Raw genomic sequence first — 126,636 nt, forward strand, 5'->3', positions numbered from 1 at the left:
GTGAATCTTATCACGACTAAAAATAGATACGAGCCATAAACCACTAACAGCAAAGTTATTGTTTAATTAGCTTAATTAGTAAGGCTAAGTTTCAGGAAGCTAAGCGTCCAGACTAACAATCGCTTATTGTCCACGTAAATCCAAAGCGGTTATCTGCTTTGCATTATTTCATAACGCCATGCGAGAGAGAAATTTTCTTCGCATGAGCGCGCTTACGAGCGCGACGAGAGATTTTCTCCGCGTGTCACGTTCCTGGACCGCATCGGGACGCGTTAACGTGGCGCACAAATAACAATGTGGGGACCTTGAGACCGCAATGGTGCAAGGCACCGAGCGCAAAACGTTCGCATAACGCTTTGCGGCCTATTACATAATGACCCGTAATGCGAATGCAGCGTCGCGTCGCGTCTGCCGCGTTCAAAATCGGGTGCGAAAGATCAGGATCGTTTAGAAAAAAAAAAGACAGGAAGGTAATAGCGCGCGCGCGCCCGCGTGTGCGCACGCACGCACGCACGCACGCACCCATGCGGACGTTTACTTGCGTGTCGAGTCAAGGCAACAGCAGATAATGCGCGATCGATTTATCGTATAGCGACCGTCCTTATCTGCTCTCAAAGTGTCAACAATTAGTGTTCTAATAAAGGAAGTAATTCCACCTAATCTCGACCAGCTTACACTACGAACTCTCCTAATTCCTAAAATAATAGACAATTTCTCGAAAGTGTCGCAACGGTATCAAAACATATTTCTCTTTTTCTTAAGATAAAGAAAGGTTTTTTAACCTTCACGTAATCGCGACGACGTGACGCGACGCAACGACGCGCCTACACGTGCTATGCCATGCAACACGTGAAGTCGCACGTACGTCTAATATAATGCAACATTATTTTTTAAAGTTTTCCGATATCTTTTGTACGATAGTTACGTTTTTATAAAGTGCTGTTCCTAAAATACTCCTTTGAAATGATTTCTCAGGCGACATTCCAATCATTAATATTATAGAATTCCTCTTTCACATATCGGATATCGGTGCTCCGTACGGTGATGCATTACTCGCGGTTTTATTATCGATAATCGCGTTATAAGTAGTTCGCATGCAGTTTCTTCAAGCACTTTCTAGAAATGTAAAATAGATAAGAGCAATACATTAACTCGTTTTGTATCGCGGCGAATTACAGCCGCGTATAATAAATGCTAAGTATATAGGTAAGAAATGTTGTCGTAAAAGTCGTTTGAACAGATACCGCGACAAGAAAGCACTAAAAAAGAAAGCAGACAACGAAAGGGAACAACGTAGCTACGAATGACCGTGAATTAATGAGTCGAGAATCTGACCGACAGTCGCTGAATAATTGAATCCTATTTATTGAAGCTAATAATTCCGGATGCTTATCTCGTACGCGTTTTATCTAAAGACTGTCGCTTTTTACGAATGTGTCGTATATATAGCGCAAACAATTCAACTTCATCTCCTGCACACTTCCCGCATGCGTGTGTCATAGATTATATGATTGACAATTAACCAAGTTCAACAAATTTATTTTGCATAAGAAGCTGATCAATCTTGATAAAAAGTAGAGAAAATTGATAATGGTAAATTAATTATGGTGCTGTAAAATTACGAAAGTTACAGAAAGTAAAGCCGCAATTCGGCTTCTCTGGAGAAAATCAAACAATTCTACGACATTCCGTTGGCAGGTGTCGTGTCGCTATTCATTTTCGTGTGTCTCCTCTCATCCTTGAATGCACCGGCTCTGAATGACGATTGCGTCAACGCTTCTAACCATTTCCATCGGCGGCACGAGCTGTCGTTTCAGAAAGACGACCTCTTATGCAATCCCGCCGTTGTTTTTTTCCTATTTTCTTCACGAAGCGAGGCGTGTGTGCGCGCGCGCGGGCGCGTATTCTTCTTTGGAAAGTGGAGGTCTCGGCTTATTATCTGGTCACGTACGTGGAAAAGAGACCTTATCGTTCGTCGTTAAGAGATGCAATGCAGATCCGCCACGATCCCTGCTCCGTCAGCATGCGCGTCAAGCGCGTCGTTTCGCGAAAACCTTCGCGGTCGCGCATTCAATTCGCCTTTCACTGAATCGCATCGGGTAATAACACGCAGCGTCCTTAAAATTATAACGATCCGGCGTTAAGGTTGATTGTCACATTAGTCGATAATTCAAGCTGTTAATTTTGTGCAATTTTAATTCCGACCACCGGTAATTTTTCAAAATACCGGCCTTATTAACCTGCTAATGAAGCGAGATATGAAAATTAAAAGGGAAAAAGAGGAAATGTATAAAAAATTAATTAAACAAATTAATTTTTAATAAAGCTTATTTTATTTCTAATAATACTATTTTCTATATTTTTATGATAATTTATTTTTTGTATATCAAATTATCTGTCGGAAAATGATCATGTCGCTTAAAATCGTTGCGCGTACTTTGAGAAATGGCCTGGATGGAACATTTCCGGAAAACCTTCGCGGAGTAATCGAGAAACCTAATTAAGAAAAATGTTAATTATCTCTCTTGAATAGAATTCCGTCGGTGCTGCTCTCATCAAGGTTGCGCGGGATGCCACTTTGTGCGGCGCGTGTTTACGATCGCGCTTTTGCGCGAATGTTCTTCCAGAGCGAAAGTTCTCGCGGACTCCGATCCCGATTGTGTTTCGACGAGTGAGGGCGTACGCGCCGCGCTCGCGAGCGTATTTCTGCGAACTACTGTACGTGCAAAGTAGAAGGTTACCGCATGACATCAGCCGGGGAGCCATTAACTACACTCTATTACTTCGTTCTCCGCGATGATAGCACAATCGCATTTTCTTCTATTACCGATACCGCGCGTACGCGAGCGATCGCCGCGCTTGATCCGCCGCGGTTCAACGGCGACGGATCGCCGATGAAATCGACGTCAAACGAAAGATAATGCGACGAAGGCACTCGTGTCACACTCGCACGCAAGCGGGACACCCCGGCGGGGTAATTCAAATCTTGGTAACGCATGATTATAGCGGATGAGTTTTTATTGACTGAAATAAGAACCAGATTCGTGATAAGGCGCGCGCGCGCGTACGCTTATGCCCGGCGACATCTTTTCCTCCGCTAATAAAACCGCATAACGATGTCATGCAGCTTGCGCAACTAGTTTCACACGTTTTCAATTGTCTGAGACATCGGACCCCAAACTGGGGCGTGAGGAAATTCTTGAGCGAGGCAGGCGTAATAATGACTGTTTCTCGGCGGCAGAAAAGGAACTTGTTAGCATTCCAAAAATAAATAAAATTAATAAATAAATAAAATTAATTCTAATTATTTTTACTCTATCGTTCCGAATGTTGATCTTACGACGAATACTTATTTCTATCGTAGAGGTTGATTGCCTTCTCGATACGCGTGTATCGCGCGGAGAAGCGTACGATGCGTTATGACCCGATGCATTTGTCGACCTAAGTCCTTGATATTTTGCAAGCCGCGCAAATATGTGCATAAAAATTGATGTCCGAGATACTCCTCGATCATATCTTTTTCAATCTTCTGGGGGGGGGGGGGTAAAGGCAATGAGATTGGATTCCTTTGCGCAGTGACGGCGACTCCGACTTGAGTCGACGATCCACAGCTTCGACACAGGACGAATTTCTTTTTACATCTTCGACGAAACGTTTGACTCGTAGTAGTCGCGAAATATCTGCGAGCAAAACTGTTCTGGGATTACTCGACTCGGTCATTGATTACGATCGACACTGATTTTTTTAAGTCCTCGAAGCGCGCCGCTCGCGGAATTTCATCGTCCGTTTCCCGGCGAGGCGCGCGCAAATAAGCATCTATATCGATGCTAATGACAAGTGCACACGCCCGTGCAACCTCGTTCCTATTTTAGAATCTACTCGTATCTTTCCGCGAAGAGGCGTTACCGCCTTTCATTAAGCGTCCGCGCGACAAAAAGTGCCCGCGCGCTCCAAGATGCCAGAGAATCCTTTCGCTCGATCGCCGCGCCGTGCCTGATTATCGATCCAATCTGCCGCACGTGCGTATTTTTCTACCGTGTCGTATGTATATGCAACAAAAACGGACGTAAATTTTATGCTAAGTCACATAATCCATAGTCATATTTCCGGAGCGCGAGATTTTGCAATACTTCGCGCGGGAAGACAAAGCTTTATCCTAGCGAGGTACAGTTGATGCGTAATAAATCACGGGAATATTATCATATTCCCGGGAATATCACGGGAATAATATTCAATTTATCGATTTTCGCTTAAGGAAAAATTTAATCGACGACGCTGATAATAGCGTTATTGAACATATACCGAATAATACCGAAGATTCAATTTGGATAAAGTGATCTTATCTCGCAGCTTATCTTATGTCAGATAAACGTTTCCACTTTTCCCATCTCTTTTAGATTATTTTTCAAATCATATATTTTTAATTAGTTTCCTCTGCTTAAGTTTCTACTTACGTATGCGAGTACATTAATATTGATCGTTTCGCGAGCGTTACGTCGAGTCAGATGCGAAGCGTAATGTCTAGTTAACGTGTGTAACGCGCGCGCCGAGACTCGCGAGTCTGAAATGGCAACCTTGAAACTAGAGGCACCACTTCCACCTTCGTCACTTCCATCAACTGGCCACCACCACTATCTCTCGTGCGACGAGCAAACGGCTGACAGCCGGTAACAGCAACGGCGGAAGGAGCGGCGACGGGTACAGCGATGCAGTCAGCAGCAGCAGCAGCAGCAGCAACGACTAATAGAACAAGAGGAGAAAGGGCGAACGCGCGGGGGGCGAGCAGGAGAACGGGGGGAGGGCCACGGTGTTGGCGGAACGAAAGAAAGAAAGATTCCTCCCCACGCAGGTTACGCGCAGCCCTTTCCTTTTCCCGCGACTCTCCCTCTCCTCCTTCCCGCCCTCCCTTTCCGTGTCCGGCTTTCAGCTGTGAGCTCGCTCTCGTCGTGCACACCGGAGAGCAAACCGGATTTGCAATAAAACGAATCCTATCTCGAAATGTGCGAGACCAGCGAAAGAGGATCTAACATACAACGTTCAAACTGGATCTCTCCCGGCCTTTCCACTTCTCGGCTCCGTGTTCTCTTTCTCCATCCTCTCCCCGCCCGCGCACCTTCGTCATCCCAGTTATCTCTTCGTTCTTCTAACGCTCCTCGTTGCTCCTCGTTGCTCCTCCCTTCGCCTTTCGCACAATCTCTTTCGTGAGAGATATGCCCTTCTCTCGCTCGGTCCCGGTGAAAGGGATGTCGAAAGAAGGGACGACTTGAAGCAGCCTCGAGTTTGTGAGAAAGGTACAAGTACGATCACTAGGTATAAGTCCGACCACTTCGCCGGACGAGAACATTTAAAAAGAAACGAAGAAAAGTGACGTAGGCAGGTGAAAAAGGCGCATTAACGAAGTGGAGTGAAAGAGGATAAGAGGAGAGAATGGAAATGAAAGCAGTTGAACGGAATGGTGAAATGGTCTCATGGGAAAAAGTCACGATGCTTTCGTGATTGTTAAATATTATGTCACATAGCTAATGTTCTGCTTATGACATAGACTTCAAGGGTGAGTGTATTAATAATTTGCAAAATTCAGACAAGATTAAGCATCTATTGCGAAATAATATTGTACCCTTATTTGTTTATAGCTTGGCAAATCTGTATAAATTTTCCAAACTGTAAATTTTTATAATTTTAATTTAATTTAAATTTATATAACGTTTAAATTTATGTAAATTTGGCAATAGAAATTCAGATAAGGATATACATTTACACAAATTTGCCAATTTGTACAAATAAAATTGATGAATGCAATGAGAAGACTAATATGTGTACTTCTAAATAAAATGATAGTATACGTGTATCATGAAGACCATGTCACTTGAAAAGACTGAAGCTCTTGGAGCCTCGGAAGCATAAACATGCCACGAAGGCGAGAACGGGGGAAAGAGCAGAGTGTTTAATTGCATGTGTGCCGAGGCACCGAAGAGGAGGACCTTGTGATTCTTCTCTCCCTCTCTTTCTCCTTCCCTCTCTCTCTCTCTCTCTCTCTCTCTCTCTCACTCCTCTCTTCCGCGCATAATGATAAACACCAGCCGCAAGCTCCCTGCAGCGATTACGCAACGCGCTTGGCCTTCTCGTGTACCGATTGTAAATTAGACCGCATCATAAATAAATAAATAGTGCTGGGGCGCGAACGGCATTGCCAATGGTATATCGGTGGAAATCGGACTCACGGCGATCAGTCGTGAATTAATTATTATACCGTGCAATTAATATATCAGACTGCGATAGCACGCGGCGCAAATATTTGTGCGTAACGCATCGGCGCGGCGTGAGAATCGCGACTATTCTTCCGGAAATAACGCGGTCGCTTTTGCGCTTTTGCCCGATAACGATTCGACTTTTCAGGCGAGTTATTCATCGATAAATCATTTCGCGCGTCAACGATATTTATTTTTTGGATTTGCATAGTCGCGAGGTTTCATTCGTGAAACACAGACAAGCGTTTACAAGAAAAAAAAATACCAACTGATCGTCGATACCGGGCGTGCTAATCTCGAGGAATCTGTACGAGGGTTATTACTCGTTCGCAAGTTTATATTTGCCCAAAAGGTCACGGATTTCTCATCGATTAACTATTAAATGATCAGTTGAGCGGTTGACATTTTTCACGGTTATGCGAAAAGGGTAAATCTCGGGTTGGCGAACATTTATTATTCGGTTCAACCTGGAGATACTAATAACCAAATTAATAATTATAATAGTGTATTTCAAAGAATAAAAAACGCATGACCTGTTACTGCTTGTTTTATTATTATTTTTTATTTGACACGAGATTCTAAGACATCGATCTAACAATTGTTTAAAAATTACACAATTGAATATTTATATTTATAAACATAATTATAAATTGCATATTTTGCATATTTGGTTTGCGTTAAATAATCCATCGTACTAGATTTACAAAAATTCAAAAATTAACTGAATAAGAGTTATATAGTTACGCAGCGCAACGTCATTGGGTATGCTATACTGTTGTAAGTGCGCAATATCCATGCACTTCTAAGTGTTAAAAGAATAAGTTGCGATTCCTCGTTCCGCCATCAGCTGTTTTTGCAGCGAGCGCGGAAGGCCGCAGCAGCTGGAAGAAGGAAGCTGAAAGCGCGCTGAGATGGTAAAAAGACGCCGCGCGCCGTCACACCAAATACCAAATCCGCTGCATCGCATCGTAGCGGCCGTCGCATCAGTGGCCGCATCAGCTGTTCCACCGACCTCCTTTCGTCCGCGGCCCTCGGACGAGATTCGTCTAATGCGCTAAGTATAGCCGTCGTTGCTGCAATCCCCGCGCGTACGCATCGTCATGCGTACCAGATCCGATCGAGATGACAATCCGCCTTGCGGAGCGGCGAGCGGGGGATATGAGAGCGATATGAGAACGCGAAAGATAGAGCCGGCCGCACATTAAAAGCGAACTAAAAGCAAAGGCGGCGCCGTGCGCCGCATGCAAACCCGCGCGTTTCGCTATGATAATAAATACTCGCGATTAGACATTTAAAATTCTTGTTAACGAAGGCGGTTAACGATGGCGTTTAACGAACGATGCGATGCGAGAATATGCACGCATATTCAGACTTCAGGCTTACTTGCATAACACATTTTTGACACGACCCTGTCATGATTCTCGCTTCAAATTAAAAATAATCGCGCCGTTTTCAATAATGACTTTGTTATATAAAACGGTGACAAAGCAGATACGTTTATTAATCCACGTTCCGACGTATGTTTCTGACGGTCGATGAGTTTTTTTTTCACGTAACTGTTTTTACTCAACTATTCATAATTAATCCGTAATAATTTTTTCTTCATACCTCGGTCGAAAGTACGTACTTTCGTCCCTAATAGCAAGGACGAAAGTTTAACATTTACTCCCTGTGAAAAGTACACGCGCGCTCTCTATAACTTTAAACCGTAACGCCCTTTAACCTTAAAAATAGTCATCAATATTGTTCTGTCAATATGTCATCTGATGAATCCGTAGACGAGGAAGAAGTTATACGAAATTTCGATGCAGAAGCGCGATTGATAATAAATACAGATACGTTGCCAAAGAAGTCTGTTGATCGATACAATCTTGTTTACGACACGTATAAAAAGTGGCAGATAGAACACAAAACTTCACTGTCAAACTGTGAAGAAAATAATTTGGTTGTGTATTTTAAGGACCTATCTAAAAAATTAAAGCCGTCAACTTTATGAAGTGTTTGGTCAATTTTGAAAAGCACATTAAATTCAAGAGACAATGTTAACATAGGTAATTTTCTTAACTTGAAAGCTAATAGAATTAATTTATTTTTACAAAATATGACAAGACGACTCTTGGAATGTATTTGATGCCTGCCCCCCCGACCAGCGGCACTCGCTTCGCTCGTGCCGCAAATGTCGGGGGCAGGCATCAAAAACATGCTTATTAACATTTAAAGTTAAAAAAAGTAAAATTAATAACGTACTTTCGACCGGCTATGAAGAAAAATCGTATACACTACGCGGGCCAAAAGTTGAAATCTCGGTCCTGCTCGTCATGATGCCCTCGGCTTCGCCTCGGGGCATCATGACGCGCAGGGCCGAAAATTCAACTTTCGGCCCTTGTAATGTAATATACTATACTCTCATGAGGAGTGTGATGTAAGCGGTAATTAAAACCAGTATTGTCGATTTTATTTCTCGGCATTCTAATCCTAATAACGAACCGAATATCATTTTCTGCAATCATCAAAATCTTTGATGCTCGACAAAATTATACCGGTTTCAATCGCAGTTCTGACTGTCCGATCGCGAGCTACGTGTTTACCGATCGACGAACGAAAAACCGTGGTCCAGTTCGCGAACGGAGTGATGGACATTAATCGGACGGTGTTTACCGTCGAATCATTCAAGCATTTCGCGATCGATCGCTCGTAAAACGCCCGAGTCGCTACAACAAGCGTCCATCATGTCGATATAATTCCACTTGATGAGAAAGAGAGACCTTTACGTGGGGCCGCCTACGTGTTTTTTGAAAGAGAGTGCGCGCAAGCGAGAAAGAGAAAGAGAGACAGTAAGGAAGAATGAATGGAAGAATTGCGCGGAGTTATAAGAGAAAGGCGCGAGAAAGGAAAAGGTGAAACAGTTCGTTGTTTTGCGAGCGCCTGAAGATAACGCAGAAAATTTCGTACTTCAATTCGATACAAGTCATTTTCATTTTGAATATTTTTTAGTTCTTTCTTTATCTCTCTTTCTCTTTCTTTTATACGCAAATTGTCATATATTTCAATAATCTAAAAGGCTGAAAAGTCAAACCACATTTGGTTTCAGTAAAAATATGTATATACATTTTTTGTGATTCAGATCTTGTAAGTTTAATGTCACAAAAGTTTTTTCAAAATATTACATTCAAGGACAGCGAGTAATTAATAAAAAGGCGACATACAAATACACGAAATATGTTGCAAAATATATTTCTTGTATTTGTATATCGTCTTTTCATGTAAATTAAAAGAAAGAAGTAAATTGAGATTAATGAACCGGTATTAATAAGAGCATTTTAAACGTCGTAATAAAGAGATAGAAAAAAAAGGAAGGACAGAGAAAAGGAAACGTGTGGGAGGAGCAACTTCACGAATGAACTGGAAGAAAAAAAGTATGGAGAAACTCTTGAAAAGATGGAAGAGACGAGGGCGGAGTGAGAATCGTAGGAATATGGAGGCCTCGCCAATGAATGAACTAGACAAAAAATGTATCTGGAAGCAAAATAAGAAGACGGAAGAAAGGAGACAAAAGGCGGAGTAGAAATCGTAAATGCAAAAATGGAGAAGGGAGAAAAATGTGAGAAGAAGACAAATGAATACAACGGAAGGAACAGGAACTGTCGGCAGGTAGCGAAGGATGTGAAAAGACTGGAGGAACTAGGAAGAAGCTAATAGCAGATTACGACTGCGGCATTCGCTTCATTCTTACGTATTTTACGCGCGCGCTCGCTGACGTGAACGCTCGTTCTTGTATTACACACCATTGCGACGACAAGGAGTGCTTCTATTTTGTCGCGTACGAATGACGAGGATGGCAAAACCAGAGCATAGAGGCTGAGCTGGTGTGCGTCTTCGCGATACACGTTAGAGCAATATTGAGAGAAAGATAAAAGAGAGGGGAGAAGAAGGAGCGAGCGAGCGAGAGAGAGAGAGAGAGAGAGAGAGAGAGAGAGAGAGCGCAAGGCTGTAGAAAGGAGACAGGGCGAGTCAGAACAGAAGGATAGGGGTGAGGAAGAAAAAGAAAGACAGAAAGACGGGAGAATCGTGCTTCAATAAAACGGACGGAGACCAGAAAGTATGCTCTTATCGCCTTGTGCATGTGCACTGGCGGAACATGTAAACCACCGCGTGTATAAGCGAAGACGTGCAATGTACACGTGTACCTATACACGCGCGTATGATCTATGTTACACAAAGAGAGAAAGAGAGAGAGAAAGAGAGAAAGAGAAAGAGAGGGAGAGAAAAAGATAGAGAGAGAGAGAGAGAGAGAGAGAGAGAGAGAGAGAGAGAGAGAGAGAGAGAGAGAGAGAGAGAGAGAGAGAGAGAGAGAGAGAGAGAGAGAGAGAGAGAGAGAGAGAGAGAGAGAGAGAGAGAGAGCGACACCTCACCAATAAGACCTAGGCAAGAGAGCTATTTGTAATGCAATAGTGAGAGCACTAGTGGGGAAAGGAAGAGTGGAGGAAGGTAGTGGTAGGTGGGATACTTCTGGTGGGGGAGAAAGAGCAAGAAAGGGAAAACGAGAGATAGAGAGACACGTAAAGAGAGAAAGGGACGGACAGAGAGGCAGAGAGATGTAGAGAGGAGAGGTGGCGCAAGGGTGTGCGAGAGCGAGAGAAAGACAGAAGAAAGGTGCCACTCAACGAGGAACCAATACCACGATCGTTTTACAAATAAACTCACAAACTCGCAAAGCCTCCTCACCGATGCGGAGTGTAACGCTGGGGGAGCTCGCAGGGAGAAACACACTTTTCGGACCCTCAACCCTTTCTGAACCCCATAAATCTAGAGGCCCACACCTGGCCGCTTCTTTGCCACTACCTCTCCGCCACTATTACAGCTACTGTCGCTATCACCATCGTTACCATGACCACCACTACCGCCGCTAGTCGCCGTCGTGGTTGTACTCATCCGATACACGTTGGAGTATCGCTCATGTGCCACTACTACCAACGCTTGGTGGGCGACCACCACCACCGCCGCCACCGCCGCCGCCGCCGCCACCTCCTGCCGACCGACCGGCTCTACCTCTCTTCGCGCTTACCTAGGACAGAGAAAGAGAGAGCGCGAGCGAGAGGGAGAGTAAGAGCGGGAGAGTGAGAGAGAGAAAGGAAGAGGTAGAGAGTGAGAGAGGGTCCCGGCTTTGCGCAAAAGTTACGACGGAGCGAGGAGCAGTGAGACACATCGCGGAGACCGGAAGAGAACCCTCTCTCCCTGAAGAAGTCCTCCGACGTAAAGAGAAAGAGAGAGAGAGAGAGAGAGAGAGAGAGAGAGAGAAACAGAGAGAGGAAAAAGAGAGAGAGACAGACAGAATGAAACAAGAAGAAAGAGTGGGAGAGAAAGAAAGATAGATAGAGAGAGAGAGAGAAAGAAAGAGAGAGAGAGAGATAGCGAACACGCGCAAAAAACATACGTCGACTTCAATCAAGAGTGTCACCGCTCGTATACGCGCGGGAGTGCGTTACGAACCATCACGAGGAAAACTGACAACGTCGTCAAGTATCCTCGCTGATCGCCGCGAGGACACGTGGTTAACCGAGTGTCCTCCCACTTCCGGATATCCTGCGGGAGTGCATTAACTCGACCGGATCTCCTAGATAGTTACCTGAAGCCTGAAGTGATCTCGTTAAAACAGGCAAACCCCCCACGATCGCGCCATCGATATATTATCACCTTCAACATTTGCGGATGACACATTTGGAAGACAACAGATCTAATCCCCTGCTGTGACACACGCTTAACCCTCATGTGTTTTCGTCAATCAACGCATTCTCCTCGGTTACAGACGCAAGAAGAAAGGATTTCCAAGGAAGTGTTTCCGACAGACTTTTGACAGCTCCAATTTTAGAGATTGAAATTTATTCTTCGAAAGTTCGTTGGCTCTACGATTGTTGACGTTGACGCAAAAGAGATACAAGGAAGTGAAGGAACTAAAGAAAAGCAGAAGAGGAAGAAGAATAAAAAAGAAGGGAAGAAACAGCGAAAGAGAAGAGAAGAAGAATAATAAGAAGAGAAGAACACAAGAAGAAGACTTCGAAGCTGAGACCCAGGACTCGTTGCACGCTCGCCGCTTACGTACCAGCAAGAGCGGGCCGCGTTGTGTAAGAGCTGAAAGTAAAAGTTGAAACCGTCGACTTCACGGGAGCGCGTGGCTGCGCGCGCTAAAATCCGATCCTGCCTCCTGTAGGCTGGATACCGCCGAATATCTCTTGCCTCTCTCTCTGCCCGTCTTTCTCCGCCGACTTCCGATATCGTTCTTTCTCCTAAGGAAACAGAAAGAGAGAGAGAGAGAGAGAGAGAGAGAGAGAGGGAGAGAGAGAGAGAGAAATAGAGAGACAGAAAGAGAGACAGAGACAGTGATAGTAAGAGCGTGTGTATTCGTGCGTGTGTTCGGATTCGCATGATCGCGAATCATGCTGACGCCCCTTCGGCGCCCTTGACGAGGAGCTCCGCTGATCCGGAGAATCTACGCGTCCCGGTGAAGCCAAAGAGGGCGTACTAGGGAAAAGAAGAAAACAACCCAAGGAGAGAAGAGAAGAAGAGAAACGGTGCTCCGTTCATTGCGTAACAACGTTTTCTAGTCCGCTGCTTCACGAAATACACTCGCGCTCGCGGAGGTGTGTCGGCGAGTGCGGAGGTGTCACGACACGAGTTTTCCACCGTCGTCGGGGTAGACCTGGATCGAGAAAATGCGAGTGTCGCGCTGTGCCTCGGCCGTGCGAGCGACACGGCGCTGACAACGAGAACGAACGATGGAAAGTGATCGGTCCCGCGCGTTTCACTCCGTCCAGCGCGAAACGCGAATGTTCAAGGTCACAGTCGCTGGTATCCCACCGGTAATGCGTTTCCGGAGTCTCTAGGAGAGTAGTCTTCATCGTCATTCGTCAACATTATCATTATCATCATCATTATCATCGAGCGGCATCCCAGTAGCAGCACCAAGGAAGGACTCGACGCGCGGTATTCGCGTGCAAATTTAACCTGTCTCTCTCTCTCTCTCTCCCTCAGTTCACGATCGACGGCGCGCTCGCTTTTACTTCGCCGCCTCGTCCGGGCGCAAGAAGTTTCGCAAAAGGGATTACAACACGCAGAAGAGAAAGGAGATAGACAGACGGAAAGGGAGACGCGGAAGGGAAAAGGACAGCGAAGAAAGAGAGAGAGACAGTCAGAGACGGAGAGGGAGAAAAGGCAAAGGAGGAGAAGGAGGAGAAGCAGGAGGAGGAGAGGAACAGACCGCGATACGACAACCGTGTGCGCGAAAACCGCAGGAGGAGGACGCGAATTTCTCGCGCGGAGGACAGGAGTCCTCGCGACCGTCGCGTGGTTCGACGACGAGGACGAGGAAGACGTCGAGCGGGCCGAGGGAAGAAGACTCGCTCTCTCGGAACGTGGAGAAAGAGGCGGAGAGCAGACCGCGGTAGCGAAGGACGAGTCTGAAAGACGATCCGGATGTGGCGAGATCCACTCGCTTTCCGCTCTCCCGCTCTCCCGCCGAACGTCACGGTGCGTCGCGCCGCACGACGACGACGCTGAATTCGCGAAGGCAACGGCGAGAGAAATTTTCGGTAATCCGCGATAAAAAAGAAAGAGCGATAATACCGAGATAATACCACTGGGGAACCACCGGGCGGCAGCGTTCGCCGGGGACACCCGGCCGAGCGGAATTAAAAGTGCGCTTAAAAAGGTTAGCGGGATAAAAAAGGCGCGCGCGCGAAAGGATAAGAGAAAGGAATAGGAGCCACCTCCGAGTCCTTGAGAGTATCCAACGGGTAAAAGTGCCGCGCGCAGAGCCAGCCGGTTGACCCTGGGCAGTCAACGGAGCAGACCCCGTTGGAGGAAAAAAAAGAGTTATCCGTCGTCATCGTCATCGTCGCCCTTTATCATTGTCGCGGACGTCGTCGAAGATCGTCCCCGTAACGGGCCGGCGCGGCGTAACGTCTGCTCTTCTCATCACGGCGAATCTCCCCGCGTCGAGTTTACAGGTGATCTAAATCGGAGGAAGCGCGCGTTGTACGTAGCGCGCCTGTATGCGTTGCGAGACGAAACCACGTGTGACAGCGCGCGAGCGGGCGCAAAACAGCAAAGCAGTGAGATGAAACGCGAATTGACCAGGAGGATCGCGAAGAACGGCTGATTGCGAGTAACGACATCCTCGAAGGTGGTGAATCTCCTCTTGTCCGCCGTGCGAGATCATGTCCGCGAGTGTGAAGTGATTACAAAGTGCCGGTACATCTCGAGCTCGCCGCGATCGCGAGCGTGCTCCTCTCGTGCACGTTTCTCTCGTTCGACGTTACCGCGACTGATCTGTTTCTCTCGTGCCCGTCAGTGCGGTGTGTGATCCATACCGTGGAATATCAATGTACGTCACGTGCCCGCAGCAGCGTCGTCCACGTCGCCGATGTCACGGGATCTCGGCTCGTCACCGCCGGCTCGCAAAGAGAATGTTTTTCACGTGACTCGACGAGATAGTCCCGTGGGATATATACTGCGTCGCGTTGCTCACCCTGGACCTACCGTCAGCGACCACACGTTGGACAGCGAGCGCAGTAGTAGAAAAAGCGCAAGGTGAGAAAAATGAGCACGGCTCGTATAATTCCTAGGTACAATACCGATTCGATTATATAAGGTTCTTTCCCCCTCGGAAATCTGTTCTCGCGGGCGTTAAGACCAAAACGGCGTTAAGTGACACATCTCTTTCCTCGAACCCGCCGGTTAATTGATCGCGCCCGGCAAATCGATAGCTTGCAAAAGGCGATTTAAAGATTATTCGTTGCATGCCACGCGACACGCTTGTTTCTCACGCCAGTGATATATTCTACGTTTATACTGACGGTCGAACCTGGCGTATAGACAATCGACAGGTGCCATAAACGATAAGCGCGGATAAAGTTAAGTTTGTTTTTCACGCTAGTTATATCCTGTTGACCATAATTGTGGCAACGAATAATCGTGTTAATTTTAACCGCTTTAAAATTCGAATGATTCGGAGTACGCCGTTTTGTTACGTGGCGATCCAGAGCCAATTTATGCTCCGAAGTTGTCCATGCGAATAAAACAATTCCGAGCCGATAGTTCCGTATAATTCCTGATGCATAATATATCACTCGTACAGAGATAAATTAAACGAGGTAAAAAAAAGATGTATAATTTAGGGTAAATCGTGCTACAATGTCGAATTAAAATGACTTTGACTCGATCTTTTTATTATCGTAACTCCATATTTCAATGGAGTGTTGTTCTGTCGCGCGGTGGCTACGTTCGGCATGCTCAAGTGAGGGTTAAGGATGATCGATGATGTAATGTCGACATAGCGTTAAAAAATGTTTGGATATGATATGATAAAGTGAAAAGATACAGGTATCGATTTGACGACGATCGGCACTAATCGCGCGAGAAAACTCGGCGATACGATTATTACATAGCGGTTATTCTTCAGAATTTTTTTGACATTTTTCATCATTAATAAACGTCGGATTTTTATTCGTACATATTTATAGGCACACACGCATACACGCAAACGGTATCATCTAATCCGTCAATTCTTTCACTTGTCGTCAAGGCTTATGTCACTTTGTATCTTATAAATGAAACGGTGAAACAGCCAGCGATAATGAGGCAATTGTCGCGGTTGTGGACTGACATTCCATGCGATTGGATGCAGAAGGCAGTGCAAATTAATGCGACGACATAATTGGTAGTAAAAACGACGGCCAGGCCTAACGTGTGTAACGAGAGACAGGTAGATAGATTGCGGCGAACAGCGCTGACAATGAAAAAATATGAATATCGGCGGAACCACGAAACGCAAATGACATAGTTATTGTCTTAAAAAACTGTTCCAGTTTCCATTTGAAAGATCACGCTAAATTATGTAACTCATATAGAAGTATGCAACTAAACTCATTAAACAGTATAACTACGCTAAGCCGACCAAGTGCGAGTCTTATCGCACCAATATCTATTAATATAAGTTTATTTTAGCGGTAATATCGGGGGGGGGGGAATATCGTTTGCCCTCAGCGAAATATAATGAATAATTAGTAGAGATTCGCGTAATTCGATAAAAAGGCGAAAATTATTCGATGTTATTAGTACAAAAAAACGTAACGATATTTTAAATAAATATTTGTTTATTCCTAGTATTTTATACGTGATGCAAAAAGGCATTTTAGTAATAAACGTGTTTACGCCAAATATATGTTTGATGACAAACATGTTATATTGACGTTCTTATCGTCGATGATTCATATACGTGTAGAAATTTTGAAAGTACCTTGATGGCATTTGCGATTTCGACCATCGCGATAATTTCGGAGTTGCCTTGGGAGTAGGAAAGCAAAAAATTAAAAAAAAAATAAAAGCAGGAAAAAAACAGGAAACCCGAGTGAAACCGTCTCTGGCGGCGAATGAAATACGCTTAATATCATACGTCGTAATAGGCAGCTGTAAACTCTCTCGTGAGAGAGACGGAGGATACGCGGGAAGACAGGAAAACTTCTTCTGAGCACAATAATTCAAGTTCAGCGGCGCACCATGGTCGCAATATGGACGATTGTTGTGTAACCGTTTCGAGAGAAAAAGACAAAACGGAGAAGAAGAGGAAGAAGAAAAAAAAAGAGAAACGACGAGCCGCTCCTCTCTCGCGGAGTCCAGTGTGGTCATCAATGGCGAGGAATGACGAATCGTGGAGAGAAAAAGCGATCTCCAGTCAAGGTCGCGTATCGAAAGGTGCCTCTGCGCGTTCGCCATTTCGCATTCATCTTGCCATTATCTCGCGGACGAGAGCTCGCACGGCGGCGTTCTTAACGTGGTTCACGGGCTGCATAGAGTGCTCATCGTATATATACCGCAAATGCAGCGACAAAATTCGCCGTCGGGCCCCGAAAGGTGAACCAGTCCGAACTTCCCGTGTTCCCGCGAGACTTTTTGCCCGCGCCACTTCATGCGCGCGTCTGGATACGACAATAATCGCGACGCGAGAAAGTTCCTTTTGGTAAGCGACAGCAGATGCAAATACTCCTTTTTTTTCAGATACGCGTGTGCAAATTGAATTTATGTAAATTCGAGATTATTCAGAAAAATTTACTATCAATTATTGAATCCACCTTTAGTTTTGACAGAATCCAAACAAGGAAATAACGTTCCGTGATGCAAATATTTATCACCTGTTAGGGGTAAACAGTATACAGTTGTTGGCCACTTTACAATGATTGACCACATTTTAAAAAATTAAAGATTATAAAGAAACTACTATTACAATGTTTTTAATTATAAATACAAAAATATTATAATAATTATTTTCTTTATAATCTTTAATTTTTTAAGATGTGGCCAATCATTGTAGAGTGGCCAATAACTGTACTGTTTACCCTTATATGTATATATTCTCTACTTCTAACTTCATTATTGTTCTGAATCACGCGCTCTGAAACTATCTTCATTATTCCATTTCTTTGTATAATTTATTTTATCTTTATTCCTCTTCTAATATTAACTCATGTGAAACAAATGATAAAAGATTTTTAAGCTTATTATCTTTTAACTGAAGCGTAAAGTATTCGAAGGAAATTGAAAGAAACTAACTTTTCTGAGTAAAACCGATTTTGCAGCTGATAATTCTTAATGGTTAAAAATGTTTAACGCAAATTTCAAATGAGTTTCTACACGTTAATTAACAATAGCTTGCTACGGAGTCATTCGCACTACCGTCGGCGCGAATAAATTTGACTATGTCAACTGTCCGATTTCACTAAACTATACATCGAGAACCTAATTCGCAACGGAGATTTATGGTCAAATCATTTAACGTGCGACCGCAAACATTTGATGATAATTATTTGTGCCTCCGTATACATTCCATCGTCACTCTCCTTAAATTTGCCGAAGCCGCTTTGCGGAGATGCCCGACTCGACGTGCAATTACCACGTTGCACGGCCATGAGAAAAAGATGAGCGAAAAAAGAGTATCTCTGTGCCGAGCAATTATGAATAATTAATATCCATTTGCGCTTACTAATTGACAGAGAAAAATATTGCGAACGTCAAATGTTGCATGCACCGTTTCGATGGGAAAGAATTCCTGTACTTTGCAAATAGTAACGTCTAATTAAGAGACTTCTCTTTTTTATAAAATATAAAAATAATAATTTATATTTAAAAATAAATTAATAATTTTTAATATTCAATAATATAAAAATAATGATTTATATTCAAATATCATGTTAATAGCATTAAGTTTTGCCATTTTTAACTTACGGGATTAATTTTTCATTCCGCTAGATCATTTCACTTGACATTTTTCGAGAATATTTTCAATTGTTAAGTAATCGGCCGAGCAAAACAGAAGTGGGTTACGAGATCAATTGTAATTAATTAAGGAGATAATAAACGATTTTGTAATCTGTGAAATATCATCACAGATCGGCAGCGATGTAGAACACGCATCTGATACGCACTGATATCAATCAATCGATATGGAAAAAATTGAAACAAACCACGGAGTGAGTAATATTGGATTTGCGTTAAGTAAACTGACTTGAGTCATTTCTGCTAATAACGGAGTCATTTCTGCTAATATCGAATCGAATACGATTTTAATCACCAATAATGTTTCTACTCACTTTCAAGGAAGAAACTATTTCTCGAAATAAATTATAGGAGGAGTGGTCGCGAATAAACGCGAGAATGTGGAGTTATCGTAATTTTTATCAATGATTCTATTGAGTATTCTATTATCGCAGCTTGATGTCATTAACGTGGATATCGCGAGATAACTGCAATCCAGATAAACGACGCAAGTGCTAATTGGATATTCGTAAACCCCTTATCGATCTCGCTATCGCTTTTCCGCGTTTCCAAAACAAATACGCTCATAACGCTCGCTCGTGCAATCCTTTTTTTTTTTATGTGGCTACAATTAAAACTCGAGACTATACACAGGTGCCTCAGATAGGTATAGTTTAAAAGCCACATTCTACTTTTGCAAAATTGTAGAAATAAAACGTGACTTACGCTTAAAATATGCTCGCATTAAAGATACAGAAACCAGAAGATGATATCCGCGATTTGCGCCGCGAATTGCGTCGATCCGTCTCGCAGGAAGACAAAACGCACTTTTCTTCGTGTGCTTCATATTTTCGCCTCGTACTTTTCCACCTTCCACGGTCCGTTCGTCCGTTCCCTTCTCAGGCGTACGCGCGATAAGATGCTTATTAAGACGCGCTATTCCCGGCATGCGAGGTCCGGATTGGCCGAACGGCGCGTTAAATGAAGTTGCAATTAAGAGAGCTAAAAGCCACGCGGCCGACTATGCCTTCTCAAGGCCTCGGGCCTCGCCAGAGCGTACTTCCGCTTCTGATTAGCTTCCTCTTTTCCCACATCGTCCTCGCCTCTCCTTCCCTCTCCGCCGCTCTCCACGCATCCTCCTCCTCCTCCTCCTTCCCGCCGTCTTTTCTCTTCCCATCATCCTTTTCCCTTCTCTTTTTTTTCTCTCTCCCGTATTCCCCTTCTCATCTCTCTCCTCGTGGTCTCTCTTTATCTCCCGGCTCGCGCCTTATCTCGCACCGTGGGAATCCGCGCGTGCGATTCGCGCCGCGAGGGAGGAAGTTCTTATTCCCGTTTCTCGCCACGGCGTGTTCTTCATTCGCGTCTTCTTTCGCGATCGATTCGCGCGACGACGTGACTACGACGTCGTCCCGTGGATCCACACTTGTTGATTCTACTGAGCCGCGCATTAATATCTTACCAGTTATAACATCGATGTAATGTGAATCTGATCGTCATATTCAATTTTGATATTACTTTATTAAAGAGAAAATTAATAATAATCAGCACTCATTGGATTCATTGTAAATAGTTACAGCAATTCTTAGTGTTGTAATTGATTATAAATTATTGGACAGTTCTGTTTAAAGACAATCATGGCCGCATTCTTATAGAAGCAAATTGCCGTATAATTTTTGCAAACAAGAGAATGACGTCTAATTTTTATTTTTATATTTTCTCCGGATACTTATTTTTCATCGAACGGTCAATCCGATCCACCCGACAAGTATGACGGTCGGATGTCGGATAGCCTGCGCACTATCGACCTATGTAATGCAGGCGCGGTTATGGCGCGTAGATACGAAGGACGATACTTTATCTAAATTCACTAGGTCGTTGGGGGGGGGGGGGAGCATATTCGATCTAACGACATGTAATGCGCAACGGTTTGCATAAAGTTGCACAAAGTTGCAAGTTTACGGACGCACGGTGAATAAATTTACCTACATGTATAATATTGTCTGTCTGGACTCGCTGACTTGTAGGATCGCGGGCAAAGGTGTTGCAAGTTTGTTATAAGCGATTCAGGGAATCTAGCGCGCAACTGTCCGGAAAGGTTTTTCCGACCATTTTACGTTCGATCGGTATAGAATTCCGACAATACAGGAGCGAGTAAATAACGTTTACGAACGGTTCGAGGCTACGAAAGCCATTTCGCTGCCAGTGAGAGGCTAATTCCGGGTGATTATTCACCACTGTCCGAAGACTTCTCGTTGCAGGAAACTCCACTGGGTAGATCATAGAGAAACGGCCGGAGAGAGGAGAGAGAGAGGAGGAGAGAGAGAGAGAGAGAGAGAGAGAGAGAGAGAGAGAGAGAGAGAGAGAGAGAGAGAGAGAGAGAGAGAAAGAAATGACCGCGGCGCCCTATTATAGTTACGTCGTTGCGTGTAATAGCAAAATTAGCCGTGAAAATCGATGCGCGGGCGAACGTGGATAGTTATCAACACGTTATGCATTTGTCGATCCACCCCGAAGGGAATTTAATTGGACGAGCTCATGTGCAATGTGTAGCGTCCGTTATTGTTACATTGCTCGGGGGGAGGGGGGGGGCGCGTTAAAATCCTATGCGACATTTATCAAAGCGTGACACAAACCGGTGAATCCCTCACAACGGATAATTATAATCATGCCGAGGTTTAATTCCCTTTTCCAGTTGTCGGAATTCTGCCAACGCGCGTTCTCAGATCTTTCCGAGCGATCTGTATAAGGAAATACGTATCTGGTGGCTGGAAAATTAAAATACAGCTCGGCGTAGTTAGAAATTGCACATATGCGATTGAAAATGCGCCATTAAAATACACCTTTCCTTTTGGTGATGTATATACACGCACCGTTCTAATACGGCCGCGTTAGACGGAAAATAATTTTTGATCCAGATGCGGCGCTCGCAGCTCGAACGCCAACGGGTTAAGAACTCTTACAAGGCTTTACAAATAATTCGCGGGACGGCGATTAAGGATTCGAAATTCACTTTTTCTCGCCGTTTACCAAAACAGCCACGGCGGCTTGCGAAAAGCGTGACTTCAACGATTTAGGACGTTAGGCGAAAATGTTTCGTTCGCCGCGTATACTTTCACCTGTGCCGAGAGTCGTGCCGAATTGGCAGGTACGATTACGACGGTCGATGAAATTTCCGTCGATTGTTGTAAATACGGTTGTTCGCGTTGTGTTATACGGGTTATCTCAAATATCACGTCTCTAAAATGAGTTTCATGCGCAACGCGCGCTGCCGCGCGCTCCTTCGTCATAGTTTGCGAAGAAAGTTTCGTACAAATTCCAACATCAGCTCGTTCGCAACACGATCGAATAAACCCGTCTGCCTGGACGTGTCGCAACCTTGAAAGTTTGGCACTCGAGAGTCTCGTAAATTCTCTTGCAGAATTTCGTAGCGGTTAGTCGTTTATCATGTGTCATTCCAATCTGCGATCTGCTCGAACTTTTAAGTGATTTGTCGATTACAGTATTTACACGGAACAAATCAAGTTTTTGCACTTTTCTTCATTACCAGCTGCTCTTGCAAATTAAAACTTAATAATTTATTTTTTTCTTTGCAACTAATTTTACTTTTAGAAATATATATATAGTATAATATATAATGTCTCTTATGTAAGCTAAAATGAAATGGTTTTATGTATATGTTTATTCTTTATTCTTTCCACTTAACTAGTTTGTAGAGTCTGAATAATTTGAGGAAAGAAAATAATAAATGAGAAACGATATCTGAAGTTTGATTTCATCTAAAAACATGTCTTTCTAGAAACGTGTCTTACAAATTACATGTGATACATATATTACATTAATTATGTGCGTTGATCAATCTTCGTCATTAAAACATGTTACATATTAGCGCAAGAAATACATGTTGTAATATTACCAAATGCACAACCACAGTCAATATTGTAAATTGAAATGCCGCATGAAAAGAGATCTGGCGTCCATACGACCTACGACTCGTGTTATCCCACGCACGTAGATCATTGTTTGAATATATTTCCTAGTTACCTAATACTCTGCTTTCGGCCCTTCGATGTTACCAAAGAGATATACAGACCTTTCGAAACCTAACATATATCTTACCTGGCTTTCACGAAAACGCTAGGTACCACCATTATTACGTAATTCAAAAATAATATATTTATCAAGATTGTAGGCTTCTCTCGAGCGCGGGTATTGTTCGGTAGCCGGTTACCATTACGGTAACCGCCGAAAAATGAAAGGATTATCGTAATTCGGGCCGCGTTGATCGTTTATATGCATTCCACGTAGATGTGATATTATACGAACATAATTTCGCCACCGGAATATTACACAATTTTACAGCTTGGCGAATGTGCGGCTGGATCCCGTGCCTGGCGTCGCGCGGCCAGCGCGGGTCGTAACAGAAAATTATCGTTAAAGTCGGGCGCGGAATCGCATGACGGGAGAGCCGCTCGCGCCCACGCGGGGCCTCGCGAGAAAACATAATCGTCCCTTCGCCGCTCTTACCGCAGGAAAGCTTGGCGTTACGATCCGCGATATACCGCGGATATAACATATATATATATATATATATATATATATATATATATATATATATATACGTGGCTCTACGTACGCCGGTACTCGCCTCTGCATGGGCGCAGGTATACACGACCGGCGCGGCGCGGCTCGGCGACCGCCCGGCTGGTATTTTGCCCGCTCGTTTTCTGGGCCCGTTCTGGGACTCGTGGCGATTGTAAATCTCGCGCTCTTGCGCGGCGGGCCCCCGCGGGCGGCTCGGGCATATACCGCGAGTAACAGCACGAGTAACAGCGGCCCCGCGAGTACCTACCTACCTCCGCCAACCCTTTCTACCTTTCCTTTCACTTTCATCTATCGCGGGGCCCCGGCTCGCATACACTCGAGGCCCCTTCGGGACTCGCTCGCTCGTTCGCCCGCTGCCGCCGCCGCCGCGCCGCCGCCTGCCTGCCTGCCTGTTACACGCCTCCATGTAACGTACCCGTACGCGACGCAGAAAAAAGGATTGTATTATTGAAGAAACGGTAGCGAGGAGGTACGGGGCTGGGGCCTCCCGCTCGATCCGATGTGAGTACCTAACGGGTGGAAAAATTCATCGGCTTTTTCTCCCGCGTTTCTTCGCGCTTCTTTCCTTAAAGAGATTCATTCCTCTGCGAAAAGTGATGAGAATATCAAAGATACATTATATGGTATCTCTCAATCATTTGATAAATGCCAATTCCACTTTCTGCAATTATATATGATGAAAAAAATTGCGGAAGTATTTCGGCGAATAAGATCAAGCAACGAGATAGACTAATGTACCTCCCGGCCCGTAATACGTTTTCTTGAACTTAAGAGAGTCTTGTAGGAGCACGTCTCTGCGCGCGGAAAACCTTTATGAAGGTTATTACGTAGCACGCGCGTAATGGTTCCAACATGGATAGGCTAGTAACGAGCGAGCGAATTGATGTATGCCTTTAAGGGGGCATTGCTTACGAGATCCTAAAAAAGATGCGCCTATAGCCGTTAAGAAAATAAACACGCTATTACTCGGCGCGTTCGTAACGCGCACGTCGTATAGTTACCGGGCCGCAGCAGTTCACTATCGGAGTTTTCTCTAAGCGGCGCAGTCGTAATCTCGCTCGCATTATGAGTCGCGTGAAAAATTATTCTCTACTTATACGCGGCAATTAACTCCATCGCGCCTTATAACTTCATTCGTTTTTGTCTTGCTTTAAACTTATAGAGCGCGTACCTATCTGTAGAACGGGACTCTAAAAAACTGTCGCGTTTCCGTATTCGGCCGATTACGATTACACTAACTTGTCTCTTCGACTCTATTCAATTGTTCGGTCTATGAATTCGAGTGAGCGATTCGGAAATTAAAGATTAAATATTCTATCATGTTGATCTCTCGTTACGATCTTTGTACGGTATATACTTTGTGTTCGTAACGTACGTATGGCGCACTGGGGCGATGAGCATCGGGAAGGACTATAATTTCGAAGTAACGACTTGCGAGACTCAGATGTTATACGTTTCTATTGTGTATATCGCATGAAATACGGCCGGGCGAGGGGTCGAGCCTTTCGTGCGACAGTGAAAGTGTCCTAATTTGGGAGCAGAGAAAGAGTTCACGCGGCGTGCTGCCAGTTAACGTGGTGTACGCTCTTTGCTGATACGCCTCGACGTTTATCGTTTCAATACGTTTCGTTACGAGCGCATAAATATAGTTGGTGACAAAAATATCTCACATATACATATAAGATACATATAAAATATCTTACGTGTATCCAAAAAGTCACCAAAAAGGACGAATCGTATGGCGTTATTACATAGAAAATAATCGATGTAATTAAATAAGCGAGCAAAATCGAGGAGAGGAAAATGATAAGTAAATAATAATATTGTTAAAGTACGATGCAATCGTTTTTTTTTTCGTGGATTTTATTTTATGTTGTTATTTTCATTATTTTAGCAATCTTTTATAATATTGCATATTTTTATTGTTTTGTAAGTCGAATTATTATTGAAATCAGTTGAAATCAATATTTTTTTTACCGTCAATATCGTTTTGTTACGTAAAGCGTTAATTTGCATCGCACTATTGAAATAACAGTGCTAATTAAACTTTGAACGAACCTTGATAGGAATATTTAGTCGTCGAATCAAATATATCGCATGCATTTAGATCAGTATTAATGAAGATATGAACAATCGGAATAATTAGCATTTTAATGTTCTACTCTTATCTTCATGAACTTTTGCTTTTGGTTTAACCACATTTCCGCTTTGTAATAATATACGTTTTAGTTGCAATCAGTTTTTAAATTAGGCAACGGGTAAAAACCATATGTTATTGCAAATTGTATACTAATATCCGGTTTTATCTATAATAATATCTGTTATTGTAAAAATATTTTGGTAAAATTGCCGGACGAAAAAGAAGAAAGCGCTTTGTAACATAATTACGATCATAATTTGCTGTGAATGCGATTCTATCGTTAATACCATTTAATAGCTACGATATCGCTGTAGCCATTAAAATTAAATGCATTAAGAAATCCGTTTGGTTTGGCATTCTACTTTCAAGAGAGAGAAACTTGCGTTCGCGCGCGCTGCCTTCTGTGAAACAAATCCGCGCGCTCGAATTATGAAACAAAAATGACTCGTTTGTGTCGCCGCGCCGGTAATCTCCACGGCTTCCTCGACTTCCTCGCGCGTTTTCACCCGCACATCCGAGTCGCGAAGGCGGACTCTTTCTTGCTTACGTGTACGCTTACGTACAGCTCGGCGCTCGGCGTGTACACCTAACTGCCAACGTAATTTCTCCTTCGCCATTGTTACTCTTAAACGATCTCGCAATCGTCGTCTCGCTCTTGTGACATGCTAATCATCCCCGGAGCTTGTTACGTCGCGCCGCGGAATGGCCGACCCAGATAAAGAATTTTCATTTCGTTTTTCGTCAAGTCGTCCATCTCTCACGGTCATTGCGAAAAGCTTTTATGGCCGATTAGCCAAAAAATAAGCCTAAATTGACATATATTTAATTTGTTAATTATTGAAATAATCCGCTACTTATAATACGTAAATTCATGATAAATATGCAGAAGATGAAATCATTTTTATGATACTCACAATAAAACAATTCGACGTTCAATAATTTCACGTTAAGAAGACGATATTATGAATTTGCCGGTGACTTATACATAAGTAAAATATATGATTATTTTTGCACTATTCAGAATTTAAATTTATAATTATTTTCGCATTTCAAGGAAAGCACAAATTTATTTGAATACGCTTTAACAATTCAAATGCATAACTATGATATCCTGACTGACTATAGCCAATGCTGCGTTAAAAATAATTCACTACCCAACTTTCAATTCTGAGAACTAGACTTTTCAAAAACAATTTAATAACAATATTTTTTGCTATACTTATGTATCACACGTGAGATGCAATTATCTGCGTTTAAACAAAATAAAGAAAAATGACTATATAAGAATCGACTCTTTTGGGTCAGTTCTCATCTTCGAATACGCAATTAGTTATTTTATTCACTTTATTCACGGCTGAGAGAAAGTGAAGCGCATCCATAATTATAAATTAAAATTTTATGGGATTACGTAGGATCAATACAAAACGGAGCTCTCACAATGAGTAATAAAAATAGAAATTTAAAACTAACTTTTTTCTCAATATTTAGTATACAGTATTATATTAGTATAGGTATATATATCTGGTCATTTGCAATTCTTCAAGCTTTATTAAATTGGAAACATGCGCTCTCTTGATTATAAAAAAGACTCGAATCGCAAATTCTGCTACTGCTCTTTGGGATGAAATTTGCACAGCTCTCTCTCTCTCTCTCTCTCTCTCTCTCTCTCTCTCTGTCGGAAATACATAAATAAAAAATCTTCGGTGGCACGCACTTTCGGATCGTGGACGCGGTGCGTTCGCATACTCGCGCGCGAATAGAACGCGAGCGCGGCGAGAAGCGCGCACGTTTAACGACAAGTCTCCACCCACGATGTGAGATCATTGCGATTACGTAAGTGTCCAGCGCGCGGTGTGTGCGGACGGGCGTAAAAGTATCGTGTGGCATACCGCTCCGGTGGACGTTATACGCCGTTGTTTTGCCGATGCAGTACTTCCACGTTGCAGTTGAATTTTGCGATAAAAGGGAAATATCGGCGCGGGGGAATTCGCCAACGACGATTTTTCTGAGAACGGTATCGCGAAGTGATTTCCTGAAACGGATTTCGGGGTGTAAGGAGTATAAAGAATTTAAATTTTTTTGCAGGATACTCTCCACGTGTGAGAAATGATATTTATGCCGATTATGCCTGGGAGCCTATATATTGCGAATAATCACGTTCGTAGATGGTTCATCCGGGATTTCTTCGGTGTAACGAGATGCAAATTATAGAATGATAATATCTCGTTGAGATATAATTGGCATGTTAATATTCTAACTACGTTTAAACATTACCGCGAATTAATTATGCAGCGTGGTATGCAATCTTGTTAAATTTGCGCGCAATTTGAAAAAATTATATATGTATGACAAACGGGTGTGGTGATGCGTTATCATAACAGAATGCACTTTTCTCGTCTTCGCTTATGTAACGTCTTTATAAAGCTGACAGAAGTTCAATATGTTAAGAGGTTACACACGTTTGACAGGTCTGAAACTAGGTAAACCTAGATCAAAATTAATGAATTTTTATTTTGTAGTAAAATTATATTTAAAAAATAAAAATAAAAATACGTATCTTGTAAAGTAGTCTTTTGAGAATATCTCTTGAAAATTGCAATAAAAAATATAAAAAATTGAGGTCCTGGCAGATATTTTCCCGAACGGTGTTTGTAAAAACAGCGTTTGCGGTACCAGAGATACCTCCGCTCTCTTTCATGTGAAACAAAAAAAATTTCCATTAAACTGTATGAAGAAAATTAGTGCTTGTCATAGCCGATTTTGAAAATATTAATTTTTCAAAAAATGGCAGCAATTCGTAGCGAAAAATGCGATTTTTTACTACAAAAATTGATCTTCTTTTATTTATAAAAAAAACTAAGTAATAGATAAAAAAAATCCTATGACAAGCACATAAATGACTATATTGAGAGTATCTGTAAAAAATTTCATGCAAATCGGTTCACTAGTCTCCGAGATATTTCTAATACTGATTTTTAAATGTTGTTTCGGAAAAATAGCTGTCAGGATCTCCATTTTTGATATTCATTATCGAAATTTTCGAGAGATATTCTCAAAAGACTACTTTATAAGACATGTATTTTCATTTTTTAATAAAACATAATTTTACCTACAATAAAAATTTGTTAATTTTGATCTAGTTTTAAGGTCTGTAAAAGGTACGTAATTTAACCCCTAAAAAACAACGACTGCGTTATTTGATAAAATTTTCGCGAAGAAATGATAGATTTTAAAATCCACAAATAAAGCGGAGAACGGATAATCTAGATTTCTGTATTTTGTGATCGCGAAAGATGAAGTTGCGCAACGTTTGAAAATGTCCACGTAACAGATCGGAAATCATTGCTAACCGCCGCGCGCCGCGCGCCGCCGCGACGATCCCGTCACGAGCGATCGAGCGCGAATATGAACAAACGGATAATCGAAGACTTAGATCATCCCGCCGATCTGGTCAGAGCTTTATCGATTCTCTCAGGCAACTCTTTAATCGAGATTGATCCGCGATGTGTGTCTTCTGCAACGACTGGGCGGATCTGTATACAGGAAGAACGCCGCGCAACGATGGAAATAGGAAATTATCCAAGGCTGCCACGCGGCATAACAGAATTGCCTGATTAGCTATGTAGATGAAAGTCACGTTACGATTAAAGTGCGACGGCTATCGCGATAAACGATCATATGGAATTCTATACAAGTATCCTACGCTTGCGCTTCCGGCGATGCCGAGCAGAAGATAGCGAGCGCAAAATCGTCACTCGCAATGAAATTGGCATTATCAAAAAGAATTGAGCAAAATTAAATTAATATTAACAACAAATCGATTTTTATCAGTAATAACGAAAGCTTCGTTATGATAGTGAGAAAAACGACGGTTTTCAGGATTTTGAAAGTACTCTCCAGTACTCTTAACTCCCGAGTTGTGCACCGTATCACGCATTCATGTGATATGCTGGATTAAGTTCTATAAGGAACCGTGAAAGACAATCCGTGCATTTTTACATCATAGTTTCTCATCGTCATGTACAAGAAATCTAAATCTTAATTTTTCAAATAAATTGAACTTTTATGCCGATTAGACGGACGTCTGATTTCTGATTTCTCGCAAGTGTTAACTTGCGAGTTGCGGCTTTTCGCGGAATAGAGATGCGTTATTATAGAATAAATGCGAAAGCGAGCGAGAGTCAACTTACCACGAAACGATCATCACTCGCACGCGGGCATGGGCATACCTTCTTTCCGCCTGACTCACTTACGGCAAGGCCATATGCCGAAAGCGGCGATCTTAGCTGTATTAAAACAACACTCACGAGGCGTTCCCGAGGTGGAGAATGTAAATGCGGCGTGAGAAGTTGCTCGTACAGCGCGACGGGAAAAAATTCATCTACATCTTCCGATTTCCACTGCTGCTTCGGTGCAGCTCTTTTTTGCAGCTCTTCTATTTGCATTAAAAAGCCACTCCGACTGCCGTGTTAATAACGATGTTTATCGTTAACAGTAAATGCGATGTCGGAAAGTTATATAAATATTGTTCTCGTAACGACACGTGTTCGATGTAGAATAGAATGAACAACTGGTCTTAGGAAAAAAGGACGATAATTGATAATTCTATACTTTTTATTGATACCGTTTATGTTAATAAAGCGCAATATTAACTGTATAAGCTCTTGAATTGCTACTATTTATGTAAATTTCAGGCTGAATTATGCGTTATCGGAAGATTTAGAGTAGCTTCTGTCAAAATAAAGCTTAAAATTAATGAAACGAGTGTTACACCTCACGCGTTTCTTTCCGTAGAAATTTCTTAATTAAAATTATCAAGTACCTCGCAACACGACCTATTGAATTTTCGCTACTTGGGGGTGAGAGATTTCATTTCAATAAAATAAATTAGACGCGCGCGGAGCTTGCCCTTCGCGTATCCGGAACGCTGCTCGTTCGTCAGACGGGAAACGGCATAGCGGCGCGGCGCGGCGACGAGGAAGAAGGAGAAAAAGAAGGAAGGGGAACCGCGGAAAGGGGAATAAAACGAGCGAATGGAAAGAGGAAGAGCGGGAAGCGCGTGAGAGAGGGATGCTGAGAGAGACACGGGGAATCGTTCTTGCGTAACGCGCGCGCGTGCACGCGGTGTCCCTCGCGTATACGACTCGGACGTCGTGGGTGTATGTAGATCTAAGTAGCGAAAGGTCATCCGTTATAATAGTTGCCGATCGCGCATAGGGTACGGGTACGGGCACGGGCTCCGAGATCGGATCGCCGCGGATGACTAATCCGCGTCCGCGGCCGTATAGGTGCCCGTGCAGGCGCGGCGCGTGTGCATCTCTCGCTGCGCAGTAAAAGCTGCTGCTGCAGTTGACGAGCCCGCTCTTTGACATTGAGCGCATCCGAATCTCCAGGCGAGCGACTGACTCGCCGTCACTCCCATTTCCACTCTCACGTCGCCCGTCGCCCGCGTGGGCGCGAATGCGAAAACATGACGTCCGCGTATCAGAAAGGAACACAGAATTTTAGCCGTTGTACGTGCAACGGCGCGCGGCCGCATTTTCTAATGACTTTTCGAAAGATTTCCCTCTTCTCTCAACGAGATAATGCTTTGTTGTTGTTGGTTACTAAGCTAGCTGATTCATTAACAAAACTCTTTCAAGCAAAATCAATAAAGAGAAATTTACGTAATCTATACGAGTCAGTTAATTATGCCTTTTCTGATGTCGCAGAGGAATTAAGGAGCGAATCAAATCACTTGAGATGAAATTATTCACGACATTACAAGATATAGCAATTATTGCCTCAACGCATAAAAGGTACGTGCAAAACGCTCGAGTAAAACATGCATTCGCGCGCATGACACGGTCTTCTGAGAGAAAAGCGAGGGATTATCCGCTTTGCAGCGGGAATACAGAGACGAGAATACCTTCGGGGAATAACGTAAGTTTCGTAGTAACCGTGATGCACAGGATGATAATTACAATTTGTGAGAACGCGAGCGCCGCGCTTATCCGGCAATTTGCGCGGATATAGCAGGAGCGTTTTACCTGCGTATCGTAGTCTTTACACGTAATCAAATTACTCGGTTTTTTATGGCGCGATTTATGTAACTCGAGCCGGCGCGTCGCGTCGTCGACGTGCACTTTTATTTCTCCACGTGCAAAAGTCGCGAATTCGCCACGACGAAAGCGCGCGCGTTATCGCCGACATCTCGCAAAAGTTGAGTCCGAGGGGCACGCAGCATCTCCCAGGAAAGATTGAAACCGGTATGATCTCAGGCTGAGTTCAGATTTCGTTGATACAGACGCGCGAGAGAAACTAATCTGCATGTTTATTTGTAATAGTAGAATTTACCGGTATTATGTCATTCTTTGAAACGGTTGAGTATTTTTCGCGGCCTCGAGTTAATAATTTTTTTAATACTCAAAAGGGAATGAAGACAGAGGAGATATTACACGGAACACGTTTTTATTTATCCTGCGCGATAAATATTTAACTTATGAAATTGACAAAAATATTTCTAAAGAAATACTATTTTGCGATGGATATTTTCTTAATAGGTATTTCGCAAACAACTTAAGTTTAACTAATTTTCATTTATATCCATCTCCATTGAGTCTCTGTCGTTTGATATAAGAGGTATCAATGATATCGCAATCAAAGTATAATGTTAATAAAATGGTGCTTTTAATTATGCGAGAAATTCTCTTAAAAATTTTCTGTCGAAAGGGACGCCCAACTGTTCTCTGAGGCTTTCTCGGTACGCCGTAAAAGTTACCGAAATGTTATCTGTCGTTCGTGGTATTTAAATTACTTTTGAAATACCAAATGGATGACCGTGAGTATCGTTGGCAGCGATCTCGTCAGGCGCAGGACAAGAGTGCCCTTTTGGATTACACGGCGGAGGAGAGGCGACGTCGTTTCATTTGAGAGAAACGATCGTGCGTTACGTAAGAGAAGGCGGTGTGGAGACGCTGATGGCATAAAGACCGATTCACATACACGCGTACACATACACACAAGCACATTCGTGCTTATTCGCGCGGGCCGTGCGGAATCGGCGTAAAAGAATAAACGGGAGTAATGCTGGTATTACACGAAGTCAGCAAAAGGGGATAAATTAAAAAAAAATCGAGAATTGCTTGCGCTGTACGATTGTGGTAGATTGTGGATCGAGTTAGGATAGATTCTCAGGAGAATGAGTCGTCGCCATTTATTAATCACGAAATATACGCGCGATAGTCAATTTTCGATGACTTTTACGAGGATAGCGGCATACTCAACCGACTATGATTTATACGTCCGCTTTTTCGTCGAATCTTCGGTACAATCTGATTATGCAACGCTCAGAAGATTACATCCATATTCTGCATATAGACGTCCAATAACGTTGCGCCGAAATATTATTTTTATTTCTCTCCAGACGTTTTCAAGTATACTATATATAATCAGCGAGATAATGCAAAAAGGTGCTTCTGTAAAGCGCAATAATATTTATAATATGCATTCCGTGCGTACCGAAGCCTAGGTCGCTGATTATTTCGAATACGAATCTGATTAGTTGCTTCGCGCTAGCTCCCGAGATGTGTTTCCTCGTTACATAAATATCCGACCGACGTGGTGTCAATAATACAAAAATCGCGCCGATTAAACCGTAAACAAGTGTCATTACGAATTGACAGACAAAGCGATGGACAGACGATGATTCCCACGGCCACCAACGGCGACCTTGGCGATTTCCACGAACGCCGTTGTTGAATTTCGCCGATTTTGGTATAGCATCGCGCCGATCGGCGTAATGTGCCCCGACGTTTCTCGTAAAACACGCAGAAGAGCACGACGCACGCGCACACCGAACATGCCCTTCAGATCCACAATGATGGAGCGTGTCTATTAGAGGAGGCGATTGTTCTTATATAATGAATGGATCATGTAACTAGCCGCTTCGCGGACTCGCTTCGGGGGGCCGAGAGACCGAGAGGGACGCCTTCGCGCTCGCATGCACACACAGCCGTAGACACACACACACACACACACACACACACACACACACACGACACACACATACACACACACACACACACACACACACACACACACACACGACACACACATACACACGCATGCACTCAAATATACGAGCGCGACGTGTACACGTGTGCACACATGAGCTCACACAAGGCCGTGGCCGCGTGTTCGCGTGCATCGCGTGTACCTGACGGACGAGTGACGTGTGTTGAGCGCGCGTACCAGTTAGAGCTACTCGGCTAGCTCGGTACGTAAGTGCAGCTGAAAAGGCTTTTTACTTTCTGGCCTTGAACGAAATGTATCCGGTGACTCGGCCGAGCGTCGATCGAGCGCGCGAGCGGGGAACTTTTGTCGCGCTCCCCCGTGTGAAAAACAAGTTCACCGCCGCCCTCGAACGCGTTGTTATTTTAGGCACCCCGCTCCACGGCGACGGCCGATCGGTGCTCTGGGTCGGTCGGTCGGCTGCTGGTCCATCGCGGACGAGTTCCGCATATCTAATCATAACTATAGCGTCGCGAAAGGGGACGGGATGATATCGCGTTGCAATTCCCAAATTACGATTCTTGATGTTTCTTGAAAGGGGATGTGGATCTAGATCTATATAGGAACGTCGTCGACGATAATAACGTGAGCTCTGTGAGTTCAGCGGCGAGACCGAGTCTCTTTGTGACTTTTTACGAGCGCTCTTTTCTCGCCGTGAGTTTCCGTGACGCGTACACTTACGTGTTAATACGACACGAAAGGAAAATTGAACACATCAAACGTTAAATGAATTACTGCTCCGCTATGACAATCCGGACCCCGTAGACTGATTCAAGCTTTGCGGCTATATAACTGCGGCTCCATCTCCGCTCCCGTTTATCCCGTCCGAACATTATACTATCAACTGTAATGGTTGTGTGGGAATGAATCACGGATCGCGGCGCACGATACACGATCGGCAGACATTTGCGTACAATTGTATAAACGATCCCTTTCGTCGGCTCCCGTTTGTCAGGATGAAGGACTCGCGGTAACATTTTTGGGAAACCGCAATGAACACGCCCGGTACTTCCGGTGAAGGGCGCGTTCTTTCCGCGGACAGAAGAAAGACAACGGCTCGCCGCGTCGTTGTCCGTTCGGCACTCAAGTAAGTGAATTGTGAAAGGGCGAAGAAACGGGACGAGAGGAACCTTTTAGAAACGAGGAAGAACGGCGTAGAGAGGAAGAGGAGGAGGAGAGAGGATGTCGGAGAGAGCACGTCACAGTCGACGGGCGAGCGATGCGCAAGAGGGAGAGCGTGAGAGACCAGGTGGAAAATGGCGAATTCGAAATCGAGGAAAGGTGTGAATCACCTTCCACGGTTTCACGGGGTGTCATAATCCCGGTCGGAGCGCGTTTTCGTTCCCCGAGAGATACGCGCGAAGTGTATAACACAATGCGCGCGGCCGCGATACGGGAAGTCAGCGAACCACGAAGCTATTCTTGGACGACGGAAACATATAGACGCGTTTCCAAGTCCGACGACTGTCCGCGAATCGAACAAAAACTAGTCCACGTCGAAAATAGGCGCGAACGGATGTTTTTACTAGTGTGCGCTACCGCGACGCAGAGCGGCAGCTCTTAAATGAAGGCTGATGCCAGCGGAGAGAAGAACAATTTCTCTTCGTAAAAAGAAAAGGAATTTTGCAAAATTTTTATCTTTACTTATTCATATGATGGTTGAGATACGCAGAAGAGCACGACGGACTTATAGTCTTTGTACTTGACTGTTTTCTTTCGAAAATGACATGCAATTTTTCTCGAAAGAGGCACGCGCGGATTTCATTACACAAATGAAAGAGAAGTGAAAGAGAGTCTTCATTGCTCAATAAACGTCATTAATCCGAAGTCTCTTTGTGTTCTTCATTTCTTCGGTAAAAGTCTTCACGGGCAGAAACGCTTCTCGAGCTGCTTGTCGTCCGCTTAATGTATCGTGAAAGATCGATGTCGCTTGCTCACCCGCGATCCTTTCAAAAATCTTCATTCCGAGTAATCGGCTTGACTGCAACTCTGTGGTGAGGAATCGCTTCTCCATGGGATATTGCCGGGCGTTCCAAGCGAGTGGATACCGATGGCCCGACGAGTATATATACGCGAGCGTATGCGAGGCCAGCGCGGCACAATGAGACCGCGAAACACGGCCTATCCAGACTGGCAAAACGTAATTGGGCCCACAAAAAATGGAGCGGAAACGCCTGGGCCCCATTACACAGGTCCCGTAACGAGTTCTTTCTTCCTCTCTCTCTCTCTCTCTCTCTCTCTCTCTCTCTCTCTCTCTCTCTCTCTCTCTCTCTCTCTCTCTCTCTTTCTCTCTCTCTATCTATCTCCGCGTTGCTCAATCCGTGCCGGTCGGCTTGCGCGGTTTGAGCGGCCTCACCTTAATCAGTGTTGTCACAACTCAGTATTTTTTACAACCGTACAAACCTACAATTTCCGAAAACCATGAAATAACGCGTCGGGACGACATCGACTGCACGTGATAAAACGACGCGACGTGCTCGTCAGTAACGATAACGCCAAAACGACATTTTAACACCGCTCCCTTTGGATTTCTTAAACAGTCAAAGTCGATTATTTTTTAAATAAATGGATATTGTCATTTTTCGTAATAATCCGGTCGTGTAATTTAAAGTCTGTTATTATAGAATATAATTCATTTGAAAATTATTGAAAAATTATTGATTATTCGTTTGAGGTACTATAGGAACCACAGAGCTTAATTTGAAATAAGATACTTTTACTTTCAACTGTTCTTAATATACCTAAATCTAAATTAAGAAAATATCAATCAATTTCAAGTTGGTTAGAGGATCCATATTAGGTTTAAAAAATGCAGCGTAGTATCTGGGCACATCTATAGTACATTAGCAAAATTTTGCAACCGAGTTTAACGAACCGCTCGTTTCCTACGATTAAGCGTGCTTTTTTCAACGATCTTTTTCATCGCTCGGCCGCGACGCGTATTCTCCCTCCAGCTAAACCCCCTTCGGTGTCTCGCGCTTTAATTTCCAGCCTCGACATTTGCGTAACCCAGTTTCGCCATTGTTCGATTCAATGGTAGATCGTAACGTCCGCCATCCGGATAGGAGATTATAATGCTCGCGTGTACGTGGTACCGCGCATCGTCGCCTCTTTTGTGTGTGTGTATGTGTGTATGCCCGCGCGCGCACGTGTACATCATTGCTACAGACGAAAGTACATTCATACGTATGCACGCGAGAGTGTATGCGTGCTCGCGCACATAGGCAGCGATAAGCGAACGGCGACGCCAGTAGAATTTACGAATTCATCGACTTTCTCCTCTTATCTAAGGTCCCGACCTCAGGAACCGTTCGCGGTTCCAGTTTTACGTTGCGATACTTTTCTCTTTTCGTCACTGCCAGCATGCTGCAGGTTCGGTTCCAAATGATTTCATCATGGATAGTTATGGAAACGCGACGAGCGGTGTCAGTTTTCGACATGCGTAATGAAGAAATGGAGCTAACACCATTGTTTAAAATCCGTTTGCAATTGTCTTCCAAATTTTAAAACTTGAATTGGAATGTTAGAAATGATCTGATCTTCATCAAAATTGATTAACAATAATATTTCTAAATTTAATCAAAGTTAAATTACTCTTGTCTAATTTTCCAAATTTTTTATTTCGTAAGTGTGTATTTGGAGCGTGATATAATGAAAAATATATATAAAAATAAAGTAGAGGCATCGTACTTAATTTCGATAAATTTTGAAATAACAATCTCTTGTACAGAATAAAAAAAAGGTAGAACTGATTGACGTCACGTGTCCAAGAATAATTTTGCAATTTTTATTAAGTAACAAAAAATTGTTCAAATTTATATTATTAATTGAAAAGAAACTACATATATATTCTTTTACTGTGTTGCATAATTTAAGATTTATCGCATGCAAGTATTGCAATACTCCAGGGTAATAATGCACCATATAATAAATAATATCATAATCATAAGTCATCAAGTATCACTTTTGGAGCGATTTTAAATTAAAAATACTATATATCTCGCAATTTTTAATGCCTTTTTTATAGCATTATATTTATCTGCTACTAATATTCATCGCAGAGAAATTTGTTTCATGCACGAAATATCAACTGACGTTAAAGTGAAGCGAATTTTACCGACACCGTGTACTGAGGTACTCGGTTCGGAGTAGGCAGTTTTATTCTTGGCGCAGCAGAGCACAGCACAGCACACGCAGAGAACGAAAAGCGTAGCTTGACCGGTAAAAGCGCGCGACTCCGATTCTTCCTGCTTCGGATAGTACGGACTCTCTCTCGATATAGAATTTAACTCCTTACACATACACAGACCTGACGAATAATCGGGCAAATAGTGTGTTTAAACAACGATGAAGCTTCGAAAAATGTAGGAAAAGGCAGAAAGCTCGTTCTTATCTTATCTTATCTTTCGATGTCTTATTGAATGACGCGCGATTGCAGTACTTAAAGTCGATGCAATTTGAAAATCGCGATTCCGATTTCTCGTGCAATTGTCGAGAAAGACTAATCGCCACCTTTACGTTGCCTATCTACGATCGGAGTCCAAGCTCGGCGGAACAATACGGGTTGCCGTACTTGCATTGATGTCGCTGAAACACTTAATACGGCATGCTCAGCGGTTTCCAATTGCGTTTCTCGGCTTCGTGGGCAACACTTCGTCCAGTCATCTATTACGTCCGTGTAACGCGCGGCACGAGACCCTGCCCGGCAACTCTTCAAGGCCTAAATAGAAGAAGAAAGAAAAACGTGAGCGCGTAAGCGCGAACGTAATCCGGCCTGCCCCCCTGCCCCCCCCCCCGCTTCCCGCCCCCCGCGGCCAGTACTGATTGACCCTGAACTTCAGCCGCTGCTTACTAGCATTTCCAGTAGCGGCCAGAAGCAGCGGCAGCAACATCGGCGGTGTCCAGCAATGATTTCCTTATTTAGCGATTTTCTCAGTATCGCGCCGACGAGTTTATTACGCATGCGAGTGAGTGTGTACATACAGCTGTGCGCTCTCTCTCTCTCTCTCTCTCTCTCTCTCTCTCTCTTTCTCTGCCACCACTGTAACTCTTACCTCAAGAACCTGCCTTTTCTTAAATCGTTTTAAATCGTTCCCGACTTTTCTTGTTACGGATGAACACCATCCGTCATGATATCGCCTTCTTGGGCCAAGATAGCGACGCGACGCTCGCACGCGAAAAGCTCGTTACGAGAAAAATTGATGTCCTTCTGTTTAATTTATTAACGCGCGACTTCGCGTGATCGTAAAGACGAACGTATATCTGAATGCAACGGAAAGAAAAAGAGAAAGAAATGGAAGAAAAAGTTTTGATGTGTTTCCTTTGCTTTTATTTCCTGCATTTTTATTTATGGCGTTGGGCTTTCGTAATACAGAGATGTATATGGTAATCAAATGATTTAAGCGCGAGCGACATGTCGTTCTTCGTCGCCGAGATCCACCTCGCGCGAAGTTTTCAACGAAATGATTTTCTTATGCAAGCGCGGTTACAGATGGATATAAATTTTCCGGTTATATAACCGCGGCGCTTTGCGAACGTCTAATGCGGAAGGAATTCGTTACGATGAGACGTTGTCTGAAAATAAATAAACGATAGCTCAGCCACGAATCTATTTCATGCATGTTTAATGTCGAATTCGACGGGAACCCGTTGAGCTACTTTCGATGATTTAGAATTCCACAATATATATTCATAGCACCTTCTTCGTGACTCTTACCCAAGGCCTTTCCTTTCGAATTCGATCGAACAATCGATTGAAGGTCACGGTAGCGAATGCGAGATGCTCTTAGATCGTACTACGCGTCATTACTTCGCCGCTCTACAATCCTGAATTACACACCTCGAGATATTTCATATTTTACGACAAGTTAAAATTTATCTTTGTAAAGTATTCGCTTCTTTTCATGGGTCTTATTTTAATATACCAAGTGACCAGAAGAATCTCGATTTATATACGAAAATCGTATAAATGTGTACAAAATGCATACAAATCATCTGTATTGGAAGAAAAGTGTTATACCCAAAGAAATCAATTTTTCTGTGTGTTTAAATTAGATATCCTTTATTCTTTAGGTCCTAAATTCCGTTTATAACAGTTCGTATAATTATTGCTTTCCATCAGCAATAATAAAAAATTGCTTTTCTAGAATATTGACGTGTCGTTTGTATATTAAATTAAATAATATATCTATCGATATGTTGATATAAATGTATCTCGATAATACTTCAAAAAATTAAAGTTTGCGACAAACCGGTAAGCGCTTATTTTTTAGCATTAAACGGATTGTATTCTTGAGACACGTTTGACATTGCGGAATTCGTTTCATAATATTAGTTATACGTTTGCTCCTTTTGAGAATATAATGTGAAACTTTCTCTCGGCTTCCCTTGAGAAACTGAAGGAATGCTCGATCAGCCGTTAATTCTCAATTCTTAGCCGTGGCCGCGTTAAACTGTTGCAAATCTTCGACACGGATGAATGAGATATTTCTTGCGTTCTCGATATTGTATTAGTCAAATGTTTTTTTTTTTTTTTACGATCGTTATTACAAGATTATGTCGTAACAACAATCCATCAATTAAAATTTAAAATTTATAAAGCTCTCGTGATTAAATCGATTAAAGGGAAAGAGGCAGTAAGAGCCGGCGCGGTAAATAGGGCGCAAGTTATATATATTTCTTATCGTCAATACATAAAAAATTCGCGAACGTTTCGACCATTTTTTGGAATCCATCAATTGTTTTCCGAAATAAATACTAATTAGGCGCGAGTTACGTTCGATTGATCGATACTCGGCAAGAAAATACTAAGAGAACCGGATTCTGCGGCAAACAGATAATTTCTCTGATAAGTAATATAATCAAAGGAATGTCTAGTAATACAGGACATAAATCACATTCGAAAATCTTCATCACATATATAGAGTTGCGTGATTATAATTTATATATATATATATTATATTATATTAATTTGGTTAATTATATATTAAGTGAAAGAATACGCATAAAATACTCGAGAGTTTCTACTTGATCCTTATGTATTACACTATTATTAATCAATTTATGAAAATATTATATCATATATAAGCTTAATGCGATGTGACGTATTAATTGAGCCTCATGATCTCATAAGAAGATAATTTTTTCATGCCTGCATTCTTGTAAATCTACAGGATAGTCAAAATGGATATAATTCAATATATGTAAGGATAAAATAAATGCGTGAGGGGATTTAGACCGTCTAACTAGATAATTGCATACCGCACCATTAAACATGTTTGACATGGTCAACCGCCGAGAGCTGCGTAGATGTAAGAGAAACGTGAGAAACATGATCTTGTGACACGTCAGTGTCTCTTCCGCCGTTTCTTAGAGAACCAAGACACGAAAGGAGGAAATTAGTGTAACGAAGCTGTCATCGCAACACGCAAGGCGGCAAAAGACTACTTATTGGGTTAAGGACGCGGGATGCATTTTTTTATCACACAATTTCTTACCGTAATCGTTCACTAAGTCTACAGTCTAAATTTTTTAAATTTATCAATAAATCAATTGTGTGTGTAATCTAATTTATTGGAAAGATAAACATGTGTCAAGATTACTATCACCTATCACACAGGTCATTGTTACCTTTTATTTACGAATGCCATTTTCGTAATAAAAAAATGGAACCTTTATTTAAATTTGTTTAGATCTTTTTTTTACAAAATGTAATTATATACCTATGTCTAACTTACAATTTATAAAATTTCAATATTTTTTGTTAATTTAAAAACTATTGACGAAATTTTTATTAAATTTTAAGGTGCCCCGTTATTTATCTGTTCGTCGTTCTCTATTTCTTTCCTTATGAATGATGTATTATTGACGCAAATTTTCGATTAATCCAGAAACCTATTCGAACATGTATATTAACGTTTTTCATTCTCATTTCAGACGATGTATTCTGACGGTCTCTTGACGCTCCATTATGGGAAACATCCAGCGACCTTGGCCGCAGAGGTCGGGGCCTGGTACAGCGGGGACCGTCACGTGGACGTGACACTGGCGTGCGACGATGGGTCCGTCGTGAAGGCCCATCGCGTCGTTTTGGCAGCCGCCAGTCCCCTCTTAGCTAGTCTACTTCGGAATCCTGCCCTGGATCATGTGGTTCACTTATCAGGCGTCCGAAAGGCACAATTAAATCATTTACTGGAGTTTTTATATAACGGAGAGGCATTGATACCGGTATGAACTTTTTAAGACACGTAAGCAGAATGTATCTCGAAAGAAAAAGCTTATTAACATAACATTGGCGTGCAGAAAATATTTCAAGTATTTGAAGCGCGCTGAGCAAGAATCTTATCTTACGTAATTTTGTTCAGTCGACAGAGCTTACACCATTGAGGGAGCTCTTCGAGGTTTTGCAGATTAAGTCAGAGCTATTTGAGCCCAATCAACCTCAAACTAGTAACTCTGATCCCGAAAGAATATCAACTCCGCAGCCCTCAGAAGGCCAGGAGAGTTCCAGTTACGAATCCCAATACGATGGCAGGTAGGTAGATAAATCTTGTAGTTTACCGAGTTTGCAAAAATAAAAAAAAAAAAATAATAATTAGACGAAATGTTTTAAAAATCTTGTGCTTTTCAGACAGTCCAATAATCCCGCGGACTGTTGCTCAGTCCTCATCAAAACGGAAGGCTGCGAAGAGGAACCGGAAGTGGATGTGGAAGGTGTGGAAGGCGAAAGTCTTCTCTCGGATAACAGAGAGAGCAGCATAGAACCTCCCAGAAGAAGGGATAGTTCCGATCCTGTTAATCTCAGTCTCAATTCCGGCACTTCTGTCACAAGCGACAGCTCGCACGATATAATACACAGGTTAGACGACATTGACCGTTATATTGCACAATTGTTACGGCACACTAGCTAAAACTGTCTAGAGTTATTTTATAAGCTACACCCGGGGTAGAACCGGGATGGAGCGGAGAGAAATAGAATCCTCACGAGATGGCTTGGTTTGATCGTAGTAGGTCTGAAAAGCCGATATTTGAGAGGCGAGAATCTCTTGAGGAGGCTGAAGAGAGGAAGAGGCAGCTGGCGGCGCGGCTGGCGTTAGGCTTAGAATCTGGGAAGAGAAAACTCGAGGAGATACCGATCCCACCTGCGGAGGCGTACGTCGTGACGCCTCATCGAAAGCGAAGGCCAGGCTTCCACAATGCACCCGCACAAAATCCGGCCTTCGTGCCCTTTAATCCTGGATTCGAAACGCCAAGAAGGTTACAGGCGCCGCATCCCCTGAGCGTTTCGGCACCACCATATCTGGTTAGTTTTCAATAGTTCCTCTCGAGAATAGATTTCAAACATTGACCGCCATTATTGATAAACACCCGCGATCAATAAGCTTGTCTAACAACTGGCTCCATATTTGCTTCAAACGTTTACTTCAATAGATATGTAATATATATATATATATATATATATATATATATATATATATATATATATTGCAATTTCGCTTAAGTCGTTATCTATGAAACGTTGTTGATGTATGCAGCAGGATAGATCGGTGACACCGCCATCGCATCGACCACCGAGCGCCGATCCGGCGTCAGCAGCGGCTCTGGAGCCACCTTGGACTACCTGGACTCTGCCGAGAGCTCCACCGCCGCCACCGTCAACGGACGACCCGCCGAAGTCCACTCCTGTTCGAGAATACCGATGCAGCTATTGTGGCAAACAGTTTGGCATGTCGTGGAACTTAAAGACCCACCTTAGAGTGCACACAGGCGAGAAGCCTTTTGCGTGTAGACTTTGCGTTGCCATGTTCAAGCAAAAAGCTCACTTGCTGAAGCACCTTTGCTCGGTGCATCGAGGTGTGATAGCCGCTCCCGACAATACCTTCTCGTGTTGCTTCTGCTCGTCGTCGAACTTCGTCAATCTGCAGGACCTCATCAGGCATCTCTCGGGGCCGCACAATAATCTGCTGCTCAGCAGGAATCTACATCGCGAATTTGCGAATCACGAATAGCGACAAAGTCAAAGACCGTCCAGTGCTGAAGAGTGTTCCTCGAGCGCACAATGACGAGTCCTTGAAGCGGCTTCTGATCCGAGCAACGCTCTCCCAGGATCTCGTTAGGAGGATGCGACCGAGGGACGCAATTTCTGTTTAGACCATTTTAAAGAATTATGTTTATACACAAAATGAGACATGTAAAATTATCATTCAATTTCCGCTGCTTTTCACGATACATTGAAGAGTATATCATTACAATTATCTTCTTCCTCAGTCTTTCGTCTTTTGTCAAAAGTGTAATGATCTCTGCATATTTCCGTGGCGTGTGCTTTTTATAGTTTATGAGATATACAGTTTAATACGCCTCAGTTCTAAACGATCTAGAACAGCTTTCATGGCAAGACATTCTCGGTATTTTCTATTGTCTTTCGAAAGATGAATAAAATCGATGTTAGAAAACAAATAAAATAAAATTTACAAATGGTCTAAACAGAATTTTAAATGCTGCAGTTTGTTTTTATATTTTTTTATTGGTTACTATAATTGGTTATTTCAATTCAGAATGTTTAAGGGTTTGTGGGTTATTTATGTTTTGATGCATTATTAGTGCTTTTACCAATGGTTACTATAATTCTATCCAAGTCACGTAAAATAACTTTTTTTAAATAAAAATATAATATAAACAACACACGAACACACGTATAAAATTTCCATTTCTTGCAAATAAATATATTCTCTCAATTTAATTGAAATTTCTAAAAATATTAATTCGCTAAAATGTCGAATCAAAAGTTTTATATGTTCTCCTTGAAGATAAGCAGCATACAGCACTGGAAAAGGGTCTTTTTTTTTAAATAATAAATAAGAAAAGAAAGAATCGATTTTTTATACATACAATGTATATTTTCTTGAAGTCGCTCAATTGCGATATTTCAGAAAGATCTTATCGTTATAGCTAAGCAATAACTTTGATAAGATGTTTTTGTTAATAATCGACGTGGTTCGAGTATGTACGTCAGAAATGATCGTCGAAGACGATCCGCGAAAAGTACAAGGACGATAATACGAACGAAGAGAGTCAATTACATTGTCACGCGTCAAATCTCGACGAGCTTGTAGGATTGAAGCGCAGTCTCTTTGTCGCGTCTTGTTTGTTGTTATTTTATTTTAATCGCTGGCAAGTGGCAAATCCGGCAACAAGTCCCGTTTACCTCAGCGCGTGCGACTAATCTCATAATGTAAATAATGTTAAATAGGAACTAGAGGACGGACTAGAATTTATTTATTTCACTCTATTGCAAAGGGACCAACCGACTTTCCACCGATTTCTGTCTTAGGTAGATCTTAGGTGTCCTGCCCACCAATCGCCACGAGTTAAACTGCTACGAGTTAGAACTGTATATGGTTTCGATCACGAACACAAAAGTATTCGATCGGAATCGAGGGAAAAGAATGAAATTACGAAACCTCATGCAGGACGGAAGGGAACATTATCGGCGAAATCGATAATGCAAATCGCGGAAGACGCAAGTTATGATGATGAATTGTTGATACAATTTATTGTACAGTAAACAGCGACGTTGTTAATGTTCTGTCTTCTAAAATCCGTCTTCCACATTGTCGCCTTCCCCCCTCATCTTCCTCATTCCCGTCCTGACATTCATTCATTCACAGTATGTCCTTCGGTATAACTTAGCGACTCGAGTGCCTTGTCAAATGGGTCCAAATTGGTCGATTGGGCAGTGATTTCATGTGTTCATAGGCTTAAGAGACATATAGACGTTTAAGATGACAATACGAGCTCGCTTAGGAAATGGAGGAACGTTGATGAATTCACGTTAGAAGGTTTTAAGATTCATTCGAATTAATTCAACTTTTCTTAAGGCTAGTTAGATCGTTGTAAGTAGTAGCTTTTTTTCTCTAATTTTATCTTTGTTTGGCGCAGGACGTCATATTTTTTTTTCTCTAGGTAGGCATTATTATTACCTAAGGTGCCTTGAAGAAGGGCCTCGACCTCATTTTTGCTTCTTAATTGTACAAAAAACCGTCTCCAAGATGTTCGGAAGTGGTTAAGCGAGGAGAAGAAATAAGACGCTCTCGAATCGGTTGATTGATGCGTTTGGAAGTCTATTCTGTTCAAAAGAACACACATTCCCTAAAAACGAAGTCAAAAACACTACCTTATTAATGTGACGTTCAATTGATCGAGTTGTAATTTCAAGAGATAAATGAAAGATATATACATTATATTGTTGTACAGAAATTAGAATATGATATAGGCGCTCTAGCTGAATGTTACTTCGATGTAAATTCGCTAATACCAAAGACGTTTATGAAAAAGTTGTCAAATAATATTAGTTAAATGTAAATGCAATATATTTTAGTTTTTAAATCAACGCGTGTCATTTCGAGAAGCGCGTAAGTACTAAATGGCATTTGTACTTGAAGGATATTTTACAATCTTAATATATACTTGATTGTATATATGTTATCGATTGCAACGGTGATAAGCATGTGGCAAAGTTTGTACTGTACAGTAATTACGGTAAATTATCATCTTAATCCCGTGGTAATAAAAGAATTGTGTATAATAAAAGCTATATATAAAGATGTAAATTTATGTAAAAGTTTATAAAAAGAAAATATTTCTCTGCATCTCTCAAAGAGCGCCCTGTATCAATCAAAATAAAGCATCGCGCAGGAAAAGAACGGAAACATGGCCGATTGGTGTTCTCTCTTCATTACATCCTCATGTTTCTGCTCGCCCTCGCAATCGCGATCGCTCGGGGGGAGGGGGGTGAAGCAAATCGATCGCGGTGCGTCTTTTCTTCTTCTTCTTCTTCTTCTTCTTCTTCTTCACTTCCCTTCATTACGACGTTTATTTACGAATATGTCTCGTAACGAGGAGGCGTACAAGAAACGGAGCAGAAAGTGAGGTTGGAGGGGTGGTGTGCGCTCTCGCGAAGCCAGACAAAAACGGCCAGCACAAAACAGTGAACGTAATGTGATACTAAATGATAATAAAGCTAAAGTAATTATTGTTTAGCGTGCGACGCCGCGGCGCGTTCATGGCACAGGCGCGCGACTCGTGGTTCTCGGCGTGAGCATAGAATTTTGCGATCGCAAAAAGGGCAGGAGGATATACCGACGAAGGAAAAAAAATCTTACGAGTCGCCTGAAATAATATAAGCAATCAGCTTTTTATCAATCATTTTCCCCTTTACCCTTTCGCCCACTCTTATCACGCGCTCCCGACATCAGTCGTCCCCTCTTCTCGAGCCGTAAACGCACTAGGATTACGCATTATAGATTATTTTACTGTTAATTAATTATATTTAGCGCGCGCGCACATCCGGATGTTTCCCTCCGAGATCCTGTTCGCATTTGTCGTGGAGAAAAGAAATATAACAAAGATCTCGAATTTCGCTTTCGATCGATCGAATTGATCGAGAACGCGGGAGAAAATGATATTTTTTTGATAATCGACGTTTTTGGGGACCTGGAAGTCCTTTGGCCATTAGACGGCAGTTGAATGATAAATTAAATTATGCATCGTTTAGTAAAAGGGAAGATTTAAAGGATGTGAGAATAATAATTGGCATAATCTTGTGGAGAACATTGATTTTCTATACGATTTAATGTCTTCCATCATTGTTGTTCAAAGTTAGCGTCTTCTTTTCCTCATTTGGACATCCGGGTGAAACATTGTAGATTTTAAGCATCTTCCAAGCGGGGCGCGAGCTCCTTGTGCTTTCTTAGTGTTCATAGATTTATGAAAAATAAATTAAAATTAAAAGAAAAACTGGTGTACGACAAGATAAAAAGAAGCGAGCGTAATCGAGCGAATAAATTTGCCGATTTCCTTCTCCCATTCCTTTATGACATATTGTAATTTATTGAAAGTTACGTTATTTAAATGCGCAAATGTGAGACGTGTATATGTAGAAATTTGTAGGAAAACTGCATTTTAATTTAAACATTAATAAGCAAATCTCTAATGACACACTTTAATAAATTAGTTAAATAAATTATCTTGAGTTATTTCACAAATTGCCGCTTTAAAAAATTTTCAATAATTTTTATGCAATTAGAGGAGAAAAGAGAAAAAATGTGTATATTTATTTAACGGAATTTACTATTTCTCCGTTCCAGGTATTCATATGCTTTCTTGAGAGCAGTGTATATATTGTCACGTTGTCTGTCGACTTTGGTTGAAGACTGCCATTTTTATCGGCGCGAACGAGAACGTAAGATCGAAGTCAAAGTCGAGTTAATTATTGTTTTCGCGAAACGAACATAGCGGTTCGGTTCACAGAATCTTCAAAGAATTCCCCAAGAGAGGCGCAAGAAACGTCGTCGGTTAACGGTCCGGGGACTTCTTCGGTTTTGTACAAAAAGAAAAGTCACAGCGAGATCCGTTACTAGTGGGCTACGTTCCAGCAAGAAGGCCTGTATGCCGCATAAATCCAATCTCGTCGGTGTCGATTGCATAATTACATCGCGAGTAACGTCTATTCCTCGTTTTATCGATTCTGAGAAGAATCGGCCTGTCCGATGTCACACACCTGTCTCAGGGCCGAACGTAAATAAGTGTTTGTACGAGGACCAGGTTGCTGGAACCGGCTCTATAAATGACTGTAGGAAGCGGACAAACATTTGCCTTTCATGATCGAAGACGCTCGGAGACGTGTCTTGATTGTAATTCATGCGTGATATAAGCAATTAGTTATAATACGCATAACAAATTATTGTATGAATAAAGACATCAATCGAATCTTTTTGGAGCGACAACAGAAATAGAGAGAAGAGGACAGAAAAAGAGAGATTCGTAGAAGCTTTTTGTGTAATAATTTTGACGCATGTAAGTTTTGCTTCTGATCAATTCTATCACGGAACCTCAATTGTGTTACATTTCACTAATCAAACTTTCACGCGTAATATATTATTAAAAGCAAAGTAATATATGTATATATACCGTGCGTACCAAAAGTTCTGGAACAGTCAATTATCTCAGTAAGTATTGGTTTAGTGGAAAAATGTTTCAGGTAAAAATTGGAGGGTTTAAAGAGGGCCAATAGATGATCTTATTAGATTTTGAGTCTGAGGTTCGTGTTGAGTCCAATAAGGCCCACAAATCTATGTATATAGATTTATTTGTTACCAAAAAGTGTTATTAATATAAGATAAGGATACGTTTGAATTTGCATTTAAAAAATCAGGAAGGTCTCTAGGAGAGCGGTAAGCGTGTAGTATTCACGAAAATCTTAAGAGAGATCTATGAGCATTCTCCTTTAAAATCTTTAATTGAGGAGCGTATAGATCTAAATTGGAGATATGACGAATCAGAATTCTTCTAATCCGTTAACCTCGCATTTAATCCGAGAAATCATTAGCATTCCACGGAGTTGGTAGACCTCGCTCTAGCGCTGTTCCCGTAGGGGCTGCCGTCTCCAATCGGGAAGTACCGTTTGTTCTGAAGTTGCATAATGGATCTTGCATTTCTGGTTCTTGGTCGCGTCGCCCGATGGACTTGCCAAGAGATTCGTAGGCGCATCATTGACCAATGACCACTGTCTGCTCGGCCAGCGTCTCGGGCCACGGAGAGTACCGTAAGAGTACTAACACGTGGGTAACACAGAGGGGGTAAGACCTCTCGGTCAACGCTCCTGCTTAATGTATATAAAGGTTGGGGCCCCGATGGATGTTCGAGGCAGATCGTCATCAGACATGTTCGGGAAAATTATCCTAGCGCTCTCGGCTCTGGCCTGGGCCAGTGCCCAGATACCTAATATAGGTTTCTGTCCAGAATACATACCCATGGCGAACTTTAACAGGCAAAGGGTGAGTAACTTAACTATTTCAATAGCGAATTTATGCGTATTTATAGAATATACTGTAATTATGGTCTTCAGTTATCGAACAAATGTCAGAGAAATTAAATTTTCTCTGACATTCCGCGGAATATTTGTGCTGTCTATATTATTGACAATATTTTATCAAAAAGTTAATAGAGAATTTAGATTCCTTAATAATATTAATTTAAGTTAACTTCGCGAATAACGGGTTTTTTATTTTCTTATAGTTCATGGGCGTTTGGTACGAAGCCGAAAGATACTTCCAGCTTAGTGAAGTGGTATCTCGATGCGTTATGACGAATTATACCAGAGGCATCGATGGAAAATACCGCGTGAGCAATGAAGTTACAAATCGTTTGTAAGTATATGTATTCTATATTTAACTCGTTTGACAGATATGTTTTAAAAAATGTATGCAAATACATTAAAAGTAACGGATTTTACTAATAATATCTCTGGCATTTATAGCACCGGAATAAAGAGGGTGCTGGAAGGTGAAATTAAGCCCGCAGCTTCCAAGGCTGAGGAGGGTAAACTTCACGTCAAGTATACCACAGTTCCATTGGCTCCTGAGACTAAGTATTCGGTACTTGAAACGGATTACGATTCGTACGCCGTGTTATGGAGTTGTCAAGGCATCGGTCCGGTCCACGCACAAAATGCGTGGGTCATGACGAGGGAACGAATACCGTCCGGAAAAACACTTCAAAAGGTATGTAAACTTATTAGTAAAATCAAAATTATTAACATAAAATACATTAACGTGTTTCACATTCTATAAAATTACTAATACAGTATGAACAATATTACAACTTATGTGCTCCAGGATTATTATTATTACTACAACATTTTAAAATCCAATTCCGATTGCAGGCTTACGGTGTTCTTGACAAATACAAAATATCGAAGACGTTCTTCGTGAAAACCGATCAGGCGGAATGCGCCTATTTGGACCCGCCGTTGGAGGAGTCCGCGGAGAAACCCGAGGCGGAAAAGCCTGTCGGGGAGAAGCGAAAACGGAAACCGCAACCAGCCGAGCCGAGTGAGAACTTCAGATCGGCCATCGCTCCGAGTGATGCTGAGGTCGAGATAAAGCAGAAGGAGGAAGCAGAAGCTGCGATCACGGGCGAGAAAGCGCCCTCCGATATCCCGAAGATAATAGCGGAGGAACCTGCGAAACTCGAGCAGCCCATCGAAACTATTCCCGAACGGATCTTGAAGATTGCGGAGACGATAAAGGAGGAGAGCGGCGATGTCAAGGATAAAATGATCATCGTCGAGGTCAAGGAGGAGAGCGTCGCGGAAAACCCGAAGGAGGAGAAAAGCGAGCTTGCGAAGGAGATAGAAGCAACTGCTTAAAAGTATCGTTTAACAAAAAAAGTCTGTTAGTTGGCGCTAGCAGGGACGTATTAGGGGGATTTTCGACGTCTTAGGCTCGTAGCGGTTTCCTCACTGAGAACCAGTCTCGCTTAAGTACCGCAAAATCATTAATCACTGTCCCATCGACGCGTCGTCGTCGTCGTTTGAGGACATAGGGTTGGCACATGGCGCTTTGTTTTATAGGCTTACGTACAAATGTAAAAAAAAAAGAAAAGAAACAAAGATAAATAAAATTGTTATAAAAAATGTCTCAATAAAATGTATTCGTTTGTTTATTACTTCGCTGCGCAGATATAATAATAAGCATATAAAATTGATTGCTAAATATACTTTATAATATTAATAATTCAATTGTTATTTAATGCGCTGAGTCACATATCTGATATCTAACATAATATTTGATTAATGAGATGTCAAAAAATTGATTTATTTATAAAGTCGTGACAATTTATGAAGTTACGATATGTAAGAGAAAATGTAGTTCTTAGACTCTTGGAAAGTCTTTTTAACTTTCGCATCACGATGTGATGTGAAGTAGAAGCTAAATGTGTCATAGCGTTTTCATCGTAAACACAATTATAACCAGGTCACATAGTAGATATACTTTTCACATCATCATTAATAATTTAACTTTCAATAATGATATCGATTATGAATTTAATAATAGCAAAATTATCATTTAATATGCAAATGTCGATGTGACACTAAATATATATTAATGATCAAATAAATGTTCTTAATCTCCGCGTGCAAATGAAAATAAAATAGAAATAAGTTTTTTTTGAAATATATCTTTCTTGAATTTAGAAATATAGAAGAATAAAATTCAGAAGAGAATATCTTGTACAAATATAACATAAGAAAGTATATTTTTTAAATGTGCTGTACATTTCTTGTTTAATAACCTTATAAGTAGAATTAATTGTAAGATTAATTCGATATCTCTATAGTGCATGAATACTTAATCCGCGAATCTTTATGCATATATGCATATTTATGCATTATATATGCATATTTGTCATAAATATAAAGTACATATAAAGCGAAGTATTTACGCTATTAAAATATTTTATTGTTAAATCGCTGCTCTGTAATATACTAACATGTGTTTATTGATCCGCAGATATTATTTCTCGCATCAATTTCTATTATTATTACGGTTAAATCCTGCAAGCGCATACCAAGGATTTTTCAAAAGTGGTTCATCCCGAACATGAAATGATCCATGTGCCTTCGAAATTGTCGATCATCTATTGGTCAATGGCAATTTCGAGCCGGGTTTCTTGAACCCCGGGCGTACCGTTACTGACCCACTAACTGTCAGTACGCTGCCAAACATATCCAGTCAACCTTCGCGCGGGTCCGTCTCCAACGAGCGCGAAGCGAATCGCGGAGCAGGAAGTCCAGTCACCTGCGGACGATCTGTCGTGCGAGAAGTACATCGACTTTAATCCTCGTCACTCCCGCAAAAATTGACATCCGACGTATTCTCTGGATATCCGACGGTCAAGGCCACCAGGTGAGTGCCGTATTTAGATCGAGCAAGATTGTATCGCCGATATTGAATTAAGACTGTTTCTCTCTTGTCCTTTCTACTCTTTGATCGTATTTCCTAATAATAAATTGCTCGTTGAACTACTTGCGCAAATAACCTCATGACAGGTAAATTAAAGAAATCAGGAAATTAGAAATCAGGTCGGTCGAGTTTAAATCATCCGTGTCCGTAGAATTTTCACATGACAGCTTACTAACTCATATCTCGTATTGTCGCATCGCAAGAAATGTTTATATCAATATGAATTCCAATTCATTTTGCGATAAGTAAAAAAAAGATGACACTCGAAATAAATTATTGCATGCTTCATTGTTGGCACGTGTGAATGATCGTACGTAAAGTAAAGTCAACACATTATGCAACATGAATGATAAAAACTAGTCCGGCAAGAAAAACGCATTTGTAAACCTTAATGAAATATGTCATGCAGAACAGTGCTGCATCGTGATATCATCAATTTAGAAATGTATACGCGGTAATGCGATATAAAAGAGCGCGCGCTCGTTTCCGTTCATTTTCCTGCACGCGTTTCAAAGTTAGTAACTGCAGTGTACTTTGAAAACGGAAAGGAGCACATTAAGACATATTCTCAAAGCGTCGAAGTCGAAGCAAATTGGTTCGTAAAATAAATTCTGTAAGCGGTGCGTCATTACGATAACACGAGGCGTGGTGGCGTGTTATCGCAACGGTGTTCATCTATAAGCGGAAGAATTTTCTGTCATCACTGGTTCCCTGGTATGCATAAGCTCATTAATATTTTGCAGCATGTAAAACATTCTGTTTAAAATAAGATTATCTCTGTCTTATCTCTTATTTTTAATTAAGTGAATTCAGAATAATGAAGATTAATGATAACAGAATTCCGATATAATGTTTCTGCGCGTGTGTGTACGTATAATAAATACCCTGGTAACACAATCTGATAGTTCAGATACGTCCCGAAGAAGTGCGCAAGAAAACAGTCCAAAATTGCGACAGAAGTGCGCGAGAATTGCGACAGTTTTATATATATATATAAAATTTCACAGTAGCTTCTTACAGCAGACTGCTGCAATAGTACAGTAAGTATATTATGCACTTTTGTCGCAATTTTGGACTGTTTTCTTGCGCACTTCTTCGGGACGTATCTGAACTATCAGATTGTGTTAAGGCCTATCTACATAAGACGCAGAACGCGAGTCGCAAGCACACACACAGTCTACATCTCGTTACACCTAACCTCTTTGTTAGATTGACATGTAGACTGTGCGTGTGTCTTGCGATTTGCGTTCAGTGTCTTATGTAGATAGGCCTTTACCAGGGTATATAATTCTACGTATACACTGAAAAAAAAATTTCTGCATTTTAGTAAATATTATTAAATATTTGCATACAATTGTGACTCCATTTACTAAAATAAAGAAAATTTTCCTTTTTATTAGTATATGGGGTATTCACTGAGAAAACAATGTACTAATAAAGCATACTTGTATGTAAACTAATATTTACTAAAATGTAGAAAAATTTTTCTCAGTGTATGATTTCTTCAAATACTATTAAATTTCATTTTGTATAATCGATAAAGTGATTATTGTATATCAAAATTCTGTGTTATAAAATTTGACATATTCTACATTTTTGAAATTGATATTTTATGCGTTCTTTTTTTTTTTAAAGAGAAAAATATGTTGCGGATATTTGTAATCGTTATCATCGCGAATGCAGCGATGGCGCAGGTGCCATTCTTGGGTACGTGTCCAAATTTGGAAGCAATGCAAAATTTCGAACTTGACAGAGTGAGTATCGGGATAATTCATGTGAATGATCCGGAATGTACAATACGTATATAATATTACTCTGAGTAATTTTTTAAATCTATTATTAAGTATATAAGATTATAAAAAGTTGTTTCCTTCATAAATAAAATTATAGCTATTAATCATCTCTGTCTAAATCTCTAACTTGAGAAAGAATCGAAATATTATTTTGACTTATAATTATAACTGATTTATAATTATAATTTGACTTATAATTATACGTAACTTATGAAGCCAAATAATGTTTATGTCTTAAAACATATCTCTTGCGTATTCAAATTAAAAAAGTACATATACTATAAATATCTTTCTTTTTCTAGTATTTGGGCAAATGGTACGAAGTGGAGAGGTATTTTGCGTGGTTTGAATTTGGTGGAAAATGTGTGACAGCTCAATACGGTCTTGAGAATGACACGGTGAAGATCACCAATAAACAAATTTCCTCATTGTGAGTATAACACGCAACGTTACCCAACTCGTAGAGTAATTTTAAACTATTAAAAGCGAGAAAGATAGAATGCGATACGGGATAGAGCGATGTCATCATCGCTGACAATTATCCACTTGGAGTAAAGATCTCTGTTCTCTTGCGTATAGAACTGGAGTCGCAACGAGTATCGAGGGCATTGGAAGGTTAATTGGCAGATCCGATGACCCTAAATTGTCCGTCACTTTTCCATCCTTGCCATTGCCGTTCGATGCACCTTATTGGGTTCTAGACACGGATTACAAGTCATACGCCGTGGTATGGAGCTGTACAAATCTCGGAGTTTTCAAGTAAGTTTATATGCAAAAAGAACACGAGAAAAATATGTATAAGAGCATTAATATTACATAAGCATTTTCCAAGTGTTTAAATGTTTGTCTAATATAAAGCTGATAAGTTTTTTTCGTACTATTATCATTAAATATTTTTGCTTCACGTTTTTGTACCGTTAAATAAGTAAAAATCTTAATTTTTAAATAAATTATTCATTGTACATTTATGCGGTAAAGACGTATTTTCTGAAAAATAAAAGAAAAATATATCAAAGATATTAAACTAGATCACTCTGAGCAGTTTTGGTAGATTGTTGAAATTATAATTGCGTTCTGTTTGCAGTGTACGAAATGTTTGGATTTTGACGCGAGAACCGAAACCGCCAATCCCAGTCGTAGAAAAAGCTTATCAAGTTATCGACAAGAACAACATCAGCAGAGCGTACTTCATTCGTACAGATCAGAAAAATTGCCCGGCCTCGAATTAAGAACGACCTATGGATCTCTACAAAGAATATGCTCGGGGGAAAATGTATTTTTTTGCGATGCAGCATTGTACACGATTCCTTGAATTGCAAATCACAATATTTATTGCCAGTGATAATGCGGATGCTGGCTTTGCTCACGATTACTCAAGTTACGATTGTGTAACGAGTACAGCGAATGCGCTTGAATTAATAAGATTGTTGTAAATATTTATTTTACATTCAATATCAAAATATTGCGCAGTTGCAATGTTTAAAAAGTTGTATTTTTCTCTTTTTCTCTCCTTCTCTGTTTCTTTCTCGTAACTGTGATTTTTAATGCATAATGAAAATTGAATATTGTTCCGTGACAATAAAATTTAATTTCAACTTTAATCCAACTTAATTTAAATAATTAAAAATTTAATTTAAGGAGATCTCTCTCTCTCTCTCTTTTTTCTCTATTACCTATTACCTATATTAAAACGCGTCATTATATAAATACACAATGAACATAATTATAATTATATGTGTAATTATATTGATAACATTTTGACCGCAAGATAAGAGTTTGTATGTTCTAACTTATTTGTTATGACACTTAAATAAAAGAAAAAGGAAACAAAAAAATATTTATAAAATAAAAAAATGCAATTTTTATATACTACAGTAAAAATGAAGAACATTATAGAGAATAGAGATTTGAGTCCAAGATTGCTTCGTTGTACGTGTGTGGGCAAAGATTAATAAGTAAATTTTGTAGATATTTCATACTAAGGATGATATCGTCTGAAATCGATGATCTTGCATTCAAAATGTTCAGATGCAAACGCATATATTATCTACATTTGTATCTCAACGGTTACAGCTATATCCTATATTTTGTATGCGTTTTTTATACGTTCTTTATATTATTTATATAATTAATTTTTTATATGTATATTTTTTTATTTATTTGTTGGAAATATTTTATGACTGAGACTGACACACACATCGATAACTTGCGTTAATTTTGGAAATTGTTATGAAATCTGTGAATAAGTCGTTACTACTTCTCAGGTTGAGTAATCATATCTCGTTAATTATCGTTAATTATCCGTTCGTCATGCTATTTTATAATTATTCAATACCGTATCTATTTTTTTACGTATATTTAAAGAATGTATATAAAAATGAAAAATTTTGAGAGAAAAATAAAAATCCGTTTTTTTGTTGCGCTTTTATTGCGACGTTATAACTTGTAACTTTTATAATACAAAGTTAGCGACTGCATGTGATGTTCTAAAACATAATGATACTTAATCATCGACGATTGGTCATGTAGCACTCTTCAATTATCACTGGGCCCGTCGGCCCATTTGTTACACACGGACCCTTGGCTGTGAAAGGTCTTTGACCAATAAGGTTTCAGTAAACGTCGCGCACTTCTCAGCAAGTACCAGTCTCCGTTGCAAGATCGCGCGATGTACAGTCGGAGAAGTGAAAAGTTCCCTTACCGTAATCAGAGACTCTCTGCCGTAATCAACGTATCGGCCGGTAAAAAGAGATATCTCGCGAACCCAGTTATGAAAATTCAATTATGCAAAAACGACGCGAGAAATATTTAGTTATCCGCGTAACCGGCGTAACGATAATTTACCCGCGAGCGAGCATCCGCTTTGTAATATTGCATGCATAATACATACGGCGATGGTGAGTACAACCATCGCGGCATGTATTTATTTATCGCCGGGAAGGAACGCTATAATAAATAGCCACGTAAAAAGTTTCATTAATGGGACGGTACAAGTTCCGGGTGTAATAATCGATCGCGACGCACAGACACCGCACGCGTCGTCGAGTCGCACAAAGTTCGCGATTGCGGACGGTCCAGATCGAGCGACGACACCCGGCGGTGTCTCCCACGTTAAAAATGCGGGAAATGACCGTGGCCGAAATAAATCGAGCGGCGACCGGCGAAAACACCGCGCGCGCAACAATACCCTTAAATTAAACAAATAACGGCGACGGGGTGTGGTCGCGTGCGAGACGGGCCTTCGGGCATTGTCACGTGCCATCCGCGCAAACAGAACACTATTCAATTGCGAACCTGCAGGATATGTCATCAGGGATGCATTGTGCAGCGAGAGAAAGAGGAGTCGCGATGATCCCACGAATCACCCCGCAAAAAATGTACGAATCTCTTTTTCATTTTCGACGGGTGCGCAGATCATAAATCCTGACATAAATGTGACGTAAACAGAAACATGTATAATAATTGTAAACACACAAACCCACACACACACATACACTATATATAGATCTACATATATTTCAAACATAAAAAAATATTTAATTCGACTGAGATGCAAGATAAATTTAAAATCGAGTTTTTCAAAATCTCAATCTGTAAAAAAATAAAATTACGTAATCATAGAAAGCATTGCATATGCTAATCGTAAGTTATGTATTTAAATAAGTTTAAAATTAAAGTTTAGAGTCATTTAGAATCATATTTCAAGATACCGAAAGCCTTATTGTATCGTATATTAAGATGGAGAAGAACTGAAATAATTCGAAGAAATTCTCTGCTGTTTTAGTGAGTATCTGAACGCACTTAAAATTCTGAATCTCCTTTTTAATATCGCGCTATTACGAGCTTCACTCTTTGTTCCTTTAGTTTGTTTTCTTCTCTTTTTACTCGCATCGGCCAAAAATTGGCGTATTCGCCTGAGCCGAAGACTCGTTTCCGTATAATCGTCGCCATCGCTCGTAATAAATTAAAACGTGGTAGAATCTAAATCAAGATCTAGAGGCAAAGAATCTGCTAAGAGCCGAGAGACCCCTTCCGAATTTATCTCGTCGCGTCGTTCCTCTCTTCTCGAGAACTTCTTTTACGCACGAAATGAAGCAAGGAGGATGGGGGGAACGATGAGACAGAGGGCGGAAAGGGGGATGCACGATCGGGCTCACGTCGGCCAAATCTCGGCGTAGGCCCTACGGTTCTCGAGGGGCACGGGCAGCAGTCCCTAATAACAGGGTACACCGAGGCTAAACAAACATACACGCCCCTGGCAACTCTCGCTGAAAGAGTGCACGGGAAACAAATGGGAAAAAAATGCTCTTTCGACACACCGTGCAACAATTTGAAGATGAAGTATATTTACTTATTTCGCATAATTTAAAGGAAAACAGATATTCTATCGCGCACCTGCCGTTCTGACTTCTCGTCTCCGGTTTGAAAAAGAGACGAGAAGTCTCGAGAATTTGAGAGAATTCGAGACCAAGCATTTTGTCGCGGTACAATTGTATTTATAGTTAAAATAAATAAACTTTTCTGGGTTATTTAGGGAAATTGTATAATGTACTTGTATAATGTACTAATACTAAGTTTTTATTAAAGAATTCAGTCAAATGTTAATTTTAAATTTAAGAAAAGAAAGAATAAGAGAGTAAACATAATTTAAGATTACTCTACGTGAATTAATTAGAATTAAAATTGGCACATTTTGATCATATTTAATAACTTCCCAAGAAAAGATCAACAGATATATAAAGTAGGACATCAATAAAAAATTTCGAATAATAAAATCTAAATTCGTTAATATCGAGTTTTTCGTATTTTTCAATTTAGCATTTGAGAAATCTTTTTAAAATTTATGATATAATATAATAAGACTAATCTTTTTAAGATTAAATGCATCAGATTCATAATTTACGTAACAGAAATTAAATAACCGAAAGAATGCTCTTGAGTAATTGGAGCGAGCAGAAGATAATTGGACTCCATTATGCATTAAGAAACTAAACGAGATTTCTTAAAACTCCATGTTACACGTAGTTGTACATATACAAAACATTGAAGAACACCCTGATGCATAACAACAAGCATTATTATGTATCTCATGGTTGTCATATGTTTTGTTATGACGGCAACAAAGAAAAGGTACTAAAATTTTATTTAAAAAGAAAATATGCTCGTCTCTTTAAAGATATCTCGTATTCTGTCACGACTAATATCGAGATAAAAAAAGAAGAGGCGTTCCACTTGATTTCTTTTTGAAGAGCGGGAGAAACGAGTTGTTTGCGTTTCACCCCAGGGTGGTCCACGTCGAAGGACCCACATCATACATAGCTGAATTTAATAACGAACGTTCGGGAGAGGCATCCAACCGTCCGTAATTTCACCTAAATAATGCATCCCATGTAATTAATCAGAATGAGTGCTTGTATTTCTTATTATTAGCACTACTTGAGTTGCTCGCGTCGTTTTAAAAAAAAATATTGCTGTAGAAAAACTTAATCTCGATCGTGTCTGGACAATATTACCCACAATTACAATATTTTCCACAATAGAAATGTGCATTTACTAATTATAACAGGCATTGCTCCGAATGACCTGTTTTGCATCGCGAAAGACTTTTTGTGGCTGCATTGCCTCGCATTCGATCGCGTCGCGTGGATTATTATTTATCGTTTTTTTAATTTAGAATTTTAGATGGAAATGTGAAACACACACACACACACAAGGACGTTGAGCATGAAGGTCGTTTCATTTGTCTCTAGCTTATGTGAAAAGGCTGGTAATGGACGCGCGAAACGCGAGAGAACGAAGGTTAAGTAAAAAGCCGCGAAGAAGAAGAAATGCGCGCGGAGGAAGATGAGGAAGAAGGAGGAGAAGAAGAAGAAGAAGAAGAATAAGGCGAGGACGAAGGTAGATGAGACAAGAGGCATTCTGGTTTGTGGGCACAGCCGCTGCCTGCAGCCCACAATTATGATAATAGCCTCTGAGTCCTGAGTCTTGTTAGGCCAGCGTGCAGCCCCAGCTCTTTTATCTATATCTTCTTATTTTCAGCCTCATGCTCCCCCGCCCCCCTCGTACTGCGGCTTCTCCTACTTTCAACCCTTTGCGTCCTCGCGAGGTCAGATGGGTTCAAGCTGATCGATTCGCCGGCGAAGAAAAACTAAATCCGATATATATCCCAGCCTTTCTCGTAGCGCTCGCTATTCCGCGCACCGACGATATCTATCGCCGAGGCTCCGTTCCGGAAAGGATTCGAATAACTATGCTTTATGTCTCTCCCACGAATTCTGCAGTGTATCAAGTGTCCCGTTGAGATGTACGTGTCATATCGTTCAGGTATCAGGTATGTGAAACGAGAAACCCCGTCAGAGCTCCGGTACGTACTTCTCCTTTGTCGCGTTCGTAAATTTTTGCACTTTGATATCGTATCGCGCGGTATTGTGAAATAGCTGGACCAAATAAAGCACGGCGACCGACGGGAATTGTCAGCGACTGCCAACGTACATACGCCGCCCGGTGTCTGTAAACGTTGTAAAAGGCGGTGACAAACGGCGTGCGCTTTAATCCATTTTCAGGCGCTACCGTCTGGTCTTTTGAGCGCCGCGAAAAGCGTTAATTGGAGGCCGCGCCGCGATCGGCGCAAAGAAAGTTTTGTAAAGCGGAAACCGCGCGATAATGCACGCAGCTCTTTCTCTCTCTTTCTTTCTCAGTGGATAGACGGGGACCTTCTTCTGGCATACCGGTGTATGCGCGTGTGCACCCCGTCGCGTCCGACTGCGATGTAAAAGCTGCGGTCCAAAAGTGCGCTACCTTATTTCTACTAAAAGCTGTTCCTTGTGAAGCGCATAATCGCGTTTCCTTAATGATGTACTATTACGATGACTGTCTAGAGAATGAGATTCCCAGAAGAGATATTCTTGCATCTGAAGGTATATTAAAATGGAATATCATGAGGATTAATTTGATTACTTTTAGCGCGATATCACGTTGATGAATAAATTCTTTCCCTTTGAATGAATTTTTCTAATTATTATCATAAAATAATGCAGTCGAAATATGCCGCATAGAAACGTGCTTTACTGCAGATATAAAATTGTATTTACGATATAAATTGTAACGTACATTTATGAATCAATCGTAAATTGAAAAATATATGAAAAAAAGATGTAATAAATGAATCCCCAGGTCTCACGATATTTTCCAGAAGCTGCTACTAGGATAAATTCGGATAAACCGTGAGTTTGGCCGACGACTGCTAGAAATACGACTATTTGTACAGATTAGAACCGACAAAGGGGTCCGTTCTCTCTTCTTGACGTTGCCTTGATTTAAACGAAGCGCCCTGTATTTGCAGTAGATTAAACCGCGCTTCATGCCGCGCACTGCGGTGTCTTGTTTATGATATCAGCTGCACCGCTTTGGAAACCATTGTACATTGTGCTCACGTGCCGACTAGCATAGGCAGATAGATATCTAAATTTTTAGACATAGTTATCAGGATTACCATAATTTATGTGTTCTTTCTAAGCGGTGTACATTGGTTTTTATTTTTGCGTTCCATATTAATGAGAAATTTGCGAAAATAGCGGAAATTCCTCAGATTACGAAATAAATACTTTTTCGCAATCTCTTTAATTAGAAATAGGCATAATTGTAGTCATCGCTCGAATTAAACGGAAATATAACGATTTATTACGGGAGCGAGTCACTCTGTAATTTGTTTAATGTAAAAATAAAACATCGTAAAATTTGATTACCGCGACGTATACAACTCTAATTTAGGTCTATTCGTTCTTATTATGTTTACAAGAACCCTTATATTAATATGCTTTTTTAATTTTTAGTAACATGTAATTCGTATCGACGATATGATATCGGGAGCGACGAGCAAACAACAAGCTCTCTGATGCATCGACGATAAAATATTAAACGGTAACTCATGTAACTGTATAATCGCTGAGATTAAGTTAATAGCCGCACGAGGACGACGCGGACCAAAAGGAGAAGACGTACGTAAGAACGTATCATACGAATTTACCCATCTCGCGTATCCACCGACCACCAGTGATCAGATCGGGTCCGTTAACAGACAGAATTCCGCGCTGCTTGGACCAAGCTATACGGTAAGAGAGTAATCACCCGGACTTTTTTCTCTTATTTTTCCTACCGCTGTTATCTCCCGGTTTTTATGCCGCACGAGCTTTTCAATCAACCGCGAATTTGCAAAACGAGTCCTGGCGCCTCCCCCCCGCACGCCTCCCCCGTACCTTCGTTCTCTCGCTCGTGCATCGTCCGGTAATAACGGCGTTCGGTAATCAAGCACGTCCTGGTAGACAGGAAGGAGAGGTGGACTCGTAAGACGATCGTGATTCGACGCGGCTACGTGGGCGTTCTCCCTATCCGTCGTCGATCTCGAATTATGCAAATGAACGATGGATATTCCAATTGCCCCCGATTCCTCCGGGATGAAATTTGAGAGCGCCTCGTCTTCCACATTTTGCGCGCTTGCAGCGGTTTTTTTTTTTTTTTTTTTTTTAGTAAAATAAACAAAAAACCGTTGCCGTCAATAATAATCAAAGAGGAGAAAACGTTGAAAAGTGTGATCAAATGCGTGGTTTATCATCAACAATTTGACATGTCGAGCGTTCACTGCTCGCACACTTCTCCCTAGCCACAATAACGTATGATTTATAATCTTGATTCATGCATGGCAATTTTGTGCCGATAAGAAAATATAATGTATGGAAATGTGACTTGGGGGGGATTATATTGAATGGAAATTGATCAACAAGATTGGACGACAAGAACTAATCTGTTTCTTCTACGAGTTGGTAAACATTCTTAAATCTATTCGTAAAACTATTATATAGTTCATACATAAAAATAATTATTCTACAGCCAAGGAAAGCACTTACTTATTTTATTTTTATTTTATTGTTTAAGTAAGTCTTTTACAACAAGAAATATTTTCTTACTAATAGTTTTCAAATATCTTGACACAAGTCTTTGAAAACCGGAATATTGTTTTGAGTAAATGTAATGCTTATATACTGACTTTATGGTAGATTTGCGGATATAACGGTACCTTTTATCAAATACTTAATCCGCAAATCTACCATAAAGTCATTGTAAGTATTACGTTTATTTAAAACAATATTCTGGCTTGTCAAAGACTTGTTTCAAGATATTTGAAATCTATTATAGTAAGAAAATATTATTTATTATAAAAAAACTTATTAAAAAAAAAAAAATAAAATAAGTAAGTGCTTTTCTTGGCTGTAGAACAATTTTATTTTTCTCTGTGTTGATATTTCTAATTAATATATACGTGTGTTTTTTAATAAAAGAAAAAAAATTTAAATTTTGCGGTTACGTAATCAATGCAAAATACTTGAAACATTAGCACGATTTTATTTATCTAGGACAGATTGAATCATGTTGAAAGAATAAGAAAGACAAATAAAAGAGCTTTTCACTTTGTTTTCTTTAGCGATTGACACCGGTTAATTGGATAGCAAGGTATTATACGCCTCTCGCAAGGGAAAAAGAAGAAAACCAAGTGGCCTGCCTGGCGGAATGAGGTGCGACTTTCAACTTCAGGTAACACGTGACGGAGCCTGTTACCGAAGTACCGTGAATAAAGGTCCTGAAATTTATTGCTTGCGAGGAGTGCTGTTATGCTTACGATTTTGTACGGCTAACAACGCCAATATTACAGGCCGAATAACCATTAAAAGATGTAAATATCAGTTGACAAGAGAAGCATCGATTGGTCATATATCTCATTGATATTTTGACATATTGCCTCAAATATGGAGCTCTTTTAATATATTAATAATATTTCAAGAATTCTCCTCGATTTTATTCAGACTGTTTTTCACGTGCATATACGCGTCGTTTTGTCAAAGGAATTGTCTTTGTCGCAATAGACTGCTCGAATATCGTTAAATGCCACTGAATAGATAAACAGTAGGTCTTGTTGATCAATATTTCACGAGAGTTCGGAGCAAGTTGCATGTTCTCCGCAAATCGTAGATTTAAATCAACAATTAGCGATAAACGACAGAAGTTTAATGATTAAAAGGCTGACCAATTAAAGGTTGACAAGTCGCGAAACTGCAGCTGCAGTTAGCAGGTGACTATGATGACACGCACGAGTCAAATTGTATATTCTATAGGAAATCTTTTCAAGCGCGCGCGCAAAATGAGCGATCTCCTCGAGTATTAAATTTTTTCCCCGCTAACCTGTCGCCCGGAGTAACGTAAATTGAGTCAAGTCGCAAACAATAGAAGAGGGTCGCGCTTATAGCGCGGAGCTAAGCCGACTCTGCGCTCGCGCGATATCGCCCGTCGGTGAATTTTAAATTCAATTCCGGTCTCGTTGGAGCGCGGCCGTTCGTTCGATCTCCTGGTCGTGGACCCACGACCATCGTTGGGTTCCCTCGTAGGTGGACCTCGGCAAGCCTCGGCCGTGCTCGGTCGCTCTCGGCAGATAGGCCTGCTCCGACTCCGACCCCAGACGACCCATGGCATGGCGATGGTAGCACACAACTGGTTGTGGCTTTCACGAGGCAGGCACGCCGCGCGCTCTCCATGAGCGCGTTCCGCTCCGCTCGCACCATTCCGTGTCGCCGCCGCACCGTCCTGTCGATTTCGTCGTACGCGCGTCTCCCGACACGCGTCGCGGAACATCGGGGCATCGAGGCGGCCTCGAACGCGCGTTCCTCGCGTGTGGGAGTGCCCCTTGCGTCGGATATATAACGCGCGTGCCGTGCGCGAGCTGTCAAACGGGTGCCGGGGACCGGCGCGCGTTTTCGCGCGGAATCGCACGCGACCGAAAGAAGGAAAAGGGCGTCACGTGCACACGCGGGTGTTGCTGACTACCCCCCGCGTCGCCGATTTGCATCGCGCGAAATATGAACGGCGCGTAACGAGTATTGTGCGGGTGTTCTCGCGTGCCGTGCGGCCGTAAATAACAATACACGCACACGAGAGTACAAACGTCACGTGGCGGCCACGATGCTCTGGCGACTTGTGATACTGCTGCTTTTGGTCGTCGCGCGGCCAGCCGCGAGCTACTTCAATCTCTTCCTCAGCTACGCGGAGGTTCGCAGGCTACTGGGTAAGACACTTCTGTTGATCTTCGTAAGACTCGTAGGGGCAATGTAGAGGCGAGAGTAGGAGGCCGACGTTCGTTCAGCCGTTTCGCCGGTTATTGTTCTCTGGCTACTCCGTTTAACGAAGACCCGTGAATGCAACAATGCTCCGATAAAGATCTTGCTTTTTCTTTTATTCTTACTCTTACGTACGTTTTTATATATTTTTATAAATTAATTGAAGTGATTTGTTGAGAGAAAGAGAGAGAGAGAAAGAGGAAGAATATGTAAATTGAAGCGATAATAAATGTTTCTGCGATAACATTAACTTTCCTGATTCATTTCGATTATTATATATACGCGTTTATAGAGTGGAAATCAATTCGCAAAAATTGCAAAATAATTCCTTAAAAAGTTACGTCTGTTGAATAATATCAGGCTATTCAGAGATGCATCAAGCATTATTAACATTTAATATTTAGATTCAATTTAAAAGTTTAGAGAACGAGATAAGTTGCCATGGAGCATTATTGTTGGGGCGACAATATAAGAGAAGTTTCACTGCGATATACATGCATGTGCTTTTGTATGCAGTTTCTTTCAACGCATAACTTTAAACTTATCTCGTCTCCGTCCGTGGAAAACAGTAATATCTAACGAAAGAGCAAAAAAAAAAAGACAATCGTGCCACTGTCTGTGCAGTAAAACACAAAGTTCAATATACTCCAAAATGATATAAGACTTAATATCAAATTTTGACGCAAGTAAATCTTTCTACATCAGGGTTAAAAAATTGAAAGCAAGCGATTTTTAAAATTTACGAATTTTCAAAGATACGTTAACATGCAACAACATGATACAAAGAGATAACCTTTTCTTTTAGACAAAGAGAATAAATTCGGACTTTTTTAAATTGCCATACAAACAAACTCAAAACGAAGAGTTCATGCTTTAGACACTATTACCTTCTCCCGACTATTTGCGCATTGCTGATGCCGTTTGTTATTTTTGAACGTTGAGTTTGGATTGTGTTTTCTTGTATCCTTTGCGCTATTTTAAACATCGTTTACATGTGCGTTAAATTAGCGTATCTTCTTTGCGCGTCTTATTTTTCTTATAACGCAAGGATTAAAAATATGTTTTATACTGTATCGAGAAAAACACCGTGTAAATGTTAGTAATAGATAGACATAAATCATATGTCTATCTAATTTTATAGTCTGTGGCGCACGATCTTGTCGTACCAGGTAACGTGGCGTGAAAAAATAAAGGGCTCTAAATAAAAATATCCGCAAAAAATTATTATATTCAACGAGCTATCTCTAGACTAGATCTCAATGAATCCAGAACTGCATTTTAGTGTATAAGTATATATAATAACATCAATTTCTTCCGAGGTTACGTGTTAATCGTATTCCTTCAATGAGAGCAAAACTCGCACTTCATTCGTCCCTCATTTCTGTGCTGCACGGTAATAACTTCGGGTACGCGGAAACCGGTATAATTTCAGGTATAAATCCGGTTAGGGGCGACTTGAGAACAGGAAAATTGGCCGTCACGCATATCTCGTATCGGAATTCCCTTTTAAAGCGATCGTTTTCCACTTTGTGGTTATTCTCGACGCAGCACGCGCAATTATCAGATAGGGCTGTTAACGGCGTATTATCGATAGTGATTTAATTCGAACGAGCGGTGTTGCGGCAAACACGGCTATTGCGATGAGGTAACTGGTAACAGTGGGGATCCGCCTTTTTTTAAATCCCTGCGCGTCTATTATATCGAGAAACGAAGCTATTGTTGAAAGTTTATCCCCAAAACTACAACGACGAACGCTTAGTGCGCGTTGCAATTGAGCGTTGGACGTTAAATAATCGTCCGTCAATAAAGCTTATACGCCAAGCTCCGAACTATCCGATGAATAATCGTCATCATCGTACGCGCAGTTGTTTCATTAACCGCACGCCGTAATTGAAACATACCGCGCGTCGCGATGCATATAATCAGCGAATGTCAATAGCGGCACGGTAAAGCGTTGAAATGTTCGCCGCGATATTACGGACAGTCGTTGTATCAGACATTCTGTGAATTGTTGCGAGATAATTCGAAGCTATTTATAGCCACAAGAGCCATCTAACACCAACCGAAATACCTGAAAGACGATTAGAAAAAACTTTTTACTTGTCGAACATTAATCTGCTTTTCCATTATCGTCTCGCTTTCACGAGGAATTGATTCATTAAACAACGCTAATTTTTCACGTAATTCTTACTTTTATAAATCCTATTACGGATACGAGGCATCGATATCAGGTAACGTTAGCGAGTTTGTCTATTATTCTTCAATTCATTATAACTCTGAATATATTTTTGCACTCTTCGGCAAAATAAATTTTTTTGCCGAATATAATATATATATAAAAAAAATTGCCAAATATATAATAAATAAATAAATTTTTAAAATAAATGTTAAAAAACTGTATTTATATACATTAATATCAACTTTATCCGGAGGAAAAATGTATTGTTGGAATATACGCAAAAAATCTGTGGATACCGTTAACATAGAAATACATTTGTGGTCGAAACAATAGCTGATGGAAGGAATTACGGTAATACGCGTTCAAGCTGCGCGTAACAGAGTTTTATATAATGCGCCTTAAAAGGGTGCGCTTACAAAGAATAAATGTCGCGCTCCGTTCTTCATATGTAATCTTACATTGCCACCCATCGAGCGCGATATAAAGCCATTTCCTCTTCCGATCTATCCGGCTGTTCCATTCTCACGCTTTCGATCCTCTTTATCGCCACCGCGCGCTCTCAGTCGGATTTCATTCGTGGGCCACGTTAATCAGAAATCGTTGCTCAGCCCGACGCACGGGAATCGTCGCGCCGGAAACACGAATGGGGGCCTCGAGAGGCGCGGCGGGCGTGGACTTACCAATATTTCTTCGATAACTTTCACGACGGAGGGTAATTCGTTTTCGGGCCGTTGGACCGCGAAAAGCATTCGCTTCGTTGCTTCTTATCCGTGGGGTACGGACGGGGATACGGGGTGACGCGCGGACCCCGCGACACCTGAACCCGTTCGGGACCGCCCTCGAGGGAAGTGCGTTCGTTCGCGCGTGGGATTGCACGTTTCGCCTCTCGATCGGCGGCGTTTCGAGCACGTTTCGCACGCGTCGGAGTCGTCGATGACGTGCCGACTACACGCGGAAACGCAATTGGAATCTCGCCGCGTGCAAGCTGGATAAACGTGATGAGCAGTTGAATTGAACATGCATCGTACTCCATTCGAAAGAACAAAATTTCATGAGTAAAATTAAAATTTGCACTCAACAGAGAATTACGATCAAGCATGCTCTTTTTGTTAAAATATGTGTAAAAATTTTAACGTTAGAATATTGATAATGATTTATAAATGTAATGCTTTATGGTAATTGTAATGCTTATGATTCGGCGACATATCTAGTAAAGTTGCACAATTGTAATATTGCGAGAGAGAAAAAAAACGGGCGTAACCGCAATAACGCAAAACGAGCGGTTATACGGCCGGCTATATTTTGTTTCCACTTCAATAATTTATTGCAACGCGAGGAGCATCAGAGGCGCGATCGTTGAGCGTTTTAAATCACGCGCAAATGATGCGTTGTAATTAAAGATAAAGATTTATGGCTGCGCATGAAATTGCAATTGGCCACATCGTTTATTGTAACTCTGCGTATTAGTATCTGTCATAACAATCTCATTGACCTCATTGCAGCACAAAACGTTCGACAAACCATAAACTCCGTAATAAACTCTGCAGAATTAAATGACGGAATTATCAAGATAGTACTATCAGCACTGCTTTATACGTAGTACGGTTATTATGTAGTGATAATTTAAATCATCGTAAATTTTCTGCAAAATAAATACCTTTATTTAAATGTTTGAGGTTTAATTAAAAAATTAGGGATTTATATATTACTCTTGCAAAAACTAAATTTCAAGTGGAAATAAATAACAAAGAAACTAATTAGTCTTTAATTCTCAATAATCTCGATTGTTTAAAGAACCTTCATGAGTTTCAGTTGTCAAAACGATAAAAATTAAGAGGCTAGTGAAAAGATACTATATTTAAATATATCTGCATCAATATCTCTGTATTCAAAGACGTCATAAACTATTGCAAAAGATGTGTCGACAGTGCGCGAACAGCACACTTTGTAACGTCGACGTTAATAGAATCGGCAAGGAAAACGTGGCGCGACCGATTTAATGTAAATAGATATTAATAGACGTTCTAGCCGGGTGGAGTCGCATTCTTCGAGGTTCACGCGTGGAGTTCGAAAAGCGCGATGTCTGAAACTTGCATACTCGGTCGAGCCGATGCCGAAGCGACTCGAAAGCAAGATACACACTCTCGTCAATATATGCGGATCCGCGACTGACAACGTGATAAGTCATTCCACTGGCGTTTTCAATCATGGCTTCGTCGATCACGATGGGCCGCGTCTCAGTCAAAATGTGTGTGTGTGTGTGTGTGTGTGTGTGTGTGTATGTGTGTGCGTGCGTGTGTGTGTGTGGGTACCCAATTCCTTCTACGAAACATATAGCAGTAAATTTCCTTACGACTACATGACTGCGCGAAAGCTACCTCGACCTCTCGTCCGCAGGAAACCGCGCGGCGCAGCGTGGCATTATAATATACGAGAGGCGTAATAAAATATTATAACGAGGTCCTTGTTAAGCGACGGCGGCGTGGGGCGCCGCGCCGCGCCGCGCCGCGCCGCGCTTGCAGGACCGGCTCTAGTTTGTTTAGACACCGAATAATCGACAGTCACTCCTTTTCGTTTTGTTCTCGCAAGGGTCGCGCTGGTCGCGCTTCTCTCTCTCTCTCTCTCTCTCTCTCTCTCTCTCTCTCTCTCTCTTCCTCTTCTTCTTTCCCTCCCCGGTTCCCTCTCCTCTGCCTTTTTTTCATACCTACTCCTTTTTATCGCTTTCTCGTTTAGTCCCGGAGTACCAAGGTAGAAGACCAGCCCCTCAGATGGACCCCTCGATATACCGATTTCAAAACGGCTCTTGCTCCGCAGTCCATATGGATCCCGAGATTTCCAAACCCCGTGGAACAAGGCGGTTTCCAGTTTCCGTGTTCGCTATAGAGTTTCCTGTTTCTTTCGTCCGTTCTCCCCACGATCAACCGCGGTCGAAGAAATCGATCTCGATCGTGCACGTTCCGAACGGTTACCTGCGCATAATCGGCAACGAGGAGGAAGAACAACCTCGGCGGTATTGAATATGAGAAGCCGTCGTATATAAATTCCCGGCCGTAATAGCGGACGATAAATTGCGCCGCAAGTGGTACGCAGGTGGCAAAGACACGGTCTTAAAATTTGGGACTTATCTGGAAGCGGCCGCGGCGGGACCCGGCGCGTATATATGTCCGCTACCACTCCGTGGGGATCGTATAGCATTAACTTGGATAAGATAAGTCGGAATTTCACCGGTACCAAGTTACATTCTTCCTTCTCCGATTTCACGCTGCTCAAGGCGCGAAGTAAATTACGTTTAATCGCCGATCGATTCTCGCGATCGTGTTACTCGCCGTGTTCGTCGTCGTCGCAGGCGTCAGGAAGGATACTTTCATTTCCATTTATTCCGTTCCAAATATCCATTATTTTACTCGGGCTTCTCAGCCGTTTTCGTACCGTCGTTTTAATATGTCGACCGTATTATTTTGTTGCGGCATAATTTTGCGCCTTCCATTCGGATTGACTTTCTGTCCTGTTTAATAAGACGCTTCGCCCACTATAAATTCAATTCGATATTACCGTTCTCGTCTTTCCATTTCACGTTGTATTGCTCGGACTTAACAGCTTTGGGATTGTACTCTTTCTCGTAGGAGCATATCGTTTTTACAAGACTAATTTATTTTAAATAATTTTCAACACACTATACTCTCTAAAAAAATTATTTTTTGATACTTTATACGTTGTGTGTTAGAGAAATATTGTTTTAGCTAAATTATTTATAGGTATGTGTGAAGGTTTATTCAATAACTAAATATTATTTTTAATTTATACAATAACATAGTAAAATGTAATAGGTAATGGAAAAATCAAGTCTACCTAAAACCGGTCATCTTTTTGTGATTATTTAATCAAGTAAATTCTACTATTTGACTTATCGGTGTCTAAATTTATTTGCAGTGCAATGGAACAATGTTATATTTGTTTACAAAATTAATAGCACGACAAATACCACAAATACACCGATTTGAACGAGCGTCACCCGTCAGAAGGCCGTGTCAAAACACGAAAACAGCATACACTCGGCCCGAAGGGCATCTCTTCGTTCGTGTGAGTCCGGCTTGGACTCGACCTTAGCTAGTTAGGGCCTGACAGGCCCATCTTGATGTTACCCGTGGAGTAGGGCCGCTTCAAAGGCTCCGACCAGGGCCCCGTGAAAACGTTTATGCTCGTACAATGGCGTAGGGATTGGTGTGGCTCGCCGTTGATGCGTGCCTCGTGATAACGACACGCATTAATCGCGGGTGAGTCGATGGATCCGCGACAAGAGACCGCGCCGGTGACCGGTAGCGATAAATATCGTGATGGTCGATGAGACCCATTTTCGCCTGAGAAACGCGTGGGAGCAAGAGAACGCAAGAGAGTACAGATTTATAATGATCAATGCGCCGCGCGAGGAGCGAAAGGGGGACGTGCAACGATGACGCCGGGCGATACATCTATCTACCTATGCGCGCGAACGACAGAGAGTGATGAGGTACGAGAGAGGGGTGGACAGGAAACGTGCGTGTACAATTTCAGAATGGACCGGGGCCCGGGTGGATGCTGCGCCCGTGTTAGCATCAATCTTCGGCTCCTCGTTAAGATCCGCGCCTTAAGTTTTCACTTGTGTGTGCGCGCGGGCTCGTTCGCTCGTTCGGCATCGTCCAACGCAACGTACGCCGTCAGGGCCACGTCTGTCGCTGTATGAGTGGGACATTTACATGAGATGTAGGCAGAAGGAACGGAACCCCCGTGGATTTTCTTCCGAGGAGAAAGAGAAACCAGGAGAGAGAGAGAGAGAGAGAGGGGGGAGAGAGAGAGAGGGGGAGAGAAAGAGAGAGAGAGAGAGAGAGAGAGATAGAGAGAGAGAGAGAGAGAGAGAGAGAGAGAGAGGGGAAGATGGGACAACGCAGTCTCGGCAGTCTCTTGCGTTTTTGTTTATTTTGGGACAAAAGGAGGAAATCCTTGGGAAGAAAAAAAACAACCTGCACACATGATTTGTCGAGTCTCGATTTTCTTTGGCGACATGTGTTATCTTTCTCACAGAGCCGAGGCGGAAAGCTTTGATAAGCGGGATTTTGCCAATTCCCAAATGCGCAATTGCACTTTTCTTTCACAGAAAACGTGGATTTCCTTCAAAGGAAATCGCCTCAATATGATCTTGTTTCTTCACAATATGTTATTTCTCTTTAATTACTTCAACTTAATTATAATAAATTTATTCTAAAAAATTCTTTCAAGTTTTACTAAATAATCTATTCTGCAATTTTTAAAAGTATTACTGTTATTTAATAGTATTACAGATTGTGTGTTGTTGCATATTGTTGTACAAATGTTGTACATAAAATTTGACGTTATCCAAAAACACATTGCATACAAATATTTATTTCTAACGTCACTTGCCAAATAATCCTTCCAAATTGCAATCTTTCGTAACACACAATTACGATATAATTCGTAATTGTGTGAAATTAGTATCTTCAATCGAATCATAGTATATTGGAATCGACTTTCTCAAAGACCTCATTTGCCCCGAGGGTTTTCAAAGACGTGGGGTGAAACGAGTGCACCCCAATTCCCTGCCAATGCTCTTATTGTTAGAGAGAATCTTCTCTCTTGAGAATTATCGCGGAAGGCACAGAAGTCCGCATTCGTACAGGATATTTGTCGAAGCTCTGTTAGACCGACCCATTTTCTATTTCTCGAAATGCAAGATATGCTCTCTCTCTCTCTCTCTCTCTCTCTCTCTCTCTCTCTCTCTCTCTCTCTCTCTCTCTCTCTCTCTCTCCCTCTCTCTCTCTCTCTCTCTCTCTCTCTCTCTCTCTCTCTCTCTCTCTCTCTTTCTCTATCTCTTCTCTCTTTCTCTCTCTGTGATTCTTTGATCTCGCATCGTTATGCTGCGCAAAGCTAAAAGCATGCTGGAAATAATTAAAACTGCTGCATTTTTATATCACGGTATGTTAAACCGAATTGCACGAAATTATACATATACATTCCCGCGATTAAAGATTTTTATATTTGATACGTCGCGTCGCTCGTATCATTCTAAATTAACAAATTTGAAAAATTATTATTGAACTGTGGTATTTATTTATTTATCAAGAAGAGGCAATAAATGTCCGAAAGTAAAAAGATAGGTCTATTAGTTTAGATTTTAAAGAATTCGCATGATTATTCAACCTTATTTTTCAATTAATTGAGAGTCGCAACGTTCGTTCCTCTATCTGCGAGTTGTCTACATTTCGTTCATTGCTCCGCACCGACGGCAATAGCCATCAATTTCTCGCTGTTATCCTCGCGGGGAATCTTTTAATCCTCGTTCGCGCGCGCGAGACCACTGCAGCCTCCATCCAAGCGAGCCCTGAGTGACAGGATCTTAACGAGCATTCGAAGATGAGTCGCCGTCTCTCCTGGTCCTCCGTGGAAAACACTCGAAAGATCCGGTGGGTACGTGGCCCCTTCTCGAGTTCAATATAAGAACGTGATTCCAGCATTTCGCTCCATCGTCCTGGTCCTCTCGAACGTACTCCCTTATCCTCTAGCGCATTCGCTTCGGTACTAACACCACAACCCTGCCTGGGAGAAAATATTTTTCTAACGTCTATTCCACGGATCATCGGCCCTTATGGAGGGTGACTCGGCAAGTAAGAACGCGAACCTGCTTTCTCGCGCTCACAAACAGTTTTTGACAAATGGGGTCCCTAAGGGCCATGGCACACAAAAAAAACTTAAGCAGTAAAACGTAAGCAAATCAGCCAATCACAGCCAAGAATTTAAGGCATAACGTAAGCGGTAGCAAATCCGGACTGTTGATTTTCTTACTGCTAACGTTTTACTGCTTCAGTTTTTCTATGTGCCAAGACCCTAAGCAATAGCCGTCCGCTTCAGGCTCGTGAAAAAAGAAACTTCATAATATATCTTTATTTTCTAGAAACCGAAATGATTTCTCTTTCGTATCTCTCTTTGAGACGACAAGCTCAGATCAAAGTAAGCCGTAATATAAACATCGCGCACGATCTCGAAGTTCACGTTTATTCTTATCCGAATATTGCATCTTGACGTTCGCTTTAATAACTGCCTGTAAGAGGATTATGATTTAGCGTAGACTGTTATCGAGTCTCGAAGTTCATTTTGGTATTAACGTTTTTCTTGTTCTTCATCGAAGTCGCGTTGCGTTCGAGCAATTCTTCAGATGACTTATCGAACCATCGCGCGTTACCATAAAAAGTAGAACTCGTCGGGCAGTTCGTGCACTACCATCAGGGTTTTGCATTTCGAGTGTCCTGTCGTGTTCTATGTCATTCTCATGACAGCAGACGGAATTCGAAGCGTGTCCCTCGGGTCTTATCGGCCCATCGGCGCCAGGAAGAGGAACACGCCGCGCCGGTAAGCAACTTTAAAATTTTGGAGCCTGTAGCTTAGAGATGCCATCACATTGGGGCTTGGGATCCACTCCGGGGTTCTCTTCGGATCCCACAGCGGGGGACAGTGTCCGCTTTTTACGTCTACCTCTCGTGTTCTCTCTCTCTCTCTCTCTCTCTCTCTCTCTCTCTCTCTCTCTCTCTCTCTCTCTCTCTCTTCCTCTCTCGTTTTCTTTTTTTTAAGGCGTAGGAGTTGTCCCCTGACAGACTGCAGTGATAAATCGCGCTTGACAATCGCTCCATACTGCCAGCGGAGAATCCTTTGGGAAGATTGATTCCTCTAGAGACGCTGCGAAGGGAGATGTTCGCGAAACACATGTATCTTTAGGTCAGTTTTTTCCAACCGTCAAAGACGCTCATTTCTGACGCGAAATACGAAAAAAGAAAAGGTGGAATGTGTTTTAGAAAGTAACTTATAACTCAAGTAATTTAAATCTTTGATTTACATATCGCGATTTAAGAATATTTAATATCGATCAATATTATGTAAAAAAAATTTGATTATTACTCACTGATTATAGACATTAATTTAAATTTTAATACTCGCAATTTTTTTATATGTAAGAGTAACATATACCTCATGTATTCCGCTCATATTAAATTCATGAAAATCGAAATAACTTTTACGAACGAATTGTATAAATCATATCGCCCACAATCGATCATTTATAATGAATAATGCTATAACAAAAGATTACGACTCAAAAAATACAGGTAATAAAATTGTACCAAAAAGAAAGGATTTCAAAGAAATGAAGAATATTCGCTACAGATACGCAATTAGGAAATGAACCAGAATAATTGTACGACGTGATGCGGTTGACAACTCGAAGGATTAAATCCGAAGAAAGCCGTCTGAAACGGATCTAAAAGGATCACGCGGATCGTTTCTTCGACTCGACGTCCTCGCGGGCCTGGCCTTAACGAGCTTCCTCGATCTCGCGTTGTGCACGAACGTGTTACGGCAGAGAAAGAGAGCGAGAGCGAGACAGTGGATTCCACTGTCGTGATAGATCCAGTCGTCGCGTAATCCTCTTCATGTCCGAGTCCTGATTGCCAGCTAGTGCTGCCATATGTCGTTAACACCGACGACATCTCAATCAACCCACCCATCTGTCAACCCCTGTTTAGTCGCCCCGACGATCGTGGCTGGTGTCCGATATAACGACGTATCGTGCAGTCGCATCTCGAGCAATCGCCGCCACGAGGAGGGTGCCAGCTTCGCGAACAATATTATTTTAGCTCCCAATGTGCCAGAATCACGTCCTTGCCCGGCGACGTTTACTTTGGTTCCTGTTTCGCTACTATTCTCTCCCCTCGACAAATAAACCTAAACTGCGGTCGTTATGCATGATGCATCGCTCGCAGGATCCATTCGGAGTTTATTCCACGCCGCGATGCGCTTTGTTCGGGAATACTTGCCACTTCTGAATGTAACCACAGAGTAAGAATGGACTTCTGATCATAATGGATGACTCGCGGTTTGATGATGAATAACGTTTACAGAATGTGCGTATATTCACTAAAACGTAAAAAAAAATGTATAGGTACTCGCAACCTTCATATTTTGGCTATATTTTATGCACGGATGCGTAAAATAAATACGTACATAAAAACCGTTGCAGAAATATATTGTCAATAGAGTTTTTTCCTGGGGTAGTTAAATTTTGTTTCGTGATCATCAAAAATAGTTTAGTAAATAATAAAAATGTAAATATATAAGTTTGCCGATGAAGCATTCATGCGCCATCCTATTTTTCTCACGCAACCTTATAAATCCGTCGATGCATTACAATCGACGAACCAGATTTCAAAGTAAAGGAATACGACTGCCGGATGACTTTTCCTTAATCCTTCCGGAGATCGTAAAGCAGCGTTGGAACTTTGTGAGGCCCGTCGAGCGGCCCTATAGAAACGGCAGCTTAGCTGCGGTTCGCCCCTCGGTCTCGCTTTCTCTCTCTCTCTCTCTCTCTCTCTCTCTCTCTCTCTCTCTCTCTCTCTCTCTCTCTCTCTCTCTCTCTCTCTCTCTCTCCTGTCTTGCCTATCTTTGCTCTTCTTTAACGTTATTCCGGAGTGAATTATAACTGATGTCGCGCGAAGTTACGCCTTCCTGGATTTAACCTATGGCCCGAGGAGAAGAGCTCAGGGAGTAAGAGAAAGCAGATGGGGGAGACAGCGGGGAGCGGGCTAAAAGACAGAGGAGGACTCGACGTTGACCGAGGAGGTGGTAAGGAAGGCAGCAGGAGAGAGTGTACAAACGACGCTCAGGACTTGTCCAGAACTTATGGGTTATTCAGGAGACCCCTGTCGGCACAGAGGGAGGGAGGCCGTTCGATATATGCTAAGCAGCCAGCCTCCTGCATTATATATATGCACTCGGCTCGCACGTGGATGAGGGAGTCGCGATATGTGGCCACGATGCGTGTGCGCCTCAGGTACGCGGAATGTCTCAGAATTCACGTATATGTTCTTTAAAAAGAATAAACACGAAGAGGATTATGTACTTTAAATATCAAAACATCATCAGCAGTCACGTGGACATACATATATAATAACTATGATATAGATGGGCATACAATTTTACCAATATAATCAAATAATAAAACGAGACTCGCTCTAATAAAAATTTGATTTATTCGATTGTAAAGGGGTTTAATATTGAATATCGATATTTATATGAGAAAATTTATTTCGAGCTCGGATAAAAGATCCGTAATCAGGAGAAAGGGCGTGGCATCTGAGTCACCCTGTGTATAGACGCCCACGTCGTTTGCTCGTGATGGTGAAAGTGAAAAATATCTCGTGCTGCGGCAGCAGCAACACGTACGCGCGCGCGCCCGTGTACGTGAAATTGCGTGTACACACGCGGCGTACGCGCACGCATACCAGACGCGAACGCGTTATTAGATCTCTCGAAGCAGCGAGCCGAGATATCGGCGGGTATATGCCAGCTGGCGCTGATCTGGTCGTTAACCTCGCTCGCGGATCATTTTTGGAGCACGTTAACACGCCGGATTTTCCTCAGAAAATTTCGGACTTTACGCGGAGGGCGGAATTTGTCGTAAATCACAGCGCGCCTTTGCGCTCGTCGCACGCCGAACGCGCGCCTGCAGCGGCTTCGCGTTCAGATTCGGAATATCGAGATTTATTGCTCCTCCCGTCACGACGCGCGTGATGAATAGAATTGCGAGCCACCCCCGTGCGAAACAGAATCGATCGATGCTGCAAAATAGACATTTCTGTGTACGTAAAATGATGCATGCTTTAATCGATTACGAAATTAAAAAAAAAAAACCAAAGACAGGATATCAGATAAGTTCCAGTGTTGAAATAATAATTTCTTTTGAAAATCTGGTCTTTCCCCATAAAACGCGGATTTCATTTTACTTGTTAGGAATAAATTCCTCCATAATCTCATTACACTCGAATAGTAGACCTATTCGAGATCCCAGTATTCTCCATGGCGACCTGTCGTTTCACGCTATTGATGCACGAGACGCGACGGCATGGAACGGGAATCGACCGAAAATCGCGCAAGCCGCATTGTGAGTAGGCGTCGCGTGAATCCAATATTTCCTGTTCCTCCGAACCTTCGCCTCCGTCTTCTGCATTTCCCTCTCTTTCGATTCTCCCTCTTTCTCGTCCGTCTTTGCTTCTTGGGTCTCCGCTTTTAAGAACCTCACCACGAGAGGATCTCGTTATACCCGTACCGGATTTCATATTCGGAAGGTGTTGGGTTTCTGACCCAGAACCTCCCATCCCTTCTTGATCCCCGTCGGTGGCAGACCCCGTTGAAGGCGATTCTGCACTGGGGCCCCGCTTCGGCCTTTCATTCGACCAGTCTTGAAGCTGCGCCCGTCAACTTCATTCAATACCATATTTTGACAGCGGAGGACACGTCGAACCGCAAAATTTCGCGGTTGGTTTCGCGCCCTCGCACTATGCACGCATCCGCTCGTTTTATTCATTTTCATATTTCGGCTCACACAAGCGCGTTCTCTATTTGTGTGTCTTGCAACTGATATATCTGACGCGTTCAAGATAGCGCAGCGCTTAGAAAAAAATTCAGAATTTTTCTTTATTAAATAATAAAGAAAAATTCTGGATTTCTTTAGGAAATTTGGTCATAAAATGTGTATAAAAGAGACCGCGTATTACGTATATACATTTTCTTTGCCTGTTTTTTAATTCTTTGCAGATTTGTGTTGATTTACATGTTACGTCATCATTGTAAATATTTAAAAAGATAAATGCAATTGTAATTGTAAATTACATTATTCAATTTTATATACATATTGTAACAAGGTTTTATTATTAAGCCGCAGTTACTTCAAAGAATCATTTTTTGTGGAGTCTCTCTTTTCGATCTTCTCGGAGTACTTCAAAGATCGCATGGTTTATTCCTTCTAATAGTACTTCACTGTCTTAAACGTCTTATTCTCACCCGTAGTATCCGCTCTATTATTCGGCGACCTCTACTCATCAACGTGGCTCAATGCCGTATTTTGACAGCGCAGAATACCGTGGCGTGTGAAATTTCTCCGGCTGCACTCGTACCTGGCAGCATTTTTCTTTCATACCTATTCGGCTCTTTCGAGGGGAGTAAAAAGTACTTCTTTAGAATTATTGCGTCTCCAGACAGTAGTTGGGCAAGCTGGAGACTGTACCGTAGCGCTGGCTCCCTTCAAATATTTTGAAGTATTCAAGATATCGTACTTCTATGAAGTTCAGAATAGCCTTTTTATCTGTCATTTATCTGTTCCGTTTCTTTCTTGCTTCTCTCATTTTAATCTTTAACGTTACGAGTTCTTTCTATGCGATTGCGCGCTCAAGAAAGTGTCTTCACGAGTTGGAATAATATAATTGCAATTTTGGAATCTGATAGTGATGCAATCTAAAAATTCTTGAAATAGAATTCTTGAATTTTGATTTTTAATGCGCGACTCATCATAATTTTATTTTATTCAAATTACTTTGAAGTCGTTTTCACTGAATTAATTATCATACAATCAAATACAATTTTAAAAATCCTGTCTCATTGGAAAATAAATAATTCTCAATTTTAATTAATTTTTCAAGAATATCGGAATTTTATTACTCAAGCTATAGAATTATTAATAATTTTTTTAATAACGCGCTATTTTTTTCTCGCTTATTATTATGAAAAAAACCCTTATATATTAATTCTGCTTATATATTATTAATAAGTTAGATAATATATTTATATATGTATACGTTTATATATATATATATTAAAATATAACGACTTAGTTGTACTTTTTCTTCAAAATACCCCAAAGAGATCCTAGATCTTTATCCGCGCGCGAACGGACCGGCTAAATTCAACAGTGGTCCAAGAATTCTTTCCGTTTCTTATCTACCATCGTGGCTTGTGAAAGTGGTAATAATTCCGTATTCGATTCAACAGATACGGTCGGTAGTCGGTGGACGGTGGACAGTGAACGGTAGGTGCAATTTATGTGAAAAAAAGGTGCCTATAGTCCCGCACAATCCCTCGTGACAATTGTGCCTGGCAGCAGTTGCAAGGGTCGACGCCTTTACTGAAAGGGCTTTTTTCCTCTTTGAACCTCTCCTTATCCTTCCCGCGCCAGCTCGCACGTCCCTTTCGTCGCTTTCTAGCTCTCATGCTCGCAGTAGGCATAGCAGACATCAAAGGATCTTTGGTACCCGACGACCTGCTTCCACCCGCTTACAAAGTTCCCGCATAATCGCACGGGAAGAGTGCCAAAGAGGTTGCTGCCACCCTTCTTGACTATATAGATAAGAGGCGGCGGAGGCAAACCGCGGGTAACGAGGTCATAGTCGGAGCGTCGTCGACGATGATGGGTAGAGATGATGACGAGGTGAAGTTATGTTAGATACTGGAAGGATTACGCTTTACCTTCCAACGCGCGGGAATGGAGTGGACTGCGCCGGATTAACGACCGTGAAAGACTCCCTACGGGGAATGTATCGCGCGAATTGGATTATCTAACAGAAACGTACCGAGGCGCAATTAATTATTATCCGTTAGAGATCTTTATCCTTGTGAATCGATTCATATATTATTCGTAAAGCAGCGAATTTCTGTGAAAGGAAATAACAACAAACACTGCATTCGCCGATATTGGCCATTCAAAGGCATTAAGCGCACCTGCCTCTATTGGCTTATTCTTTCATGTCACTTCTGATATTCGGGAAAAATCGATTTTCGAAGCAGGTAGAAACCAACGGAGAGATTCGTAGGTTTCTCAATAAATATTTCTAAAGGAACACCACGCGGGATCGTTTTTCGTCCTTTTTACCCCGCACGGCGCAGCGCGGCCGCAAAAACGACCGGTACTGAGGTCGTATGTATACGATATCTGATGCAGAAAACCGGTAAAGGCCGTAGGGCTACAGAAAAGAACGAAGCAGGGAGACGCAGGCCGAACGAGCCCAGGCGAACCGAAGGCAAAGACACGACCGTGGGGGCAGCGCGGCTACATTGTCTTCGGGTGACTTAAAAATCCAACTCGTGCCTCGTTAAGCACGCTATCAGATACAACCGCAAAGGATAGGCCCTCGTCGAGGGAGAACACGACGTGTGCCCATGTCCCGGTCCCTTCCACGGCAGATTCTCCTTCTTTACTCACCCGATACTCCACCTTCGCTATAGCTCGCCCACGTAACCTTGCAGCTCCCGCACGCCAACCTTCGCTTCGGTTGAGTCGTCCGGTAGCATAATATGTGCTAAGCGTGGGTCCGAATGGGATGGGCGAAAATTTAGCGAAGCGAATGCGCATCACGCGGCAATCTGTTGTTCTGTGTACAAAGTACGTTTTATCTCCGCAGGTGTTAATTATTTCTGTGTTTAAGGATAATTTAGGCAAACAAGTCTTTTATCTTTTAAAGAATTTAATTCGAAGAATGTTGATCAACGCGTTAGTATATATGTTACATTATTCTGTCTTTATTTTTCTATTTTATTTTAAAACGTTTATATTTTTTATCATAAATATTAATTTAAATCTTGTTGAGGTAATAATTTCTGTGCCGTCCCCCATATAGTTTTACTTTTAAATATATTTGTCAAGTTTTCGTGACCCTTGAAATACGACGCGCATAGACATTTTTAATGCTGGTGTCACACGATACGCAGATTTGTGGAATAAACTCACGCTATGTTAATTGTAACATGAGTGGAACGGAATGAGTCATCCACTCGTAATCAGATAATTTCTTATGCATGGGGAGGGTAAAAATCTACAAACAAATAAATATTTCTTTCGTGTTAAGCACAACAAGTCACGCTATTAATTTGGTAAATTCCAAAGATTTACAAATATATTGTATCAATTTCTATGAAAAAATAATTTGCAAGTTAATTCTTTTATAAACATGAAGAATTTGAATATTTTTATATAGATTCTTTTCTTCTGTGTCAAATAAAAGATAAATTTATGTATTTTTCAGGATTGAACGGAGAATTATTTTACGTCAGAGAAGGCGCCGTAAACGAATATGCTATGAAGTTCGTCGTTCCTGTATTAGCGCAGATTCACAGGCTCCACTTCACGTGGGAAAATCTCGCTGGTAGACCGGTAAGTTCGTGCAATAAAATAATATATGGACATTAATATTTTAACGCTGGCGCATAATTGTACAGACTGCGTCGTGAAAAGCCGTTAGTAGTAAAGACAGTAATGAAAGTGTCGGGCAGTGTACCTCGAAAGGCTGACTTTAATTTGCATTAATTGTACCGGATGACTCTCATAAAGCAGCAATTTGATTTTAAAACGAGTTAATCACGAAATATTTAGAGCAAAAAACGTCTCCGACTTTTTGTTGAGACGTTCCCGGTTAAGGTGTTGCGCAAGAGCAAAAGGGTTTAAAGGAATAGTACTTGGAAGAATTATCCATGCGCGAGATATTTACGTGCACAATGTTCTCGGCGAGTGCCTTCTACGTCTCTTATTTACGTTTCTCTGACTTTTCAGCCATTCCTCCCGCGTCTCTTTGAGTTTCTTCGCCGGGATTAAAGTCGCCCGCGGCTGAGAAATGCTGAAATTGCTCGTTAACGTAGGAATTCGCGTCACCGCACGTAAGACACTTGAGAGACGACGGGTCTCTCCTTTCATCCGACAAACCTCAGCGTTTTTCAGGGTTCACCGATCACACCATTCGTCCAGCCATTCGAGACCTTTAGCCGATCTTTATTCGCGTTTCTATCGTGTCCTTATGGCGCGGCCGTACTTATTGGGATTATCGAGGCATATCGTACCTTTCAGTTTTTCAGGTTCTCAGCGCGCTCGCGATGGCGTAGCCTTCTCAGTTCAAAAGAACAAATGAAATATGCAACGTTCAATATGCTTCGTTAGTGAAGCACGATGGAAATTACGTGATGTATTCGTTTATCAGACAACAATTAATTATCTTGGATTTCTTTCATGTTTTAATTAAAGCTCGTATTTCCTCTTCGTGTTTCTCGCATCGGTGCGAATTCTCTCTTTTATTTTCATCGTACGCGTTCGTTAATACTAAGATTCCACCGATCGACTTCTCCTACTTTTCGTCCCGAATAAATAACCAACGGGCATCCTACCGCGCGAATTAATTTTATGTTACTCGTAATGTAACGACGCGGCAGACACATCGCGCGATAGTTATGACGGTGAGAATCGCGCAGCTGCATATTCATGCGGGGATATAAAATCGAAACCAGAGACCGTCTCTCTTTCTCTCGTTCATGAGTCATCGGCGAATCCTCGCAAACCACTTCTCTGCCCGCTGCTCGCCGTCGACATCCGTGGTACATTGACAAAGTGGCGGCGAAAAGTAGGCAGAATGCGGCGGGGTGTCCGATTGACTCGTCGACGATGCGCGGAAAAAAAGGACGGATCCAGGAGCGGGACAAAGTGGTCCATCCACTTCTTCCAGTTGTCTCGGGATACAGCAGACAACTGGGCTGGAGAGGAGGAAAGAAGGAGAGGGCTGAAAAAGGAGATGAGGAAGACTGACGAGCGACGCAAAGACATCCGTCACCTCCGCGGCAAAACCGAGTGGCTTGAATGGTACTTAAACCAGCGCCTGTCCGTCAAACCTGCGGGAATTGTGCCGCGATAAAGCGGTTTCTGGATGCGACGCCGTACACGTCGAATTATCAGGGGAATCCTCCTGCTGGCGGCGGCGTTGCGCGCCAGGCAGCGCGCATTCAATTTCGATCGCGGACGTTTGCTGCGTGGGTATTTGTATAGCGCGCGCGGTATAGCAATTTTCCTACGCTCGCGCATCACGCAACGTCGTTCCGTATTGAGGATGAAGCATATGGCGGATTTGAAAATTAACGAGACTTACAGGAGGAGCTGCATTGTGCGAGTCGCGCGCGGTATATGGGTATTTTTTCCGAAGCTGTATAAAAATTGACGTCCTTTGTGAAAGTACAAAGATAGCCTAACCGCGCAAAGACATTTTTCAAGGATGTCCCATCCATCACAATGTCGTTGTCGTGCCATCTGTCATAAGCAATTATACAGTATTTACTGTGCAAAAAAAAGCGCAGATGATGAAGTACGTTTTATATCTTAATTGCTGCAATTACGTATATTTCTTTTTCTTATATTCTCTCAACCATTATTAAATAAAATAATTATTATATCTTTATGTTCGTATTTTATATCATATCTCAAGAACGTTGCTCGCTAAAATATATTGAGAATCAGGGTATCACAAAAAATCTCTCATCTCTCGTCAATTTAAATTCTTAACTGGAAATCCGCTAGTCCATTTAGAAGAAACACTGCCTGGCTAGCCACATAGTGCGGCAGCCACGGTCTTCGTGGCCGTAAAAGACCGCAGGAGAGCGTCAGATAGCAGTAGCGACAAGCCGGCAAGTTGACGAGGTACTCTCCTCGTGGCCGGCCGAGAACCGATCATCACTGCGAGCTAGTAATCAGCTGCGAGCTCGCTCGCTCGCTGCTTCTGCATCGCCTAGCCTCGCTTCCTTCTACCGGCCTTCCATCCCCTCGTCCTCCCCCATCTCGCCGTTTTCTTTCCACTCTTGTTTTCGCGAGTCCTCCGGACTCGCTTTGCTCTCGCTGAGCACAAATTGTCTTCCGAGAATGGCCGGTACGCTCGAGATTATAGTTCAACGTTCTTGAGATTATGACGGGGCGGTAGCCGGCCAAACCTCCGACATTGTTCCGTCTGTTTTGCGTATCCTTTGCAAGAGTTACAATTAAGATCCGTACTTATCGAACGCTCGTGTGCGCGCTCCTTTTCTCAAGCCTTTCGTCGGTCGCTTCGTTCTACACTACACTTTGATCATTCGGCGAGCGTGTGGATTGACTATATGACATACGTTTTTATTAATTGGTATATTCTTTTTGCAACGTTCTTCTTTTTGCAAAGATTTCCAACTTTCTAGTCTTTCGCAAGTTAAGAATATCTTATAGTCAGAATTAATAAGATAAAAGTGAAATTCTCGATGCTTTCAGCTGCCATATACGATGTCTGTGGACATCAGCAATCCTTCGGTGCTGAGCAGTTCCCTGAACATTTCCGAAGTTGGCGAGATACCCGTCGGTGATGTGCAAACGTGGGCTTTGTCGTTGCATTGCGGGCCCTACAACGTAGAGGTTGACTTCAGTCTCCGAATAAATGTCTCGCTACCGAGGAAGAACACCACCACTTTGGAGTTCAAGCGAAAAAAAATTTGTATGAAGAAAGAGAGTTACACCGAGCCCGAGGAGGTCCTCGTTGCTGCCTCTAACTCCACTTCTGGCGGTCAGCTTTTCTACGTGGGGATTGGCTGCGCGGGTGCGTTTTTGGCGATTATCATCGTTTTGATTATTGCCTACTATGTGCGCGATAAGAAGACCAGGAGACATCGAGATCCTCTACAGTAAGTGAAACGTATCATTAAAGAGAACCGAGTAGTTAAGTAAATTTTTGAATATATATATGTATTATATAAGATTTGTGAATTGCAGGGAATCCAGAGGACTCAGTTCAGCGTGCAGCATGGAAAGAGGCACCGGAGTGGGGCCTGCACAAACTTTTTTATCACCGGAAACACCTCCACCTACCTCCGCTGCGTCGGGATCGTCTTATAGAAGACTGGATGATCGTCCTAACAGAGAACTTCACGAAAGAATTCAGGAAATCACTGTGCAAAGGTGATTATCACGTTTTCAACAAAATTAATTGGATTAAGTTAAGAAAAAATATTGAATAACATTATTATATGGGACCCGATTGTCTGACAATCAATTTTCGGAGATAGATTATTTATCTGTGACAACAAACGTCATAAAAATAAATCTTTTTTTATTTACTTATAAATATCTAATACCGCAGAAATAGGTGAAAAATTGTAGAATTGAACGAAAAAATTAATCTTCCTCGCATTACAGATGCAGGGTGCGCCTCCTCAGTATTGAATTGGAGGGAACATTTGGGCGCGTGTATAGAGGCAGTTACCACGAAGAAGGCGCTTCATCCTCGAAGGACGTGTTGGTGAAAACTGCTGCCGAGCACGCATCCCAATCGCAAGTAGGTTAATTTGAAATGATTCTTTCAAACCACGCTCTTGGGGATAATTATAATTGTATATTTATAATTAATAATATAATTATAATTATCAATATAGAAATATAAAATAAACGCGTATATTAGCTATTTTATAATCTCTCTCATATTATCTTATTAAAAAACAGAATATCTTATTTATATTACGAAGAGATAAGTCTCTTTTTTAAAATGTGTGGCCAAGATGATACATTTAAATATTTTTTTTTTGTTTTGAAAAGGTGGCTCTTTTATTGCGAGAAGGTTTTGCTCTGTACGGACTAAGTCATCCAGCGTTACTTCCGGTTCTCGGTGTTTCCATTGAAGACCGAGGCGCGCCTTTTCTGTTGTACCCACACACAGGCTACAGAAATATGAAGAGATTTTTATTAAGATGCAAGTATAGTAACGAAGGACCTCCGAGGGCTCTTACCACGCAAGAAGTGGTTGAAATGGCACTCCAAGCTGCGAAAGGTGTACAATATCTTCACAGAAAAAGGCTCGTTCATAGAGACTTGGCTGCCAGAAATTGCGTGTAAGTAAGAACAATAAGTAAGAACAATAAATCATTACAAGCTTTTTCGAGGTGTACGATGTAGACCTCTTTTAAAGCATAAATATATCTACTAAATATATTTTACATTGGTTCTATTAGATAAGTTAATTTACTCGTTTTATAAATCCTTGAGTGCCTCTAAAATTTTTACTGCTGAAGATACATCGCTTTTAATATAGCTCGGTCGGCTTCGGATTTTATATGGCTGTACAATAAAGTCCGTTACGTCTCGTTACCGAATTAATTGCGCGTAGACTTAATAACCGGTGTTACCGTAAGGCTTTAATTGCTGGTATCTTTGCCTGACTTCCATTCGGGGAAAGTATTTATAACGATGCGGTAATGAAATCGCGTGATCTGTGCTTCTCCGACACGACCGTCATCCCAAGTTCACCGATTTTTATCTTTCAGGGTGGACGATGACTTAAGAGTACAGATTACGGATAACGCTTTGGCTAGAGATCTGTTCCCACAGGATTATCACTGCCTTGGCGATAACGAAAATCGCCCTATCAAGTGGCTAGCGATAGAAAGTTTACTCAATAAGACCTTCACTACAGCTTCTGACGTGGTAAGTAACATTTACGAGTTCAAAATATTATAGAAAGAATGGAATAAAAATTAAAATACTGTAGAATAATGATAAAAATTAAAAATACTATATAGAATGAATATCAAATATTTTCCAATTTATCTGATATTTCCTCCTTGATGCTTTTATTTTTTGATAAATCAAAGTTTTAATTAAAGTCTTTATTCTATATTCACAGTTTATATATATAGTGTTAAACGTTTATACGGCGATAATGACTATTTTAAAATGATGTATGTTATATTGTGTTATTTTCATCATATTTTATAAAATTTTAGTGGGCATTTGGTGTTTTATTGTGGGAGCTAACGACGTTGGCACAACAGCCTTATGGAGAAGTGGATCCATTTGAGATGGCATCCTATCTCCGAGAGGGATACAGGTTGGCACAACCGATAAACTGTCCGGACGAGCTGTTCGCAGTGATGGCGTATTGTTGGGCGATGTCAGCGGAGGAGAGGCCAACGTTTAGTCAATTGATTGTTTGTCTACAAGATTTTCACACTCAATTAACGCGATATGTTTAATTGAGCGTGCTCACTGGCTGTAAAGTACATAGGACTGAACTTTGCTATTAAGTTGTCTCCATTGAATTTTTAAACATATCAAAATTTTTATCCAAGGAATCCTATTGAGACTTCTCAAGATAGGAACGTGTGTATATATCATTCTAGTACTTAGGTCCTCGTATAATTTAAACATTTTGATAGCAGTCTGTATAGATATGATAGATTCTAATGTAATGTAAATATACATCAATTTTCGCTTCAAAACTGTGTAATTAAGTGGATCGCTTAAGAAGTAACTGCCAGTCAAAACTGAATTTAGAATAGAATTTTACTGTTGCAAAATAATTTTCATATAAAAAAAAATTCTAAAATTTTAGTCACGCAGGAATATATGTATATTTCTAAGCGATACGTTCTCAAAACATCAAACAGGTGTAGTAAATAAGCACAGCATGTAAAAATCGCGTGAATTATTCATATTGTAAAAGTTAAGACTGAACTCCCTTTATTGCGCCGTGTGTTTGGCGCTCGTTCGACCTGTGTCAACCATGATTACCAAAACCGGCGAGCACGATACGTCATCGTGCAACGCCAGTCCCATTTTCGGAAACCTGTACTGCCGGTGGTGAAACGGCGAATCTCTGATGAGCCATATGTGATACGCGCTTTGCTTGCCTATATATGAGTGTGTTTCGAGTGTGCCAATACCTTCCCACCTTTTTTCTCTTTTGTATTTTTGTACATAATATATTTTTAAGCCGTGTGCATACGCGTTTATCGATGCGAGTATACGAATCGCGCTTAGACGAAAGAATCTCGTGTATATGTATATAATTAACATATGTGTGTAGCGCACGAGACTATAATTGTACAAACTGCACGCGTTGCGAGCCCAATAAATTTTTATCTATACGATACAGAATGACAGCGTCGTTACTTTTGTCCGCGTCCACCCTCTCCACGAGTGATCCGTCACTACGAAAACAGTCGTAAACGTCATTCTTCCTAGCACGGTTTTAAATCGTTCACCGGTTATTTCTGGCGAACCTTTCTTCGCGGTGAAAGGAAGGGTGCAAATGCGCTGTGTGGAAAGAGTTTCTGTTTTCTCGGAAACCGTTCGTCAAAGCCATATGTCACATCCTAAACGAGTCTTGTAATTCGTATGGCAGCAGTGCCAGTGTCGCGTGAGAAAATTAACGGCGGTCTTCGCGATGTCTCGTTTAAAATGACGAATATTATTGAATGCATATTTTCATACTTCCTTCATTTTTATATAATATATAATGCGTATATATTAAATTTATATTTGCTATTATATTTCTTTTTATAATTACAAATAAATAAATTAGGTAGAGTAACCATAAAAATATAATTTAAAACATTTTTAACCAATATGGATCATTCTTTAATCATATGAAATACAAATAAGTAAGGAAAATTTTTAATCGTCATTGTGCAGAAATTTGTATCAACGTAAAGCTTTTATTGGCATTTTACAGAGTACCTACATCACATTTTATGAGTAATCAAATTATATTCAAATGAATAATTGTATCAATAATATTTCAAAATTATCGTAATATTTATAAACATCAAAATAATTGTATGGGTACGAGCAATTCATTGGCATATAAATGTATATAATGTATATAAATTCGATACTTTTTATAAGCCATATAAATTGTTTGATTAAAATAAAGCTATTTTTATTGTAATTTATTCTTCTACTCGTAAAGCACGTATTGTAATATTTTTCCGTGGTTATGAATAATTCCACGCAATAAAAATATTACAATTTATTAAACATTTAAATGTATTATCACATTATCGAAATATACCGACGCCCTATTACCAAGCCCCTATATTAAGCCCCCCTTTCTTATAGCTATAAATCGTTTTATCCGGAATTTAACGTTGTTCACTCGCTATTATGCGCTCTCTGTTCAATACCTACGAACGAGGACGCTTCGTGAAGTACGTTCCGTGGGAGCATGAACAGCCTTGGGCCGCCAGAGAACATTAATTTGTAGCATATTTACACTGTCAAGATACGTCTCTGCGTATATCGTCGGTGATTCCCCAATAATGCGAGCCCGATTAGGCACGCTACATTAGACACTCCGTTTTCTACGCTCCGTCGACGGTAAATGCTCGGCCTGCGAAAGCGGCCGAAGGGTGCTTGGAAAGCCGGAAACAAGTAAAAACACGCGCGCGTGAAAAAAAGACGTGTATTTATACAGTCGGCAGACAAACGCGTAAGGTTTAATTGTGCGAGAACAGCGGGAGTTTCGCTTAGATACGGTTTTTACGACGCAGTCGTGTCGCGGCAGCCGTTTACCATCGAATACTTCTTGAGAAAACGAACAATCCGACGGAGCTCGGAGAATCGGTTGCAAATTAGTCACCGGCGGTTTCGTTTCCTCGGAAATAAGCATACTTCGGTCATTCAGCGAAATACTCTTGCGCCTTAATGAGGATTTTGCGTCATTGCGCGACCGTGATGCTCGAGTCTCGGTAATCGCCGATCTTAGGAAGAGGATTTACGTAACGCGATATCCTGCAATTGCCTGACGATCCGCCACTGCATAATTGCATCTTTGGCACGAACAATTTAAGCGCGGTCGCGACGTTCGACGGCACGAACGTTTGGCGCCTGCTATATACGGCTGAATCATTATTCCGTGAGGCACGAAATACGGCACAGAAAAGGGAAACATCATTAAAACTCTCTCTCTCTCTTTCATTAATCCATTACACAATTAATCTCACGTGTTGCTTTCAATAAACAATTACACCAAATAACAGAGATAAACTTTTAAACATTTTAGCGTCGCGATGATAGAAGGAGCCCTAAGAACAAAGACAGTGGATCGGGGGAGAGGCCCGTCACAGTTTCGCAGGGCTGAAAGGGGCAACAAGGATTTTAATGAATCTCAATGAGGCTCTTGCGTTCTTTGTTTGCGCTGGGATTTAGCCAAACGTTGAGGGTGACAGAATTCGAAATTACTTTAGCGCTGATGTGCTGGCTGCAACGGGCCATAACGGGGTGCATTTTAGAGCGAACACTTCGCTCTCATCGTAACAGGCGCGAGATAATGTCATTCATGAGCATTCATCATACCCTCCACTAAGCTATTCACGGCGAATCATTATTAGAGCGAACCTTTGTTCAGCGCGAAAGTAAGTGTACTCTCCAGGAAGTAACAAACGTTGTAGTACGCATATATTACTCTCGTTTCTGTTTGGAAATCACATATTGAAATCGCATACTTCTAGACATATTAAAAGATAAATTGATTCGGCCTATGGATCTCAGAAATTTATATACATATAATAGCTTGTGTTTCTAGACGATAGAATTAATTAGTAATGTAAAATTCTTATTTGTCAATGTCTTCCATTAACAATCTTATTTACATATATATAATGGTCGTTTATTTATATTAGTTAGGAGTATCCATGAATCTCGCGATATTGATCTCAGGAAGCAATTAAAATCACTGGTCCGAATCCTTCGAGAAAGGTATATTACTTGCTTCTTCGAGACCATCTTTGTTACGCTTTACGAGTCGGAGGCCATTCCAATTTTCTACAATAATGATTGTCATCACTATATGTACATCCGCTTTGAGTATTTATCCCTTCCTTGAACAACTTGTGCAGTGACAGAAGTATTTTATGGAAAATCAGTGTCGCCTGTGTATTGGCGAAAGAACGATGAAAATGCAAACGAGAATAATTCTCGCCGGGTGTTTTGCGATCATAATGTTTAACAATTTTGGTGCAGGTGTCGAAGTTTCGTCAAAGATCGATTTCGATTCTAATGAAAATGAAGAGACATTAGCCAACCCCACCTTGAGCACGACTATAAATCCAAGAAAATCTATTAGTCCACCGGAATCAATTTTGCGTGCACCTAAATCATCGACGTTCATCTGGGATCATGGAAGCGAGCTCGTAAAAGCAAGTGAACCGAGAAAAAGAAGGATCTATCCATCGTGCGTGAGTAACAGACGTCATAAAAAAATAATTACCCAGTCTCGCAAGTTGCGAGTTGATATTCAGTTTTGTACAAGACAAATAACACGAATGTTTTAAAGTTGCATCCATTTTTGAGTAGTTATAACGTGTAAATCACTTAGACATTAGACTTGTGCATTAGACTTATGCATTATGGCTATTTGGTTCTTCAAGAAAATAGTAATGTCACAAAGTAGTTGATTTGACAGCTTTATACTTTATATATATCCATAAAATAAAACAAAAAGTCATAGATAAAGTGTAAATTATGCAATAAAAATAATTCTAAAATTAGATTTAACTTAATGTAACGCTTATTATTAATTTAGACTAATTTTCTATTTTTTTAGTTAAAATATTCGTATTTGCATTATATAAATTGTATAAGTTATGAAGTTAAATCAATAATTAGATATCAATCGTTTTTATCTTGCAGGCTGTGGGAAATAAAATTAAGAAATAATGCAATTCACTGGATCAACGAAGTCCAAAAAATATGCAATGGAATTGACAAGTTAGAATATTCGTCAAAAATAATATTAATTCAAGTCTGTATTGCGCAATCATATATTAATGCTACATATAAGCATTAAATTAAATTCAGTTTAAATCCAAAATTAAAATTAAATTAAAAAGCATTTAATATAATTTAAAAAGAAAATTATTTTTGTATTCGCATAATCTATTATTCATCTTTTAATTTTATGTATATCAAATGTAGAACCATTAAGCTATCAAATCAGCTACTTTGCAACGTTACAATTTCCTCAAATAACTAGTCATGAATATTTATTATAATACTAATACAGTGCGCATACGTTTTGAATATACTCAAGATTAGTGCAATTTCGTGTGTTAATTTATGTGTGAAATATTCATGATATTGAGTATATAAATTTTATAAGTTTAAAATTCATCATTAAAATAATTTGATAAAATAAATAATTAATCACATTAAAATAGACGTTAAACTAATGCTGTTAGATAATTATATAAAACCAAATTTTATTTCTTTATTTTAACGTTGTCTTATATTTAACACATTTAAATAATTTTCTCTATTAAGGACTCTTATAAAAAATCCCGACCAAATATTATAAAAATTAATTATTTTATTTATATCAAATATTATCTCATTATTATACAAGAAAGATAATTATCATACAATATATCGATATTAAAAACTATTGCAGCTCTTTTAAGATAATGCGACAATTAACTCGTATTTTTTTGTAGGATGATTCGGCAAAACAACAAAAAATAATCAATAATATTCAAGTCGTTGTGAACAGCAATGATAGCGTACCAAACGAAGATTCTTGCGAACATGGTATATGTAATGTATCCGTTTCTTCGAAATCGGATGAAAATGGAAATATCGTCACCGAGGTGCATCTCAGCATTATCACAAAAGCAAAACCGAACATTAAGATCGATGATGTTTCGGTAATCAATGGTTTTCGAGGTATTAATGAGGATAAGCAACCTGTTTTTCATTCAATAAATTCGCCACGTTCAATGCATATGCATTTTCATCGCAACAATATTCCACAGGTGACAAAGTTTGTTATATAAGATTTGCTGTCTTACTGTGTACTGCATGAGAATTAATATTACCTATAGTGATTAAAACTTATTTTTGACGATCTATAATTTGCGTTTAAATTTTAGGTAAAAGTTTATTTATATACCATTTAAAAATATATTGTTTATTTTAGAATTATTAGTTTATTTTATATGGATATGTATTTTTTGATTTTTCGAATATTTTTTATAGCACATAAAATTATAAACAAAATTTTATCTTTTTAACAGTTTGACACAAATTATATAAATCATCTAAAGTGAGTTTAAAAAAATTTCTTCTTATACTTCAATAGCTAAAAAGTGTTTCTTTTTCCTATCGTAATAGATTCAAACTACTTATCAAGGATATGGTGAGCCTTGGTACGGACGGACTTTTCGACGGCCACAAATATATTGGAATTATCATTTTGGAGATCACGGTAACGTGGGATTTTGGGATCATAAAACATGGCCGCGAGATAAACCTATAGTCGCTGATAAGATTGAACCACCGCTTAGTAAGACCAAACCCAGCGACGATACAACATTATAAAATAATTTATTAAATTGTAAAGTTTTTGTAATGTAAATATTGCTATACAAAATAATATTGGATCGTGTTATTAAGAACAATTTAATTGTCACGTAATAAAATTAAAAAATCATTATAAAAGCGTCAAGAGTTTAATTTATGCATTACATAATAGATACAACAATATGAATATATTAAAGCAAGTAATTAAATGCAGAATAGTCGTCAAGAGAGTGTTATATGCATTCGATATTACTCAAATAGAATATAACACTAACGCAAGAAAGCTTATTGAGATTTTTAAATATGTATCACAAGCGATTCTTGTTCGCGAACGGATAGTAAAAAAATCAAGCTATTAACAATTATAGAAAATTATATAAAAGTCATAACTTTAATTTTATAGAGAGAATCTATTAGTTCTAAGAAACTTGAGTATTTGTCTGGCAATCTTAAGGAAATATTTGAGTCGGAGTTTTGAAAATCCTCTGTCGCAATCTTATTTTTGTAACAATTTTGAATTATAAAACTTTATCATTATCATAATAACACCATATATAGCACGATAGTAAATTAATGATTATAAAAATAGGCTCAATCACATGGCCGTAATTTAATTAATCGTGCACAGTGCGGTAAGAAATTCTCCCATTATCATTAACGCCAGTAACAGACGACTTATGATTAATCGGCTTGCCGTCTGGGCCGGTCTGGCTGGAGGAACTAGAACTAGCGAATACTCCGATGTTACCCGATCCCGATGGCGGAGGAAGATCATCAGCGAATCTGGACTCTATTCCTGGAGCAGCCTATGATGGCGAGATCGCCGGTAATAAAGACTATATTCAGAAGACTGCAATCTGATTGTGTGCAAAATGAAGCGTGTTAACTGGACAAGTTCTGTATTGCCGTTTTTTGGTGCTGTAACAACTCAAAGCGTAAGACTCACAGGACTGATTTGGCCAGTTTGGAAACCACCGTATGGGCCTAAGCCGATGCTGGCACTCGCCACCTGCGGTACGCCGCCACCGTAAGGATTCCCGTAATTTCCGTAATTTCCGTAATTAGGATCGTTGGCTAAACGATTGTGAAGATCCATATTGCTGTACAACATAAATTCCTGTTTACAATGTGCTTTGCGAATCTATATGAATGACAACTTGCAATCGCATTTTAAAAAAATAATTATAAATATTGGATGCAAATGCTGTTCCTTAGTCTGTAAAATCACGGACGATTTTTAAAGCAAAATGATACTCGGGAAGAAACATCACCGAAAACGTAAACAGCAAGTACAAAATTTTAGTAATCAATTATAGAAATAAGGCTGTTTTGATTATATAAAACACTTAGATAAAAAGTTTTACTTTGAATTTAAAATATATCAATAAAAAATGTTCTTTGCATACTTGTTAATAAAAATAATCTAGAAGGACTTATTTAGACAGGAAAGAGATCTATTTTAATTGTGTAATAAACATGACAAAAATGTCTGATGTATTAAATGTTAAAACAATACTGAGATTGTATAAGAGCAATTTTAAATGTAAATGATTTTACACAAATATAACTTCGGGGAATTCCACTCGACTTAATTATGCTTCGAAGTGTAAAGATCAGTCATTTGCAACTTATATTACTTGGAGACTTACGCCTGATGTTGCGCCTCGATCTGTGCCTGAATTTGTTTAATCATGTCAAAAGTGGGGTCATTGAAATTAGGAAATTGCCCTGGGTAAAAGTATCCGGGTCCTGCGTTATTATACAACGGATCTGCGAAAAATAGAGTACATGATAAGATACAAATAACGACATATATATACAGCGTGAAAATCATGCATTTACATGCGATTATATTCAGTTATAAATCACGTAAGTTTACATAGACTATCTAAGTATAAGTATACCTAAATAAATAAATAAATAAATAAATACATAAATACACTCATATACAAATAAATATATATACATATAATATATATATAAATGTACACACACACAAACGCACGCGTATATAAATAAATAAATATATAAACGTCGAAAACTATTATCATCGACATTAGTCGTTTTACATAAAATACAATTCGGTTTGACAGAATATCATGCATTTAAAAAAAAGCATAATATCAGCACGACTTCGCCAAACAAATTTTGAAATACGTAATTCTAATATCTCTCTCCTTCGCCTTTGATATCCAATTGGTTTCATTTTTCTGCCAATCTTTTACAAACATCGAGAAACGTCTAAACCACAGCATGCAACCCCAATTCATTCATTATCCTCCAAAATTCTGAGTCAGTCTTCGTCCTTGGATTTTTGGGTTCATGCTCGTACCTCCGCCGAAGTTCTGGTTTGGCGAGTTATCCCTGTTTGGTGGATTATTCTGGTTCGGTGAGTTATCCTGAAATCCTCCTCGACTACCGAAAGATGCTGGTCCCGTCGGTGATCCCGGCGTGGGATATGACGGTGTGGGGTATGCCGGCGTAGGATATCCTGGTGTGGGATATGCCGGGGTAGGATATGGCCCCATTGGATATCCCATTCCTGGATATCCAAAACTTCCGGTGGACGCGCCTGCGCCTGCGGACGCGTATCCTGGCCCGTTGTTTGTCCACGCATAGTTTGGATTATAACCTGGTATAGAGTTGAATCCTGGATAACCAAAATAGGGATCAAAACCTGGACCGCCAAAGCCGTATCCAGGAGCGCCAAAGTATGGTCCGGGAGTTGGCCCTTTGTCCTTAGATGGTCCAGGTTTCTTAGTGGAATCTTCGGGTTCGGGTTCGTCAATGTTCGAACGTGATTGAATGTTGTTTGGTTTCTTCGGCTCGGGCGTTGGTTTCGTGCTTTCTGGAGTTGTCGTGCTAGGCGTAGTAGTGGATGGGGTTGTTGGAGTAGTAACGGAAGTGGATGTGGGAGTACTGGCGGAGGTGGTGGTCGGCGTAGTCGTGGGAGACGTCGCCTCTGTGGTAGTGGTGGGTGTAGTGGTTGGTTCGGTGGTTGTAGATGTTGTTGGAGGTGTGGTCGATGGCGTGGTTGATGAAGGTGTGGTTGATGAAGGTGTGGTTGATGATGATGTGGTCGATGATGGTGTGGTGGTGGGATCTGTTGTCGAGGAGGTCGTTGTAGTTGCTTGATTGGTGGTACTCTCACCATTCGAATCATCGATTGCTCGCTTCAACCTGGACGTCGCGGCGAGACTGGCCGACGGTCTATCGTCGCGTAGTCCTCCATCTTCGAGAAGAAATAAAAACAGAAGAACAAGTCTTTAACGAGATACTTTGTTGCTACTGAGATGAAACTCGTATGGTTGATGATTCTCGGCTACTGGTTGAAATAGCATTGTTAGTTGTAACATATGCCTTGTGACCATATCTCGGAATTCCATCACCAAAGACACGCAACAATATGCCAGATGTGTTACTAGTCACATTATAATGCTTAACATAACAGATAATGGATAACACTTAATAAATGTTATTACTAATCACAATATTGTGCGCAAATAGTAATGTTTAATAAAGATAATAGTGGCGCTTAGATATACAACTTATAAAATACTGTATAACATAAAACGTTTTATAGGGACATAAATATTATCGGAAAAACGATATTTAAAAGTCATTGATATAAAATATACGACAATTGAAATCCTGGTTCTTTAGTCCAGAATCTTAAACTGCTTATAATACTATCCATCGGTCTATTAAATTATAAAAAATTTGTCAATTAAGATAAATATTGTAAACAAATTATGTTATCGCTTATTTCTCTTCAGCAAAACGTATGAGTAAAGAATGAATAATAATTGAATTATGCGCGATACGTGACATTAATCGTGAGATATTGAAGTTCTACAGTCACGTTAATTTGATAAACCACGTACTTAAGGCATTTCTTTTTCGATAACATCCTGGCGTTCAAGATCACGTCCGAAAAGTAAATTGATTTTTATGCAATATGTTTTATCTTATCTCTCATCTCATCTTATATATTTATTAGCATTATATTTAAATATAGCTATTAAAATACTTTTAACTTACCTTTCTGTTATTCTATTATCTCTACTATACACACATAGTAAATTTTCATTTTATATTACAAAATGTGTTTCATTCCTCCTGTTTTAACAAAAGTAAGCACATTTTGATAAATCAATTAGCGCCGTATATTTTATATATTTATCAACATGATAAGAATAAGAGCTCATGCACAATGAGAGAAATAAGGAACAAGGAATTAAACATAGAGAGAATTCCGTCTTGCAAAAAGAGGAAAAACCGTGTCTTGAAAAAAATGCGACTATGAATTCTCTCTATGTTAAATTCCTTGTTTCTTATTCCTCTCATTGTGCATGAGCCCTAATCGTGTCGTACGCGAGAGATTATGAGAAGATAGTGAAAAGAAAGTATCTTCTCATGAGTCAAGGTGAAGAACGAAACGAGGTCACGGTCTGCGAGCGTCAAATTATCTTCGTTTGGCTAGCAGTTGTGTGAGCGGTTACGCATATGTTTATATGCGCAGGCGAGCATGCTGCATCATGAGACATCAATCTTGGTTGTCATAATTAATATCGCTTATGCTTTTAAAATTTGCGATAATTTATTCTTTTCTTTTTTCAAATAAAGAAATATTGTTAATATTAATGAATAACTAGTTTTAAAAAAGAAGGAAAGAAACTAAATTTGCGTAAATTGTATCACGCAAATTAACATATTTGCATAAATTATCGTAAATTATTATAAATTGTCACAAACTACTGAAAAATGCCTGTTTATTGACCTATCGATGAGTCATCGGAATGTCTTTGCAAAGATTTTTAGCAAGATTTTAGACTGTTTGCAGAAAAATTAACGTCGTAAATAAGAAATTATCATCTCGCGCCGCGGCGCTATTCATTTTTCAAAGTATCTCTTCTACAATTGTAATTTCTGAATGTTTATGTAGAAAGAGAATGTCAGCAGCCTGATAGCAAACCTGCTCTTTGGCGTTGATTAAAATCATGAAATTATATCCGCGTGTTATCGAATTCGTCGATGGAATTTTGCCGCGTTTGCTAATCTTGCAATTATCCTGAAATTCCCGCGCACCGTCGGCTATTTCTACTTAAATGCACGACGTTGCCATTATGTAACTTAACATTAGCTTTAATTTTTATCAACCTTGATGTATGCAACATGCAATGTCTTTTGAATAATTTTATTGGTTAACGATTATTAGTGCAGAACTAACTCGAATTTATTTACATATCGTATTGCACATCTGTTTGTACAAAACACTAAAAAGATTACTCGATAAAAATGGTTGAAAATGAGAAAAAAAGTGTTATTACGCATCGAATTTATGATTTCTTTTAAACTGCGATGAATATATTGCTTCCTAGTATGTAATTTATTTTTTGTTCTCATAATGTTAGTATACTTGCTCTAGTAGCTAACATTTATAAGTTAAAGAAAGAATATTCTCACACAAAAATATTTAAATATTGAGCTTGTAATTTAATTGTGAATCTTAATTGCGGAAAACAATTAATGTCAGAATGTTTAAGGTATTCGAACATACAATATCACGTTAGTAAACAAGTAGAACACTGTTAAATTTGCTCATGAGTGACAAAATAAAGCTTCACGATTTGTGTGTGTGTGTGTGTGTGTGTGTGTGCTACTCACTTCCATAAGGATAACCATAAGGATAACCATAAGGATAACCAAAGGCGGATCGGGCCTCGGCCTCCGTAAAGGATCCTAGGACAGCAATGAAAGCAACCAGCGCGAAGATCCTAATATCCATCTTTTTGATTGTATCGTCGATCAGTCGGCGAAATAAGTCAACGAGGAAAAACTGAGAAATACTAATGCTTATGTATATTACTTGTTATTTATATATCACCACAGTATATCGCGTAAAGACCGAATGATCCTGATGTTGTCGCCGTCTGCGAAAGAATGACTGGCTCAGCTGATGCCGCGATCATCTTATATAGCATTCACTCGTATCTCGTATCGGCACTTTATTACCTCCTAGCGTTACTCTTCCTTGCGTGAGTGCGTTCACGTAAAAACTTCAAAAGAAATTCTTATTACAGCAAGATTACTATGTAATGCAATTTATTATCGTCATTTTGGTAAAAATTTCCGAATAAAATAATTTCTCTATTTTATCATTTTATATTGCATTAAATAACAAAATATAAATATCTTTAAGGTATGGCGGTATGGCTGTAAGGTATTGACGTATTTACTATCGTCTTCTTGTGTTGAAATTTTTTATATAGCTTTCAATTTAAAAAATGGATTATTAAAGCTTATTTGTAAAAAAAAAACCAAAAGATTTTTCTCATCTTATAGTTTGCAAATTACCTATATAAGTCAGTAAATTGCTATAAAAAATTTATCTTTTGTTCTTAAATAATAACATTTTTCATAGATATGCCGATATTTTAAATTACAAATTTGTTTAGTAAGCAAGATCGATTAATAACATTTATGTTTCTTTGTTTCTTTGTTTGATCGTTCCGCGTCTTTTCAATTTGAGATATTTGCTGCAAATTCTGCTTAGCTTAATAGAATGGAATTGCTCAGACCTTGACAGTGATCTTGTTCCCAGTATTATACCACGCAGCTCCAATTCTTGTTAAACTGTTTTTATTTAGGAAAAACACATGTTTTCAGTTCTATAACTTGCACCGCGATAACCCTGCGATAACAGCAGCGTAAGTAGAAAATAATCTTGGACGGCGGAAACGTTACTGTTAATTATCGATATGTAATCGCAGGATACATTCAATATCGGAATGATACAACAATGATTCAACAATGTACTGTAAAGGATTTTTCCATGTTGAGAAACCAGAACGTTAATTATATAGTTTTTCATTCACACGAGCTTTTAACGTGCACTTGCACTTATGAGACTCAAGTTATCGTGTCCATACGGAATTGCAACGAATTAGAGAAACGAGGTATTTTTCCACAGTGTTTAACTGATATATGTAAATATGTTTGTTTCATGTTTGTTACACAGAATACATCAGAGAATATATATTTACTTTTACAATATCTATAGATTATTTCATCAACATAGAATTTATTTTTCTATGTAATTTATGATTTATTATTATTTCTTAATTTTTAGAACCCGTTCTGACAACTTTCTAAATGATGTACAACGTGTGTTTCATCACGCAATGCCTATCCCGGAAAGCTTTTATTTTTCAATTATATATATCTCGGACGCTATTAATACTGATCGAATTAATCGATATGTTTTTCAATTTATTCCTTAGTCCTTACGATTGAAAGGAAACACAATAGATATTATCCAGACTTAGACAGTAAGTGTTGCTACTTAAAATATCTTTAATATATATATATCTGCATGGGATATATTAAAGATATAAGAATTTATTTCCTTTAAGATATAAAAATATATTTCTCCGTGACCTATCACATTCTGCATAATCTGATTACAAGTAAGCTTCCTTTAATTGTGAAATCCATTGTACACTGCGTATATATATTCATCGCCATCAATCATTCATTTTTTCAGTGGTCGATATTTCATCCAATATCGCCATTAACAGCGATAATTTGCGCGTAATTGTTTTATAAATAATAATAGCCTGTCATTGGATGATCGCGGCCGGTTTCCACATCCTGCTAGATGTGATAATCGATCCAGGATAATCGCAAACGACTCCGTCGTTCTCTGATCCCCTTAAACCCGCGCCCGAAGCTCGAACGTGCATTTTCCAATCAATCGATCAGGGTAATCCAACAAACGATTGATTATCGGCTAGCAGCCAACAAATTAGTACCCTCTCGGTTACATTCGCGGAACTTCTATGCGCAGTAGTGTCTCATTCAAACGAATTATGGTCAGCATGAGTAAAATGTCTTAAATGCAATGCATCGCCTTTTACCCACGATATTGTTGCTCGTTAGTCACGGCCCAACGTGACTCAGGCGCACATATCTTTTAAATAAGTGATGAAAATATTCCATTCTGTTCGAAAGATGGTGCAACGGAGAAATGTTAAAAAATCGAAATGATAACGTTAATACCGCGACAAGCTGATATTATTCACATTACAGAGAAATTTGTATTTTTGTTCATAATATTATTACATTGATACATAAAGACAAATCTCTCTGTATAATGTTAAAGAGTTATTTTCTATTTCCGAAAAGGACATGTGTGCATAATGTCTTTCCTATTTATCTCTTTCAAAAGTAAAATTGTTAATCATGTGATAAAAATAAAATTAGGCTTCTCTTGAACAAATACTCTTAATTTGCGCAACAACCTTATTTATAATTTGTTGAGTTTTGAATAAATAAAAGCCTAGACATCCAAAAATCTTTCCCAACATTTTTCAATTGCTCGTAGCCTTGCTAGGTAAACTAAACTTTTTTCTCTTTTAAATAATAGAATGACGCGCCTGCTCGGGAAATACCCATCACGGAACTTGATTACCTTCTACGCGCAATAATCTGACAGCTGCTTTGCTCCTTCCTGACCGCCCCATTGTTTTCGAAAGTAAGATTCGTCTTCGAGTAAAGCAAGCGTGATTACTATGGCCAAATGCGCATATTTTGTATGTGGATTCTAATCTGTTTAAAGTCAAATTCTATGCAAAATTAAATTTATATAAAACATGTACCTATATAAAATGTTTGCAAATTAAAACTATTGGAGAATGCAATCATAAAGTAATTTTAATGAATTGTGACAAATTAAAGCAATCTGTGCTTATAAATTACAAAACATTAAAAAGTAGAAGAAAATCCTGTACCAATTTATAATAAATATCTGAATATATAATTATTAATAAAAAGTATTCCCTTCGAAAATAGCAACGATTCATATTCATCAATAATGATTTCTATTAACTATAATCCAAAGCACAAATTAAAAAATGCGCAGTTGCATTCCACAAAATAATGTTGGCCTTATATCTGCGTTTCAAGTTCATTGTCAGAACAAAACATGTTTAACCTTGTTTGATCATCTGACTCAGTAAGTATTTCGTATAGCCTTCTATTTAGATTTTATGACTCGTTATGCATTATTAATGACAGAAAGACGTGCCATTCTTTTTCTAAAGATCATCGACCTCAGCATATTCAGCCATTCTGACACAATGATTAGCATTCAAATAATTCACATAACTTTCTTTTGCGGATACAGTCAATTACGAGTAATCGATCGAAGAAACGAGTTCGCGTGTAATGCAATCAAAGATTACGTCAAAGAATTTAAATGCATTACAATTTTCTTTCCCGGATATTCGCCGCTAGCAGTGACGAATGTTTACGAAAAATGCAAGTTTCGTTACGCTAAACGTTTCGTAACAGATTCATTGTATATTATTCATTGTATACTTCTCAGTAATATACATACAATTTACAAGACGCGTTTTCACGGGATTTATCTGTTGCGCAGCAAACAGATCGAGACTGTGTACATTACGCAGCAAATCTCATTATTCATAGGAAATTTTTAAATACTGGAATTTTTATGAGCTTTCAGAAATTCTGGTAAGTGGTAAAAATATTCTTAATACTTTTTAGACCATTAGTGGATAGCGTTTTATCTCTTTATCATGGTAATGTACTTATACATGCAAAGAAGTAACAAGAGTGGACCATTACCATTACCTTAGACAAAATATCTGGAGCTGATATAGCAAAACTTATATTTGTTTGTTGATAGTGCGAGATTTATGTTTTTCCAACTTTATATAAGTTGTGAGTACCTAAGAAAACTCAGTCAAGTCTGTGTCTTGCTTAAGTACTTATATACTTCTACTTAGGTACTTGTCGTTCGAGAAATTCGCCAATCGAAATCATGAAGTGGTTTCTATTAGTGGCAATATTTGCCGTTGCGCAACATCAAGGGGTAACAGGTAACAGCTAATATATTTTGTTTTACTTTTTCTGTCGTGATATATATATATATATATATATATATATATATATATTACTCTATAATCTTTTGTATAATAATATAAATTATTTAATAAAAAATAGGCATGGCAAATTAATTGCTCACCGCTCTAAAGTACTGAAATAATTTAAAATTCATGTGATTGTTCAAATATCGTTTAAACAACTAAAAATTTGCGCGGTTGTTTATTAATATATAAGTAAAATATTATAAACACAAGATAATTTACGTCAATAAAGATTGTGTTTGAAGTTAAGCCCCCACGAGGTGTCAGGAATATTTTCATATCTAATGCATGAATATTGTGTGAATCACACGAGTAACATCATAGATAAACAAAACGCAGAACGTAAGATATCGTATGCATTTTTGATAAACCGCAGATAAAGAGAATGCCGACAGATAAGTAATCGATTACGCATATGAGTATGATAATTATTAATTCTCGTGATTTATACGACCATATTGATAAATCAGAATAGTAATGTATCCGCTAAATATTCCGCGAGAAATGCCGCAAGCGGGAATATCTTTAATTAATCGCTAATTCTCTTCCTTGTATTAAAATGATATATCTATTGTGTTGTGCATACGAAATCCGATAAATAAAATCAAATAAAAATAATTTCTATCTCGGAGCACAAAGAAAAAGAAGAAAACAAAATTTTGTATAATAAAAATATAACATTTAATGTGTTAACGATTAATAAAACATGTATAAGATTTTCTTCAACCTTTTAACTCATTTTACATAATCTATAAGATGATCTATAAAATCAATTTTTCAAGATAGAATTCTACTTTACACGCGCCGTGAATTTTATTACATATAAGTGTATCTTAATGCATATTTTATATACGAGATATTTATTCTAATGTACATACTTATTCTAATAATTCATTACATGTACATATTTATTCTAATAATTCAAATATTTTTTATACGAGTAACGGCGAGGAAACCACGTAAAATTATAAACAGAATTGAGTTATTTTATACAATATTTAATTCATCCTGAATTCTGACAAATTAAGTTGTACACCCAATAGATTACCTAAAAATGGCTATAAAAATTATGTAAACTATTAAAATTAATATAATTAATGGCTTCTTGTGTCGATTGTGTCTAACAATTGCTGGTTTTTATAGTTTCATACACATGTCTGAGCTATAACATTTAAGCTGCATCTTTTTTCTTATATTGCATAAACGACATTGCTGACCAATAATGCATAAATATGGTTCGTAATAATGTATAAAATGCTAATTATAATGCATAAAATCTTAATTATAACGCCACTGTCACACAGCTCAATATTATACGAATAATAGTGATATTTTAAAAATTACATTTTTTTCTTGACAAATTTTTGATAAATCTTTGGTAAATTTTTAATGTATCTTCATTAGATAAAATTTAATAGAGATGTACATATTTTAGTAGTACATATTTCCTTTTTTATTTACAAAAAAAAAATAAAAATTAATATGAATATGTATCGTAATGTAGGTTTCCCCCGAGATGTCCCCGGAGTCTCCGACCACGTAGAAAAGGATTGTGAAGAAACCTATACACTTGAAGATATAAAAACGAAATTAGAAGACTTGACCAAATCCCGTCCAAATTCATTAAGAAACGCGCACGCGACCGGATTTGGTCCAATTGACAAACAATTTGCTGCATTTAATATTCCAATTTTGTCTAAAGCTGTCGATGATATATCAAACGTATTTGGACGCATTAAATCCAGTTACGAACAGAAGATCTTGAGTTTGGAAAATATCGTCAAAAGTAAGTTTCTGAAATGTATAGGGTAACTGGGGGGAATATGCCACTCGTTATGTTTAACAAAGCTACGGCTAGGAGCGTTGTTGTAAATACTGTGAAATTGTTAAAAATATCAGAAAAAAACCAGTATGCCTTTATACCTCAAAAAGAAAAAGAAATAGGAAAAAATAATATTTTTCTTAAGTGTGGCATATTCCCCCGAGTTACCCTACTGTTGGAAAATTTGTGTTAAATATAACATAAATTACATGTCCAAAACGATCCACTCCAATTTTTGTGTCAGTTTAACATAATATGAATGTGTTAAATGGTAACACCGATACTATGTTAAAATATTTTAACAGAAAGGAAATGTTATTCTGATCGTAATTTAAGGTTAATTATGTGTACAATTAACATAATTTTTATGTTAAAGTTAAGATTGTAAGATAAAATCAACATTCTTCTACACACGTGTATATATATATATATATATATATATATATATATATATATGTATGTATGTGATTATTTTACACAAAAATTTTAACAAGGACCTCTTTCAACACAACTACAAAAATTTTCCATAGGTACACAATACTATAACAGATATATCTATCTACTATGAGTTCATTCTATCACGGAAAGAACAGTTTTACTGAAGTATTTAAAAGTTTAGCTAGATACAGATCTGAAAATAATTTTGTTGCACCATTAAAATAATTATAGTAAATCGCTGAAGTATGATAATAATGCTTTAAAAAATTTTTGACATTTTAACAATCAGTTTAAGTGTTCTACATAATTGTTTTGATGGTGCAACAAAATTATCTTCAGATCTGTATCTAGCTAAATCACGAGCATCATTCGTCCTTGTTTAACATTTGTTTTAAACAACAAGGATCAAATGATCTAAGAGGGTTGCGAGCGTGAAGTGGAACACACTTTATACATGAACAGGCACATAATAATTAAGAATTTGCTTTAATAGGCAAATATGAACATCTAAAAGATCTTGTTACAAAAGATCAATCGGGACTTGAGAATGTCGCATCAAGCAATAAAACACAAGTAAATACACCTCAAACAGCCTCTACACTGGACGAATCGGAAGTCAATCAGCAATCGCATATATCTGGTCGTTCCTTAGACATCCCATTAGTTGCTTCCATTCAGAGTTACTTATCTGACAAAATAGACTACATAAAATTGAGTTACCAACAGATAAAAGAGATGACACATTTCCAAAATACCATCGACAGTAAGATTTTGAAATTTATACATAATGCCATAATAAAAAGTATATCTATATGTACTATATGAATGGATACACGATAATTTGCTTTATTGTAGATATAAAATATTATATTAATGTTCTTAAGAACAAGTTAAACAAGAATACAAAAGATCAATCAACACTTGAAAACATCGCATCAGACGATAAAACGCAAGAAAATGCAACTCAAACAACCTCTATACTGGACGAATTAGTTAATCAGCAACCTACTCTAGGTGAAAATGACAACAAGAAAGAGGAGTCTGAAGCTGACAAAGAGATCGAAGGTAAGTTTTTGAAAGATATACATTGTGCTATAATATAAAAGATATATATCTATATTCACTATATACGAATAAGTATATGTACATAATAATTGAGCATTTGCTTTATTCTAAATTTGAAAAATTTTGTTACAGAGGACAAAGATCAATTGACACTTGAAAACACCGTATCAGGTGACAAAACGCAAGTAGATGAAACTCAAACAGCCTCTACACTGGACGAATCAGTAGTTAATCAGCAACCTACTCCAGGTGAAAATGACAACAAGAAAGAGGAATCTGAAGCTGACGAAGAAATCAGGGGAAAATTTTTGAGAGGTATACATTATGCTATAATATATCTATATCCACTATATACGAATAGGTACATGATAATTGAACATTTGCTTTATTCTAAATCTAAAAAATCATGTTACAGAAACCAAAAATCAATTGACACCTAAAAACACCGTATCAGGTGACAAAACGCAAGTAAATAAAATTCAAACAGCCTCTACACTGGACGAATCAGTAGTTAATCAGCAACCTAAAATTGTTAGAGTGCCGCTATATAGAAGGTGGAAACATAGACCTCCGCTACGTAGACAGTGGAGACATAGACGGTATATGGAGGCCTAGTTTAAACCGATCACTTGATCGGTGTACCTATATAAACTAGGCCAGAGTGCCGCTATATATAGAGATATAATATACAGATATGTGAAAGATAAAAGTGACGACAAAGAAAAGAAGTCCGAATAAGATAACGAAGAACCATGGACATCTGAGAGTGCATAAAGTATATATTAAAAGACAAGAAGATAAAACTCAAATACGACCTACGTCTACAAATGAATTGGAAATTGGAAAGGAATAAAAATCCTAAAATCGATTAAGATTTTCCGGTGACGAGAAGAACTTGAAAGAAAGGGCTAAAGTTAAATTGCCAATAATTCTTCATTCGATAAAACATAAAAACACTGAGTAGTAAGGAAAACGGTCAGACGGGAGAATATAAAATGTTGGCCAAAAATAAAAGAACGTTAACAGTTATGTTTCAATCAAATAGAATGTTCCGAAGAATCGAAATTGTCAAAAAAACGATGAGAGCAAAAAAGTAAAGCGTGCGACTAAACAAGAAAAACATAAGAAATATAATAAAACTTTAATCTTCAATATAAATCATTAATAAATCTGCCACAAGATCATAAGAAAATGTATTAACTTACTATTCTTACTTCAATGTTCATGTTTAGAAATGTTATTCAACAGTTCTTTTCTCAATTTAGTTTTGCGGGCCATGGTTGTTTAAATACTTATTAAGTTTTGCTTCTTTTATATATATAATATGTAACTTCTCAAAAATTAATAAAATAATTCGCATGATCATTGTATTCCTTTTAACCTTAATCATAATCGATACTGTGGGGTTGCGTAAAATCGCTCGTAGTAAGCTATGGAAGCCAATATATATTATTGTCATAAAAGAAATTGTTGTATTGTCACTAAAAAAATTGTTTCAAATTAAATATATGTCCATAAGATTTTTAATTATAATTCATTTCTATTTAATGTGTACGCTAAAAAATTCAAAAAGTTTACTGATCGCTGATATCTGGTAGCTTGAGTCATTGAGAATCACATTTCTGCTTCGTGATTCGCGTCACCGCGCAACAATTCAGTAGAAAGAATTACGCAAATAAACGCGTCCTGCATCTTAATAATGAATCTAAGGTCGTGCGTGGTTATAGAAAAAGGGCAAGGCGATGGCACGATCAAGTCAGAGCGCTCTCAGACATGGCGAAGAGCATCGATAGCGTTCTTTTACTAACGTTCGCGCTGTTGTTCGTACGGGCAGGTGAGAGAAATATTTCTGAATAATGGAAATACAAGTGTAAGCTGCGCTTAAAGATATGGAAAATGTCGACAAGAAAGAATTTATGTGATAAGTGCGAGTATATCATAATTGCGAGTGTTGCTAACTGAAAAGATTCTTTTTCAACTCGTTGGGTGTGTCATGATATAGTGCATGTTACAAGATTCATGGAATTTTTATTATTTCATCATACATGGACGATAGTGATGTTAGCACCGAATTCTAATAATATATAATATATATTTTTGCAAAATTGAATAAATTATTGTTGGGGCATAATTTAACTTCAACGAACTGTGATGGTTTGATTCATTTACAAATTTCAAATATAAAATAGGATTTACTCAGATTTATCTTCCATAGTGCAACTGTGTTACAAGTGATTAATATTGTCTTTAGTCTTTACTTTTAAAATTTGCAATAAATTTTCATAATATTGAATAGTTCATTTAAATAGAGTTTTTAGTCTCAAATATTGGTATCAACTAATTAATGCAATTCAGAATTATTTAAATCGAATTGTACAAATTTAATTGAACGCACATCAATTATGTTTATCCATAAAAGTGTTACGATCTGGAGATTTACAAAAATTTTGTGTACGTATATATACATATATATTTCAATGTCAATGTTCTCATAAGTGATGCAAGTATACAATTTAGTGATATATAAAAATACATAAATCTATTTTTTCTTATCACCTCCTGGATTTCTAGATACTTGAACAAACGTTTTTCATTGAACAGACGAACACGAGCGATGGAATACGCCGCCAGAACTAACGCCCGAGTCAGTCAAGATCTTAAACAATGAGGAACCTCAGACACGTCTCTTTTCTTTCGTCCCCACGGCGACTGTCAGTTTAAACGCAGGGAATAATAATGCGCACTCCGTCAGTCTCGGTGCGAGTCTCGATGGCATTAGCCTTTCGGAAAGTAACACTTACAATCATCCTACGGGGTATGGGCTTGATGGGTGTGTATATAAAATAATGTATTGTAATTTAAAATTCGTTTGTAATTGCATTCAAAAAAAGAAAATCCAAATAATTACAAACACATAAAAAAAACTCAAAGATAATTATAAATTATATATTTCTTTATATACTATATAATACGTTTAGAACATATAATAAATCTATTTTGTTAAAAATACTAGTGTATTTGCTTTGATTATTTTTCGATTATTCAGAGAATGTTTATATTTTTTCCCTAATATACATTGTATATATATATATAAAAGACAGTTGCTTTTCAGATCTTCCGTTTCCGTAAGCAAATCAGCGACTGTTTCCGCGGGATTATCAGGAATTTCTACCGCAGGTGCGGAAGCTCATAGTAACGGTAACAATGCCAAGACCGAAAGTCATTCGTTTAGCTTTGGTCAAGCAACTGCAACTTCTTTCGGAACGATTGAAAATGGACAAACGATTACCGGCGCTATATCTTCCGCTGGTAGCTCGCCATCCTCTACAACTGGTGGTAATCGTAGACAATTCTCGCAAACTGGTGCCGTCAATGCGCGATATCCCTATTGGCCAACATGGAGCAATATTGGTCCAAACAATGGGCACAACGGTGAGAGTAATTACTAATTACATTTTTATTGGATTATTGCCCAGTTTTCGTATTATTAAAAAATTAATTATCGACGTTTATTGTGTCATGCGGTAATGATCAAGGATTGAAATTATTATTTTAGATCAACGTTTTAATCGGCCAACATTGACTGTTTCGAAACCGTGCGATGAAACACGACCGACGTTGAACATCGATGCGCCCGACGCATTCAGGCGAGAACAAAACCCAACGATTCATATCTACAAATGGCGACCGAATCACAGGGTTTCCCGACCAAGTTTCTCGATTGAACATCAGCTGGACGATTCTAGAAATGGTCGAATTCATGGATCGACGAGTCTTCAAATCGAAAGCAAAGATTCTAAACAGGGATATTCCGACGGTGATTTAATTTCTGATCTCGCGCAAACTGTTGGTGAATTGCTTGACATTGTACGATAAGTGTAAAAATAAAAAGCTATACATATTTACAAAATTTATTTTACAGCAAATTTTATTTATTAAATATTTTCTTATTTGTTGCAGCCAATCAAAAAAGTTGGCCATAATATTTCGATTCTTCTTTAATAGTTAATTACAAAGTTAATCTAAATTTGAAGATAATATTTTTGGAAATACAACTATAATTTTTTAAAAATTTTGATAATTAAATGCGTATCACTTTTCATAATAACAGTATTAATTGAACTACGGTAGCAATTCACGCGCGCGCGAGAGAGAGAGAGATTCGCGTGACGTAATTTATTATTTCTTTTACTTAAAAATTTCTTGTCTCATCGTGGTTCCAGGAAATTGATTCGCGCAAAGATAAGTTGTAATAAGATATGAATCTCGCTCGAAGTAAGTGAGGTTAAAAGGGTTAAAAGAGGAAAACGGTATTAAGACTTTGATTAATATGAGAAACTTCATAAACTTTCGATTATGACATGCTGTAGAGATATAGTAAATATTTAAAAATTAAGCTCTCTTGTGTGTTTCATGTGCTGGAAAAAATAATAAAAAATTGCTCTACTTCTGTAGCTATATCTATAATAGATTTTTATTGTAAAATATGTATCTCATAAATGTGCTCATTATTCATTAGACACTAAATGACTAATAATTCATTTATTCAAAGGAAATAAGCTCGACCATAATTTTTGAACTTGGATTTTATTTTTCAAAATATTAATTAGTATAACGATTAGCATAAACTTTTTTACATGTAAGTATTTCTCACGTCATTTGACTTCAGTTCCTATTTCATAAAATAAATGAAGGTCAGCGCTGAAGATTTCTGAAAGTCCCTGGTCTCTTAATTAAGGAATATAAATACTTACAAAATGAGTTCTTACTTTCACAATTTTATGTCAAATACCTCTATATCAGATATGTTTCTTTTATTTTTTCTTAAATGTGTATCTTGCATTATTTCTTGTAAAAAATATATATACATAAATGTATATAATATTTAAGGTATGTGTATATATATGTTCGCAGTGTGCTGAGCTCTGTGGGTCCGTGGATTTGCTAAGCCCAAATGATTGCAAATGATTGTGTAAATCAGTCATATCTGTGGGATTGTAGGTCAAGATATGATCTTGAACTTATCGCGACATCTTTGAAATAACTGATGGCTTGAATAACTTATGGAACAACCGAAGTCTGTCTTATCGACAACTTTTAATCAATTTTAGCAATACTATCAGCAGACGGTACGTGAGTTAGAGTGACAAATAAATGAAGGCATGAATTCGATGAATTGATTAATTATTAAAATTTGGCCTTATTAATCTTTTCAATAGAAGAAATAAAAATGTATCTTTTTTTTCAAATAGGCAAAATAATGTACTGATAATAATGTACTGCAAAAAGATTTTTCTAGTCAGCAAAGACTTGTAATATTTATTTAAGAACCGTTTAAATATATCATCTTTTTTAATAATGACAAATCCCTCTCATTTATTTTTCAATTAGAATAATTTTTAGTTAATTTTTCGTCAAATTATAATACTGAACGTACTAATCCACTATTTCCTTAACTCGTAAATCATCAAAACGCACTGAAGACAGCAATTAATCACACACGGATTTAAAAAATAGCACTCATCTTTCCATGAATTCAATTTCTAGGAAATTTTGCGCGAAGGAGAAACATTGGACGTATATACATAGATAGAAAGACTTTACAACAAATCAAAAACAAATCTAAATCGAATTCTGTGTATCAAATAAATGCCCATCTATCAATTTAATTCATCTCCCTTAAAAGTACAATAAATCTATAAAAATCGTACAATTAATCAAGGGATACGAGACGGATAGATCAAAACGCTATATCGGTGAAAGCAACATCGAATCTATGGTATTTGTGAAGCCTGAAATACTCGCCGATGCTATTCAAGGTCTCAGCACTGACTCACCGATCGTCTCAGTTTGACTCACAAAAAGCCACGGCGAAAATAATTATCGTGAAACCGGTCGGACATTATTCGCGAGAGATTCGATTATTTATACTCTACAATTAACGAAGAGCAAACTGACATTTGTCTTGTGTTAGGGGCATAAGATTGAAGCTATCGCGTACCAATAGATTTTTATTTGATAATAACGCATCGGTTATAATAATACCGTGGCATAATGTCAGGCGTAATAAAGATCACATAACGACCGATAACCAACTTCTTTTTTTTTAAAGAACTTCATAAAGTTATCAATAAATGACAGCATAGAATAATTAATTTGCTAATGGTCAAGAAAATCCTCAACGTTATAATACGCAATTATTTTTTTAAAACTATACGATAATTGTATACATGTGCTCATGACCAATTATGGATCAATATAATAATTATCGTTTAATTGTTCCAATATTCGGAAAACTTAGATATTTCTTAAACATTAATGTTTTTTTTTCATGAATTAAATAAATCAATGTACATTTTATATTAAATAAAATTTAAAAAATGGTTTAATTTTGAAATATATCTACCACTTTTAAAAATACTTTAATCTTTATAAGATAGCAGTTTAAGTTGTACTAGACATTTCTTTGTAGATAAAAATCTTTGCAAAAATGTACATATACATATGTACACTTCAAATAATTACTGCAATAACAAATCTGTTGCTAATCTACAATAACCGTCCACCTCTAATTATCTTGCTTTTATGACTTTTTTATATGGTCGTTAAATCAGTATGCAGTCGTCGATATTAGTTCGAATCGTGAGAATAATCTATAAACAAGCGCATATGCCTTAACTTTTTCGAATCAATCATGATTTCGAGATTCACGCATTTTTATATATTGTAAATAGCAATTACGTAGATTTGCGTAGTTGCGGTGTTGCATATATAACTGCAATGATCTACGTCACATAAATCATAGCTATAAATTAATTGTGCGATGATACATGTGTTAGCGATATTCATTCTTTATTCTTTATGCATTTTTAGGAATATATGGAATACCGCATTATTACTAGACTATTACAAAATATATGGTCCGTTAATAACTGGATCCTTCTTCGAATCGGCATCTTCCTTCAAAGATATTTTCGTCACGACTCTCCATCATCGGAGCGATTAAAATTTCTAAATCTCATTTATACCTTGATCTCAGTCAAGGCTAAATGAACTCCGCATTCTTTTATAGTCAACAGGAAGATGATTTGTGTTGTCGACGGCTCATGCGGTTTTAGTTACGCATAATTCAAATAAACCGTACATATGATACATATTGTTCTTAGTAACGATATTCATACAATTATGGACCCTCTCAGAAAGTCGAATCTGCAAGCTATATTACATTTTCTCGGAAAATGTAATTATTTCCGCTTGCGTACGAGTGTATCGTGTTATTGATGACGTTAATAGAAAGTGTTGTTAAAAATGTATTTTAATTGATACATACAACACTCATATGACGCGTATAAAAGCAGCGATAAGAATGACAGCGGTGATAAAAATATTAATATTATTTTACAATACGAAAAAATAGCAATGCTGATTCTTTTTTATTATATAAATTCTTTTTATTATAATAACATTATATTAATTAACAAATAGCTGACTCTACTAAATGTATTGGATATTTATCTTGAAAAACTAAAAATTAATGTTACGTTGTCGTGTTGTGCATGATCGTTCATAACTTATCGTTGCTGCATTTAATTTCATCTTATCATGAAACACAATTGTAAATTAAAAAACGCGAGATCTAAACATGTTTATCGATTATAAACAATATATATTAGAATAATTTTAAATCTCGAAAAAAATATGTTAGTTGCGTGTTATTACATCATGTACTTGCTTAAGATACTTGGAAACTTCTATCGATGTTTTTATAAGCAAGGTGATACGTCCGTGATAAATGATATAGGATAGAATATGCGAAAATTTACACATAAGCAAAATTGACAACCAATAACATGCGTGCAACTGGTTTAACCGCAGCGAAGCAAACAGGAAATATTAACCGGATAGTTTGCATATGCAACTTGATCGTGATTCTAAGCACAATGTTAATCACTGTAGGATCAACATTTTGCATTAAATTAAAGTGTAATATACAGAAGCATTTAAAATAAGAGATATAAATTGATAGGTATATAAATTGATAGAAATTAATAATATTTTTGTTTTAAAATTACTATATCAATAATTTTTTTAATTAAATAATAAAAAATAGCTCAAAATAACAACAATAAGAGAAATTTTTAATTAATTTTCAAGTAAATAGAGGCCAATGACGTGTTTGAAAATCTCACAGTCAATCTTACAGTCTTTTTTGTATACGTAGATCTGCTAAGACAGAAAATGTTGCAATTTCAACGCTAATTGGGAAAAAACACGTATGTACTCGAGTTGGGAAATCCTAGCGAACGTCATTCCATGTTTAATGTATGGAAACTGTTTAATTACAATAATAGCTCGATGCCGGGGAATCATTCCACTATTAGTCAAAGTACATGACGTGATGTTGCTACGATTATTGAGGACTACGTACATTAGAATATCTGTTAATATAATGTGTTAATAGTAAACAAAAATGTGAATAACTAAAGTTAGTAGGTTAATGATGAGTTAATGAACAAGCGAAGATGCCTATTTATGCCTATTCTGCGTAAGACACTATTTAAAAAAGGTAATTACTGGTATGCAATCTCTCAGTAGTCATTTATTAGCATATGTATTTTAGTAGTTCTCTGACAATCAGATCCTTATTCTTTCCTATTATTTTCATCATTTCCTTATGATCTAACGCCTTAGAAGCAATGAAAAGTGGCTAATTATGGCTATTAATTTTTGCGTTATTAACTTTTATGTGTCTCTCACACACACCAGCTATACTGTTCTCGTTAACATTTGTATTATTTATGGTATAGGAATTCTCTTATACTAATAATATGTACAAGAAAAATTTTGTTTAATGCATTTCGTTAACGTTATCATGACACTGTGATGAACGATAAAAAACCACAAGAGAATTATTTGCACACAGAAATTGTGTTTCAGAGCGCACGCACTGTCGGGGACTCCCTCGGAAAATCCAAAAATCAGCGCATCGGCCGCATCGGCGCGGTGTGGCGTGCATGCAACGCGCGGAGGAAAGCGGTGGAGGTGGCACGTTACATAATTACATCAGGATCAAACGCGTAGCAGATAGATAACTATAAAAGCAGCGAGATTAAAGGATTGGCATGCAGTGCATCCTGGGAACATCGAATCCCGTCATCATGGCAGTTCGTGCTCTCAGCCTAGTGCTCCTATTTACATTTGTCTCGGTCATCTTCGGATTGCCGACTACAGCTGTGCCAGGTGAGAGAATAGATCATTCATTGCATATAGAATACTTGGTAATATGTTGCTGCGATTATATCTGATAAAAGTCTTTTTGTATATAATTATTACGTTTTATACTTTTTCGGAAGATTATATATCTTGACTTTCTTAATTTCTTCCAATTTTTCAATTTTTACATTTTAATAATAATTAAACAAATTTTAACATTTAATTCAATGTATTAACTTACATTGTAATAATCTTCATATAAAAAGTTATATATGATTATATTATATACAGAATTTCTAATTAAACCGTCACTATGAATAATTCGCGATTTTTCAGATAAACTCTAACACTTGTAAGAGTACAAAGCTTAATAACGTAAATTTTTTTCTTTAAATAAACATTAATGTTTTAATGTTTTTTCATATAGAATTGTCACTTTGGACATATTCCATAGATAATCAATCGATATATACGTATTTATATTCAATTGATACGTATTTATTCTAAATGTTTTATTTAATCTTATTTATACCTATTTTGATGTTGTATAGTTCTCTGTTTATTCTTCGCAAATTTAAATATTTCTTTGGAGACTTTGAAAAGCAGTGAGCTTTGTGATCTATCCAACAGATCTATGCAACAGACAAGATCATGTTTATCTTCGAAAATAAAAATGATGTCAGAATGCACGCGTTGGCACATAAATCCAATCGCTAATTTAAAATTCTCTGCACGTCAATTTACGTCAATCGATGCGTCTTCCTATTTCTATTCACGTAATGATCAATTAATTTTTTTTATGCGATTATTAGAACCAGCTGTAAATACACAAGAAGAACACACATTGTCGACCGAACTGTTACCGCCGCCCGTAGACGAGAAGGAACACCATGCTACAATCTATATAATTAATTTGTACGCCGTAAAAAATGGTAGCAGCAACGCATCGGAGGAAATGTTTCAGAATGAAGTCGTAGAAACGATACCTGACATATTGGGTAAGCGTAAATCAACGAACGACATACGATGTCTCTGCACATCTTATCGGGATATCTTTTAATAAGAAATTTAATTTGACGTTAATTAGCTACAAAATAAGGAGTATCTTATAAGAAACGATAGGCAACGGAGCGAGCCGAGTGAAAAGAATTCTTAGAAGGGATTTGAATAAAAAATATATGCTTGCAGAGCCGCTGGTCTCCGTTCTCCTAGTAATAGACGACGATGAAAACGAAGAGTTAGAAAAGCATCCGCCAGTCGACCTCGATGAATTTGCGGAGGGATTGGAAGGCCAAGGTTTCAAGGTCGACAAGATCGATCTTAACAGCAAGGCGAAAGTGCTTAAAATGAAATTGGAAAAAGCGGAGGCGGAGAGTATGATAGACTCGGTAAAGGGTAATGAGAAAAAATTCCGTCAAAAGAGGACCATCTGCCTGAAATGCGGAGGAGGAGGAGGATATGGAGGAGGATATGGTGGGTATCCGAGCGTGGGTGGTGGTCAATGTTCTACATGTGGAGGAGGTTATGGTGGTAAGTTATTGGTGGAAAGTAAATTATTGTTTTAACCGCGAAAGAGAAAAATATAACTAATTGATAAATACTTATATACTAACGTTAATAAATTAAATATGCCCGAAACTGTGGTATACCTACTGTTTTTTTTTCATCACAGATTTTTGATTACTTTGAAATTGACTTTTTTCTAAATAAAAACGCCATTGCACTTACAGTTAATAAAATAACTGCACCGATGACTATAGATATAAGACTATAAAATATACCAAAACTGTTTTTTTAATATTAATACATTTGGATTTTTGCTATGTAAAACAATAACTATTTTATATATCAGTAATAATAGTTATTTAGAATTTGCGTCAAAATATTGGATTAATTATCGCAAAAATAATCAACTTATTATGCATATTTCTAAGAATTGAAACATGTTTGATCGATTTCCGTCTGCATTTTTTCTAGATGCAACAGTTATTCTCTTTAATTTTTACATGCATTATTTTGAATAAAAAGTAAGTTATCAAATAAGAAATAAATTATTAATCGCATAATGCTCGCGCATCATGCTTTGAAAAAAATTGTTTAAAAATAACGCTTGAACCTTAATAAAAATTTCAGAATACTTAATCGAGTGAATTGAAAGACGAGAGAAATTGAATGAACATTGCTTTTTCTAATTAATATCGTAAATCATAATATTAAATAAATCCCTTACATATAAGAAAAATACTAATTATAATAAAATGTTAATTGACAATAACAAAAGTTTTTTGCTCGCTTAGCTTCTTACAGCTGAGATTTGCCACTCATAATAGTATTAATAAATATAACTAAAATATCAAATTTTCTAATTATATATTAATACTGGCTACACTGCTAAACTCCAATCTAACGCGCTTAGGTCGGTTCTACAATCAGTCATATATCGTAGTCGGAACGTAGCCGATGGTCCAATGACAGAATTTCTTTTTCGAAAACGAATTTTCTTCATTGGACCATCGGTTACGTTCTGACTCCAACATACAACCCAGTAAGCAAGAAACACCAAGAAACATTTTAACTACATTACAGCAACGTTTTAACATTAATGCAATGTATAGTTGAAATGTTTCTTGACGTTTCTTGCTTACTGGGAATAAGTGATTGTAACCGGTCTTAACATGGGCACGCTTTGTCTAGGGCATCGGGTAGCAGTGATACCAGTTGTTGTCGTACCTATTACAGGAGGAGGTCATCGTGGAGGAGGCGGCTATCATCGCGGCGGCGGCGGCGGCGGCGGCTGTAGCACTTGCGGGTATTAATCCTATTTCTTAAACGCGATAAGAATTAATCGTATAAAAACATATAATTATTAAGCATAAAAAATAAGCTGTATATTTAAAAATGGCTATTTTCATGTTTAAATCATTCTTAATTGTAAAATTGTCATTTATATTTTAACTTGAATTATATATTTCAAAAGACAAATTTTTCAAATATCCTGCAACTATATAGCCAATACAGTCTGCTTAAATGATCGCTAAATGTTTTATTAAAACTTATTATTCTTAAATTATCTGTATTAAAAATTTTGTACATCTTTAGCGGTGGTGGATACGGCGGAGGAGGCGGAGGTAGTTATTCTCAATCCTCTGCGTCGGCCCAGGCTTCATCTGGAAACTGGTAAGGATTTTTCTGAGATGATTATTTCATTATCAACAGCTTACATTTGCATCGACTAAAACGTCATTTCCTTTTTCAGGGGAAGAAAATGAGCAGAATAAATATTATGCCATGATTACGTAAACGTATTGCCATTAATGATTTATGCTGCCTTCATGTTTAATACACGTGTACAGTAAAAAAAAGCGGATTCTTCAAATACCATGAATCATCACAAATAAACATTGCGGGTATTAACACAATATTTAAAAATAGCCCACTTAAAATATTGTAACGTATTTCCCCTTCACTCGTTTGTATATAACAGACACTTGTACTGGCGCACGGTGGCCACGAATAAATAACAAAACAGGTTTGGCTTTTTAACAAAAATCACGATTTCCTGCGTTATTCGGACGTAAACAACTTCTTAGAAATAATTACGAGGTTCGTGATTAGTTTTTCATGAATCTTCAGCGGAAAAAACGCTGCGTGTTAACAAGACGGCGCTGCGTCCGCACTCCTCGCGTGGCTTTAATAGTCCATTAATTTCTACGCTTCTCGATAAAACTGCACTTATGGTAATAATCCATCATCACTATTATCTTTTTTTTCGTTAACTCGCAAAATCAGCGAAACCGGAAAGTTTTCTCGGAGAAGACCTTCATGTCCCGAGGAATTCGCTAATTTCTTCTCCGTATTTATTTATGCAGTTAAATCTTTTACTATGATCACGCGTTAAAGCCTCGAAAATAGTCAAAAAAGATTATCTTATGAATGGAATTAGAATAAAACCCACAGAAAAGTATAAAAGTCGTAATACGTATAAGTCATGTGAAAGAGATTATAATTCGATGACAAGCGATAAAGTTCATCGTCCAAGTTCGTGAAGCGTAATGCATGTTCGAATTCGTTCCGCATTATATCACACGAAACCCGTTCCGCATTATCAAACCGTTGTAATTCACTCAATTCACTGGTGCCCGCAACCGGCGGCGGCGCCATAATCTCGCCTGGCTCTTCTCTCGCGTAGCTTTCCGCGATCGGCGTCATAAGTAACTCACGCGCGTTTCTATCGGTGGGATTTAAACGGCCACAACCGGGCTCTCTATAAATACGACCGGTATGAAAGCGGCCGGTACCGCAGCATCCGCGGAACGATTTCAGCGATGCGCCGGCCGGGGCCGACTGTCTGTAACAGCGAGTGGCAACAGTAATTACGGGCGCGAGTTGGATGAATGTAACGGTAAAGTCTTTCGATTCCTTTCTTTCATCTTTCCGGACAGGGAGAAGGAGGATACGCGGCGCGGAACGAATTACTCGCCGAAACGCGAAGCCGGATCGAAGCGCACGATCGGAAGCGGGCGCACACCATCGGACAGGCGTGCGTTCATCTCGCGCGATGCAGCCGGGCGCGCCCGTACTTCGAGCCGACGATCCGTTCGGCCAACCTTATCGGCATGATTAACTGCTGAAAATAAGAACACCGCGTCCAAAGCGCGAGAAGAGCAAATATGAGGAACGTAACTCGCTTCATGCCGACTAAAGTGGCCTTATTCGCTGGTCATTTGCTGTATGCGTCAGCAAGTTTTTTTCCTATTAATTTCACGGTCGTAATTACAACAATTACGGATTGCGTCTCAAATTTTTTCGGAATTCCTTTATCTACACCTCACTTTACGACCAACTCCATTTTTCAAGACTCCATCCTCGAAGCTGGCTATTATCAAAATTGAGGTCAGGAGATTCATCGGAAGAAAGATTTGACAAAGAGCAAAAAATGAGACATGAGGATTAAGTAAATAAAAATAAGAAAAAATATTGAAACACAATTTATTTGCAATGCAAAGTGTGTAATTTGCCGATGTGTGCTAATATGTGCAATTCTACACGCATCTGTAAGTTGAAAATTATTTCAAAATTTCTTATAATTAAAAAAATGCAATTTTCCTTAAAACAACAATCCGTAAGTCTGTGCGAAACAGACCTAATCTGAATGGAATAGAACAATTAAAATTTTTTAAGTTCTTGCAAATTAAAAATTTGTTCGAAAATCCGACGTGTCTTTGGAAGTTCTGGACAATAATAAGTACGGATGGTTTTGTAAGAGCGACGGCACGCAACGGCCTGGAGAAAATGTGGGTCTACGGGTCGTCAAACACCCATTGACTCCGATCGATCGCGCCATCGTATATATAGGCAAGGACTCTTCTTCTACAATCGCGCGTATTTTCTGGTCGTTGACCGTCGTCGGCCGGCGAACTCCGTGGACTCTGCGACCACAAGTCGCTCTACACCGCGCCGCCAGGAAAAACTGGGCGAACCAGGGACAGATCGTAAAAACTTACTCGGACGAGTGAAGTAATTGTACGTTCGGCGGCCTCCCCCTCAACTTCTTTCTCGGGGCACTCCGAAAGTGCCAGAAATTCGCATGTGCGCGCCACTCACAATACACATCATATTATTAAATAGCAGAGTACTTATTTCTGACACACACACACACACACACACACACACACACATGTAACTTTGGCAATTTATGTCTTGTCTTGTTCATATATAACAACGAAATTAAATACAAATGATTAGTACATTATAAATTTTATTTCTATATATTCTTTATTGCTTTCCTTATCGTTCATTAACGCTAGCATTGTCCGAACATTGTATTTTATACGTATTCAGTGATCATACGTTACGAATACTTAAAGTACAAATAACTTACATACCGATCTTTTATTAGAAATATTTATTAAAAAATAAAAAGGTTCTTTTCAAAAGTAGCAAGTTGTAAACTTGGTAACCGGATTATCCTTTATAATAAAATTAGAATGCAGTTTGTATATTAATAATTTATGCAGAGTTCCACAGATCATTTATATCCGTTATATTAAAACGTCAAAGAATCATTTATAAATTATTATCATTAAAAATGATCGCGACAGGTTAATGATATACTACTCTACCTATAAGTCAATATACTAGATAATTCCACGAGATTGATAAGGAAGTTATTCTAGCTAAAACCGGATTTGTGCGACTGAAACTAATTGACGGTTTCTACATCGTATCATGTCAATGAACGACAAGGTATTAAACGGCAGAAATAAAATGATCATAGATCATCAAGATTATATAATTGAACTGTCGTCTAAAAATGCAGTGATACAATAATTATGAAATAACGTTTCTGCGAATCGAGCTACATATTATCACACACACAAGAATGTGGACTTCGTACGCAGATGTTTCACAAAGATATTGTAAATTATCTGTCGACAAAGTTCGTCCAGTTTTTATCCCTCTCCAATAGACTCGAGAATTATAGAGCAAACACGCCCGACCATTTGAAACATTAATCACTGTCTGTTGTAGCACGCGATCTAATCCACTATTTTATTATTTCACTTTTTGCGATGATAGCATATATCAGTGCTATCGGTAAATTAATGACGTTACCGTAGATTACGCCGAGCAAGTGAATGGGCCTACATTAGATACATAATACATTCGCCGTAGATGCGAGAGTAAGTCGTCTAATCTCACTTCTACAAAATAAAAGATTTCGTGTATCGTTATTAACCTTTGCGCCCATACGTTTGAATTATGGTCGACACGCTTCGTCGGATCTCCCTGTATGTAATATCCAATCTAATTTCTGTGAGCTCATCTTGATGATCATATTTGAATATCCAGCGAAAAATAAATATCTCGTGCAAAAAAATAAATTCTGTTCAAACGCAATTTATTTATGTATCTTACACGTAAACAAAACATCTTTATATCCTTGTAATTTTGTGGGTCTAGCTATTTTTTATATTTAATTATAAGAACGAACAAAATGAGAAAAATAAAAGTAATTCCGCATTTAATTAATATGAATTATATTCGCAATTATTTATTCGAGCCATTGGAACCTCTTAATAATTGTTATATGTCCTAAATTTAATTATTGTGGCTGAGTATTAATTACACAGTATGTAGTTTTATTTGGGTATAACTAGAGGCACGTCTGGATAAGATGTAGGATATGTCAAGCGGCATATACTTCACTAACGAGAGCACTTGCGCAGCAGTCCCGGACCCTTATAAGCGTGATCACCTGTTAGCATCCGCCTAACATCGGCAATAATCGTAATAACGATAAGATACGGGATGAAATATTATCGTTTCGTCGCGATGCGATCACCGAGTCCGCGCCTCGTTTTCTACAACTCAAAACGCCGCGTGCCTCAAGATTGTCGGCGATTAGAGCACACTAGGCTTTAATTTAATCCTCCGGGAGTCTCAGGGGGTCGTAAAGGGAACCGGTTGCATACGATTGGAATTTGCATAGGAAAGTTCGCGGTACCACGGTACATACAACGCACGAGTGACTTACTCGCGCGTTTTACTTTTTCGCCCGTTCGCGTCGAGACGGAACGTTTTTTTTTTTTCATCGCGACTCGACAGTGTGTGAGACGCAGCCGCGTAACGTTTTTCAAACGACGATTCCGTATCTAAACGGGAATTCCGTGCTAACCGATTGGCATGCAATAACCGCGTATTCGCCTACGCGTGCCACTTTGTCGATATTACAAGTTGAATCGAGGTCATTGCGATTTTTGAAGATAAACGCATCTGGGAAAGCGAAAGAGCGAAGCTCGGCAGGAACATACTTAATCGGCCTATATCGAAAACCAGTAAATCAGGCGATAGAAGATTGGAAAATCTGGAAGATATAAAACCGGCGACCTTCGTCGATATTCCCAAACGGCCTAGATTACAATAGAGCCATCCTGCTTGGCAATTGCAATTGATCTAATCGCACCACGTTCGACATAACACGCATGAACCGCATGAGGATCAGGCGAGGGCACAAGCGCGACTGAAGACTAACAATTATTTATTTATAAGTCGCTACTACGACAACGCGCCAGGAATTAATCCCGATTGCGATTGCATTTTAATCACGATACACTTCTGGACTGTCGATGCGCTCTTCTGCTAACCGGTTGCAGCATCATCGCTTCGTAAGAACGCTTGTTACATACTGCTAGGAGTCATACTTAATTATGACTTATGATTTTATGAAATTGCGCGTTTTGATTGCAATACATCTGTAGGATAGGTTTAATCTGTAATTTATATAATAGGCTTTTACCAGTAATTTATTTATAACTGTGCGATTGTATTCGCTCGTGCCTAAATGACAATATAATCTCTGCAATGTAAAATTCTTTCTCGAGAATTATGTTAAAATATTGTGTACTTTGCTGCAATTGAAAATATTATACAATTGCACATTAAAATTCTATAATCAGGAATCAAAGATATGTATCAGCGCGGCCCCGTAAACCAGTATGCTATTTTATTAGACGAGATTGTGCACGCGCGCGTATCTATAGCGATACGTACATACGCGCACTTACTTGTCTATATTCGTTAGGTACCTTCCCTTCAATTCGATCAAGCGGAAAAGGGGCGGCGATCAACTGTGATATACTATGATTGAGCGATTATTAACATGAAATAAAAAGTGACACAGAGTCCATTCCATTTTTTCCCATTGTATATTATATCTTGTGAAAACTTTGAAGACCGTGTAAAACCGTATCTACTTTACCAAACTTTGTTAACACGGTATCTCGTTCTTGTTACTTTTCACACTTATTTTTTTTTTTTTTTATTGTCATTGCATCAATTATTATAACATCATATATATAGTAGAAAAAAATTAAATACATTAAATAAAATTAAATTGAATAAAATTACATTAAAAATAATAAAATTACATTAAATAAAATTAAATACATATTTTATATATGTATTTCGTAATATGTTTAGATAAAAATTTAATAGTGTGTCAAACAAGCTTTTAGTGAGACAGGGGAACTATCATTCGCGGATTAATTTATATACGAACGGCGCAGCTGATTTTTACTTCGGTCTAGTGGAAGAGCAGGTACAACTTGTTACTCGAAGTGACTCGTTTCGCAGCCTATCAAGGCAGACCAGTAGAAATGGCGTAAAATGAAAAGTGACGTAATTTTAAATCTCCCTTAGATGCTGTCACGCGAACAAGCGAAGATGATAGCTGATTCTCGCACCTGTCATCACCTTTGCCAAGGAAACGCATTGATGCGACGGACATGCAAGCCCGAGGGTCGAATAGTGATCATGACCTTTCCCCTAAGATACATCAATACTCCCAAGGCCCGTTCTGCATCGCGATAAGATGGTATTAAAAGAAAATAGAGAAATAGTAACTCCTATCATCTTCTGAATATAATTGCTTATAGAAAATTACTTTATTTTATTATGAGAAATATTATAAATATAAATATTATTAATTTAGAAAATTATTTTATTATATGACTATATTTTTTGAATAAGAAAAACTTTTTAAAATGACAGTGATATATTTGCTGCTATCTATAGATTTTTAACAAAAAAAATCTTCCAAAAATATTTATTTTAATGTAAAATGTACTCTTTCTTGTACAGAGCTCACTAAATTAATCGCAGAAATATTTTTAAATATTTGAATTATTTTTCGTAGAAGTAAAAAATAAGGACCGACGCGATTAGATATCTTCATTTCAAGCGTCTTTGGGATTATGCTGCGAGGAAAATATGCGACTAAGATTCTTAACTTATAGTAATATAAATAGCGGATCGTATTTCATATTAATTCCTTGGCGTACCGCGGCGTTATTATCTGAATTATGTTCTTCACGATAACGCATTTACACGCGGGAACATTCCTGTTCGAACCCGCGAACAAGCACAAACAGATCTCGCACCTGCGGCTATAAAATATAGAATTACCATTTACTTAGCTCAGTCATCTATAGAGGAGATATTAACATTTTTTTTTTCATGGGAAGTGCCTTATCGAGGTGCAATTTATATCCAAATTACGCGACACGCGTGCCTGTTTGTGACACCTTATTTGTTTTCGCGG

The 126,636-nt window shown here is 39.2% G+C and overlaps 8 protein-coding genes and 1 pseudogene across 19 annotated transcripts; 8 read left to right on the forward strand and 1 right to left on the reverse strand.

The window, feature by feature from the left end:
• The first annotated feature begins 11,632 nt into the window (after positions 1-11,632).
• On the forward strand, positions 11,633-47,368 carry Ken (zinc finger and BTB domain-containing ken and barbie protein). 4 transcript variants are annotated; one of them, XM_077401954.1, is made up of 6 exons: positions 11,633-14,834; positions 41,284-41,574; positions 41,712-41,881; positions 41,978-42,205; positions 42,355-42,649; positions 42,882-47,368. In XM_077401954.1, exons 2-6 carry the CDS (start codon positions 41,287-41,289, stop codon positions 43,353-43,355), a joined length of 1,455 nt encoding a protein of 484 aa, XP_077258080.1. In that variant the 5' UTR covers positions 11,633-14,834; positions 41,284-41,286; the 3' UTR covers positions 43,356-47,368. The 4 variants fall into 4 exon arrangements, with proteins under 4 accessions (XP_077258080.1, XP_077258079.1, XP_077258077.1 ...); XM_077401953.1 differs by lacking the exon at positions 11,633-14,834 and adding an exon at positions 17,046-17,262 and having other exon boundaries at positions 42,885-47,368; XM_077401951.1 differs by lacking the exon at positions 11,633-14,834 and adding an exon at positions 17,052-17,262 and having other exon boundaries at positions 42,358-42,649.
• Positions 47,369-48,888: 1,520 nt separating this feature from the next.
• LOC143895113 (uncharacterized) lies at positions 48,889-52,094 on the forward strand (annotated as a pseudogene). The gene is made up of 4 exons (XR_013256231.1): positions 48,889-49,181; positions 49,423-49,553; positions 49,664-49,907; positions 50,069-52,094. The product of XR_013256231.1 is annotated as an uncharacterized LOC143895113 (transcript).
• Positions 52,095-52,636: 542 nt separating this feature from the next.
• Positions 52,637-55,436, forward strand: LOC143895116 (apolipoprotein D-like). Its single transcript, XM_077401958.1, has 5 exons — positions 52,637-52,865; positions 53,787-53,905; positions 54,247-54,374; positions 54,524-54,703; positions 55,029-55,436. The coding sequence occupies exons 2-5, from the start codon at positions 53,795-53,797 to the stop codon at positions 55,171-55,173; spliced, it is 564 nt and encodes a 187-aa protein (XP_077258084.1). The 5' UTR covers positions 52,637-52,865; positions 53,787-53,794; the 3' UTR covers positions 55,174-55,436.
• Positions 55,437-64,483: 9,047 nt separating this feature from the next.
• Dnt (tyrosine-protein kinase Dnt) lies at positions 64,484-89,945 on the forward strand. 3 transcript variants are annotated; one of them, XM_077402305.1, is made up of 8 exons: positions 64,484-65,054; positions 82,174-82,301; positions 85,194-85,600; positions 85,674-85,874; positions 86,112-86,250; positions 86,508-86,800; positions 87,233-87,392; positions 87,692-89,945. In XM_077402305.1, the coding sequence occupies exons 1-8, from the start codon at positions 64,952-64,954 to the stop codon at positions 87,938-87,940; spliced, it is 1,680 nt and encodes a 559-aa protein (XP_077258431.1). In that variant the 5' UTR covers positions 64,484-64,951; the 3' UTR covers positions 87,941-89,945. The 3 variants fall into 3 exon arrangements, with proteins under 3 accessions (XP_077258431.1, XP_077258432.1, XP_077258433.1); XM_077402306.1 differs by having other exon boundaries at positions 64,486-65,054; positions 85,689-85,874; XM_077402307.1 differs by lacking the exon at positions 64,484-65,054 and adding an exon at positions 74,897-75,046.
• Positions 89,946-91,600: 1,655 nt separating this feature from the next.
• On the forward strand, positions 91,601-94,510 carry LOC143895276 (uncharacterized). Its single transcript, XM_077402314.1, has 3 exons — positions 91,601-91,924; positions 93,179-93,496; positions 93,855-94,510. Exons 1-3 carry the CDS (start codon positions 91,601-91,603, stop codon positions 94,059-94,061), a joined length of 849 nt encoding a protein of 282 aa, XP_077258440.1. The 3' UTR covers positions 94,062-94,510.
• Positions 93,035-99,999, reverse strand: LOC143895273 (uncharacterized). Of its 2 annotated transcripts, none has more exons than XM_077402309.1 (5): positions 99,711-99,998; positions 96,376-97,275; positions 95,693-95,813; positions 94,990-95,143; positions 93,035-94,849 (listed from the first exon to the last, which is right to left on the reverse strand). In XM_077402309.1, the coding sequence occupies exons 1-5, from the start codon at positions 99,829-99,831 to the stop codon at positions 94,658-94,660; spliced, it is 1,488 nt and encodes a 495-aa protein (XP_077258435.1). In that variant the 5' UTR covers positions 99,832-99,998; the 3' UTR covers positions 93,035-94,657. The 2 variants fall into 2 exon arrangements, with proteins under 2 accessions (XP_077258435.1, XP_077258436.1); XM_077402310.1 differs by having other exon boundaries at positions 94,607-94,900; positions 99,711-99,999.
• On the forward strand, positions 99,961-108,893 carry LOC143895274 (uncharacterized). The gene is made up of 8 exons (XM_077402311.1): positions 99,961-100,081; positions 102,472-102,579; positions 103,856-103,948; positions 105,501-105,782; positions 106,750-107,019; positions 107,112-107,321; positions 107,454-107,636; positions 107,737-108,893. Exons 3-8 carry the CDS (start codon positions 103,891-103,893, stop codon positions 107,934-107,936), a joined length of 1,203 nt encoding a protein of 400 aa, XP_077258437.1. The 5' UTR covers positions 99,961-100,081; positions 102,472-102,579; positions 103,856-103,890; the 3' UTR covers positions 107,937-108,893.
• A 128-nt stretch (positions 108,894-109,021) lies between these two features.
• Positions 109,022-112,659, forward strand: LOC143895275 (uncharacterized). 2 transcript variants are annotated; one of them, XM_077402313.1, is made up of 5 exons: positions 109,022-109,155; positions 109,923-110,151; positions 110,434-110,753; positions 110,878-111,138; positions 112,236-112,659. In XM_077402313.1, the coding sequence occupies exons 1-5, from the start codon at positions 109,095-109,097 to the stop codon at positions 112,241-112,243; spliced, it is 879 nt and encodes a 292-aa protein (XP_077258439.1). In that variant the 5' UTR covers positions 109,022-109,094; the 3' UTR covers positions 112,244-112,659. The 2 variants fall into 2 exon arrangements, with proteins under 2 accessions (XP_077258439.1, XP_077258438.1); XM_077402312.1 differs by lacking the exon at positions 112,236-112,659 and having other exon boundaries at positions 110,878-111,781.
• A 3,740-nt stretch (positions 112,660-116,399) lies between these two features.
• LOC143894983 (uncharacterized) lies at positions 116,400-120,083 on the forward strand. 4 transcript variants are annotated; one of them, XM_077401708.1, is made up of 6 exons: positions 116,400-116,561; positions 117,347-117,532; positions 117,723-118,064; positions 119,229-119,343; positions 119,634-119,711; positions 119,791-120,083. In XM_077401708.1, exons 1-6 carry the CDS (start codon positions 116,444-116,446, stop codon positions 119,801-119,803), a joined length of 852 nt encoding a protein of 283 aa, XP_077257834.1. In that variant the 5' UTR covers positions 116,400-116,443; the 3' UTR covers positions 119,804-120,083. The 4 variants fall into 4 exon arrangements, with proteins under 4 accessions (XP_077257834.1, XP_077257835.1, XP_077257836.1 ...); XM_077401709.1 differs by having other exon boundaries at positions 119,274-119,343; XM_077401710.1 differs by having other exon boundaries at positions 117,723-118,007.
• Positions 120,084-126,636: the final 6,553 nt, after the last annotated feature.

The sequence above is a fragment of the Temnothorax americanus genome, unplaced genomic scaffold (genome assembly GCF_048541705.1).
Source record: "Temnothorax americanus isolate GAGA-0224 unplaced genomic scaffold, ASM4854170v1 Scaffold15, whole genome shotgun sequence".
Lineage (NCBI taxonomy): Eukaryota > Metazoa > Arthropoda > Insecta > Hymenoptera > Formicidae > Temnothorax > Temnothorax americanus.

Excerpts from the sequence above, each read along its gene's own strand:
- Ken (XM_077401950.1), top strand. The coding sequence starts at position 17,212 with ATGCGCGCGTCTGGATACGACAATAATCGCGACGCGAGAAAGTTCCTT. Across the intron at positions 41,575-41,711 it reads ACGGAGAGGCATTGATACCG|TCGACAGAGCTTACACCATT; the intron begins GTATGAACTTTT and ends AATTTTGTTCAG. Across the intron at positions 41,882-41,977 it reads GAATCCCAATACGATGGCAG|ACAGTCCAATAATCCCGCGG; the intron begins GTAGGTAGATAA and ends TGTGCTTTTCAG.
- LOC143895116 (XM_077401958.1), top strand. The coding sequence starts at position 53,795 with ATGTTGCGGATATTTGTAATCGTTATCATCGCGAATGCAGCGATGGCG. Across the intron at positions 53,906-54,246 it reads AAAATTTCGAACTTGACAGA|TATTTGGGCAAATGGTACGA; the intron begins GTGAGTATCGGG and ends TTCTTTTTCTAG. Across the intron at positions 54,704-55,028 it reads ACAAATCTCGGAGTTTTCAA|TGTACGAAATGTTTGGATTT; the intron begins GTAAGTTTATAT and ends TTCTGTTTGCAG.
- Dnt (XM_077402305.1), top strand. The coding sequence starts at position 64,952 with ATGCTCTGGCGACTTGTGATACTGCTGCTTTTGGTCGTCGCGCGGCCA. Across the intron at positions 65,055-82,173 it reads GGAGGTTCGCAGGCTACTGG|GATTGAACGGAGAATTATTT; the intron begins GTAAGACACTTC and ends TGTATTTTTCAG. Across the intron at positions 82,302-85,193 it reads AAAATCTCGCTGGTAGACCG|CTGCCATATACGATGTCTGT; the intron begins GTAAGTTCGTGC and ends CGATGCTTTCAG.
- LOC143895276 (XM_077402314.1), top strand. The coding sequence starts at position 91,601 with ATGGAAAATCAGTGTCGCCTGTGTATTGGCGAAAGAACGATGAAAATG. Across the intron at positions 91,925-93,178 it reads GAAGGATCTATCCATCGTGC|GATGATTCGGCAAAACAACA; the intron begins GTGAGTAACAGA and ends ATTTTTTTGTAG. Across the intron at positions 93,497-93,854 it reads ATCGCAACAATATTCCACAG|ATTCAAACTACTTATCAAGG; the intron begins GTGACAAAGTTT and ends CTATCGTAATAG.
- LOC143895273 (XM_077402309.1), bottom strand. The coding sequence starts at position 99,831 with ATGGATATTAGGATCTTCGCGCTGGTTGCTTTCATTGCTGTCCTAGGA. Across the intron at positions 97,276-99,710 it reads TTATGGTTATCCTTATGGAA|ATGGAGGACTACGCGACGAT; the intron begins GTGAGTAGCACA and ends TTCTTCTCGAAG. Across the intron at positions 94,850-94,989 it reads AAACTGGCCAAATCAGTCCT|GCTGCTCCAGGAATAGAGTC; the intron begins GTGAGTCTTACG and ends TCGCCATCATAG.
- LOC143895274 (XM_077402311.1), top strand. The coding sequence starts at position 103,891 with ATGAAGTGGTTTCTATTAGTGGCAATATTTGCCGTTGCGCAACATCAA. Across the intron at positions 107,020-107,111 it reads TTTCCAAAATACCATCGACA|ATATAAAATATTATATTAAT; the intron begins GTAAGATTTTGA and ends GCTTTATTGTAG. Across the intron at positions 107,637-107,736 it reads CAGGGGAAAATTTTTGAGAG|AAACCAAAAATCAATTGACA; the intron begins GTATACATTATG and ends ATCATGTTACAG.
- LOC143895275 (XM_077402312.1), top strand. The coding sequence starts at position 109,095 with ATGGCGAAGAGCATCGATAGCGTTCTTTTACTAACGTTCGCGCTGTTG. Across the intron at positions 110,152-110,433 it reads ACGGGGTATGGGCTTGATGG|ATCTTCCGTTTCCGTAAGCA; the intron begins GTGTGTATATAA and ends GTTGCTTTTCAG. Across the intron at positions 110,754-110,877 it reads TCCAAACAATGGGCACAACG|ATCAACGTTTTAATCGGCCA; the intron begins GTGAGAGTAATT and ends TTATTATTTTAG.
- LOC143894983 (XM_077401708.1), top strand. The coding sequence starts at position 116,444 with ATGCAGTGCATCCTGGGAACATCGAATCCCGTCATCATGGCAGTTCGT. Across the intron at positions 116,562-117,346 it reads GCCGACTACAGCTGTGCCAG|AACCAGCTGTAAATACACAA; the intron begins GTGAGAGAATAG and ends TGCGATTATTAG. Across the intron at positions 118,065-119,228 it reads ATGTGGAGGAGGTTATGGTG|GGCATCGGGTAGCAGTGATA; the intron begins GTAAGTTATTGG and ends CGCTTTGTCTAG.